Consider the following 137072-nt stretch of genomic DNA (forward strand, 5'->3'; position numbering starts at 1 on the left):
ATGCTCTTGTTCTAGCTCTGGCTCAAAAGGTTAAGAAAGAATGCTCTTGTTCTAGCTCTGGCTCACAAGGTCAATAAAGAATGCCCTTGTTCTAGCTCTGGCTCACAAGGTCAAGAAAGAATGCTCTTGTTCTAGCTCTGGCTCAAAAGGTTAAGAAAGAATGCTCTTGTTCTAGCTCTGGCTCAAAAGGTTAAGAAAGAATGCCCTTGTTCTAGCTCTGGCTCACAAGGTCAAGAAAGAATGCTCTTGTTCTAGCTCTGGCTCAAAAGGTTAAGAAAGAATGCCCTTGTTCTAGCTCTGGCTCAAAAGGTTAAGAAAGAATGCTCTTGTTCTAGCTCTGGCTCACAAGGTCAATAAAGAATGCCCTTGTTCTAGCTCTAGCCCACAAGGTCAAGAAAGAATGCTCTTGTTCTAGCTCTGGCTCAAAAGGTTAAGAAAGAATGCTCTTGTTCTAGCTCTGGCTCACAAGGTCAAGAAAGAATACTCTTGTTCTAGCTCTAGCCCACAAGGTCAAGAAAGAATACTCTTGTTCTAGCTCTGGCTCACAAGGTCAAGAAAGAATGCTCTTGTTCTAGCTCTGGCTCACAAGGTCAAGAAAGAATGCTCTTGTTCTAGCTCTGGCTCACAAGGTCAAGAAAGAATGCTCTTGTTCTAGCTCTGGCTCACAAGGTCAAGAAAGAATGCTCTTGTTCTAGCTCTGGCTCACAAGGTCAAGAAAGAATGCTCTTGTTCTAGCTCTGGCTCAAAAGGTTAAGAAAGAATGCCCTTGTTCTAGCTCTGGCTCACAAGGTCAATAAAGAATGCTCTTGTTCTAGCTCTGGCTCACAAGGTCAAGAAAGAATGCTCTTGTTCTAGCTCTGGCTCACAAGGTCAATAAAGAATGCTCTTGTTCTAGCTCTGGCCCACAAGGTCAATAAAGAATGCTCTTGTTCTAGCTCTGGCTCACAAGGTCAAGAAAGAATGCTCTTGTTCTAGCTCTGGCTCACAAGGTCAAGAACAATGCTCTTGTTCTAGCTCTGGCTCAAAAGGTCAAGAAAGAATGCTCTTGTTCTAGCTCTGGCTCACAAGGTCAAGAAACAATGCTCTTGTTCTAGCTCTGGCTCACAAGGTCAATAAAGAATGCTCTTGTTCTAGCTCTGGCCCACAAGGTCAATAAAGAATGCTCTTGTTCTAGCTCTGGCTCAAAAGATCAATAAAGAATGCCCTTGTTCTAGCTCTGGCTCAAAAGATCAATAAAGAATGCTCTTGTTCTAGCTCTGGCTCAAAAGATCAATAAAGAATGCCCTTGTTCTAGCTCTGGCTCACAAGGTCAATAAAGAATGCTCTTGTTCTAGCTCTGGCTCACAAGGTCAAGAAAGAATGCTCTTGTTCTAGCTCTGGCTCACAAGGTCAAGAAAGAATGCTCTTGTTCTAGCTCTGGCTCACAAGGTCAATAAAGAATGCTCTTGTTCTAGCTCTGGCTCACAAGGTCAATAAAGAATGCTCTTGTTCTAGCTCTGGCTCAAAAGGTTAAGAAAGAATGCCCTTGTTCTAGCTCTGGCTCACAAGGTCAAGAAAGAATGCTCTTGTTCTAGCTCTGGCTCAAAAGGTTAAGAAAGAATGCTCTTGTTCTAGCTCTGGCTCACAAGGTCAATAAAGAATGCCCTTGTTCTAGCTCTGGCTCACAAGGTTAAGAAAGAATGCTCTTGTTCTAGCTCTGGCTCAAAAGGTTAAGAAAGAATGCTCTTGTTCTAGCTCTGGCTCACAAGGTCAATAAAGAATGCCCTTGTTCTAGCTCTAGCCCACAAGGTCAAGAAAGAATGCTCTTGTTCTAGCTCTGGCTCAAAAGGTTAAGAAAGAATGCTCTTGTTCTAGCTCTGGCTCACAAGGTCAATAAAGAATGCCCTTGTTCTAGCTCTGGCTCAAAAGGTTAAGAAAGAATGCTCTTGTTCTAGCTCTGGCTCAAAAGGTTAAGAAAGAATGCTCTTGTTCTAGCTCTGGCTCACAAGGTCAATAAAGAATGCCCTTGTTCTAGCTCTGGCTCACAAGGTCAAGAAAGAATGCTCTTGTTCTAGCTCTGGCTCAAAAGGTTAAGAAAGAATGCTCTTGTTCTAGCTCTGGCTCAAAAGGTTAAGAAAGAATGCCCTTGTTCTAGCTCTGGCTCACAAGGTCAAGAAAGAATGCTCTTGTTCTAGCTCTGGCTCAAAAGGTTAAGAAAGAATGCCCTTGTTCTAGCTCTGGCTCAAAAGGTTAAGAAAGAATGCTCTTGTTCTAGCTCTGGCTCACAAGGTCAATAAAGAATGCCCTTGTTCTAGCTCTAGCCCACAAGGTCAAGAAAGAATGCTCTTGTTCTAGCTCTGGCTCAAAAGGTTAAGAAAGAATGCTCTTGTTCTAGCTCTGGCTCACAAGGTCAAGAAAGAATACTCTTGTTCTAGCTCTAGCCCACAAGGTCAAGAAAGAATACTCTTGTTCTAGCTCTGGCTCACAAGGTCAAGAAAGAATGCTCTTGTTCTAGCTCTGGCTCACAAGGTCAAGAAAGAATGCTCTTGTTCTAGCTCTAGCCCACAAGGTCATGAAACAATGCTCTTGTTCTAGCTCTAGCTCACAACGTCAAGAAAGAATGCTCTTGTTCTAGCTCTAGCCCACAAGGTCAAGAAAGAATACTCTTGTTCTAGCTCTGGCTCACAAGGTCAATAAAGAATGCCCTTGTTCTAGCTCTGGCTCACAAGGTCAAGAAAGAATACTCTTGTTCTAGCTCTGGCTCACAAGGTCAATAAAGAATGCCCTTGTTCTAGCTCTGGCTCACAAGGTCAAGAAAGAATACTCTTGATCTAGCTCTAGCCCACAAGGTCAAGAAAGAATACTCTTGTTCTAGCTCTGGCTCACAAGGTCAATAAAGAATGCCCTTGTTCTAGCTCTGGCTCACAAGGTCAAGAAAGAATACTCTTGTTCTAGCTCTAGCCCACAAGGTCAAGAAAGAATACTCTTGTTCTAGCTCTGGCTCACAAGGTCAATAAAGAATGCCCTTGTTCTAGCTCTGGCTCACAAGGTCAAGAAAGAATACTCTTGTTCTAGCTCTGGCTCACAAGGTCAAGAAAGAATGCTCTTGTTCTAGCTCTGGCTCAAAAGGTCAAGAAAGAATGCTCTTGTTCTAGCTCTGGCTCTTTGTTCGTTTAGTTTATATGCACCTTAAGAATAATTTACCAATCAAGCTTCAGTGTATCGACGAGTTGTAATCTCTCTAATAATAATTAATTATTGAGATCCAATTACGTGCGCGCTTAAGCTGCTAATTATATTCCTTGCCACTTCACTGTATTATACGATATTAATAAGCTACATTATTAATCATTTATATAATACACCCGCTCTTATCCTAATAAATATTAGAGGCATCCTCTCATTCCATTTGTTCTTTTCTTTCCCGCTTTCGAAAATAGGTAAGACAGATACTATAGTTATATATGTTTAACTGCTGTTAATGTATTACTTGTTGTATCACGTTAAGTTTTTTTGTTTTCAAATTTCATTTGTATAATTAAACACAGAAGTGATCACTTCAAGTTATCCTAAAAAAAATAATAAATTTTTTAAATCTGAAAGAGCGACATCTCCAGTCAATTTCCTAATATGCAAATATTGGGGTTGAGCAGTTTAAGTTAAGCCACAATCTGAGAGTGGACCAAGACATATCCAGATTTATGAACGTGGCGTCACTCGAACGATTGTCTCAGTGGAAGAGCGATCGCACGGAGCATCATTAATAAATTTTGTTTTCTAATTTAATTTGTGTACTGCAATATACTCCCGTCAACGAAAATAATGGCTACTGTTAAGCGGCTAATTGAAGAAAACCCGCGGATTACCTATGAGACAATTCGAGGACTATTCGGGATTGGTATGAGCCAAATTCAGAAAATTTTAACGAAGAATTGAAAGTTCGGAAACATTGTTATCGTTGGATACCCTCATGAACTGACAGCGGAGCAGAAGCCGGCTCGCGTGGAATGGTGCTCACAGATGCTAATGAAGTACGACAACGGACATTCTAATGCTGTTTATGACACTGTCACAGGAGACGAAACGTGAATTTTTAGTTTTGAACCCGAAAAAAACAGCAATCTTGTGAATGGGTGTTCGAAAATGAGAAGATGCCAACAAAAGTGAGGCAGGCGAGAAACTTTAGTAAAACAATGATCACATTTTTTTTCTCAGCTGACTCGAAACCTAGTGTTCCGTGCTAGCGCTCTTTCCATTAAGCCAACCGTTTGAGTAATGTGTTGTTGATAAATCTTGTATATATTGTTCAACTCTCAGTTTGTGGCTTCAAATTTAATTTGTGTAATTAATCCCAGAATCCGACTTAAACGACGAAATAAATGTTTGTAATGACCGGGATTCGAACCCGGGCCCTGTACCCCTTGCCAAATAGGCAGTGTCACTAACCACTGTGCTATATGGGTGTTAGCAAGAATTCAAATTATTATGTAACATAACTTCCCGTTACGATATTAGGAAAGTTTAAAATGCTCAAAGGGAACTTCTCAAGGGCTACAGCTAACTGCATTAAACCAGTTTATAAAGTTTAATCCTCTATTCCTGTGTATAATTACGTAGGTATTTGTAAATGTTATGTTACATTTTCAAATTAGGGCTCGGCAATGAAGAGCTCGGTTTATTTAACATTCTTTCAAGTTTCATTTTCATAATTTGTTGAAGCTAACTGATTCAAAAACATATTTTGTTTATTACTTGTCAAAAAATATAAATTATATTTGATATATTTGTGTCCAGCACAAATTGGTGACAGACACATACAGCAGACTATTTTGTAATACCTAAATAATATCTATATTCTATCTATCTATAATCTAAATATATATAATGAAAATGGTCTTTGTTTAAGGCTCTTTCACGCCTAAACCACTAATCATATCGAGATGAAACTACCACAATTCGATGCGAAATTTATCCTAGATAAAATTTATTTCCTTTTAAAATTCGGGCGAGGCGAAATTCCCAGCGAAGCGGGTGGGAACGGCTCGTCTTTACATATATATATATATTATTGTCCATCAGTAGAGGGCTCATTGAGAAGTCGCAGTCGTCTTCAAGCTAGCGCCCGCGATCGACTTAAAACAACATGGTGGATACCAACACGGTGACGCCCGATTTTAAATCCAAATTAATCTCTGAGAGCAGCGGTGGGATCGCCTTCGCAAACATTCGACTTGTTTTCTGGGACGTCTGCTACACGATACCAGGGATATTTGACGCCCGGAAACGCATTTACAACTATGCTGAAGTTGCGTGATTTTGAAGACGGGAAGGTTTTCACCTAAGGCCTTGAGCAGTATTCTCATGACACAGCGATGCTTATGTCGTGATGGACAGTGGACAGTGTCTGTGCAGTGGGAATGTGCGTTGGAGACGTATTATTTTCATGTGTAATGGATCCTGGATAACTGTGTGTCACTGGCTAGTGGTGCCACTAACGGGCACCTGCATTTTTAGCTTTACCAAGCGTTATGTGCAACAGTTACGAAAAAATGTGGTGCGTCGCCTTGAGCTGATATTTCCATGCACGGTTTTACTCACGTTTTATCGGTGTGGGTCTAGGCGACTAGTTTCGGACCATTCGGAGCTCTTTCATCAGAGTGAGTGTAGTGGGTTCGCGATAACGTCTCGTCTCATAATGCGGATTTGTGCTAGCTAACTACAATAAAGGAAGTTTGATCATTGATCATATGGTAAGGATAAGTTCGTGCTCAGATGGTAAGTTTGCCGTAGTTGACGGATGCTCTTCCAAGTGACGGAGGGTTCCCTAGAAATACGTAATTGATACTTTCATAGAATTCTAATGTTTAACAGCTGCTAAGGACTTAACTACGCGATCCGCTACCTAAGCGTTGCGAAGTTTCGTTTACATATTCGGTACACACAAGCACATTATCTCTGACCAAGGAACTTCTTTCACGGGTCAACAGTTCCAAGGTGTTTGTACGGAGTGGTCCATTGAATTCCATGAAATAGCTAGTGGAGCCTGTCGGGGTAACGGACCTGCCCGTCAGAACGGATAATGCCGGTTTTAACTTATAATCTGTTCTAGTTGAGGTTCAACTTGCCTTATATTTCAAAATGTCTAGAAGTACTGGTAAGAGACCGTTCCAGTTGCTAATTGGCTGTAATAGGAGTCCACCTAGATAAAACTCTTCGCGATAATCAGTATATCCAACATGAGCTTACAGTAATCCTACTGACTAGCAACTTCGTAAAGATTTGTATCTAAAATTATACGGCGCCTCTATCGTTCACCTGGAGAATTCATTTTGGTAGTACAATGTGAGTCATAACGTAAAAGACCTATCGAAATCTTATTGCAAGCAAATAATGTTCTGCAGCGGTTTCTATAGAAAATTGGTACCATGAGTGTAGTGTAGTAGTGGGTACGAGAAATACTGTTCAAAATAATATCGGGCAGAAGTTATTTAGCTTATATATTTAGGAATATGTTAACGGTGGGATCAAATGAAGACGAAAAGCGTGAGCAAGGAAGGTTCCAAGTTAGAACAAAACGGCTACTTTAGACGTGAAGGTCGTGAAGGTATTAATTAATACCAACATGACGACAAGAAAACTACACCTGTTAACGAGTTCACGCTAGCAAGTGTTTGTACCTAACAAGGTTAAATTTCACCTAAAACTATTCGATTCACGTTTACTTGTTATCGACTGCAGTAAGTGAATGCACGATTCGATTGCTAACTCATGGTAGAGCTAGAGGATTTAATTAATTTTAACACGAGGAACAAACATAAACTTGTTATGCCTACTACTCGGTTGGGTCGAGTTAGTAAGTCTTTTGTTGGGCGATGTATATGCTTCTACAATATGATCCCAGAAAATGTACAAAACAAATGTGTTACGAAATTTAAAAGAATTTTTAAAAAACGTTTGTGTGGGAAAGGTTATTATAGCATAAACGATTTTCTTAATGACACCACGGACTGGGATTAAAGCGAACACCCTCAGGCTCTTTAATTATAAATGTTTATTGTACGATATTACATTGTAATCCATATTTTATATAAAAAAAAGCCCGCTGAGTTTCTTGCGCCCATTCTTCTCAGGTCTGAGGCAGTCTCTTTTGAATGGGTGGTAGATTTTGACGTTCAATAAGTGATTATAAATCCTATTTTGAATAAAAATATTTGAATTTGAATTTGAATAGAAATGAGACGAGAAGCAAAACATAGGATGGACGAGCTAGTAAAAAGAGATAAAGTACGATACGATGCCGATAAGGCCTCAATTCATCCGTTGCGGTAGGCAACTTGGTTTTAGTGCAAAGTTATCCTCGCATCAATAATAAATATGGTTTTCTTAATTGATAATTTTGTAGCATTGGAGATTGAAAGCTTCTACGCTTTGTCATATTAGGATTGAAAGCTTCTACGCTTTGTCATATTAGGATTGAAAGCCTGTCACTTTGTCCAAGTTTACTTCGAAGAGCGCTACACCTATGGTGGGATTAGGATTGAAAGCCTGTCGCTTTGTCCAAGTTTACTTCGAAGAGCGCTACACCTATGGTGGGGTGAAGGATTGAAAGCCTGTCGCTTTGTCCAAGATTACTTCTAAGAGCGCTACACCTATGGTGGGATTAGGATTGAAAGCCTGTCGCTTTGTCCAAGTTTACTTTTAAGAGCGCAAACCTATGGTGGGGTGAAGGATTGAAAGCCTGTCGCTTTGTCCACGTTTACTTCTAAGAGCGCCACGCTTGTGGTGGCGTGGATTAGAATTTTTAGTATAATCCCGGAGATGGGTTATGCTGAAAGCTTTGACGCTTTGCTAGATTCCGTTAAACAGATGATGCTGAAAGCTTCTACGCTTTGTCATATTAAAGTGGATTGAAAGCCTTATCGCTTTGTCCTGATGTCCTGCTGAAAGCCATCACGCTTTGCAGTAAGGTTTGGCTCATCTGTGTTGTCCCAAGGTGGATGCTGAAAGCTGCAACGCTTTGCAGCGTGTTTTAAGTGTTGCCTCTGAGCAATGCTGAAAGTTCCAACGCTTTGCTATACGCCAGAACTATGACGTGCTGAAAGCTTTAACGCTTTGCTTTGTGGGAGATTGAAAGCTGTTTGTAAACGCTTTACTTGTGTGCTATGCGCTGTGGCGTCCAGGCTGGACTTGACGTCGATAAATCAACGCGAGAGCGCATTGGATTGCAGAATGGCCGTGTCGGAGAATTAGAATATAAAAGTAATATGGCCTGTATGATTATATTCTACTCTGTGTATTGGGCTGAACTGATGGCGAACGTCATCTTTCAAAGTGTGTTTGAAGTTGTCACTGCGTCGTCACTGTCAGTGACGTGATTGAAGTTAGTTGTTATTGTCCATCAGTAGAGCGCTCATTGAGAAGTCGCAGTCGTCGTCAAGCTAGCGCCCACCCCGGTTGTGCGCACTGATCGACTTAAAACAACATGGTGGATACCAACACGGTGACGCCCGATTTTAAATCCAAATTAATCTCCGTGATATATATATATAATGGTCATTGTTTGAGGCTCTTTCACGCCTAAACCACTGATCGTATCGACATGAAACTACCACCATTCGATTCGATATTTATCCAAGATGGTTTATGGCTACTTATTTTTTTATTATATTGGTAATAAGATGAATAAAATTTAATTTATTTCCTTTTAAAAATCATCCAGCGAAGCGGGCGGGAACGGCTAGTTCTAAATTAAGAAAACTTTTCTTAAGAATAACATTTATTTTATTATTTTATATTAAGGTACAATTACAGTAAAATAATTTACGATATAGGTATTTTAAATTAATTAAAATAAATCTCATAGTTTATGACAATTATTTACAACATAAAATTATACTGTAGCGATGTGTTTGATAAAAGCGATAAAAATCTAATTAATTTACGGTAATTTATTTACGGTGTGTGTTGCAGCTACTGTACTCAATAACTTTTGTTTTGTATTAGTTCACATTTACTTTTTTGACTTACACGTGTAAGGCATTGACTATTTGACGTTTGAGTATTTTTGTTGCATCACTTTACATAATGTAATTGAAATTAAATGTAAAATGATCAAAATCTAAATCTTGATTTAAAAGAGTGTCAATGACTTTCTTGCTACTTCTTCTCATTAGCTCAATCCTTTACGAAATAGCGGATTCAATAAGATTTTCTTTTGACATTCATAAGTGTCATTTCCATGACGTACATGAATAAAGTGATTTTGATTTGACTTGATTTAATATGTACCAGGACTTTGAATTTAGTTCATACCAAGCTAATTTACAAAGTTTAAAAAGACTTAGTTATAGTACTATACAGATTTCTATTCAAAATACTTTTAATATCATATTTTTATGAGTTTATGTGAAAAGTATAAATTTGTTGAACCTAACAAGGTGATATTAATGTAATTAAAATGTATCCAAAATTTTTTTTAAATAAGAAGTACCTTACTTAAAAGAAATTTTGTCAAAAGACCAGTGTAAATAAATGAAATATGTACATATCGTATACTTTTAATGAAACTTTTACAGAAATACCTTATGTAAATAAAAATTACGGGTTGCACTCCGGAAGAGCTGACAGAAGTGAAAATGTTTTTTGGCGCGTTAGACATTTTTGGTTTAGCTACTAGGGTTATTGGGTTATGAATTGCATCTTATTTATGTAGGTATGGTATTTTATTAATTATTAGAAACTTTAAAATACATTTAATGCTATTCTTTTATGAATCATCGTTAACAATTTCGACAACTCTTGTATCATTATCATTAAAATTATTACAATTTAAAATAGAAACTATAGGTTCATGGTAACTAAAATAGGAAATAAACAATTTTGATTCGAATAATATATAATAATTATATATATACATTTTATTTATCTAGATGCGTTCGCGGTCTGCTATATGTACAAGTATATTTACACACACTATAACTGCGTATCTCATCTAAAAATATGGGTACTGTGCTAAAAGAAGTTTCCACTTGAAAAATATAGTGTGTTGACTGTACGGCAGAAGTAAAACTATATTGGTAATAACCGCCATCATATATCTTATGATCTAGCAACTTTAGATTTCCACCAATATTGGTCTCTTCGGAATGCTGTAGTAGGCAATGCCAGATTAACATCAAGGACTGCCAAAGAAGAAGTCCCAAAAATGTTCTATAGCGACGATATCATATTTTCATTTAAAATTCAAACACTCTTTTTCCCCACATAATTACATTTATTTTATTTAAATGTTATTAATTATTTCTATCTTATTTATTTACAATAACAACATTTACAGTCACAGCTAATTTAGGTGCCTTTTGATTGTGCAATGTATTTGAAGTTATACATATATATTTAGATGATGTTTATTTACAATTGATTATTATGATATAATTAAAATGTAATCTTAGTAGCTAGAGATTCTTGTGACTCGTAGTACTCCCAATATGGTTTTTGGAACGCTAAATATTGTATTTATCTACACCCATGCTTTAAATCCTCTATTAAGAATTCTAAAACAGCTTATTGCCAACATTAAAACACCCAATGTCCTTATAACTATTACATCCTCCAAACGAGTGTTGTAATAAAATTTAGTACAACATTAACATTACAACACTCGTTTAGATGATGTAATGGTTACTAGAACTGGCTTTTTTAATGTTAGCAGTAAGCTAACTGTTTTAGAATCTTTTATAAAGGATTCATATTATGGGTGTAGATAAGGTTTTAAATGCAACTGTTGATAATTAGGTATTAAAGCACTCTTCGCCTCGTGTGATAAACCCATATTCGTTAACCCCTTATTACACAACAGTTTTATAAATAGCTATTACCGATAACATCGACGTAGATAGGCCGTGCAAGTCAAAAGTGCAATGGCGTAAAAACACCACGATCAATTTGGCGATAATGCTTTTCCGAGAAGTCAATTAAACCTATACTCCTGCACTGATGTGTCATGCGGGCACTTGTATCTACATCCATTCAGCCTGCCCTCCTTCCATCTGTCGCTAGTATCTGAGTTGTGGTTGCTGTTTCGTAACCTGGATTCCCGCGACCGCCTCTCGTGGCTAGACTTGACCCTCACCAGTTGCGTCCCCTCAGACTGATAGTTAACCATTGTCTCTCGGATGCTAGAAGTCTCTCTGTATCTACTCTTCTTGCGGCGAATTTTTCGGCAGCAAAGGGTTTCTTTGAAAGCAATTCGGTACCTGAAATTGCGTGGTGTATTTTATTTAGTTCTATGAGTCGAAAGCGAAGGAACGAACTGGGCGCTCAACTAATAATATATTATTTTGATCTTACAATATGTTCTAAGACAAATTTATAGGTAAATAATATTTTGAACATGTTGTATAGTTTCCGAAATATTAAGTTGTTTAGTAAGAGCTAGATTTAGAAGAGTGGCAATGAGTCTCTTGCTGCTTCTTCTCATTAAATCACAACCTTTTCCGAAGTGTAAATGTAAAAAGAAAACTTAAATATTACGCGCGGCTATAAAGCTATCATGTATGTATGCCAGCGGGAGGCTCCTTTGTACCAGACCCCGGCTAGATTATGGGTACCAAAACGGCGCCTATTTCTGCAGTGAAGCGTTAATGTGTAAGCATTCTTGACACGTGAGCGGCACTGCATTGTAATGGGCAGGAGGTATCAAATACCGTCAGCTGAACGTCCTGCTCGTCTCGTCCCACATTTTCAAAAAAAATGTTCCTGTAAAACAAAATATTATGCCTTTGGGAGCTTATGTTACTCTAAGATAGTTGCTTGGTATCAAGCATCTAAAATTAAACCTTATTGTGCCATAGATTATACTAGAGTGGTAGACGAACCTGCGACTCATAATATTGTACAGTATCGGGTTGACAGTGGCAGACACGTAGTAGAAGATACCGGCGGCGAGGAACAGGTACTCGTTGATGGTTTGGTAGTACTTGATACTGGCGCCGTAGATGTAGAACAGACGCTGGATGTGGAAGGGGGCCCAGCACACGAAGAATGCTATCACCACGGCCGCTGTGAACAAAATACTAAAGTTATTGATTGCACTGTGTGTCCGTGTTTGCATTAACATTCATTATTTATCTATATATATAAAAATGAAATGCTGTTCGTTAGTCTCGCTAAGACTCGAGAACGGCTTGATCGATTTGGCTAATTTTGGTCTCGAATTATTTGTGGAAGTCCAGAGAAGGTTTAAAAGGTGAATAGATAGGAAAATGCTGCTAAATTAAATAAAAACAACAAATTTGTTTTTCCTTTCATGTGTCCATACATAATTTCTATGAGAGAATTTATTGTCGCACGGTTAGTCAGTTCTGCTGTGAAACAATTTCATTACGACAGCAGGGTGCATATTTTACGAAGTAATTTTTGATTTTATGATATCTTATTGACAAATTCATATAAAAACATTATTTTATTTATTATATACAGAACAACGTCTGTCGGGTCAGCTAGTCTAATATATAATATTCTCATGTCGCGGTGTTTGTTACCAAACTCCTCCGAAACGGCTGATTTGTATGAAATTTTGTGCTTTCTCAGATCTACTCGATATGCAATCGGCTATGATAAGGGTGACCCACCCCTAAATATTTTTTTTCATTTTTTCGACAAAATTTTAGCTCCCATAACCACCATGGTAATTGTAATGGTACACAATATACTGACCGTCAAATTGATTTGGGAATAGATTTAGAATAATGTTGCGGCAAGTGCAACGTATCAGCATTATTGTGTAAAAACAATTCACCGTGCCTCGAAATCCCCGATGCGCTACATAATCGTGGCAGGTTCAAGAACATTCTAAATGCATTATTATACAGAACTTGAAGAGAGCTGTATTGTGTAAGAATATAATCAACCCATAGACTGCAGGTGTAAAAGGATGTACAGCTCTGAATAAGGAGAATTTAACATTTTTTGAGCAACATGCGAATCTGTGGGCTATCATGTTAGCTCATGTTAACAGACAACGCTCTTCTTTCCTCTCAATGTCTGCATTGTCTTTGAGGTCGGAGCTTACTATGTGTCCAAGATACTTGGAACTTTCTGCTCTTTGAAGTGTACATCCGTTTAAATTTATAATAATAATATAATAAAGGCATAAAAAGGCATTTATATTCTCAAAATTGATTCCTTTAGAATTCTTTTTGATGTCCGCTCTTATACTACTACCGCTTCGGAAACAAATGGCGCTCTGAGAGAGAAGAAGCGGCGCAAGAAACTCTCCCAGCATTCTTATTTTGCGCTCTTTTCAATAAAAATATACAATATTGTACAGTCATTTCTATCGCTATAAAATAATCACAATCTAGTACCAGGCTGTCCGATCATTTAGATATTCAGCATTAGAGTAATAGGATTTACGACAGAGCCATTTTTTATAAAACATTTAAATTTATTTATAGATAATGCCTGAACAGTGACTGGGACTTTATTATAGAAGTGTATACATTTACCCTTAAAGCTATTATGTATCTTATGAAGCCTACTAGAATTAGTTACAAGCAATCCCTTATTTCTTGTGTTATAATAATGAAAATCACTATTAAGAGCAAAAAGGTGACGATATTTGTGCACATATATTAAATTTTCATAAATGTACTGACAATGAACAGTCATAATTTTTATTTCTTTAAATTTTTCTTTGAGAGACTGTCTATAACCAAGCTGATATCTATATATCAGCACGAACAGCTCTCTTTTGCAGAGCAAACACTATATCAATGTCAGCAGCATGACCCCATAGTAATATAATAAAAATATTGACACACTTTTTACAAAAATTATCTTGTCCCAAGTTAAGCATATATAGCCTGTGTTATGGGTTACAAGACAACGATACATTTAATACAATATACTTACTTAAACATACATAAATTCATATAAACTTACATAAATACATTTAAACATCCATGACTCGGAAACAATTCTCTCTCTTCTCCATATTCATCATATAAATGCTTGCACCTACCGGGATTCGAACCCGGGACCTCTAGCTTAGTAGGTAGGATCGGTAACCACTCGGCTATACAGGTCGTCGTATTTATGGATGGTATTTTCTTATTTACTCCCTTAAATACCATGCTTCCACTTTTGTTGGTGTTATATTGAAAATAGTGATAATTTGCATACTTTTCACATATGCCAAGCAGCTTTGACAGTATCATCAGCACAGCTCATATTATTTAAGCACACATCACCAATATTTCAACCAGCAAGCGTGCTGCTACGCTCTTCTATAAGTGCGTTTATGTAAATGTTGAAAAGCCTCCTAATATTCCGTTTATGTGGAGCATGATTGCATATTCTGGGCCACAGGTGAAGCACTGGCTCTCCACCTCTTTCTATGTGGTATCCTCTTGACATCGGAATGTGGAGACAGGAGCCTTAGGCGGTAGGTTTGTAGGTTGGAGACTGACTAGATGATTAAATGGATACTTTTTATGATATTATATAGATATTCTAAAAATCTCAATAGCGAGATACCCTTCGTACAATACAAATCGTTGTATTGCAAATGTTCGAAATTCTACATAACCTTATCAATTAATCAATAATTCGATTTGGGATCCCAATATCAATATTATCATAAATTATTGAGCACAAGTACTGACATAAAGTGTTTGACTTGCTCTTGTTAAAACTCAAGCTTGTCAAGTGCTGTGTTAAATAATAACTTTTTCACAACCATTGTGTAACAAATGTGTCGTGATATATCGAGGAATACTCCCGGCCAAAATGATTTGATGGGACTTGATAATCCAAATAAAAATAGTCTTTATTATCTACTCTAAACGTTATTTAAATAATGTAAATAATTAATAGAACTTGATATCTTTGATGTTTGGGTGCAAATACGTTTAAGGCTAAATCTGCGACCAATTTTTTGGTTAATGAGCTTTTAACTTCATTATCATCATCATCAGCCGTAGGACGTCCACTGCTGGACAAAGGCCTCCCCTAAAGATTTCTACGACGATCGGTCCTGAGCTGCGCTGCCCTCATCCAACGTATTCCGGCGATCTTGACCAGATTGTCGGTCCATCTTGTGGGGGGCCTACCAACACTGTGTCTTCCAGTACGTGGTCGCCATTCGAGGACTTTACTGCCCCAACGGCAATCTGTCCGTCGAACTATGTGCCCTGCCCACTGCTACTTCAGTTTGGCAATCGTTTGCGCTATGTTGCTAGCTTTGGTTCCCCTACGGATCTCCTCATTTCTGATTCAATCTCGCCAGGAAAATCCGAGCATAGAAATAGCAATGTAGAGGACATTGCACTCTGAGCAACCATGAACTTTCTAATAAGGCCCATAGTTAGTGACCACGTCTGCGTTCCGTACGTCATCACTGGCAACACACACTGGTTGAAAACCTTCGTCTTCAGACACTGTGGTATTTGAGACGAAAAGATTTTAAAGAGCTTCTCGAACGCTTATAGCTTACTTGCGTAGTTTTACTTTAAAGAAGACTAAGCACCTCTCACAGTGAATCGTCTCTTACTCACCCAGCATCCGTATGATGTTCTTTCTGGACTGTGCTTGTCTCGCTTCGCCGTGAACGCTTCCATTCACCCCATTCAGAGTGGCGGCGCCGCCAGCCGTGTGCGAGTGACTGCACCTGAGGCAAGCTGTTATCTTGAAGTATCTATATTAGGTATATATCATATAAGGTATCAATCACTAAAACTAAGACCAGACGTGTTTGAGTCCCAAAATACTTGCAAAAGCAATGCATTTCCGAAAATTTTATTTCGCTGGTGCGAATAAATAACTTTTAAAATTTGCTGTAGGAACTTAAGTTTCTAAAAATAAATCAATCAAGCAAGTATATTTCAAGATTTTGTTGGTGAGATGTAAATAAAAATATCATGTTAGTGCACAATTAAAATCCTTTATAATAAAAAAATATATTTTTAATAAAAAATCTATGTTTGTTCCCTATGCGTTCCAATACCACAACCAAACCAATGATCATATTGTTATTAAACTTTTACAAGGTGTTTTGGTGACTTTCACATTACTATTTCAATTACAAGTACAATCTTCTATAACTGTAACTAATGGTACCTCACTATATTATAGTTTTGGATGCCTTTTCCCGCAATTATTTATCGTTACTGGTATATCTTTGCATACTTTAAGGAAGTACTTCGTTCTGACCAAGTTTTATTCCAACCCTACTTCTACTAATGCGTATAACACCTATAGTGCAGTACCGTCTTTTGTACAAGATGACAATCGAGCACTCGTACGGGTCCTGTTAGTATGTGATCACCGCAGCCGAAACCAGTGGGAGAGTCCTTTGCACCAGCAGGAGGCTCCCTTGCACAAAATGCCAGCTTGATCATGAGTTCCACAACGGCGCCTATTTCTGCCGTGAAGTAGTAATGTTACTGTGTTTCGGTCTGAAGGGCGCCTTAGCAAGTGAAATTACTGGGCAAATAGGACTTTATATCTTATGTCTCAAGGTGACGAACGCAGTTGCATTGCCGCTCAGAATTTTTGGGGTTTTCAATAATCTTGAGCAGCACTGCATTGATATGGCCTGCCCATATCAATTAACATCAGCTGAACGTCCTGCTCGTCTCGTCCCTTATTTTCACATTTTTTTTATTTTTGTAACTTTCTTGTAAAGCTGGCCGTTCACCGTAATGCATTAAATGGGTAGATGTAATTTTGGGTCTACATTCAAGGGTCTCAGCTTCATTTTCAATCCAGTTCCGATTTTTAATTGAAGAGCACTACAACAGGGAAAAGGAAAAAGTGTCACTACGCTTGTAACTCTTGTTGTTTTACCTTTTGTCGCTCAAAATAGCTCCAAAAAAGCTTTATAAGTGGTGGGAAAAGTGCAAACTGTATTTGCATCAGTCATGTTTTAGTAGGAGGAGTCTTATCAAGGAGTCACAAAGCTTCAAGTTACTTCACTCGTGGCCAGACTAGGTGTCCTAATAGTTTCGGTACTGGTTACATTACATATTAACAATTATTGTTTAGTTAGTACTTACATTAATAATTATTATTTCAGAGAAATTAAGATTGTACACATTTTTACCCAAATATTATCAACTTTTTGTGAAAGTTATCACATAGTTTAATATTGAGTTTCGCTGTGTTCCTCACTTCGCCTCAATAAAGTTAATCTCCATCGACACATGTCCCACTAATAACATGACGTCACCGTCCTCAGTGATGTGATCTGTTAAGCTGCATCCGGACCTTAATTTACGAATACGAAAGTGATATTGTTGAGTTGCTTAGTATTTTTTAAATAAGGAAAAATATTATCAATACCGACATTAAACAAGCGTAATATCTTTATATATATAATTCTTCTGTACGTATGTCGACGGTGAACTCCTCCTAAACGGCTGGACCGATTCAGCAATGCCCAAGCAAACCTTACCCTTAGAAAATTGAAGGTGACAGTTTGGAGGTCACTTCGTGGTATGATTCACTACACCTTCCTCAGATCCGTTCAAGCAATAACAGCAGAAATGTATTACACTGAACTTCTAACAATCGATCAACCGAATTTCACCATGATTGTTCCGCGTTAATGCAAGACCTCACGCAGCTCAACACACCATTTAAAACTCTAAAGGACCTACAACCAACTCACATCATCCGTATTCATCAGGCCAGGCCCCAATCAGCTACCACTTTTAACAAATTAAACCTTCTAAAGTGATAACCCTCACTTCTGGGACTTATTACACAAATTAAATTTAAAAACAAAATTAATGAACGATGCGGGTCTCGACCCCGTGACCTCTTGAGTTCAAAACCATTCCAATGAAGTAAAGGTCATAGATCTTGATATGTCTTTGTTCAACTCTCGGTTTGTCGCTTCATCTACAGCCATATGGTCAGACGGTTGGTTCAGTTGAAGAGCACTTGCATGGAACGAAAGGGGTCGCGTGTTCAAGTCCCGCATCGTTCATAAATTTTGTTTTTAATTTCTAAAATGTTTGTTTTTAGTTTGTTAAGTCCAAGTCCCTAGAGTTATACCCGAAAGGCATAAAAAGCCTTTCTGTGACGTCACAGAAATGTATAGACAACGATAGATACTTCGATTAAATATCATATTTCGACCTTACAAGATTATGAACTTAAGAATATGCATTACGTCATCATTTCGATAAAGATATTGTACATTTACTACAGAACTTCATAACGCCAAAGATATTCCAAGTAAATTAGAAATTGAGTCGAGTTACGAGCACAAAATATATCATAAAAGTGACAAAAATATATTATTCTTTCAATTTCCAAGCCCTCACATTTGTGCCGAGATTTTTGTGACTAGTCGGAAACGATCTGTTTTTAATGGCATATAAATCATCTAGAATGCCTTCCTTAAAATGTTTTCGCCTTTAACAGAAGTACAACATAGTATTCATGTCCCTTTTTATTATTTTATTAAATTATTATTATTTTATAACCTCGTTGCTGAAATTAATTGTGAAATAAAAGAGTAATTTTGAATATATAATATTATAAAGCTGCAGTGTTTGTTTGTTTGAACGCGCTAATCTGTGGTACTACTGGTCCGATTTGAATGATTCTTTCAGTGTTGGATAGTCCATTTATCGAGGAAGGCTATAGGCTATGTTTTTTTTTCAAAATTAGGGATCCGTAATAAAATTGCTCTTTTGTAACACAACGTGTAAAATCGAAAACCTATTTTTGCGTGCGCTGCAAAAACTATTGACAATAGAACAAAATGATGTACAGGCTATAATATAGGCAATATTTTATTACTTATAAAACTATCGCGTGAATTATACTTTATATGGCAAAACAACGTTTGCCGGGTCAGCTAGTTTTGAATATAAGGGGTATTTTTGGGATATACGGCTATACCTATAGAAAAGACAGAATTTATATTTAAAACAAGCACTCATTTTTTTTTTCTTCCAGTCAGTTGTTGTGATTACGTAAAAGAATAATTTTAAGGCTGGGGACCGAGCCAATGGCTTTAAGGAATCGAGCGGAGCTAAGTTACCTCTCTCGCACAAGATCTCCATAGTTTTAATTCAGAATTAGATGCGTTTTTAATTTATTACAAACATAATACAATTTTCTTTACAAAACTATGTTATATTTAACAGTATTGGTATACAATAAATAAATTTTCGTACAATTTTTATCTAGATTGAATGATTAGCATGGCTCCAACTGTAAAAGTTTGTTATTTGGGGTATTTGGGTGATGTTTTTTCGCACTGTCTATAAAAAATAAAAAGGTAAAGATTTTTTTTTATAAAAATACGGGACGAGACGAGCCGGACGTTCAGCTGATGTTTATTGATACGCCATGCCCATTACAATGCAGTGCCACTCAGAATTCTCGAAAACCCAAAAATTCTGAGCGACACAACAATTGCGCTCGACACCTTGAGACATAAGATGTTAAGTCTCATTTGCCCAGTAATTCACTAGCTACGGCGCTCTTCAGACCGAAACACAGTAATGTTTACACATTACTGTATCCTGTATAAAGGAGCCTCCCACTGGTAAAGAACTCCCGCATCTTTAAAATTTTTAATTCCAATTCGGCGACATACAGGTAGTTTACAATGGCGACGTTATATGAACAAGCGGGTAAAGCTACTTAACTGTAATCATAAAAAAATATTTCTAAAAATTCAAGTAAATAATAATTGTAATTTTGAAATTTTCAAACAAAGAAATTACACATTTAGAAAACAAAATTTGAATCACCCTTTAGTGGGCGCGATTCGCCTACGATTTCTGACGGCTACGGCGCGGCGTAGAAGTAAATGTTAGTGCCTACGCTACTCGTGGCTACTAGATTACTTACAGATGTTCCAAAAATATGTTATGGATTTTTTTTTAGGTGAATTATGTATTTTTTTTATGATTACGGTTATGTAGTTCTACCCCTGATCATTTTATGTCATTGTAGCGCCACAATGTATATTGTAACTATTTAGATATAATATTACGTCTCGAAACTAATATGTCTACATTTATTATTCATGAAAGAACTTTTTAGCATTCTATTGTTTTCAGTTTAGTACAACGCATGAAAAATATAAAAACTAAAACATTTTCATTTATAAATCATTGTAACTGCAGAATATTGTAATGCAGCAATTTCCTCGTTAGCATAAACTAAAACGAGGGTAATAAATACAAAAGCCTAGGATTTTTGGTAACATGGAAAATGTTTGATACAATATTTGGAAAGCAATAGAGTTTAAAGTGTAATATCTTTTGACTATACATGTGAAATATCATTAATAACTTCAATCCCTACTATAATATTATAAATGTGAAAGTAAGTTTGCTTATTACGATTTAAAGAATAAGCCACTGAACCGGTTTTGATAAAATTTATTATAGGCAAGAGCTTGGGAAAGGACAAGGCTACCTTTAATCGCGAATAAAAGGCTTGGCGGGGTTGAAATAGGGGGTGGAAGTTTGTATGAAAGTTCTTCATTATCGAAGATAACACCATGAAATTTGTATTAAGGCACTTGATAAAAATGAATAAATATTTATTCTAGCGTTTTTAAAATTTAGACCTGTGTGGGGATGAAAAAGGAGTATGAAAGTTATAGACCAACTATAGAGTTGGTAGCTTATAAAGTGTATTAACCACAGAAGTTTGTTGTGTATTATTTGCAAAGTGAGTATATTAAAAGGAAAAAAGGCCAAAGTAACTATAACACGCGCACGAGGTTGCGGGTAAAAGCTAGTATACTCATAAATCTGAAATAGATACGTACCCCATGACATACCTGATGCGCAAACCCATCCGAACGTAGAGACACAGGATGATGATGCCGGGTAGGATGAAAAACAGGAAGCTGCTCAACTCGCAGATGTGCCAAGAGGGTAGCTCCAGCATCGCACAGAACGCTGACTCCAAGGAGGCGTTGCCGGATTCTTTGAAAAAAAATGAGAATAAGGAAAAATTTTTGAAAACATATAACTACAACCAAGCATCAATACAAGTTTGGCCCAGCACCAATGTAAAAACTTAATCATAGAAGATTGGAGCTATTAATAAAACAATGACATACTTCAAACGATATCTAGCGAGTATTCTCGACGCCCTACATAGCCGAGTGGTTAGCGTACTAGCTAGCTAGCTACAGGTCCCTGGCTCGAATTCCGGTAGGAGCAAACATTTATATGATGAATATAGATGTTTTTATGTATGTTTAAGTAAGTATATTGTATTAAATGTATCGTTGTCTTGCAACCCATAGCACAGGCTATGCCTAATTTGGGACAAGACGTACGTGCAGAATACCGCTACATTTACATTTGTTTGCAACGTGATCACAAAGAGAAACCTGATCTTCTGGGCAATGTCTTTGCATTTAACTCAATTCTGAAAGACATTGGAAGTTCGGATCCGGCTAATATAGTCCTCTGTGAACGACTCGACCATTTAATATTGTGCAGAGATGTCGATTAATTATGCGACTTTGGAAATATTTCGAAAAGCTGTCTGACTTGATATTTGCCACCGTGTTTCAACTACGCACGACATGGCAAAAACTCACCCTCACTATGTGGATGAGAACTTCGATGAGAGTTATAACTCTCATTCCAACGTTACAAGATCTCCTCGTGTAGAAAGCGAAATGCGAAACTCATGTACAATTGATTTAGTGAAACTTATGGGCATAAGTACTAAGGGCAAAACATTTATAACGTTTTAAAAAGTTGATTTCGTCTTTCCATCTTCTAAACCGAGATTTTACTAAAACGTATGAATAGGCCATGACACTCGAGACTCACCTGGTGGATAGTCATGATAGTTGACAGTCGTGTAGTGGGCAAACGGCGATGCGGCTACCAAAGATACAGCCCATAGAGTCAACACGATACGCAGAGCCCGCCTCAGCCCTGCGACTGCGTATATGTGCAGCGGGTGACAGATGGCCAAGTACCGCTCCAGGGTGAAGGCCACGATCGTCAGCACGGACACATACGATGCCCTGCGATAAAAATATTATGATAAATATATTGTTATTATTGCCAAGTAATGTATCTTCAAGTTAACATTTTAATATCAGATGATTGAGTGGGTAAAACAGCGTATCTACCTTTTTTATGAGAGAGAGGGGAAAAACGGGTGTAAGGGCCACCCGACTTTAAGCGATCCCCGCCGCGAACATTCCCCTACAACACCAGAGTAATCGACGTTCCAGTGCTGCTTTTCGATGCAAACTTAATTCTGTACTACTTAAAAATTCGCAATAATTTTTTTACTTTCTATGCGACCGTATTAATCAAATAACATACACCAGATTCTGTAATGATTAAGAAGACCATGATGATAGTCGATGATTTTTTTCTTATTTAAGTATTAAATACAAGAACTTTATTATAACAATTGTAATTAAATTTTAATTAATCTATTTTTTGAGATAAATTCATTATATAGAATTAAGATACGACAATACGACGATACTAAGACATTCTATAAAAGTTGACAATGTTGAAAACATGATTCAATATGATTAGGAAACTTAAAAAAGGAAGGCGTCCCAATAGTGATCCTTGGGAAACGCCTGACTGAACTAGTATAGTACATAGCATTAAGATACGATGAAATTCATTAATTTAACTAAGACATTTTATAAAAGATGTCAATGTTGAAAACATGGTAGAATATGATTAGGGAACTTGAAAAAGAAGGCGCGCCAATACTGATCATTGGGAAACGCCTGACTGAACTAGTATGTTACATAGCATTAAGATACGATAAAATCCATTTTAACTAAGATATTCTATAACAGATGACAATTTTGAAAACATGATTCAATATGATAAAAACTTAAAATAAGGAGGCGTCCCAATAGTGATCCTTGGAAAACGCCTGACTGAACTAGTACATAGACACATTGCTGTTTTTTTAAGCCGCTAAGGATCAGTTCTTAATATCTTCTTCAGTTCTAATCTTCAGTCTGACCTTCTTTTAGACATTAGTGTCAATTATTTAAGGATGCGTTTATATATATATTATTATATAGAAGGACATCAACCAAGGCATCGTATTGTAAGCATTAAATATTTAAAGTTACTCAATCAAGGATTTCTATTTCACTTTCTACAGCCTTACAAAATATATTTTAAGAGTGAAGTCAATATAGAGACTTATCTATATTCACGGTATTCGTGACTTCATTATTTTGTACTCTAATAAAATAACCTTAATGCTTTTATTGAAAAGGAGGACAAACGAACGTACGGGTAACCAGATTTTAAGTGATCACCGCCACCTACATTCTCTTGCAACACCAGAGGAATCACAGGAGCGTGCGTTGCCGGCTTTTAAGTAAGGTGTACGCGCTTTTTTTGTAGGTACCTATGTCGTATCTTCCCGGAAACACCGCACAAGGAAGCTCATTCCACAGCTTTGTAGTACGTGGAAGAAAGCTCCTTGAAAACCGCACTGTGGAGGACCGCCACACAACCAGATGGTGGGGATGATATTCTAACTTGTGGCGTGTCGTGCGAAGGTAGAATACCGGCGGCAGGAATCAGAAGAAACAGCTCTTCGAAACTTAACTCTTCTATGTTTCTTGGACTGCATTGTGCTGAACACAATATTATTATATTTTGAACGGGGCAACATAATATTGCTTGTAGATAACATTATGGATGTATTTTATGGAAATGCGAACATATATGCTACAATAAGATCACGGTACTGAAGTAAGGATCACAATAAAAGAGGATTATTTTGAGAGTCCTTTACCGTCTTATCGTAATAAAATTCACATTATTTGCTTGGCAGCCTTGAACGCTCCTCAATTTAATTTCACTCCTCGTTTCATCTCTCGACTTGTAGGGCAACTTGGCTGGAAAGTTAAATGGAGATTTTTTAGAGAATATCCTTAAGGGTTTTTTTTTGTTTAAATATACCAGTCAGACTTTTAACTTTTAACCTCTTGTTTAATTTATTATTAAGAAGGATAATGTTCCAAATTATCTAATGGTCCTAAATGTTACTTTCACCATAAAAACCACTAACATCATAAAAAATCCTCATATGACAATGAACTTTAATTGGGCATTGTTTTTTTAAAAATCCTTAGATCATTTATAAGTCTAGACATAGTACAGAATATGACAGCTGTGAAATCGTCAAAAAAATTGAGATTAGAACTAACCTCTATTTTGAGAATTCACGCTACTAACACAAAGTGTCATACAAATTGCGAGTGTAAGACGTAGCTTGTCACGCACACTAAACTAATATTCCTGGCCTGTTCTATCTAGACGTTTAAATTATCTAAGAGTGTATCTAGCAAGCATAGATTTTTAGACCATGCTTGAAGATGATTTACAGTTACATTACCAGTGGGAGGCTCCTTTGCACAGGAAGCCGGCTAGATTAAGGTACCACAACGGCGCATATTTTTGCCGTGAAGCAGTTATGTGTAAACATTACTGTGTTTCGATCTGAAGGGCGCCGTAGCTATTGAAATTACTGGGCAAATGAGACTTAGCATCTTATGTCTTAAGGTGACGAGCGCAATTGCAGTGCCGCTCAGAATTTTTAGCTTTTTAATCGCTTGAGAGTATCAATTATCATCAGCTGAACGTCCTGCTCGTCTCGTCCCTTATTATCATAAAAAAAAGTTGATTGCCCTTTAAAAAGCATAAATACTGATAATTTGAGTCAATTAATAGTTACCAAGGAGCATGTAAGTTGTAACGACAGCTGACAGTTCAACGTTGCACGTGTAAAACTATGAGTAACAAAACTCCAAACTCAGCTTAATTCAATTAGCTCTGCTAGAACGGATCGCAGTTAGCAGCTTATTCCACACGAAATACTGCGCGACTTTACCACGTCTACAATTTATATTCTTACTTAACAGCATACACTGACAAATAAACAGATATACGCATGATTAAAAGGCCTTCCCAAACATATTCAGGAATTCTATTCAAATTCTATTCAAAACCGACTTCAAAAACTGAAAAGTATTAAATAACTTAAAGTTTAATTTAATACACCTTTACCTTTAATATTAATAAAATGCTTTTATTTATATGTGCTACCTATTGATAGGTTTCAAGTCGGTGCCAAGCCTATAAACTTATTATTATAAACAGCTGTAATTATTAAGGTTGTCTGGCCACGCGTGTCTGTCCGCTTGGGTTGTTTTTTTCGTTCTGTGACGAAGCTATCCCGCTCAAAGTCACGCGTGGCGAGTGTAGGTACTTACTATTAAATTTGGCTTGGCACTGACTTCAACGCTATCAAGATGTACATACAACATACAAATAATTGTATTTTATAAATATTAAAGTGTGTAGTAATGGTGTATTAAATCAAAATTTTTATTTATTTGATACTTTTCAGTTTATGAAGTCGGTTTTGTTAAACGTAGTTTTTTTTACTTTTTAGTGTCAGTTAATTATTATAATATATAATCAACCTGAATGAAAACTCTTAAAAAAGCCGTACACAAAAAACAATTATATCTTCGAGATTAACAAAAATGTTCATAAAATGAAAACTACTGGGCCAAACTATCTAAAATTTTTATAGGACTGGGTTACATAATAAAGTTTGTAAATAATTAATAATTATGGATATAAGTAATTCATACCTACACAAAAAATCAATCATTTGTGTTTAATGAACTGCTGATCTGACAAAACTTCACAAAACTTGTATAAACTTTATTTTATTACATTAGAATATTTTCCATTAAAAATTCCAACGAAATATTTTTTTTAATTTGGATAGTAATCTTATCAATTGGAGCTTATTATTATTATATGTATAACATTATAAAAATCAAAATAGAAAATAAATAAATAAATTGTAAATAGTAAACTATATTTATTACTCGTATATGACTTTAATTCACGCAATTTTGACTGAACTCTGTTTCTCGAGAGGTCGCGTCGAAGTTTCACAAAAGTATTTTCCTTTTGCATTGATTACAATATTACAATTTCAATTGAAAAGTTTGCCGAGTTTTCTCAAATCAATCGAACTTAGTTATATTAATGTGCCAATCAAAATATCGGGACGTAAGGAGATGAGTTGTATTAAAGTTAATTTACTTAAAGATTTTAATTATTACAATGTTCTATTATTGACACGCGTATTGTTTTGGGAATAATAAAGCCACATTACCAGTGGGAGGCTCCTATGCACAGGGTTACACAGATTATGGCGCCTATTTCTGCCGTGAAGCAGTAATGTATAAACATTACTGTGTTTCGGTCTGAAGGGCGCCGTAGCTAGTAAAATTACTGGGCAAATGCGACTTAATATCTTACGTCTCAAGGTGACGAGCATAATTGTAGCACCACTCAGAATTTTTAGGTTTTTCAAGAATCCTGAGTAAGCACTCCATTGTAATGGGCAGTGCGTACCATCAGCTGAATCCAGCTGTGTCCTGCTCGTCTCGGCCCTTATTTTCATTAAAAAAAACATAAGTTATGCGAATTCAACATAACGTTTTATGCATTTTATTTTATTCGGGGATTTACGCTTTTGGGGTATAAGTGACAATGTAATAAATAGTAGTAATGCTTTACCAATGTACAATAATACTCAAAATTTTATTCAACAGATATTTATTAGTATTGTAATAACCCGCAACCGTATACATTTTAATGTAAAAATGTTTTCTTCATATTTTTGCGACTTTAGATGTGATTTTCACATAATATTTCGGGGAGTAGGAACGCTTAGTTGATAATTGTAACGTGGTAACATACTACCATATACAATGATTTGCACAATTACAGATTTCGCTAAATCTTGTCCACTGATGTCTGACAAAGTAAAAAAAATATACAGACAATTGTCTCTCGATATATTTACTTTACATTTTGCCAATGCTTTTATATGCATAAACATTTTAACCATCTTTACGGGTTGAGACATGCAGGAAGTGTCAAGAAGCGAAGGAACCAGTAATACAATATGTCAACTAAGGAAGGATCCACTTAAGGCCGCACATTGTGCAGTTTTTTTTTAATGAAAATAAGGGACGAGACGAGCAAAACGTTCAACTGATGGTAATTTATACGCTCTGCCCATTGCAATGCAGTGCCGCTCAGGATTCTTGGAAAACCCCAAAAATTCTGAGCGGCTACTATTGCGCTCGTCACTTTGAGACATAAGATATTAAGTCTCATTTGCCCAGTAATTTCACTAGCTAAGGCACCCTTCTGACCGGAACAAAGAATTATTTTTCCGTTATTACAACACTGCTAAAAACACAACCTCTATGACACACAAGGAAGCACCACTCGAAAATATAATTAAAGCGTGTATATAAACATTATTCAATTTACTATACTCTCGAATTCTGTTCTGCCATAATAAATAAACAGTCAAACCGCTAAAGATTGTAATATTTATTGTAAAGTGCAAGTGGAGGTAGTTGTTGAAGTATCGTTAACAGCTCGGTCATCAAGCGGCACGATTTATAAAAGTTTCGTTTGAAGCGGGCCAAAAATATTTAACGGTTTTCATTTTGTTTGTTTAGATATTCCATCAATATAGGGCAGATCTATTTAATTCCTTGAGTACGCTGAGTTTTTGTTTGTTTTTCGATTTATAGCCAATATTCGGTGATTTGCTATTGTTATAACATAATAATATTACGCGAGACATCATATTTGAGATATCATTTGATCACTTGGCGTTGCGTAGAGACGTCGCTTCATTGTGTGTCTTCTACCGCATTTATCACGGGGAGTGTTCCGAAGAGCTGTTCAACCTGATTCCTGCCGCCGAATTTCACCTTCACACGACACGCCACAAGTTACGATATTATCTCCACCATCTGGATGTGTGGCGGTCCTCCACAGTGCGGTTTTCAAGGAGCTTTCTTCCTCGTACCACGAAGCTGTGGAATGAGCTTCCTTGTGCGGTGTTTCCGGGACGATACGACATGGGTACCTTCAAGAAAAGCGCGTACACCTTCCTTAAAGGCCGGCAACGCTCTTGTGATTCCTCTGGTGTTGCAGGAGAGTGTGGGCGGCGGTGATCACTTAACACCAGGTGACCCGTACGCTCGTTTGTCCTCCTATTCCATAAAAAAAAATATTATATAATTATAATAGTACGATATGATTAGGCAGACGTCCATTGCTGGACAAAAGCCTCCCCCAAAGATCACCATGACAATCGGTCCTGCGCTGCCATCATCCAACCTATTCCTTCAACCTTAACTTTGACCAGATCGTCGGTACATCTTAGGGATGGGCTACCAACACTACGTCTTTCTACTGAGGACTCCGCGCCGTGAAACAAGTGAAGCACCTTTATGCTAGTGTGTGTGCATTTACGGGGGATACCAGCTAACATAAATTATGTCCCGTTTACATTACTTTTAGCTCAAATTTTTTAATTTTACACAATTTCTCAATACACGGCAGCATTTTAAAATAATTTGTTGCGACGTAAACTGATTCATCACAGACGATAGTAGATGTCATAATGGCGGCTGATAGGCTTATATTAGTATAAGTGTGTGCGTGGGGCTGTGTATTTACACGTTAACTGGCTTGTTTTGATGCGTCACTGTTATGTTAAGTGACACGGAGTCCTTATTTTTTTACTCGTCCGTGCTAGCGGTAAGTCTTTTATTTTACTTAAAATGAAATTAGTTCGTAAATCTTTTTTACACGAGGAAAACATCTGGTTTGCTGTGATTGTTATGCGGTCACGGTGTTTATCTTAAAATTTACTATCCCGTCTGTTTAAGCTTACGAAAATCTTAAATTAGAATAGAATAGTATAAAAAGGTATTTTTAGCAAACCACCATCACACCATGAAAAATCAAAACAAAATTGATAGTAAGACCTTAATCATTGTAAATATCAAAGTAAACAGTAAGAGGAATCCTGAGCAAAGAGGATGTAAATACTACGTTTTAAGAGGCGGAACTGTCTAAGTAAAAATTGAAATTTAGTTTATTACGAAACGTGCAGTGATTTGAGATAAGTTTCAAATATTATTTACAATATTATGGCGACAAAGTATAATCCGGCTAAATTTGAAAGCGAACAGTTGCTTATAACGTAGTGGATTTAGGCTATGTCCGTTTTTAACAAGATTATAGCGAGTGTCAATCTATCAATGACTGCACGTTTCATACAAACCCTTTTTTCTTAAGGAGTTTCGCTAGCCTGATCTTGAGTAGTAGGCGCTGGGCGTGCCATCATTTTGTGATAGTATGTATTATCTATGACTCATTCTCAAAAAGAAGCGTACTGTGCCAAATGGCACAAATGCTACCTTAGTGTAATGGCGCCATTTTGGCACTGTTTTTCAGTCCCAACATTTAACTGTTGCGTTGGAATAGCAGCTAATAGCCACTTATTAATTTATACATAACATGTATATAAGGGAATATAATAGTTTGTAAATAATTTATTACAAATGGCAACATTATATACTTCGATGAATGAATAAAGCCTTTATTGCTGGCATACTAATAAGGTATATATAAATGATTATAATTATATTTCACCCAATATATACTATATCTTATGTAAATCATTGCTCGCTTTTCCGCCGAAATAGGCCTCCTCCAGATCATTCCACATTTTCCTGTCGTAAGTTGTTCTTCTCCATCAGCATGAACCGGACCAGCGGCCGGCTTTTTCTTGAGGGGTTCGCAGTAAATGTTGTTGCTTCTCGGAAAGGTGCTGCTGCCTATCCTCCGTTCTATTATGCCTTAGTCACCTCTTACGGCACCCACGGGAGGAGATGGGGTGATGCCATTCTGATGCGACACCACACGCTGGGCCACCACCCCCGGAATAGGTTGGATGAGGGCAGCGCAGGACCTATCGTCATAGCGATCTTTGGGGGGGGGTTTGATCCGACGGACGTTGTTCTGTACATAATAAATAGACTACTGTTTTTTTATGAATTTGTCAATAATATTTCAAAACATCAAGAATTATTTCGAAAGATATGCTCGCTGTTGTTATAATGAAATTGTTTCACAGCAGAACTGTCAACCCGTGTTTCAATAAATTCTTCATAGATATTGGAAAAACTAAGTCCACACAAAATAATATTGGTAAAAAATAATTCAAATCTAGAATTAATTATTAGCAAAAGTAATGAAAAAATGAAAAATCTTCTCATATTCCGTAGATATATAATTTTATTTTTGTTGTAAAAATATAAGCTTTGTATAAACCGTCAATAAATGGTTTCAACTAAGGGCTATTATTGCGATTTCTTGGGATAGCAACTTTAATTGATCACCGCCGCCCACATTATTTTGTAACACCAAGGAATAACAGGAGCGTTGCCGGCCTTTAATTCTTCACGCGTCCGACACGCACTTGACGTCTTTTTCAGAGTTATAAGTGTCAGCTCAGTGGAAGAGCGCTTGTACGGACGGAGTCGCAGGTTCGAGTCCCGCATAATTCATAAATTATGGTTACAAATTTAACTTGAAGTGAGGGGTATCACTTTGAAATATTAAACAAATTGTTAAGTTTATCAAAGCTTTGAGATAACACCCACACACGCCCGTAGCAATTATACATCATAAATACGTAATATTGACATAAGCGGTTATCACGCACTCAAAATGCCTACGCGACCACTCCTCGGTAATGTATTTTCCTGTTGCTTATCATTGTTTATCAGTTAACAGCTACAACGGTTTTACATCACGATTAAATACGGTGTGGTGGCCCAATAGTCATAATACAATCGTTGAATCACACCACGGAGCCCAGGTTCGATCTCGGCCACAACTTATTATAGTTATTTATGCAACTGTTGTGTAATAAGGGGTATTAAAACACGAATGTGAATGATATGATAATAACATGAGTGTTTTAATACCTATTTATCAACAGTTGCATACAAGACATTATCTACACCTATAATATGAATCCTCTATAAAAGATTCTGAAACAGTTAGCTTACTGCTAACATTAAAAAAGCCAGTCCTAATAACCATAACATCATCCAAAGAAGTGTTATTATGAAAACGGATGATATAATGTTGTACTGAATTTCTTTACAACACTCGTTTGGATGATGTAATTTTTGGATTTTATTTTCTATTGCTTTATTGTGGCACTTGCACGTTTCCCCCACTTATATAAAAAGAAATGCAATTAAATTAACTGTATAATACATATAATAAACTCGTTGAATTTCTGTTATTCTTCGCGCGTCTCATGCATTTCTTTTCGAACGGGAGCTTATTTCCACATGCCATAAGTGAAATCTTAGAGACGTTGTTAATAATCTATACATATAAATAAACTTGTGTGTCTGTTTGTAATATTGAAATAACCGTGTATTACTACATGTATATGAATATATACACTACCCACATCAAAATTTTTATTTTTACAATTTTTGTCTGTCTGTTTGTTCCGACTAATCTCTGAAATGGCTAGACCGATTTAGACGGGACTTTTATTGGCAGGTAGCTGATGTAATAAGGAGTAACATAGACCACGTTTATTTTGGAAAAAATCTTTTATTTTAGAAAAATATATAATGTTGTAATGTCCAAGAAACGGTCTAACTCTAAAAATAATTTATATGGCAAAACAACGTTTGCCGGGTCAGCTAGTTTAAAATAAAACCTCCCTTACTCAATTCAAGCCACCTTTACCCGAACGAGCAACATAGCCTAAAGTAGTTGTTACTTCAAAATCCCTATTTTGATTATAAATATTTGAATTTGAATTAATTAGAACTTATTGTGATAATTCAAACCCTTACACACAGCGAAGGGCTTTTGAGATGATACAACAAGCGAGGCTAATTTATTGGTTAACCTTCAGGCTTGTGTAGGCTGAACACGAACAAATTCACCCTATTAGCACGAATTTCTATAGAGGCCCTTAGAGCGCAGAAATGTTATATTTAATATTTACTTTTAAGGTAATGAGTACCTCATTTATAAATTGTCGAAGTCAGTTTGCTAAATTTTTATGTTACGAATATACGGGTGTCTTAGAGCACATTCGCACTATGTCCGATCAGAGTCCGATCCGTACCCGTGAAAGTAACAATAATAATAAGTTTTTTTTACTATAAACACAAATTTACATTATATTTGTAATTTAGCTTTGGTTAATTTTAGAAATATAAGTGTAAGATTAAATTAAAATATAATATAAACAATTTAATGGTTAACAAGAATCCCTGTATAAGAAGGCCAAAGATGCCCATTCTTGTCGGTCTTGTGCTATGGAGCACCAGTCTTTTCAGATCATCTTCCCAGCGGGCTAAGGCTTTTTCCCCTTCTCCTCTTGCCTGAAGGTCCTTTCCACTGGGAAACTCTTATGGTCCACCTTCTCCACGTCCAGGTCTCTCTCCGCTCTCAACGGTCTTCTCGAAGCCAACTCTGCTTTTGATGTATTTGCGGATGGATGGCAGATGATTTTAACAGAGTGCTTATGTTTTTGCGAGAGGAATGGATGAACGATATTTGGATATTTATTAATTGTTAGTTAATTACAGTAAACTTTGTATTAATTAACTATTATTTGTGTAATATGTTTAGCTTTTCATTTGTAAGTAATAACTTACTTTAATATTGTAATTGGTTTACGCCGTTTTATTAAAATATAAATAAATAAATTCTATCAGCCATTCTCGCTACATGTACAGCCCATGCCATTTCCGCTTTTGGGCGAAGGTCAAAGCGTTTGTAGCTTTGGTGATGCCTCTCTTTCGTTGTAATAGTACCCGTGAATGTACATGTCTAGAAATCTCGGACCGAATTCGGATATTGCTTACGCACTAGTCTGATCTCTGATCAAATTCCAAGCAATTCAGGGGTACTTTTAGGCGTACGACATTTTTCGCCGGAGTCACACCAGAGCATTCACACACACACAAAGTTGACCCAAGAAGTGGAACTATAGTTACTATAATATTTATTACCATTAGAGTCACATTTATAGCCATTTGAGAGTCTCAGGTCAATTTCGAAACGCCCAAACATGGGTAGGATTTATCGTATGGATTACCACAATCAGCAGCAGAACTATCCATTTATTGATTAGGTACTGTCACATTAGAAACACTTTTGGTATTTTTGCAGATTTTTACAGATTCCGGGACGTGTAACAATTACGGCGTACACAGCACTAATAATATAACATTAATTTATAATACAAAAACATGAGAACTTACATCTTATAGGACGATTAATTACGATTCATATTCTACTCTATAGTTTATAATTACTTGTAAAATTTCTTATTCACAATTTTTTGCTTGAAACAATTAAAGGAATCATTAACGACGTCCAGAATTGGATCTGTAAGAGAGTGTAACTAATGAGACACGTAATTAATATTGGCTAGAGATCGCCTATTGTTAGCATTGTAAGACGGCGATGCGGTAAACAGCCAATATTTACAAGCCAAAGGAAGATTGGACTTGGATTATGTTTAATGCAGTAACTAGAATATGTACTTGGAACTTCTCTACAAATATTTTCCAGTAATAAATTCCATGGTACATACCGTAAATAAGGATTAAGGAAGCATAGGCACGTAATTTTCACAATGTTTTTGTTCTACGAGAGGACTAAAATACATTTACGTATTTGGGCCGTCACGGGACCAAATATGACGAGTGTCCACGCAAGCGGACACCCCCTACCGACTAAAAACCTCCTCTATGCTATTAGCTCTGAAGGCTTTTACAGCGACATAGGACGTGGGCTGTGGAGGCCGCAAGACTACGTAACAACAGTCGCGGGGCGTCTCCTAAGGAGACTCGAACCTCGGACCGGCTGTGTGCTTGTGGGAAGGAGAGAGAATGAAAATGAAGATGAGATGATGAAAGATGAGATTATGAAAGATGAGAAAATGAGAGGTATTCCTCTCACTCGCCGGCGAGTGTGGTGATGTATTGTGTAATGTATGTAAGTGTGTATGTATGTTATTATGAATGTATGTATGTATGTTTGTATGTATGTAGGTAGTGTAAATGTTTGTGTTTCTGTCTGTTTGTGGAGTGTGTTTGTGATTTTGTAACTGGTGTGTGTCAGTCCGTCAGTCAGTCCGTGTGTGAGTGAGTGTGGTGAAATGATTACAGGACGAGGACTAACGTCTCGTCGGGTATCAAAAGAATGTGTGGTGTATCTAGGTTGTGGGCTGCTGGCCATCGTCAGAGTGACGAGTGCCAGTGGTTTGCGGCGGTTGACCGCGCCTACACCTGCGAATGCGGTGTCTGCGTGTCTATGTCGTTTGTTTGTGTGGGTGTCGCGTTCGCGATGATGTTGTCGTCATCAGGGTCTACCGTGACGTGACTGGGACGTCTTAGTGGATTAAGACTTTGGTGAAGCGGAGTGTACCCACATGCCTTCCTAATCAAGTGGTTGGGATGGTTAGGCGCCTTGTCAAAGAAGCGTCGCGAGATGTCTTTAAAGTGTTGAGCTATCGTTGGAAGCTCAAGGATCGCGGTGAAGGTCCACGTTTCGGCTGAACCACGGGGCTCCGGTTGCCGTGCGCCTGAATTTATTTTGAACTACTTGCAAACGGTGTAAGTAGCTCGGTCGGGCGTGCGCGAATACGACGCTTGCGTATATGCGACAGTATGGGCCGTACGATGGTTTTGTACATCGTCACTTTGTGTTTGAGCGGAAGTTTGCTTCGCCCACACACAAGTGGATAAAGGCGACTAAGGACAAATCGGGCTCTATTGCATACCGTATCGATATGTTTCTTGAAGTTCATATTGCGGTTGAACGTGACTCCTAAGTATTTGTAATCCTTAGGATTACAAATACTTAGGTATGGGTAATACGGTATGGGTGTTTCATACAATTTAAATATGTCGGTCGGTTGTTTTTTTAGCTCGAATGCTGTTCGCGTCACCAAAGAATACCGCTGCACTCTTGGTGGGGTTCACATTCAATCCGCCATTTTCTGAACCAGTTGCCTAGTTCATCGACGGTGACTTGAAGCACTTTGATGGTCTTGCTCAAGGTTGAGCGGTTGGAGCCAAAGTAGAGTGCCGTATCGTCAGCGTACCTACTGAGCGAGCTGGACACTCGGAAACTTGGGAATGTCACTCGTGAAGAGCGAGAATAGAGTGGGAGAGAGGACTGAGCCCTGTGGCACGCCAGACCTGATGGGTCGAGGTGAGGATAGGGTGCCCTCTACCCAATTTCGTAAGGAGCGATCAGTGAGATAGGCTCGTATGGTGCGCACAAGCCTGTCTGGCACTCACAGTTGATACAACTTGAATACTAAGCCGTTAATCGCCGAAAATCCTTAATAATTAGCTTCACCAATTACCAATTACTGTCATTGTCTTTGCCTTAGGGTATCTGTGCAAGATAAAAGGGGTGACATAAGCTAAGAATCTCATAAAACGTCACTGGATGGCTTAAATTTGTTGTAATTCTATACTATAATAAATTGGGTGCCATGTCGAGCAAGCGTATTCCAGATGACTTCGAACCAATGATTAGTACAAAAGAACAGTTTAGCTGACTTGAACCCTCTTGTGTTAAGTTTAAAAAAACCTAGCTTTTTGGGCAGCTATATAAGTTATTTTGTTTTCATGTGAGTTGATTGTAAGTTCGGAATCGATTAGGTACCAGACCATTGCCACGATCACTATTTCGGAGACTTTGTGTAGCTGACGAATATTTATTGGTAAGAAGTTAGGATTGAGTGTGTTTTCTTTTTTGCGTACTTTATATATTAACATTTCATAATTTTGAGTGTCATTCCAAGGTCCGTCAATGACAGACTGCAATAAATGTCCTTGTATGAGGATTGTATTGTATGGGTGTTTATTTTATAAGTCTTTATATCATCAGCAAATTACAGTTAGTTAGTTTTTAACTGTATCATAAACAAGCGGTAAAATCATCAATGAAAACAAAAAACAGTACAGGACCCAATATGAGAGCCTATGGTCGTTGGGTCAGTAGTGATATGGTGGTATTGATGGCGATTTAATAAAACTAATTCAATTCTAACACTATGACAGTTTAATATACTTTAACAATTCACACACACATTAAGTAGACTGATACACATGAAGTTAAACCATTACAATATAGAAAGAAGGAGAAAACACAGTAATTAGAGGTACAGATATTACGACACGACAGTTGCAAAGTAGGTAAATCTTATAGACAAGCGACACGGGCTTCGCGGCGAATGATCAAGACACGACTGCTGTACCGGCGCGGGCGCGGGTCGTTGAACGATATTCGTTCTGCGCAGGCGCAATATTCACCGGTTACAAGCGGTGGATTTCCACTGCACAATACTGAATATTTTATGTGGGATTATTGTTAATATTAATCTGTATGTTTGTGTATAAGTGTGTTTTAATTAATATAGTTAAGTGTGAATATTAATATTGTAGTTATTGTAGTGTAAGACAATATATATTATGGATAATAATAATTAGTAATAATAAATAGTAAATAGATAGTAATAACAGTTATGTGTTGTGTAAATGTATGTAGGTATAGTGTACGTAGGTATAGTGTACTGTATGTATCGGCCACAAGCCTTTCGGAACGCCGGATTGAACAATATTAATAAATATATTAATGTTAGGTTCTACCCATTTACTACTTCGAGCCTATTAAGTAGTAAGAAGGAAACCACTACCACGTGGAAACAATATTCCGAACAATTCTAACTTATGTAGCAACAAGTTGTGGTTAACCTTGTCAAAAGCGTTATTAAAATCAGTAAAGACTACTATTAATTTGTTTGCTATGACATACCTCTTCTAAAGCCACATAATTTCATGAGGTGTTTAATATGCTGTTAACATAATGTGTGTACAAAATATTTAAGCACTTTAGAGAGGACATGAGAGAATAATAAGCTTTTTCTTTACGAGAAAATATCAACAGATCAGTTCAATTATACCATATTCATTAAAATTCTTTATTTAAATTTGGTTGAAGTTGCTAAATTATATATTCTGAATAAATTTCCACTTGCGTTGCTTATTTATGGCGAGAATGTGCTAATTATAGACCGGTGTAAGGCGGCTGTAAACCACCACGTACTGTGTCGTCTCTTAAAAATACATGACTACACGAAATAAGGTCTTTGTAGACGAAAATTTTGTCTTTACAGTGACGAGAAGCTGGAATCGGTGTTAACTTTGCTGTAAATTGGCGCAGACGAGAGGTGAATCCGAAATATCCGTGCTGTTAAAAGAACCAGCCTGGAAAAATTCTCCAGGAAGGCGTAGTGGCTCACCATACACTAGTTCGGCAGAAGATGACTTAAGATCGTCTTTGAATGCACTCCTTATCCCAAGCAGGACTAAGGGTAATGTGTCTACCCAATTACAATCCGCGTGACACATTATAGCTGCTTTGAGTTGGCGGTGGAATCTTTCGACTAGCCCGTTACAGGCTGAGTGATACGCGGTTGTTCTGCGATGCTTGAATCCGATCATTTTTCCAAGATATTGGAAAAGTGACGATTCAAACTGTCGACCACGATCAGTGACAATATCAGTAGGACATCCAAACCTGGATATCCACGATATTAATGCCTTCCCAACCGTTTCAGCGGTAATATCCACCATAGGTGTTACTTCAGGCCAGCGAGTGAAACGATCCACCGCTGTTAGGCAGTACCGATACCCCTGTGAAATGGGCAGAGGGCCTATGATGTCGACATGCACAAAAGCAAATCGAGCGCGGGGAAGATCAAAATTGCCCAATGGAGAAGTAACGTGGCGATGCACCTTTGCCCGTTGACATGGCACACATTGACGAGACCATTCACGACAGTCTTTGCGTACTCCAGGCCAAACGAATCGCTCGGAAACAAGTTTAGCCGTTGCGATAGCGCCTGGATGGCTGAGACTATGAAGACTATCGAAAATTTGTCTCCGCAAGTCTTTTGTGACAAAGGGCCTAGGCGTTGTGGTGCTGATGTCACAATAAATCTCCATGTGAGAGTTTGGAAGCTCCAACTTTTTCAGACGAAGTGAAGAATCTTTCAAAAGTTGAGTCAATTCCACGTCTGACTCTTGCGATGAGGCCAAAACATTTAAATCTACTGGCATCTGTAGTTCTTCGACACGCGACAGTGGGTCAGCGACGACATTGTCTTTACCTGATATGTGTCTGATATCGGTCGTAAACTGTGAGATGTAGTCGAGGTGACGATATTGCCTTGGTGAGCAGTTAGCTTTCCTTTCATTGAAAGCGTAACTGAGCGGCTTATGGTCAGTAAACACTGTGAAATGCCTTGCCTCTAGCATATGACGAAAGTATTTAATGCTGTCATATATAGCTAATAGCTCCCGGTCATATGGCGAGTACTTTTGTTGAGAAGGACTCAGCTTTCTCGAAAAGAATGCGAGAGGTTCCCATATGTCATTTTTGTATTGTTGCAACACTGCACCCATCGCCTGGTCGGAAGCATCTGTTACTAGAGCAAGTTCCGCCTGACAGTCGGGGTGCGCTAGCAATGCTGCATTGGCCAGACTTTGCTTGCACTCATTGAAAGCTAATAGAGCTTCTCCTGTAATGTCGACAGAATGCGAATTTTTGACGTTGCCAGTAAGTAAAGCGTTTAAAGGGGCTTGTATGGCAGCTGACTTGGGTAAAAATCTTCTATAGAAGTTGAGCATCCCTAAAAATCGCCTGAGTTGTCTGACTGGCGCAGGTATGGGGAAGGCTATTATAGCCTGAACCTTAGAATCTATCGGCTTAATGCCAGATGCAGATATTCGATAACCTAAAAACGTTACCTCTGGTGCACCGAAGACGCATTTTGACGTGTTGACGAGGACGCCGTATTCCTTCATGCGGTTGAATAGCTGATGAAGGTGGGCTTCGTGCTCGGCTTTGCTCCTTGAAAAGACTAAGTAATCATCAAGGAAACAGTAGCAAAAGTCGAGGCCTCTCGTCATTTCATCAACAAACCTTTGGAAAGTTTGACCAGCATTCCTTAGACCAAAGGTCATAAAGGGAAATTCATACAAGCCAAAGGGAGTAGTGATCGCGGTTTTCGGTATATCCTCCTTAAAAACGGGAATCTGAGTATAGGCCTTCATTAAGTCAATTGTCGAGAAGACAGTACATCCAGAAATAGCGTGGGTGAAGTCATGGATGTGCTGAATAGGATAACGGTCAGTTATGGTCCGTGAATTAAGCATCCTATAATCACCACAAGGTCGCCAGCCGTTTACCTTCTTGGGTGCAAGGTGTAAGGGAGAAGACCAGGGACTATCAGAGGGACGCGCTGTACCATTGCTAAGCATGAGTTCAAACTCATGCTTGGCGATTTTAAGTTTATCCGGTGCCAGTCTGCGAGGGGTACATGAAATAGGAGGGCCGGGTGTGGTCCTAATGTGGTGTACCGTATTGTGCTTTGGAGACGCAGGCGTACCTGGGGGACGTGTGATTTCCGGATACTTACTCAAAATAGTGTGAAAGCGCGTGTCGCCTGTTGGAACTTTAACAGAAAACACATTATTATTAGCAATACAAGCATTTGCTGACAAGGTTGTAGTATTGTCTAGTAAGCGTTGATGTCGGCAATCTACTATTAAATTATAAAAACCAAGAAAATCAACGCCTATACAATAAATCTCCATGGAAAATTGCGCCGTAAGCCTAGATTTAAGTTGAGCTCAATAAAACCAAATGTATCTATAACAGACCCGTTGGCCGCGGTGAGCTCGAAGTTACTTTTGGCTCGACGTTCACGAAGCGCAGAGAGAGGGTAGACACAAAGATCACTGCCGGTGTCCACCAAAAACTGGACATTCATACTGCGGTCGGTGATGAAGAGGCGACCCTTATAAGATGGACAGTCGTTTGTCGCCAATACCGACTGCCGGCGGCGTTTCCCGCCTTGTTGTAGTCGCATGGTTTCAGGCACTTATGCGCCTGTGCTCCGAACTTGCTATGGTACCAGCACACAGGGAACTTGCGATAGCTGGATTCTGACCGGTTCCGGTGTCGCGATGATGAGCGGCGACGGTCACGTGGTCTCGAGCGGTCCATAGAATAGCAAGAAGTCTTAGTGTGCTCTTCCAGCTTAAGAGTCAGGTGCTGAACCATCTTCTTTAACTCCGCAATCTCATCTGACTGGTTCGATGTTACATGGTGACGTGAGCTCATGGATACGGTCTGCCAGGTCTGCCAGCTGCTCCAGAGATTGGGTTTGTTGTGACGCCAGTACTGTTTGGATATTGTGCGGGAGTCGGTTGGACCACATGGATTTGAGAAAGTCATCAGGTACAGAAGGGCCAGCCAAGTCTTGCAAATGTCGCAGAAATTGTGAAGGTTTTCTATCACCGAGCTCCTCGTGCGTCAACAATTGCTTAACCTTTTTCTCGTGCGAAGCGGATAAGCGCTTAATAAGCTCTGTCTTAATCTTGTCGTACTTATGTTAGGTGGAGGGTTAATAATTACATCCTTCACATGTTTTGCAAACTGCACGTCTAAATTATTTGTCACATTATAAATAATTTAGACGTGCAGTTTTCCGTCATCAGTAATAAAGTGGCTTAGAAACTGACCTTCTAGAAGTGCAAACCATAATTCCGGATCCTCGGGTGAAAACGGGGGAACTTTAATTTTTATAATCTGCATTCCTTTATTTTCACGCTCAGTGGAAACGCGCACTCGTCGAGTTCGTCGCGTTGTCACGTCGTCCTTACGCGAACCAACATCTGTTACAGATTCACTGCTATCACTCATAGTTGTACCTGGATTATCTGGTATACTTGTGTTCTTCAGGGGTCACCAGTTATGGTCGTTGGGTGGCTATCAGTAGTGATATGGTGGTATTGATGGCGATTTAATAAAACTAATTCAATTCTAACACTATGACAGTTTAATATACTTTAACAATTCACACACACATTAAGTAGACTGATACACATGAAGTTAAACCATTACAATATAGAAAGAAGGAGAAAACACAGTAATTAGAGGTACAGATATTACGACACGACAGTTGCAAAGTAGGTAAATCTTATAGACAAGCGACACGGGCTTCGCGGCGAATGATCAAGACACGACTGCTGTACCGGCGCGGGCGCGGGTCGTTGAACGATATTCGTTCTGCGCAGGCGCAATATTCACCGGTTACAAGCGGTGGATTTCCACTGCACAATACTGAATATTTTATGTGGGATTATTGTTAATATTAATCTGTATGTTTGTGTATAAGTGTGTTTTAATTAATATAGTTAAGTGTGAATATTAATATTGTAGTTATTGTAGTGTAAGACAATATATATTATGGATAATAATAATTAGTAATAATAAATAGTAAATAGATAGTAATAACAGTTATGTGTTGTGTAAATGTATGTAGGTATAGTGTACGTAGGTATAGTGTACTGTATGTATCGGCCACAAGCCTTTCGGAACGCCGGATTGAACAATATTAATAAATATATTAATGTTAGGTTCTACCCATTTACTACTTCGAGCCTATTAAGTAGTAAGAAGGAAACCACTACCACGTGGAAACAATATTCCGAACAATTCTAACTTATGTAGCAACAAGTTGTGGTTAACCTTGTCAAAAGCGTTATTAAAATCAGTAAAGACTACTATTAATTTGTTTGCTATGACATACCTCTTCTAAAGCCACATAATTTCATGAGGTGTTTAATATGCTGTTAACATAATGTGTGTACAAAATATTTAAGCACTTTAGAGAGGACATGAGAGAATAATAAGCTTTTTCTTTACGAGAAAATATCAACAGATCAGTTCAATTATACCATATTCATTAAAATTCTTTATTTAAATTTGGTTGAAGTTGCTAAATTATATATTCTGAATAAATTTCCACTTGCGTTGCTTATTTATGGCGAGAATGTGCTAATTATAGATTTTTTACTTTATTTGCTGATGTCCAAACAGAGCGCGGGATAATTCAAAGTCCCGTACCATGAGTTATATTTTCTTTTTAAATCATGCATACAATTTCATAATATGTTCTCTAAGAATATTATTTTTCTCTCGAATCGTCTACAAGTTGTAAATATTTCAAGCATATTTTTCCACTTGACTGATATTGAATATTTTGGTATGCGTCCTCCGCTCGTGTATGAAATGAGATTCAGTAAATACTACTCTGCAACTTAACATAAGTTATACAGTAAACAATTTTCTTATTTTTAAAGTGATATATCTCAGTTCTAGGATTAATCATCAACGTGCGGACGGTTGGCTTAGTTAGTTGAGCTTGCTCATGAATGAGCGCTATTTGTGGTTGCTAATGTTCCTGTCATCGAGAACCTTGCATCATGTTGTTTAATGGAAAATGTTTCAAGAGGTTCCTAACGAGATGCTGGACTAACATGGAGTGCGTAGTGCAAGATTGATGATCAATCATTGACACCCGTCTGGAAACAAAAGCATCGAAATTTAACGGCACGCATACTAACAAGTATGGTCAATCACTCACCAAAGTCGCTGGTAGTTTTGCTTCTGGTAATTCAACTACCCGCAACATAACTTTAAAATGGACAAAGATTCTAAGCAATTTGTTTTATAGCCAGGATTCCCTCAGTCTTCCTGGACTCCTTCTCCTAAGACATAATATTATTAGCTTATAAGTTTAGTAAAGTCTAATCCCCAACTTTACTAGGGGGAGGCTCGTTTGCACAGGATTCCAGCTAGATTATGGGTACCACAATGGCGCCTATTTCTGCTGTGAAGCACTACTGTGTTTCGGTCTGAAGGGCGCCGTAGCTAATGAAATGACACTTATGTATCAAGGTCACGAACGCAGTTGTAGTGCCGCTCAGAATTTTTGGGGTATTTCAAGAATCCTGAGCGGCACGGCATTGTAATGGGCAGGACGTATTAATTACCCTCATCTGAACGTCCTGCTCGTCTCGTCCCTTATTTTCATAAAAAAAATAGATACCGTAGATAGGGTTGTAGAAATAAGTTTTCTGTTATACTACATTTAAGGCGTAGACTGTTGATTACTTGTATAAGTAGATGAAAATGAAAAATGAAAAATGAAAAAATTAAAATGAAAAATATTTACAAACATAATAGTGGATGTGACCTTCTATTAAGTGAGAAACACCTGTGCCAGAAGGCCACGCTCTTCCATATCAATTAAAATTAACAGTACCAAAAACTAGATAGTTAACTCTTATGTAAATAATATATAATAGTAAATAAAGTAATTTGAAAAAATTTGTTTCTTTCAAATGATATCTCTCACTTCTGTGATTAATAAATAAATAAAATAAAATCATTTTACTGTCGGTCAGGGACCCACATAAAACATGTTTACATGATGTATGTTTATATGTATGTTTATGCGAATTTATGTATGTTTAAGTAAGTATATTGACAAAGTCAAAGTCAAAAAATCTTTATTCACTGTAAAACTTTATAAGTTATTTAGTGCAAGTCAGGATGTAGTACAAAAGTTACAATAGCATTCAAATGAGTATAACAATATTCATTAACAAAATTTAGAACATTAATTCCAACTATCTTCATCATTCAAATAATCTTTCAAATTATAATAGGCCTTAGATGTTAATTTATTTTTTACGATACTTTTAATTTTTTTAATAAGTAATATTTTAATATCATTTGGGAGTTTATTATAAAATATAACACAATCCACTTTAAAAGATTTAGCAATTTTACGGAGCCTAGTAGATGGAATTGCGAGTTTATGTTTGTTTCGAGTATTGACACTGTGTACATCACTATTCTTTTTAAATTGGCTAATATTTTTATGGGCGTATAGGGGGTTCTCGTATATGTACTGGCAGTGTACTGTTATAATATTTATTTCACTAAACTTTTCTCTCAATGAATCCCTTGAACGCATTTTATAGACTGCTCGAATTGCTCTTTTCTGCAGCACAAATATGTTGTCAATATCTGCAGCCCTACCTCACAATATAATTCCGTAAGACATGACACTATGAAAGTAGCTGAAATATACAAGTCTAGCCGTTTCAAAATCTGTCAGCTGCCTAATTGTATATTAAATATAGCATTGTCTTGTAACCCATAACACAGGCTAAATATGCTTAACTTGGGGCAAGATAATTTTTGTAAAAAGTGTGTCAATATTATTATATATATAACATAAAAAATTTAAAAGAAAAATTGAAGAAAATTTATTAATATAATATTAAGGTCCCTTAAAAAATGAATAGTCACTTTACGTTAGGGATATGGTGTATCCTTAGCCAGTGTTTCTAAAACACATTGTCAGACGATGCCTTAGCAACGACTCAAATCATCTTATAGAATTACAGACGGTTTCCCAGAAACCCGCTATTCTATTCCGTACAACGGCGTAGTAGTCCGTAGTTAATTAAACAAATTACATTTGTTACTAAAAGCTTTGGATAATGCGGGACTCAAATCTTGCCTCTCGGGTTCCGTGCGAGCGGTCTTACCAACTGAGCCAACCGTCCGAGTGACGGATCGAACAGAAAATCTTCGTATATCTTGTCCAACTCTCCGACACGCAGTAACTATCTACACATGGACATTTCTTCACATAACTGCCTCTCAAATCCGAATAAGAGTGCTGTATATTTAAAATATCATCAACCATTTACATAATATTAAACCTTTTTGGATTCAAAGTCAAAGTCAAAAATATTTTATTGACATAAAATCGAAAGATTGCTCGTCAAAGTCAATCACTAAAAATACAATTCCTATACATATTAATTACACAAAAATTTAAACATATAATATATAATAACACATATTGTAATCTTAAGAAATATGAAAGAAAAGAAAATATGAGGAAATAAGTTTTGTCTGTCTAAATAACAATTTATATGATAAAAGAACCTGTAACTATGTATTTCCTAGGATATTAAATACATTATCTGATGATCTAACAGATATATATCTGCAAAAGAAAATTTTTAAAGTTAAGCTAAAAAATTACTATCTAGAAGCTAATAACCAGGAGTACCTATGATGTATATTTTAATAAGGTTTTGCGAGTATGTCTTTATCATTACATATATTAAGATAATTTTGTTCATTGAATAATTAAAATAAAATACATATATTTAAAATAATGCAATCCAGTAAAAAAATACAAGGCTGAATGATAAAATCCATAAAAAAAAACAACTATAATACTATTCAATTCCATATTGTAATATCGTTTACGTAATCTTCAATACTGTAATAAGCTTTCGACATAAGTCTGCGTTTAATAAAAGATTTAAATTTATTTATTGATAATTCAGAAACACTTTTTGGTAATTTATTGTAAAATTTAATACCAATAAAATGCTAATACAACTTTAGGATTCCTACGATACTATCGGATATGGTTCAAGGGAATTTTGCGAACCAGCCATATTTTTTTCCAGCACATTTTGTCTCAAAAGGTGTTTGGTCTCCCAATATCATTACTACGCGGCCACATTATCTTTGGACCTTGCTGGAACGCGAAGCCCCCTCCCGTTCCCCTTACCCCCTCGCGCTCGACGTGTTGTGTCAGTACGGATTGCATATTCATCACCATAAGGTACATGTGATACTTTCGAGCTATCGCTGCTTTGTTTTTGAAGTTTTCATTTTGACGTTTTGAATTTTTTTTGTTAATAGTTCTGTAAATTTATTGAAATTTATTGAATTAGGCGTTACTGATAATGATTTAAGTTTTCTTTAGTGTTAATTCCGCCAATATTTGTTTTTAAAACAATTCGACACGTGTTTCGCCTCTACTTGTCTCGCCAAAATCTGGCACGAGACTCACGAGATTTTGGCGAGACAACACGTCCTGAGGATGCCTCGTGTAGAGGCGAAACACGTGTCGAATTGTTTTAAAAACAAATATTGGCAGAATTAACACTAAAGAAAACTTAAATAATTTGTATAATAGTTCTGTAGTTTCTATTGTTCGGTGTCGCTATTATTACTGCCAGAAAAATAAATACTTTTTTTACTTAAATCAGATTCATTCATGATTCGTCATCACTCATCACTATGATAATATTAATAATCAGCATCACAACAGAACAACTTTACATCAATCTATAATACAGAAAAACTTAAATCGTTGTTTATTTATTGAAAAAATTAAAATTAAATGATTTTTTTTTAAATGAATAATTTTTTATTTACGTAAACTTACAAAAATCATCTGTAAATAGGCATAAAATATTCACAAGTGCGCAAAAGCGTCAAAAAGTAAATTACTTAAGTAACCAGTGGGAGGCTCCTTTGCACAGGAAGCCGGCTAGATTATGGGTACCACAACGGCGCCTACTTCTTCCGTGAAGCAGTAATATGTAAGCATTACTGTGTTTCGGTCTGAAGGGCGCCGTAGCTAGTGAAATTACTGGGCAAATGAGGCTTCAACATCTTATGTCTCAAGGGCAATTGTAGTGCCGCTCAGAATTTTTGGGTTTTTTGAGAATCCTGAGCGGCACTGCATTGTAAGGGGCATGGCGTATCAATTACCATCAGCTGAACGTCCTGCTCGTCTCGTCCCTTATTATCATAAAAAAAAATACGTCAGTGGATGCTCCAGGGTCGCAGACACTCGCGAAATACATGGTACCGTACTCTAAACTTCTTTATCCTCAATATATTCCTTAATATTATAGTAACCTTTTCCCATTAAAACAGTTTTTATTAAAATAATATCTTAGTGATGCTTGTTTTGCACACCGGAACAAAGCGACAATGTGACGTCATCGACTTCAGGTCCAGATAATGTAATCGCGTTGGACATCAATATCAATTTATCAAGCCAAAACTTAGCCAAAAGATATCAGAAGTGTTGGCTGTCAACTGTCAAAGTTTAGTAATCAATTATGGACATAGACAACCTTCTATAACGCTGTGCTTATACTAGACTAATTTCACACATAAAATTATCTTATAGATGTCTTTATAGTTAAATATATCTTCATAGTCTTAGATTAGGGATTGGTCTCCACTGCGTTCCAACTAGATACCGCAGGCGTAGTCGCAGAGTGCGAACAATGTGTGACGTTGACGTGCCACATGTTCTGTTAAACATTGCTAATAATTGAAACTACAATGTCGGGTTGCGTCGTAAAACTTTGTAAAAATAATACTACAAAAAATAACAAAGACACTGGGAACACATATCATCAGTAAGTATTTTGTATTTTATTAATTTCAATGTAAAATAACACGAAGTCTATGTTACTATATTTGAAAGATGCCATTGAGTGTCAAGATGCCACGCACACAAGCATCTAATAGAGGGCGTAATAAAAAAGCTATTGTATCTAGTTGGAGCCCAGGGCAGACCAATCCTTAATCTAAGTTCATAATATTGATTTAATGCATAAATCATTATTTAACTATCATTAAATCCATATGTTATACCTTTCTTTATTTACAGTATGTGTGTATTGAAGCGTCTATGGAACTCAATAACTATTGTTGTTTTTTGTAGATATAGTTTACGTATGATATAGTAACATGATAGTTAAGACTTTCTTTTCATTACTTAGCAATGATTATTATTAAAATTATTTGAAGAGTTGAGCTGTTAATATGCATTGTAACGAACCCATGTCTTACCCATCTGAAGCAGTATTTAAAACATTGATACAAATACATCTAAGATTGTCCACACAAATAATATTATGTTATGTTCCTAATTTATTGAGTATATGTCCAAATAAAAAATGGTGCGGTTAGTTGAATATGCCAAATAACAAAGAGGATGTAAATACTACGTAAAAAGAGGCAGGACTGCCTTAGAAAAAAAAAGATTTTTAGTTTAGTATGAAACGTGCAGTGATTTGACATAAGTTTGAAATAGTAGTAATTACAGTATGGCGATTGGTGACCAAGTATAATCCGGCTAAGTTTGAAAGTGGACAGTTGCTTAAAACTTAGTGGATTTCGGCTATCTCCGTTTTTTACAAGATTATAGCCGTCATCTGTCAATCTATAAATGACTGCACATCCCATACAATCGCCTTTTTCTCAGAGAGTTTCGTTAGGCTGGTAAATAAGTTTTCACTACTAAATTCATAGCTTCCGACTTTGATATTAGTTTAAGTGAACGACTTATTTGAAGGACCGTTGTAACTAGTTATAACAATATCTGTTTTTGACATAAAGATACGTTCAATAATCTGGTAGAAGACCGTCGTACATTGTGAGGTATATACTAATAGATATTCAGCTGTGGGGCCTCTAATTAAACCGTCACTCACACACTCAACAAATAAAGCACCGCAATATTGGCTATATGTAACAAAAGCCTGCGGGAAGGAGATCGAATGTGTCGACCGTTAATATTGATAGCTTCTACAGGCTAATCTATTACATATATATATATATATATATATATACTACTAACTGACCCGGTGAACGTCATATCAGCTATGTCGTTGCTAACAGCTTTTACGTGGGTAACACTGAAAATGTTTAGAACTCACCAGTTAGAAACATTGCTAATGAAAACTTTTTTTGAATTTCAATTTAAGAACTCTTTGGTAACCTCATGTTACATTCGTAATTTTTTTTTTTGTGAATAATATAGTTCTTTTTTTTTAATACTGCATTGTTATACGCTTAATACACACTTTTTATCACGGTATAATTATTTTCCACGGAGTTACATTAAAACGCGTCTACTTATTGACCGAACGCTGCGCACTCTTAATGCCGTATCACAACGTGTCGATCTCTTCACATGTTCTCTGACTGAGTTCACAAAGGCGGCCTCTTGTATTATAGAAACTATCTAAATATTGACTTGTATTCTCATTTCTCATACTCGGAAAGCTATGTTGTTTTGATCTGATTATTCGGTGGAAAATACTGCCTCCCTTCATAAAGAGGGAAAAACTCATACAAATTACTACCCACCTAAGGGCTGGAATGATTTTTAAAAAGAGAACTGCTGTCAGGTGTGAAATTTTATGTAAAAAAAAATACTGCGGCCATGTGACTTTCTCAACAGCCAGTGTGAATTTAGCGCAAACTTCTTTAAGCGGAATAAGCCGCAACAATTACGCGGAGAGTTCCATATTTAGAATTTAAAAAGTCTACATAAATTGTCCTAATTTGACAATTAATTTTAAGTAGGTACTACTAATATTATATATTATCAATAAATAGTTTAGATAAACAACTAGTTTTATTTTACTCATATTCGAAATGAAAAGTAGAGTGTTTAACACGGGTAAAAGAATCAATTCCTACTCGGACTATAGCGGAATATGATTGGGAATTGATTCTTTCGACCCTCGGTTAACAATCTACTATTTCATCATATGTTTATTACAATTTACCTAGTTAGTTCTTTCGATTGACATTGACATTGTGTGACCAATGACGTATGTAAAGAACGTCATTGTGTGTGAGTAATATTTACTTATTATTTTATTATGGTGTGGCTAGACTTAAAAGCTATCAATAGGTAGCACACATAGAATTATAGCATTTTATTAATATTAAAGGTAAAGGTAAAGGTGTATTAAATTAAATTTTTAGTTATTTGATACTTTTCAGTTTTTGAATTTGGTTTTTTAAACGTAGTTTTTTTTATCTAAAAATGTTCAGTTTTACCTAGGTATTCGTTATAACTGGTTGCACTATGTACGTTCAAAATATTTAGTTTTTACTGAAACTTGTTTGAAAAATGATTAAAAAAAAAATCTAAAAATTCGAGTGTTTTATGAATAGAAATAATACATTCATTCAAACTATTTAATATGTTTTAGTAATAGAAAAATATATCTATTTAATTTAAAATTTGTTTGTGACTTTGTTGTTCGACTTAAAACCTATCAATAGGTATCACATTCCAATAATAGTATTTTAAAGTGAAACTTTTATTACATTGTCTCAAACTTTTTCGTCTGTGTGTTGCATGTCGCGTGACGGTCGGGCGGCGCCTATAGTTCGCAGCAGCTGACCGTGTATAGACTATTACTCATTTGTGCCAGTGCTCCACGCTATTTTGTTTTTGTCAGTGTTTAATGTAATCCTTTTAACGATGAAGCTGTAAATGCTAATTTAAAAGTGTGGCAACAACTTTCTTGCTACTTATTCTCACTAAAGCTTAGTAAAAAAAAAGTATAATATTTGGCATTAATATGTGTCATTTATATGACCCAAATGAATAGTGATATTGGTTTATTTTAGATGAGGTTTAATATATGCCTTTTGATTTGTATATATTTTGTTTCTTATGCCTAAAGCCTGTGTTTCTTCTGCACCTTCAGGCAATAAGGTGTCGAAAGAATAGTTGGTTTATCCTGGTGCTGATTTTGAAATCCAAATTCGACAAAAATTCTTTAATTTTTAATATAATATTAAATTAAATGCAGTTTTAAAACACTCTTATAAACTCATTTGCAAGAAAAACGGGCGGTTTTAAATTTTTCCGTCCATATAGAAAATACAATACCAATAGAGGTTTTAGTCATTTGAGAATATTACTGGCACATTTATGAAGTGTTGTGGTGTATAAAAAAAGTTTATTCCAAATTCAAATTTAAGACATAGTCTGACTTTAACATAAATTGCGTATCGTGGCGGGAATCGTTGATAGTAGACTAGAACGGGTCATACCATCATATTTTTTTTTTATTTATTTATTTACAAAGTTTACAAAAGAAAATACTTAAAGCTAGCATCAGAAAACCACACGGGTTTGTAATATATGCTAACAAAGAGTTAAATCTAGGTACATTAACTACAGAACATTAGTGCCAGTTAGATAAATTGTGTAAATATATTTATTTTAAGTGACTTAAAAAGTATGACTTCAGTTTTTTCTTAATATTACAAGGATTTATACAGTTCCGTACATCAGTGGGTAATTCATTAATTAGGCGAGGAACTAGGTAAGCATTCGTTCGTTCGCCATATCTATTGAGCGCGCTCGGAGCGCATAAACAGATATAAGAGCATAAGATTCAGCACTATGCCGTCACTTGTAAGCTATCCAACTGAGTGCTGGTGAAAATTCAAAAGTGCAGGTAGAGTGAGTACATTTTGGTCATATATTTTTATACGGCATTTTTACCGTAATTATTACCGTTTTTACGTAAAAATATGGTGTGCCACAAAGTCGGTATTTATTTTTTGATTTTCTGACAATTTCCAGGCTAAATTTGGTCATTTCATTCTGTACGGCATCAGTTTCATACTGTTTCAGTACAACTTCTAATCCATTATTCCTCAACGCCGTACAAAAATCATGCGACAAGGGGAAAAAATCTTACAGGTGTCAGGGGGGTGGCTTGAAAAGGTACAGGCTTGGGTTCCAAAACATTATCTAGCACTCAAAAACTCTTATATTGTCCTATATACATCACCTGGTGGTTCATATGACCCATCAATTTATAGACACGGGCCTGTAGTCTATAGTTTTTATTGAGTTCATGGACAAAATTTGATTATTTTGGACGATAACTCACACTCTCTCACTGTTCTGGCGATGTGAAAGCGTATATACAAGAGGTTTGTCGCTTTGATTGGCCAGCTCGAAGTCCCGACCTCAATTCCATTTGAGATGTTCTAAAACGAAATCGGTGCAGCCCGCTCCGCAAACGCCAGGGAGCTAAGGAATGTAATTCCTGCGCAGTGGGAGCGTATTCCACAAGAAACAATTAAGAATAGCATCGATAGCATTCCTGGACGAATACAAGCTGACAACAATCATTTTAGTAAAGAGCAATTTTGGCCACACTGCATATTAAACTTTTCCTTTTAATTCTTATTATTAAAAAACTTTGGCAAAGTATAATATCCTATATCTGAAATTATAATTACGTAATTTCGATTACAAGTTTGAACTTACCTAAAGAATTCCTTGATATAATATGATTGATTGGAATTATCAATAAAATTAAACCACATAACGTAGGTACGTTAAATTATCTAACGGCCGTTCCCAATATACTATCTACAAATAGAGATAAGTTACTACCTTCTACTATAAGTAATTAGCTGTTAATAATCTGAAGCTGTCCCAATATACCCGATAAGTCATTCTTATCGCCTTACTCGTATATTGGGACGCGTGAATTACAATTACCGTACAAACTTGTACCGCTGGTAAGCTATACGTCGTCCCATTGACAGACAGCGTGTACCGATAAGGTGAGTTACCTTAGATAAGTTTATTGGGACAGAAAAGTCAACGATAGATACGATTTTTATCTCAAGTAATTGATAGACTGAATATTGGGAACGGCCGTAAGATAATTTCAATAACAACATTTATCAAAGAATCGCTTACAAAAAATACATTGTACTTAAATGACATTGATTTATCATATAAGATTATATCTCCCGTGAGCTTTTAACACATTCTGTTTGTGGAATCAGTACATTAATGTTTGGAAGTCAATCTCGTTGAACAGTTTGTAAATGTATCGTGGATATTATCGTCTGACTGAAGTCCAAATACAGTAATATTGGCTGTAAAATTGTGGTTTACTGGTTTTAATGTTTCTCTCATTCATCACCAATCCATCACTAAGTAATATTAATATTCCATCTTCGTATTTGCCACAACTTGAGAGTTGAACAAAGCAAACAAGATTTTATAACGATACGTTACGCGAACGTTTGGCTCAGTTGGTTAGAGCACCGGCACGGAACGCCGGAGGTCGTGGGTTCGAGTCCCGCATCGTTCATAAAAAATTTTGTTTTTCAAATTTTATTTGTGTCTTAATATAGTATTATATAAATCTAGTGTCGTTATCTTTGTTTCCAGTGAACTCCTATTCTAATAAACGGATTTTAATGGTGATTACTCCATGGAGTGCAATTTAGTCCAACTTGAGAGGTAGGATAGTTTTTATTTCGTTTTGAGACCTTTAGATTTGAGAGATTTGTATGGACGTATTTTCAATGAGAGAATTTATTGACGCACGATTTGACAGTTCTATTGTGAAACAATTTCATTATAACAACAGTGAGTATATTTTACGAAATAATTCTTGTTATGTAATGTTATGAAATATTATTGACAAATTCATAAAAACAGCATTATTATTTTATGTACAGAACGTCTGTCGGGTCAGCTAGTATTTAATATAAGTATATTCCTACCACTACTCATACTATACAAAATAACGCATCTTGCCGTCGAATTATATGCAATCTTCACAGCGGGAATCGCACCTGTTGTTCGATTGGCAGTTTAGAATTCACTTAACGGACTCATAAAAAATGACACTTGACGGTGACAACGACTGCATTGCAACATTTAGTAGATCTAGTCAAATTTAGATAAATTATTAGTTAGTGTAGTTCAGATAGTGAATCAAAAAATCAAAAAATAACAAAATAACAACCGGCTTCAAAAATACTATTCCAAAGCAATAGATATAATATGCACTAAAAAGTATGAAAATAATTGCGTATTTTTAGATAATCTAATTAATTTATCTAATTGTAGTTACGATTATTGTTCAAATTCTCACCAAACTTCCGTAGAAGAATTATCGAAATCGTTTGGCGCGATATTGAGTATTATTCGTAAATTTGTCGCGTACATACTTATAGCAAATTAAAGAATTTTATGGTTTTCTCATTGTTGCCATTTTCCGATCTGGACCAAATTTCAATGGAACCACACGGGAAGAAACAGTTTTCAAATAAAAAAAAGTGTTATCAACATTGGTTCACGCAGTCCAAAGTTTTGAAGTAACAAACATAAAAAAATTATACCGACAAATTCATAACCTCCTACTTTTTTGAAGTCGGTTAATAAATATTTATCAAAATGTATTATCGTAATTCTTAGGGTTTCGTAGCTGAAGTGTGACCAAGAGGGACCCTACTCGTTAGACTCCGCCGAAAGTTTTCCAGTCAGCCTTTCTGTAGACGCGATACAGTCTCTTACCACAACAGATTTAATATATTATAATTTTTGCCACGACGATGCTTATGGCCGACATGCTTACTATGAAAGTTAATAAAAACTACATCAAGATGTAAAAGTTTAAAAAAGTAAAGTCTGGCTCGTCGCGTTTACCTAGTTCATTATAAAAGCTATCAAAATACTCACGAGATCAAAATCTGACATGAGAACAAGAAAATACAATTTGTGCTGCAGCGAGCAATTCTCGGATGAAAATGCTATCAGATCATTTATTTGATATTGGGTTTATTTACAATAGAATAATGAATGAATGAATAGTAGATAAAATACATTACTATTATTATTATTACATTATTATTCCATCTGGATGTGTGGCGGTCCTCCACAGTGCGGTTTTTCAAGAAGCTTTCTCCCTCGTACTACAAAGCTGTGGAATGAGCTTCCTTGTGCGGTGTTTCCGGGACGATACGACATGGGTACTTTCAAAAAAAGCGCGTACACCTTCCTTAAAGGCCGGCAACGCTCTTGTGATTCCTCTGGTGTTGCAAGAGAATGTGGGCGGCGGTGATCACTTAACACCAGGTGACCCGTACGCTCGTTTGTCCTCCTATTCCATAAAAAAAAATTAAACGAATGGTTCTGGTTACGGACGATTAAAATAACATGAAAATGCGCTCATTGCTCCACTTCTTATTTTAGTGATGTTTCTAATTCTATCGGGTCTGTAACCAAGCAGAGTTATCAAATGTTAGTAAGCTTATTATAATTCAGAGTTGTGATGAAATATTATCTCGACTTAATGTCTTACTTGTGTGGTTGTATGGTCTCTGGTCGTAGGGTGAAATGTAATATTTTATTTATTTTTAATTGTTACAGTTTTAAAGGTATCAAAACATTTGTGTATCAAGTGTATCAAGATACCACTCTTGAATCTTGAGAAGGTAGTGAAGCTTTTTAACAATACAATGCCAAAAACGGTCCTTCCAGCAAGACTCGGCGTCGGGTCATAAAGCTCGGTCTACGCAATATTGGTTGGAAACGATCGTTTCGGACTTCTTCAGAGCTGAAGACTGGCTGTCGTCTAGTCTCGATCTGAATCCGCTGATTTATGATTTATGGTCAGTTTTCGAGATAATAATTTGGAGTCCCGAAACAATCCGTACGATGGGCAGTGAAGAATTTCCCCATGGAAAGAATGCGTGCTTCTATTGATAACTGGCCTCAAAGTTTTAAGGACTGTATTGCAACCAATGGAGACCACTTCGAATAAGCTTTTTATATTTTAAATTATTTTGTATTTATGTACTAAACTAACACACTGTAAAAGTAATACATGTTATTTGCAATACAATTTTTTTGATATATTACGATACAAAAACTACTTACGCCTCCGAGATGAGCGCGCGCAGCTTGCAGAAAACTACTCCCAAACTGAAGGGGTACTGGTGCCAGTACACGGACAGATCGTACGGCAGCCCTACACACAAAACAAATGAACATCTCAATATGGCAATTTAAATTCAAATATTTTTATTCAAAATAGGATGTGACATCACTTATTGAAAGTCAAAAAGTACCACTCATTCCAAAACGGATGCCTCCGACCTAAGAAGAATAGGCGCAACAAACTCAGCGGGCTTTTTTTTCATAAAAAAAGTATGTTTACAAAGTAATATTGTACAATTAAACTTATTATTTAATAGCCTGAGGGCTCCATTCCCAATCTGTGGTATCATTAAGAAAGTAATTTTTGTTATAGAAACTGTTAGCACACAAATGTTTTTTAACAATGCTTGAGATTAACGTAATACTTTTGTATTGAATATTTTATGAGATCTTGTTGTAAAAGCATATACACCCCACAAAAACTTACTAACTCGACTTAGCCGAGTAGTAGGCATTATAAGTTTATGTCTGTTCCTGGTCTTAACAATATGGTTCTTGGAAACTTAATTTTTAAATTCACCAACGATTTTCTGTTTCTTTTATACGATTTTAATACCAATCTTTAATTAATGATCCATCACCCCAACTATTTGTTGCCCGTTTGCCCTCACATATTATATCTATATATATAAAAATTAATTGCTGTTCGTTAGTCTCGCTAAAACTCGAGAACGGCTGGACCGATTTGGCTAATTTTGGTCTTGAATTATTTGTGGAAGTCCAGGGAAGGTCCAGTGAATAAATAGGAAAATGCTGCTAAATTAAATAAAAACAACAAATTTGTTTTTCCTTTGATGTGTCTATACATAATTACTATGAGAGAATTTATTGACGCACGGTTTGACAGTTCTGCTGTGAAACAATTTCATTACGACAGCAGGGTGCATATTTTACGAAGTATTTTTTGATGTTATGATATATTATTGACCAATTCATAAAAAACATTATTTTTTTTATTATATACAGAACAACGTCTGTCGGGTCAGCTAGTTATTACATAAAAACCTCATTGCCTAGTGGCTTACCTAAATAGCTGTAAGCTGAGTGTCCCAGGTTCGAATAGAATAATTCAATATATCGTTGTCTGACCTATCCATACTACACAGTAAATGCTATGACTACTTATGAGCTAGATATAATTTGTATGAAAATGTGTGATAAATAAATTAAAGAAGATTGAGAGATTTAATAATTTAAAACGAAATTTTTGTTTATATTACTTGTTATACCAGCCCTTTTTATCTAATTTAGAGAACCAATAAAAAGAGTTTGTTTGTTTGTTTGAACGCGCTAATCTCTCATTCCGATTGGAATGATTCTTTCAGTGTTGGGTAGTCCATTTATCGAGGAAGGCTATGTTTTTTTTTCAAAATTAGGGATCCGTAATAAAATTGCTATTTTGTAACACAAGGTGTAAAATCGAAAACCTATTTTTGCGTGCGCTGCAAAAACTATTGACAATAGAACAAAATGATGTACAGGATATAATATAGGCAATATTTTATTACTTATAAAACTATCGCGTGAATTATACTTTATATGGCAAAACAACGTTTGCCGGGTCAGCTATTAAATAATATGTTGTGAAAAAAGGTTTTTCGCATTATATACAAAAACTACATTTTTTTTAAATTGTTCCTTTTCAATATTCAAGTATGTACAATTTTGTTCAACGACTTTTAACTATCTTGTATGTGGTGATATTTTCCCGTTGTTGTAGAAATTTTGTAAAGTTTTTAACGACATCACAAAAAGCTAGATTAACTTATTTAATTCCAAATCCCCCACCCGCTCATTGCATGATTTATTGGAATATATAATTAATATCATTGACTGAATTATTTTTATTGCGAATATATAGGTATTTATAAGTCATAAAAAATATGTTCCGGATAAGTAATCACCAACATATCACACAACTACGATGGTGACAAATCGATGAAAATGTAAATCTTGATATAAAAGAGTGGCAATGAGTTTCTTGCTACTTCTTCTCATCAACCGTTCACGAAGTAGCGATAGATTCAATAAGAAAAATATTTTTTGGCATTCATAATTACTATCATTTCCGTGACCTACATGATAAAGTGATTTTGATTTGATTTGATTTGAAAGTCTAAATCGATACACGCTGCATGTTATGGTAAAAGTATTATTCCGATTGGTTCAGTAGTTTTTAGTATAACCGGAGGGAAATACGGGCTCTCGATTTAATAGTATTGATTCGATTAATTATCTCAATTTTATACATACTGTATATGCGAAATGAATTTTTCCTTCACCTGTTCCTAAGAAACCATTAGAATATATGCGAAAATGAACAAACCAACAACCGACTTCAAAAACACTATTTCAAAACAATAGATATTATATGCACTAAAAGTATATAAATAATTGCGTATTTTTATACAATCTAATTAATGAATCTTATTCAAGTTACGATTATTGTCATTTTTGAAGTAGCTACTAACAATTTGGCTTAATATGTGTAGATATACAAAAATTTTCAATGCAGCAATGAACGTAAGCACATCGCAATTTGATTACAGACAGTAAGAAATTCTGCCACAGATCGCACCCTTACTGTAAGTCGTTAAGGAGTTCCATCGATCATCATATTCGACTACGACAATTACTTGGCCATAACTATGTTATGGTAGATGACTTAAATATCCGGATACCATAAGAAAGATTTGGCCGAGTATCGTTAATTTGCTCCTAAGAATTGAAGATTTCCGATACTTTGTCATGGATTCCGTAATCAGAACCTAACAACTCTCACCAAACTATCTTTGAAGTATATCCTTTCCAATAAAAAAAGAATCACCGAAATCGGTTGGTACCATATTGAGATATTCGTAAATTTATCATCCACTTTGCTATACGTATGGATAGCAAATTTAAGACTTTTATGGTTTTCTCATGGATGCCACTGTCAGATCTGGACCAAATAACAATGGGACCACGCGGGAAGCACTAGCTTTCAAATAAAAAAAGAATTATCAATATCGGTTCACACAGTCGAAAGTTTTGAGGTAACAAACATAATAAAAAACATACCGACGAATTGAGAACCTCCTCCTTTTTTGAAGTCAGTTACAAAAGAATTATCAAAATCGATTTACCCAGTCGAAAGTTTTGAGGTAATCAACATAAAAAACATACCGACGAATTGAGAACCTCCTCCTTTTTTGAAGTCAGTTACAAAAGAATTATCAAAATCGATTTACCCAGTCGAAAGTTTTCAAGTAACGAACATAAAAAACATACCGACGAATTGAGAACCTCCTCCTTTTTTGAAGTCAGTTACAAAAGAATTATCAAAATCGATTTACCCAGTCGAAAGTTTTGAGGTAATCAACATAAAAAACATACAGACGAATTGAGAACCTCCTCCTTTTTTGAAGTCAGTTACAAAAGAATCATCAAAATCGATTTACCCAGTCGAAAGTTTTGAGGTAATCAACATAAAAAAAATACAGACGAATTGAGAACCTCCTCCTTTTTTGAAGTCAGTTACAAAAGAATTATCAAAATCGATTTACCCAGTCGAAAGTTTTGAAGTAACGAACATAAAAAAAATACCGACGAATTGAGAACCTCCTCCTTTTTTGAATTCTTACCGACTTCAAAATAGGATAATAATTAGTAATAGTGTCGACAAAGCCATAGATAATACACAAATATAACTTAGAGATAGATGAGCCACTCGCGTCCAATATCGCTATTATTTTGCTGATAAAGCTACAATTTATTTCATCAGTTCCAACAAGTGCGGACACATCGAGGAAAAATAAAGTTGACAGGTGTCCCAAAGCTGTTGAAGTTATTAATTTATTTTCTTCGTAACTCATAGTCAGAATGTCAATTTCTGATTTACAGAATCATTTTCCTTAGAAAACCTGAAGTTCCATTTATTTTTTACAGTAAAAGTGCTATTTACAACCTCCTTCAAAAAAGGAGGAGTTTGTCAGCTGAGTGTTTTCATATAGAGAATTGACCAAATGAAGCCTAATAGAAATAGTATCCATACCTTGTTTAATGTTTTAAAATCTTCACCTTCATAGCTAAATTGTTATTCCTATAATACAGATAGTCAATAAAATCTTAGATAAAACAGAATGTTTTGTCCCCTTTCTAATATTATTTACGTAATATGGATATCATTAACTAGAATTCACGTCACGTCACTTTGGTCACGTCTCTAGAAATGAGAACTCGATGGAGGGACTATTAGTTCAGGGCCAGGTGGAAGGCAAGAGAGCACGCGGTCGATCGCCAACCCGCTGGATAGACGCCATCACAAAGGCTACTGAGTCCACCATAGTCCAGTGTACTCGCAACGCCTCTAACCGTCAAAAATGGAAGCACATCGCCAGGAGATCTACCCTCAGAAAGGATATTGACCCACCGAGCACCCCACCATGTACCTCGTCAGCGCAATCACGACTACTCTGACAAGAGTGTCCGACTAAGAAGAAGAACTTTAATTCAAATTAAATGAAACTGGCTGATTTGATTATGACTGCATGGTCAAGATCTTCGTGGTTGTCTATTGTTGTGGGCGTTGATCACGACAGCAAGTAAAACACATTCTTAAAAGACTGTATCATTATTAGAAACAAAAGTTACAGTCTTAATGGTAAGCATACTTCACAAAGCCTTATGAATACGTTATCAGAACGTGGTGTTCCCGATATGAGCGTGCGACACAACCGTCTCGCTTGATAGTTCTTCTCCGACTGCCTGCTCGGCACTCGTCTTGCGCCCGCTCTCACCCGCAATCACACCGCACTTAAGCTAAGACAAATACCGAATCATCTTGGTACTCTCTTTTTGTTTCTACATTCTTGACTACGACATATATGTATATAGTAGTTTTTTTTTATTATTAGGCTGATAATATTTTTGTGAATAAAAGTTTCACTTGAAGTGTGGTTTCATAAACAATTACTTTTTTATTATTTATACACATTTGTTGACACAGTTGTGTGTGTGGTGTCGCACCAGAATAGCACCACCCCATCTCCTCCCGTGGGTATCGTAAGATTCGACTAAGGGATACAATCAACCGAGGATGGGCACCATCTACTGCGATCGCCAACCCGCTTGCCAAGCGTGGCGATTATGCCAAAAACCCCCTATGAAAACATGACAGACACAATAAGGCCCAGGCCCCCAGTCCCCGGCGGCCCCGCTCGTGGTGGCCACGGTAGCAGCCACATAAATTACGGGGCAGGGGGTGCTAAGAATCAGCAATACAGGTGACGACCTGTATAGCCGAGTGGGTAGCGATCCTACCTACTAAGCTAGAGGTTTCCGGGTTCGAATCCCGGTAGGTGCAAGCATTTTATATGATGAATATGGATGTTTATATGTAATTATGTATGTTTAAGTAAGTATATTGTATTAAATATATCGTTATCTTACAACCAATGACGTTCTATTCATACGTCATTGCCTGCAACCCATAACACAGGCTATATGCCTAATTTGGGGCAAGATAATTGTGTAAAAAGTGTGCCAATATTATCATTATTACAAGACGTATTATCAGGTGTTTTCTGTCCCATAAAAAAAGGTATCTCTGTGAAAAAACAAATTGGTTCTGGTATAAATATAAATATAATATAATATCTGCTAAATAAGAGTGCTGTCGGGAACAATATGATTAAAGGCATGGCTCGAAAGGTCGAGATGTCGAGTGAACGAGTGATGGATAATGTAGGAGAAAACCTAAAGATAGATCACAAAAGTAATCTATTGCATGAGAATAACGTGTGGAACATGCTTCATTCAAACTTTAATGGAAAGATTGATGAAACTTGAAAAAGCAGAATAAATACGATAAACATATTATCCACTTTTGATTTTTAATAATTCTATTTTATTTTTGTTAGATATCAAAATAGTGTCGGTTTTAAGTTATAATATAGGGGCCGTTTAAAAGATTTGAGCGAAGGCTTACTTTAGAAGTAAAAAGTAAAATTTAATTATTTCGTAAAATTAACATAGTTTAGCTGATTTTATTCTCATTTCAAATTCAAATATTTTCTTCTTTCTCAACGGGTTAAGGAACACAATAGCGCTGTCAAAAATAATGATCTTAAAAAATCCGCAATAGCCGAACACTTGCTTAAAGCCAACGTATCAAGCCAAGGTACCAACCACTGGATTTCTGCTGAACGCCAATACATCCCACGGCTTGTTAGAGAAGCTATCGAAATTAAGAAGCATCCTAACAATTTTAATAGGGACGATGGTTTTAGATTAGCGCAAACATGGAACCCCGTGGTCTCTCTCTGCAGTACAAATGCAACAAAAAGACCCGAAAGTATGGACGTCTTTTTTTATTTTTTTATTTTATGGAATAGGAGGACAAACGAGCGTACGGGTCACCTGGTGTTAAGTGATCACCGCCGCCCACACTCTCCTGCAACACCAGAGGAATCACAAGAGCGTTGCCGGCCTTTAAGGGAGGTGTACGCGCTTTTCTTGAAGGTACCCATGTCGTATCGTCCCGGAAACACCGCACACGGAAGCTCATTCCACAGCTTCGTGGTACGAGGAAGAAAGCTCCTTGAAAACCGCACTGTGGAGGACCGCCACACATCCAGATGGTGGGGATGAAATCCTAACTTGTGGCGTGTCGTGCGAAGGTGGAATTCGGCGGCAGGAATCAGGTTGAACAGCTCTTCGGAACACTCCCCGTGATAGATGCGGTAGAAAACACACAATGAAGCGACGTCTCTACGCAACGCCAAATGATCCAGCCGTTCACAGAGTACTGGGTTCCCGACAATTCGAGCTGCTCTGCGTTGCACGCGGTCAAATGGATCGAGCTGATACTGGGGTGCGCCAGACCAGAGATGACAGCAATACTCCATGTGAGGCCGGACCTGCGCTTTGTAGAGCGCTAGAATGTGGGCCGGCTTGAAGTATTGCCGTGCTCTATTTATGACGCCCAGTTTCTTTGAAGCCAGTTTGGCTTTGCCCTCCAGATGGCCACGGAATTGGCAATTGCTCGAGATTTCGAGACCCAGTATTCCGATACTAGGCGAGGCTTTAAGGGAAGTGTTCTCGAAGAGCGGTGATACGGCAAATGGGGTTTTTTTAGTGGTAAACGCGCAAACTTGAGTCTTCTGGGGGTAAAATTGGACAAGGTTCAACTTACCCCATTCCGCGACCTTCACGAGAGAGGACTCGATAGAAGACACAAGTTTCTCCCGGCACTGGTCGACGTTTTCCCGAGAGAGACCTGCATGGCCCGTGTATACGGCATCACCAGTGCTGTCGTCTGCATAGCAATGCATGTTGGCGGTGTCCAACATATCATTGATATGCAGAAGAAACAGCGTGGGAGATAGCACACAGCCTTGGGGCACTCCAGCGTTCACGGGCTTGGGATTCGAGCAATAACCGTCGATAACGACCTGTATGCTGCGCCCAGTGAGGAAGCTGGAGGTCCACTTGCATAAGCTCTCGGGAAGCCCAAATGATGGAAGTTTTGCGAGGAGCGCCTTGTGCCATACACGATCAAAGGCCTTCGCTATATCCAGACCAACTGCCAGGCCTTCCCCCTTGCTTTCAATAGCCGCCGCCCATCTATGTGTTAGGTATACCAGAAGATCGCCAGTCGACCGACCATTGCGAAAGCCGTACTGCCGGTCGTTGATCAACTGGTGACCCTCAAGGTATACCAAGAGCTGGCGGTTAATTATGCTCTCCATGATTTTGGAGAGTAGGGAGGTAATCGCAATAGGCCTATAGTTTGCCGGATCCGAACTGTCTCCTTTTTTTGGGATCGGATGGACAAGGGCTGACTTCCATGAATCAGGGACTACGCCTTTTGAATAAGAGTGCCGGAATAAACGCGTTAGCACCGGCGTCAACTCAGGGGCACACGTTCTAAGCACGATTGGAGAAATGCCATCCGGCCCGCTCGACTTCTTGACGTCCAACGAAAACAGAGCTCGCCTAACAGTTTTCTGTCGGAACTGTACTTCAGGCATGGAGCTCTGACACCGCGGGATGGTCGGCGGTGTTTTTCCGTTGTCGTCAAGAGTCGAGTTAGAGGCAAAAAGAGTGCACAGGAGATCGGCTTTCTCTTTTGCCGTATGGGCCAGGGTGTCATTCCTCATGTGCAACGGCGGCATGGACGGCTGGTTGAAGTTACCAAGAGCAGCTTTTGACAACGACCAGAACTTGCGTGTTCCGGTCGGGTAACTGGAAAGCTGCTCGCCAATTTTGACGACGTGCTTCGATTTCGCACGGGCGATTTGCCGCTTAAAAAATCTGGAGGCACGGTTATATTTCCTCTTCAGAACTTTGCAGTTCGGATCCTTTGAGCCCAGCGCCGCAACCCAAGTTCGATACGCCTGTTTTTTGCAGTCAGATGCTGCTTTAACTGACGCATCGAACCAGGGCTGTGATCTGCCACCGACCGGTACTACAGAGCTTGGTATAAAAATATCCATGCCCTGCAGTATCACATCGGCTACTGCAACGGCGCAGGCACTAGGATCATCCGAAGGGAAACAAACCCTGCCCCAAGGGTAGGATGCAAAAAAGGAACGCATCCTATCCCAATCTGCTGACTTGTAGTGCCAAACGCGGCGGGTCGCTGGTGGTCTGCGACGTTGGCGTCGGATAGGCACTACACTCCTGACCAGGCAATGGTCGGACGTTCCGAGAGGGGCGTCGACAGAGACCTGGTAACCATCGGGATGTGTAGTCAGCAGAAGATCTAATAAGGACGGCATGTGGCTATCCACATCCGGGAGCCACGTCGGCGACTCAACCAATTGGGACAGACCATACGCCAATGCAAAGTTATGCACAGATCGCCCTGCGTAGTCTGTGGTACGTGATCCAAGCCATTCGGCACTGTGCCCGTTGAAATCACCCAAGACTACGATTTCAGCGGAGGGGATCTGAGCAAGCACGTCATCAAATGCCGCTTGAACGCAGCCCATGAGGTGATCCGATTCTGCGTTACCACTATGGGACCTGTAGACACACGCATAGATGCGGATGCGGTCCTCTACATCTACGCGGAGCCAGAGAGTAGACAGGCCCCTACCCTCAAAATTGCCGAGACGGCGACAGCAGATATCCTCCCTAACGTACACACATACCCCGGCATGAGGCATGAAATTATGCTCAATTTTGTACCCGGGGTACGTTAAATACGACGTATCGCTAGGGCGAGATATCTGCGTCTCCGTAAGGAAACACAAGGCCGGCTGCGACGTCTCAAGGTGGTGGTGGACGGCGTTTAAGTTGGAGTGAATTCCCCGGATGTTACAAAAGTCCACATTAAGCGTGGAGCGGGGTGCCGTGGTGTTGCTGCCCTGTTTGTCCTGTGACATATACGGTACTGTGCCCTCCCCAGAATACGAAGGGCAGCCCGAGCGCGAATGCTCGGGGAGGGATTCTCTGGCTCTACAAGAGCCGGTACCCTCCTGGGGTAATTTCTCTTTAAATACCGCTCTCATATTTTGTTGGGGGGGGGGGGGGAACGGCCTCCGGTCCTCGACACTAACCTATGCGAGACATAGCGGCACTAGGCCGCTACTTCACGCCGGTATTCTGTGCGATGTAGTATACGATGTGTAGTACTAGTGTGGTAAGTAACCCGGACGAGTCTGGCCCGATTGTGCTGACGTCATGAGACAGCAGCGTGACTCTCCCACTTTCAAAAAGCCCGTAGTCGCCTCTTACGACACCCTTGGACCTGGGACTACCCTATTCTTTTTACGCCCCGGGGCAGCACAGGGCAGGACGTCGTCAGGAGTGTGTGTTGTGAATTAGGGAATCATAGACCAAAATGAATTAGGCGCCACGTGGACAGATTGATGTACTATTAGTGTCAAGTGTCAATGTGTCAAGAGTTTCTCGCCGCCTCCGCTGTTCCGCCGCGACCACATTCATTCATCAAATTAATAAAATATATATCGTGAGTACCCGTCATAATAATTACAATGTCAAATGTCACTAACATCCGTTTTAAATTTGTTACACGCGTTTACATTTAAAAAAAAAAGTATTTTATTTAAACCTATTTATAAATTAACACAAAAAATGCTCGGAAAAAATACTAAAGGTTAAAAATCACTTATTTATGTGAGAATCTATTTACTGGGTGAGATATTGCCCAAATCTACAGAGCGCGGGTAGGGGTTAACCAATGTGTACATTTGAGGATGAGATATAATGACAAGATGAAAAGTAACCAAGAAAAAAATGGTTCATGCGAGTGGATGAAATCGAAGTAATATTTTTAGGATAATTTATGTATCCACTGACAGTAAGCAATATATAAGTGGGTGTTATTGAGTTCAAGGAAGTTTTGAGAGAAGCACGTTGTGCCATACACGGTCGAATGTTTTCGGCAACTGATGTCTTTTTTCCTTGCTTTCGATAGCCGCCGCCCATCTATCTAGGTATGTTAGGAATGGACTGACCGTGGCGAAAGCCGAAACGTTGATCGACTGGTGACCCTGTAGGTATACCAAGAGTTGGAGGTTAATGATGCCTCCCATGATTTTGAAGAGCTGGGTGGCAATAGCGATAGGCCTGTCGTAAGCCGCAAACTGTCTCTTTTTTTGGATCGAATGAACGTGGTCTGTCTTCCATAAGTCCGGGACCTACGCCTTTTAGAATAAAGAGTTAGGTTTTTTATTATTAGCTATTTATGTAGCTACCTTAGTCAAAGATTTTAGCTAGGCAATTAACGTCTGAAAATCATAACGCTATTCATTCGCATTGATAACATTCATTTTCATAATTTTTTTTACCCGAAATAGCCACGCTATCTATATACAGAATGATTTATAAAAAATATGGAGAATAGATGTCCGTAATCTTTGTCTATCCCACTTGAAGACAGGCATGTATGAATATATGTATGCATATATTTCAGTCATATAGACCATATGTACAAAGAAAACATTCGCTCAGATCCAAATTTATGAAAGATGTATATTATATTATGTTCTGACGAAAAGTACATTCAGTAATAGAAAATTTATATTTCATAAAGTAAAAAGGTTTAGCGTCACATATTTAGATCAAATAATAGCTAAATCCACACCATTGAGATCAGCAACGTTTTACATTATGTTCAATAAGAAGTAAAGAGTTATGACGTCATAAAGAAGTTTATGGTGTTTTAATAATTTACGATCTCATTCCGTCGAGCGTGAGTAAACCGAGGCAGGATTAGTAAAACAAGGCCTATCCCTCGGTAGTATCACGTCATCACGCAGATGAGATAAAGATTTAAAATTATTACAAATACTTATATTCTTATTTATAGTATCCCATCATAGACCGTAAACTGCTATTTTAATTATTAGTCTTTGTTAGTTTTTTGCAAAGAGGATCTAAATACTATGTAAAATAGGCAGGACTGCCCAAGGGTATGTTCCGATATGCACTGCGAGCACTACACAGTGCTATCACTGTCGAAAAATTCGTTTTGTTATGGACTGCCAGTATACTGCCGCAGTACCCTAGGGAAATAAATGACGTCATAAATCGCCGCCATATTCTACTGTAAAGCACTGGCGTTTTCGAGGTAAGGTACTCGCTGTACTTTGATCACGTGATCAGTCAAAACCACTCGAGTGCCTAACTTTTACGCCTAATATTTTTAGTTTGACAGTACTCCTACAACAGTTATTCTTTAATGAACTAGAAAACTTTAATACAATAATTTGTATGCTGCGTCAAAAAATGCGGCTGACAGTATACGGGATTGCGTTCCGTTTTAAATAGTTACCAGTATAACTGGCTATAAGGGAACAGCTTCACAGTATACTAAATTGACGTCCCACTGTGCAGTGGTCGCAGTGCATATCGGAACATACCCTAAGTAAAAATCGAAATTTAGTTTAGTGTGAAACGTGCAGTCATTTGACATAAGTTTGAAATAGTAATTACAATATGGGAACGAAGCATAATCCGGCTAAGTTTGAAAGCGAACGGTTGCTTAAAACGTAGTAGATTTCGGTTATCTCCATTTTTACAAGACTATAGCCGTCATCTGTCCATCTATCGAGCACTGCATGTTTCATAAAATCGAGTGAATACCTTTTTTCTAATTTTATTCTTACGATATAGTTTAATGAAGCTACGTCATTAAATGTTTTTTATTGATTAAATTTTTGAAGTGAAAATTTCTTTAGCATCGTTGTGATTTGAAAGTTAATGAAACGAAAAAACGAGAGAGTAAAAAGGGACAGACACATAAATTCATAAGATTTAACGTGGGAGAAAATGAGATAGCAAGCAGTACTGGGCGATAAAAGGCATAAAAGGCATTTATTTTCTCAAAATTGATTCCTTTAGAACTCTTTTTGATGTCATTTCTTATACTACTAGATACTACTACCACTTCGGAAACAAATGGCGCTCTGAGAGAGAAGAAGCGGCGCAAGAAACTTTTTTTTGCGTTCTTTTCAATAAAAATATACAATATTGTACAGTCATTTCTATCGCTATAAAATAATCACAATCTAGTCCCAGGCTGTCCGATCATTTAGATATTCAGCAGTGGAGTACTAGGATTTACGACAGAGCCATTTTTTTTATAAACATTTAAATTTATTTATAGATAATACCTGAACAGTGGCTGGGACTTTATTGTAGAAGTGTATACATTTACCCTTAAAGCTATTATGTATCTTATGAAGCCTACTAGAATTAGTTACAAGCAATCCCTTATTTCTAGTGTTATAATAATGAAAATCACTATTAAGAGCAAAAAGGTGACGATTTTTGTGAACATATATTAAATTTTCATAAATGTACTGACAATGAACAGTCATAATATTTATTTCTTTAAATTTTTCTTTGAGAGACTGTCTATAACCAAGCTGATATATAGCACGAACAGCTCTCTTTTGCAGTGCAAACACTATATCAATGTCAGCAGCATGACCCCATAGTAATATACCGTACGTCATGATGCTGTGAAAATAACTAAAGTACACTAATCTAGCGGTCGCAACATTCGTGTACTCTCTAATCTTTCTAACTGCATATGCTATAACTGCATATGATAATAATTGGAGAAAAGATCTTATGTATGACGCAAGTATATCTTAATATATTCTGAAACCAGGAGAACATAAATATGGTAGCGGTGATAGTAATGTCTTTCATACCGGTTGAAATCATGTGTCATCCTACCAACCAGTTAGAGGTTCATGCACAGTTCAGGTTTCACTTCTGACATGTGTACATTATACGCACGCAATTTTCTATTGACAAAATCAAGCAGAAAATATAGTGATAGAAGAAAATCTTATTAAATTTAGCGTTTGTAAGTAATCAACGTAGCGTGCAAAAACATCAGCGAAAAAAATCTCTTTAGAAGAAAATCCTTGAAACGTTTTGCTATTTTCACATGAATTACGATCTTTAAAGGCGTGGGTAACGCTTACAAAATTAGAGAGTTGAAATATATATTCGTTGGATTTGCATTATCATTGAACGCAGATTTGTACAGTTTTTCATTTTACTGATATAATCAACTGAATCACATTTTAATTTAAATGACATTTTGACATTTAAAAATTTGTAATTTTAATTTCATTATTACATTTATTGACTAGTTATAGATTATATTCATAGAATAATAACGTTCAAAACGATAGTTTCATTCATAGTTCCTGTCAATATAGAAGTAACAATATAATTAATGTGTGCGTGAGCGTCACGTTATTCGCCAACACGCACACAGACAGCCAAAAAATGTTGCTAGTGAATAGACATTTCGCTAAATCAGTAAATTATGACTAATAGTAGATTATATCAAAGCAAATTAAAATAAGTTTATTCATGGAATTGAATATGGATAGTTTATCCATATTGTTACCCGAGATTCTCGAGGATGCAGAGAACGAATTTAGGATCATATTTGAAATCCAAGATAGCCGATGATTTTGGGGCGATAGCCCTGATCATTATCATCATCACCAGAAAGACGTCCACTGCTGGACCTTTGCCTCCCCCAAAGATTTCCACGACGATCGATCCTGCGCTGCCCTCATCCAACGTATTCCGGCTATTCTATATGGTAATGAACACGTACACGAAACACTAGAAAACGTCAGTATATTGATATGTTCATCTACACTGAAATATTAATACGTTGAACGCTGCGTGAAAAATCGAGTATTTCCATAACGGCCATGGGACTCACCGGTGAGCCTTCTGTTACTGAACCATTCAAGCCATGGGGGTCACCCGTGAGCCATATGTGAGGTTCGTCGAAATATATACCCACAAGCCACAAGACACATTGCAGCAATCAAATAAAACGCACATGGAAGAGAGCCGCGCGGCCCTGCAGCCCAACCGGACGGCGTGGCTTGCAAATCCAATAAAAGTTTGTGTGTTTTTTCAAAGTATCAATTTTTTATTCCTAACTAGCTGACCCGACAGACGTTGTACTGTATATAATAAATAAAATAATGTTTTAATATGAATTTGTAAATAATATATCATAACATCAAAAATTACTTCGTAAAATATGCACCCTGCTGTCGTAATGAAATTGTTTCACAGCAGAACTGTGAAACCGTGCGTCAATAAATTCTCTCATAGATATTATGTATGGACACATCAAAGGAAAAACAAATTTGTTGTTTTTATTTAATTTAGCAGCATTTTTCCTATTTATTCAAATTAATATCCTTTTAAACCTTCTTTGGACTTCCACAGATAATTCAAGACCAAAATTAGCCAAATCGGTCGAGCCGTTCTCGAGTTTAAGCGAGACTAACGAACAGCAATTCATTTTTATATATATAAAAGATAAAAGATAATTCCAGTAGAAAATATTATTTTGCTTATATTTTGTTAGTAAAATAAAAATTATAATGAAATATTTATTATAATACTGGGACATAATAGTTTCTTTATCAGCAAGTATATATTTTTTAATTTTATATCATATATGACACCTTATGGTAATTATGACAATTTTACTATGGCACATGTTTCTAGTATCACATTAATTAATCACCAATAAAATTCAAATTAAAAGAAAATTATACTTAAATAATAAAATGCCTGGTTGCGTAGTAAAACTTTGTAAAAATAATACTACAAGAAATAAAAAAGACACTGGGATCACATATAATCAGTAAGTATTTTGTATTTTATTAATTTCAATGTAAAATAACACGAATAAGATGTCATTGAGTGTCAAGATTCCACGCGCACATACATATTCTAATAGTTGCAGTAATTAAAAAGCTGTAGTTCGTAGGTAGGGTGGTATCTAGTTCTAGCGCGGCGGAGACCTATCCTTAATATAAGACCATCAATAACAAAAGTTTGTAAATAGATAATGTCAGTATCAGCCGTAGCTAATCAAATCACCTTTCAATGACACGTCTCTTACAACGAGAAAGTATTTCATTCAAACGTCGCAACGTTTCCAACTCATTTCATTCGTTCAATAGCTCGAAATGAGGCGCTCTTTTGTGAACACAATTTGGCTGAGTTATGTTGAGTGATTTCTACGAGTTTTCATATAAAAAAAACCCTTTGATTTACGCTCGAGAAAACATTAATCGTTTTATGTTCAAGTTAATATAAGAAGAAAGAAAGAATTAGGTACAATAACTCTGCTACATAAAAGTGTATTGACTTCGCTTCAATTGCCCTTCAAGGCTTTCAAATTTTTTTTTTTTTCATGTCTGAATGTTTCTAATTAATTACTACTACTACTATTGGATAGTTACTATAACGGGATATACATTCGATATTTACTCGTCATTTGTGTTGCATTTTGCCATAAAAAAATATATAATAATATTTTTTAATGAAAATAAGGGACAAGACGAGCAGGACGTTCAGCTGATGGTAATTGATACTCCCTGCCCATTACAATGCAGTGCCGCTCACGGCTCAGGATTCTTGTAAAAGCCCAAAATTTCTGTATGGCACTACAACTGCGCTTATCACCTTAAGACATAAGATGTTAAGTCTCATTTGCCTAGTAATTTCACTAGCTACGGCGCCCTTTAGAGCGAAACACAGTAATGCTTACACATTACTGCTTCAAGGCGCCATTGTGGTACCCATAATCTAGCCGGCATCCTGTGCAAAGGAGCCTCCCACTACTAGCTTTTAGCCGCGACTTCGTCCCAGTGAAATAGTTACTTAGGGCAGTATTTTTTATTTTTTAATATACTCGCTTTGCAAATAATACACATAGAAACTGCTGTGGTTAATACATTTTTATAAGCTACCAACTATAGAACTTTCATCCCCCTTTTTCATCTCCACAGGGGTTTTAATTTTAAGAACGCTAGAACAAATATTTGTTTACTTCGTATCAAGTGCTTAAATACAGTTTCATGCTGTTATCTTCGATAGTGACGACAAACAATCATACAAACTTCCATCCCTATTTCAGCCCCGCCAAGCCTTTTATTGGCGATAAAGCCTATGTCGTTTCGCAAGCTCTTGTCTATCTCTGTACTAAATTTCATCAAAGTCGTTTCAGTGGTTTAGGCGTGTAAGCCTAACAAACAAACAAACTTACATTCACATTTATAATATTATTTGAAACTTCTATCACTAGACAAAATGTATAATACCATGAATTCCATACAGCTCAAGAAGTACTTAAATCTATTAAAATCTAAAAACAGATAAGGTCCATTTAGAACGTGTATACTCAATATAATATAGATTATATTAAAGGTTATGTTTAAGGCTTTAAATATGTAACTTATCTTGAATACTGTAAATTATCATTGGGTTTATGAGGTCAGATTATCAGAAGGTAGTTTGAGAACCTTTAGATTTAAGCAAACGACTTATTTACTAATTAGTTTTATGATCTATTTCTGCATATAAACATACTAGCTGGCTCAATAGTCAGTTGTGGGCATAGTATCTACATATCTACAGTATTTGTATCTACATATTGGTGTGATGGGCTTGTGTCGCACGCACGACTTGACGAGGCGAGAGGACACTGATTCCAAAATGACAATAATCGTAACTAGAATTAGATTTTTTAATACGATTGTATAAAAATACGCAATTATTTTTATACTTTAAAGTGCATATTATATCTATTGTTTTGGAATAGTGATTTTGAAGTCGGTTGTTTTTGTGTTAAAATTATCTTTATAATGATCGTAAGACAACATGTTTATATCAAACCAAGCCGTATCTTCAATTAATTAAATGATCAATTATTATTATAATTAAATTATTATTATTAAAAAAAAATATAAAAATTTCCCGCATCACTTTGACGTCTGGCATTCTACAACCGCGCGTTTTGCAAGAAATTTCATGCCTCGCACAACCACTTTGTGGTATCAATTAACTGCTGCTGTTTCCCCGAACAGACGAACAGATACGACTTAGGGACCTTCAAGAATAAAGCATACTCCCACCTTAAAAGTTGTGTGTTGTGGATGTCCATGGGTGGTTGCCTCGCCCCTCCCCATCCCGTGAGCCCTTGTCCCCCATATAAAAAATAAAACCAAAACCCTCTTTGGTTCATTTAGCTCAAAATTAATAAACAAAATTTACAAAGTAGCAGCGGTGTGTTTAGAAACAGTAAACTGATAAACAATTTTTTTGGTAATTTTAATAGAGAAATTCGTACCTTTTTTTATTTTCTTATGTTGAACTCAAGGGCAGCTTCCCTCTCCTACAAGTATATGGTAAGGTATGTCATATTTCGCCGGAAAAACCTGAGCCTAAGAGCCTAATGAGGGATTCAAAGGCACAAGAAACAAAATACTTCTCTCTCGTGTGACATAAACGAAAAAATACACTTTGTAAGAATAATGTTTCATAAAATTTATCATTATTTTATACTTTTACTTTAGTTATTCTAAATAATTTAAATTATAACTTAAAAAAATAAATATACCTACACCAATTACCATAAAATATGTAGACCGTTTAACAATATAACCCACCCAGCTGTAATGATATCTTTACAAAATATCCGAAAATTTCGTAACAATTGCATTTAGAAATTTGATGCCAATCGACATGTAGTTTCCTCCAAACAAGTCGACATTGACCTAGCGAAACTCTAAGAAAAAAGTGATTCACTCGATTGTATGAAACGTGCAGTAATTGATAGATTGACAGATGACGGCTATAATAATGTAAGAAACGGAGATAGTCGATACACACTACGTTTTAAGCAACTGTTCAATTTCAAACTTAGCCGGATTATACTCGGACTAATCGCCATACTGTAATTACTAATATTTCAAACGTATGTCAAATCACTCCACGTTTCATACTAAACTAAGGGTATGTTCCGATATGCACTGCGACCACTGTACAGTGTGACGTCAATTTAGTATACTATGAAGCCGTTCCTTTATAGCCAGTTATACTGGTTACTATTTAAAACGGAACGCAATCCCGTATACTGTCTATTATATTGTAGTTCATTAAAAAGGCTGTTGTTGGAGTACTGTCAAATTAAAAATATAAGGCGTAAACGTTAGGCACTCGAGTGGTTTTGAATGATCACTCACAGTAGAATATGGCGGCGATTTTTGACGTTATATATTTCCCTAGGGTACTGCGGCAGTATACTGGCATTCCATAACGGAACGAATTTTTCTACACTGATAGCGCTGTGCAGTGCTCGCAGTACATATCGGAACATACCCTAAATTTCATTTAGTTTTTACATAGGCAGTCCCGCCACTTATTAGGTAGTACTTACATCCTCTTTGGTGACGAAGGTCATTGAAGTGTATTAAGTAGCATGGAAAGCCAAAAATGACGAAAACGAAGAATATTTTCTTACTCAGTGAAAAGAAGTCGTTAAATAAAAAAAATGTTGTGCATACTACTGCTTTTGTTAAAAATGTTTATGTGATTAAGGTTACCATAACTTAAACGACTTTTGATATCACATATATGGGAATGGAATGACCGCCCTCAGGGTATTAAGTTGATAAATATTATTGTAATGAGCTTATATTTAAAAAAGCCTGCTGAGTTTTTTTTCAGGTATGCGGTATACATTTTCATATAGTAATTCATTTTAAATATTGAAATATGAATTTACTTTTCCTATCCGCTATGCACAAAATCTCACTTCATAAATAATTTACAAACACCTTTTCGTCTTCGTAATTATTGATAACAATTTTCCATTTATAGAACAATTTTCCAACGAAATACAAGGGTTTTAACTTCACTAATTATCGCAATCTGTTTCAAACGCTTTAAGCTCTAGAGATCTCTTGAAACTTCTCTTTCATACGGAAAGAAGCTCTTAAATCATTTTTATAATCAACGAGACCTAAACTAAAAATTTATGAACGATACGGGACTCGAACCCGCGACCTCTCGCTTTCCGTGTGGTTGTGGTAGGTTATTGCTACACGTTAAACTGAAAGAGTTGAACAAAGCATACAAGATTTATCAACGAGACGTCACTCGAACGGTTGGCTCAGTTGGATGAGCGCTCGCACGAAACGCGTGAGGCCGCATCGTTCATAAACTTTGTTTTCAAATTTTATTTTTGTAATTAATCCGAGAAATGAGGGTTAAACATTACCAGAAATGAGGGGTTACATTAAAAACATAACAAAATTTCTTATTTAGCAGGCTTCGTCAGGCTCGCTAGTATAGCATTGCTTGTGGCGAGGTCAAGGAAGGAGTCGCTTTCTTCTTTACGATATAGATTATGTATCATATTTGTAAACGGACACTGCTTGTGGTGCCTGGCTGTTCCTAATATCGAAAACTTGAACCATGTTCACAGAGCACTGGGTCCCAGACAATTCGAGCTGATCTGCGTTGCACGCTGTCAAATGGATCGAGCTGATACTGAGGTGTGCCAGACCACAGATGACAGCAATACTCCATATGTGGCCGGACCTGCGCATTGTAGAGCGCTAGAATTTTTTGTAAAAACTCCATGGCGTATTTTACATCAAGTTAACCCTCGATTGTGTTTCTTGTAAAGTTATACGTTTTCACAATAATAATTACAATACCCATATTATATGTTTCCATGACGATACGACATGGGCACCATCAAAAAAGCGCGTACACTTTCCCAAAAGACCAGCAACACTCCTGTGATCCCTTTGACGGCGGTGATCACTTAACTTCATGTGATTCGTTTCGTTATATGCTCCTCTTCAATAGAAAAAGTAATACTTAAGTCTACGCATGTAATAACTTGAATTAGATACGTTTTATAATATCGCACATCAATATGAACCCCGGAGCGCCGACGATGAGAATGGCATATCGTTACGTGTTAGATCAATTACACGAACTCATTCGTCGCCTCAATATCGTCAGACAATAATCATACCTTGTCTGAATCATATATTATCATACTATCTTCTTCCCGCGACTTCAACCGCGTTATATTCGTATCATGCTCCTTCAGCTCTTTCTCTCCTTCCCACAAGGTCCGAGGTTCGAGTTTCCTTAGGAGACGCCCCGCGACTGTAGTTGTGTAGTCTTTGCGGCCTCCACGGCCCACGTTCTATGTCGCTGTATTTTTCTGCATTTTTCACATTTTTGTGCCGTTTGGTGTCGAGACACTTGGCCCGTGGGGTGGAGATTGTAAAAAGTACTATCTTCGCGTCTCATTAAGGCTAATGGAGCGCTGGCATCTATTTCGGTCAACAGTTCAGCCTAGCTATCCAGCGCGGAAATGCTGCCAGTATTCTTGGTACGCTTCCACGTAATGATGTCTTAGTTACCTCATCATAATTAATATAATGTGTTTAATTACTCTGTAGGGATAATTTCAAATCCGGCATCGTTCTTAGTGTTTGTCATCGAATTTGTTATAATATACTTAATAGGGTCAAGAACCTTGGTTCTATTCCACATTTTATAGTGAAACTATGTATTCTGAAGAAACACGTTCCTATAATTCATCATTCATGTTAGAAATTACAATGAATCTGAAATCCATATCTATTCTAAATTCAATTAATTGTTTCCTCCGTATAATTAAAAGGTTTTAATAGGGGACAATGATTTTTTCAACCAGAAATAAAATATTAGCTTCTAGAACGAAATAAAATAAAACTTTTAATATGTTTGTTTAACGAAACAAAACAAATAAACTGCGCGTTCTGTGTGTGTCTTGGCAATCTGTATCTGGCTCTGTTTACGTGAGTAAATCAGATCAATTAACGATAAACAGCCTCGAATGTAAATTCCACGAACTTGAAGATATATGTTTGTTTCTAGGTATGAATATAAATCTACAAATACTTCATATAGATTGTCATTCTTGGAATAATTTTTCGTTTAACTTTTCAGTTATATTTTTATGTTAAAGTCCATGGACTTAAACATGTCATTATAACTGAATTTTAATAATAAATTATAGTAAACTTCGACACCTATTCACGACTTTGACAGAATCAAATGAAAAATACGAACAATAAGAAATTTTCCTGCAGTGAAATGGCGCCTATATTTTTAGGTAAACATCTAGAAATACACCGGTGAAAAATACATTAAATTAAGACAAAGTAAAACTTAGAAAAATGTTGTTTTGAGTTTTGACCTCTGTTGCTCTGACACAGATCCGTATTAGTTTAAGTATATACAAAAATACAAATATCGGGCCTGTTTCAATTTTAGTTAAATTATCTGCAGATTTATCGTTTTAAAGGGTTTTAATTACAGGCGACAGATTCTGTCGACTTTGTCAAAAGTATTCGAGTCTTCGTCGTTCTAGATAATATTATTGATATGATATTAAGATTGTGAATATTTTTTTATTGAAGTTATACTTCTTATGGCGCGATGGAGAAAAATGATGAAAGTGAATTTTTACTATGCGCGCGCACATCGACACCTGAATTCTACATCGTGAAGTTAGTTCTAGGTGGCATGAAAATCGATAACTATGTTGTATGTTAGGTTACTGTGTGGGTTGCCTTCCTGTAAATTGTGTGACACACTGAACCTGCAGTATATAAAAAAACAGTTGCAAACATTGTATTGCTCTCTTTATAAAAAAGATTTGCAAGTTAATCTGCACTTTTACTAATTTCGGCACGTCAGCGGTAAGACATACACTTTATTTTATTGCAAGCCTCCTACTTTGTTTGGGCATCGTTATCACGAGAATTGTGTGTATTTTGGTGAGTATTTACACAATTTGATTGCGAATAACAAAATTTAGTTCAAGCATTACTATATCAGTTAAAATTAAATGCTTTTTTTCCCACCTCGATGAAAAGCTCACTTTTAGTTCACTTACTTCCCTGGTACGAGGGAGAAACGTGGCCGATCCTCTCCGGGCAAGACGACTTTTGTCCCTCGTACCAGGGACTAACAGGAGCGCACCACGAGAGAAAAGTGTCACAATTCCACGGGTGAGAATGACCTAATTTTCTCTCTAGGTGCGTAAATTCACTTTCAATATGGATTTATATTTATACTAGCTTTTACCCGTGACTTCGTCCGCGTTGAATAGTTACTTTGGGAACTTTGATTTATTTTTTAGGATACTTTTAAAAGAATACACATACAAACTGCTCTTTCCGCTGCTGGCAGTGCTTTAATATGGTACAGTGCATATCCCCAGCCACGGTGGATAGTATCTTTAATAGTATTCATATCCTATTTCACCTCCTCCTTTCATCCCCCTATTATACCCATGTAGGTCAAAGTTTCAAAAATGCTCGAACAAATGTTTATAAATTATTTCTTATCGGTCCGGTGGTTTAGCCGTGAAAGCGTACCTAACAAACAAACTTACATTCACATTTATAATATTATTAGCTAACCCAGCAAACGTTGTATTGCCGATATTAAAATCGCGATACAAAAGTAACTGTTGATCGTAGATGGGTGAAAATTTAAAGTTGTATGTATTTTTTAATACTGACTCATAATCAAACAAATTAAAAAAAAAGAATTCGTGTGGACCAACTTAACATTTAGGGGGATGAAAAATAGATGCTGTCCGATTCTCAGACCTACCCAATATGCACTCAAAATTTCATGAGAATTGGTCAAGCCGTGAATTTTATATATTAGATATTAGGGATATACTAAAAATATTCTCACTTTAGGAACTCAATCTCAAGTATTTATAAGTTTATTTCAACACTGGAAATAGATCACCGCGCGGCACTACCGCTAAATACAGTGCCATAAAAAATATTTTCTTAAGTAACAAACATTACTTAAATAAAGTATAATAAATTTTGGTATCATCCAGACACTAGAAAAAATAATTCCCAGTTGGAAACAAATCTGTTTTATTCATTTTCAATTGAAGCTTTAATTTTTGGAACATTTATATAATACCTAATCTTAAATAAAAACCAGTGGGAGGCTCCTTTGCACAGGATGCCGGCTAGATTATGGGTACTACAACGGCGCCTATTTCTACCGTGAAGCAGTAATGTGTAAACATTATTGTGTTTGGGTTTGAAGGGCGCCGTAGCTTGTGAAATTACTGGTCAAATGAGACTTAACATCTTAAGTCTCAAGGTGACGAGCGCATTAGCAGTGCCACTGAGAATTTTTGGGTTTTTCAATAATCCTGAGTACTGCATTGTAATAGGCAGAGTTGATGGTAATTGTACCATCAACCCAACTTCCAGCTAGACTCGTCCCTTATTTTCATAAAAAAAATACTCAAAAAATGCAAACGATTGTAAAAGAGGTATTTTATTAAATTGAGAAACCTTAGTGATACATCTACATATGTAATATATGCATGTATATATAGTATTGGTAGTGAAGCGTCATGAATAATGGATGAGACTGCGTCGATCCCCAGGGACCTTGAAGCATAAATTGTTGTAAATTTTATGGAAAACTTTCGCAACTTTCCACTTGTTTGAAAATTTTCACAATCACTTTAATTTGAAGCCAACAGTAAATAGTCCAGTAGAAATCTAATAATGAAATATTTTATGATCAATATGCTACGTATATTATTTCTCCCACGGAGATTTCATTCGTTCGTGTTGATCATTCAGTAATTTTTTGCCGTTTATTTGTCAAACAAGAACAGCCTTCGTTATCACTACGTATAAAGTACAAAGTCCTCTACCGCGTCTGACTGTCTGTTCGCAATAAACTCACAAACTACAGAAACTATTTTCATGTTGTTTCACCGATGGATGGCGTAGTTATCGAGTAAGAGTTCATTAATAATTTGATAAGTTTTTATATATATGAACTGTATTTGTTGGAGGTGTCGGAAAAGATAAGCCATTTGAGGGCTTTCAGCGAAAACGCTGTCTAAACCCTTTGAGATATTACAAGATAATGTATCGTGGAATTATGTATCTTATATATGTCTACAGAAAAGTCCGCGATGGAATGTCTATCTATTAACACGTTCCCAGCGTCACTGATTTATCTGTACTTTCCATTACTGCGTTACGGGACGTTTGAAACCTCGTTCTGAACCAGAGGTTGTAGCGGCACGAGGCTTAGTAAGCCCCACCCACAGGAGACAAAAATCCTTTTTTTGGCGCCAAATAAGGCGAATTGTACGGTTTTTGTCGCGATTATTATTATCAATGAGTTGATTAACCTAAATCTGCCGCCGCCTGTGGGCAGATTATTTAGCTTGGATTCTATAGATTAAATAAAATGTGGTCTTATGTACCCCATACCGCACTGGAAAGGGCAGTTTTTCATATTGTTTAGTGATGGGAAAAAAATATCGATTTAATTTAATTATACTTTTGGATGCTTTTTATTAAAACAGTTCATAATCCCTGACTATACATACATACAATATATTACTATTATATTATTATATTGTATTTATACACCATATTTTATATATACATAGCTGGAATTTATTTTCCTACATAATTATATCACTTAAACTGAGTATAATTTGTAAATATTGATTGGAGACTTGCCAGTTTTTCAAATATCGGTAATTTTGAATTAGATTTAACACCCAACTCGTCTTCATCATCAATAATATTATTAATTAAATTTCTTTGGCAACGTTTCGACATCTTATTATATCGTCGCGGGCGCAGTTTTGCACAACACTAACCGCTTGAAGCTAGCGTAGGGTGCGGTACGAGGTATGCGGGAGGTGTTCGCAACCCCGTAACGCACTGTATTAAACTTTCATTTATTCAGTGCGGTACGAGGCCTAAAAAATCCGGTATTAAGGTAGGTATACCCAAACACTCAGCATCAATAGCACATCTCAGATATATAGTTATCTCTTTTCTAGACTATACCACACAGAAGTTACGCCTCTCGCACGTCAGAGAAATTTAAGTTTTTCCTTACCGCTGTAAAGACGAGACACTAACGAGGTGTTTCAAGCCTCGTTTCGCACTCATCGTGTTAAGGGTAACATACTATATCCATATTAATTTTTTTTTTGAAGTTTATTGGAGTTTACTCCTTAAGAATCGATCTTCGTATAACGCGCCCGGTATGAGAAAATATGAAGAGTAAAACCTACTCATCAATTGGGATAGTAACGTTTTTGTTGCGCATCATTTCTCGCGCACTTTTCAGTTGGCGTGCTCGGTCCCTATATTAGTTGTATTGCAGTGATACGGATAGCAAACATCATTTTTCTTTTCATAAAGTTAAGTGAAAATTCTATAAATCATGGAAGAAGGTGGATTAAATAATAGTGCCGAAAAATCTGATAAGCACGTTATAAGTAAGTTACAATTCCTACATTAATATGATATGTATTGTATATATAAACATGTGTGCTTTGTATTTATTAAATATTGAATTATCATCAGGTAAGCACATAATTACATGTTTAATTTAATATGGAGAGTATACATAGCGCATTTCACGCCAAATAGACAATTTTTAACCTAACCTATTCTTTTATATTTTTTATATCTATATTTTTTTATGTATGTATGTTTTTTTGTATATCTGTTTGTAACCGAATCCATTGGACTTGATTTTGTTTAGTACCTGTTCATAGACAATCGTTCTTGAGGAGTAAACTCCAGTCGTGCGTCGGAGCTGACACACACACACTTTTTTCTATTGACAGAACAGCGTCTATCGGGCTAGCTAGTCCCATATAAAATGAACTATTTGACAGTAAATATTTCGTCAAAAACATCCCAGCCCCTTCTGACTTTTACCAGATCAAACAAGCAGATAGATATACATAATTTTCTAAAATGTTTCTTTTACTAAAACAACAATAATAGAACGTAAGCACTCTTTTTTTCTTCCTCACCCACGTCAGCTTTTTGAAGCTTTCCTTTACAAAGAATTCTAAAAAGATCAATTTTGAGAAAATAATGCCTTGTTATGCCTTTTAAAGTACCATCTAACACAGTGGTTCTTAACGTTATAGTCATGTGATTTGACTAAATTCTTGTCTGGCCATGGACCACCAAGTTGGTTTATTATTTTGTTGTTAAAATAAAGTGTTTACCTAAATGTAAATAAATGGAGGGTTCTTCTAATTAATCTACAAATAAAATACACATTAATTATTTAAAACTCTCACTATTTTTAATTTTCTTTAAAATCACATTAGAATCTGTAGTTGCATTGCAAATACAGATTCTAATGAGATTTTTTTGATTGCATCATCATCATCAGCCGGAAGACGTCCACTGCTGGACAAAGACCTCTCCCAAAAATCTCCACGACGATCGGTCCAGCAGTGTCATCATACAACATATTCCGGCGATCCTGACCAAATCGTCGGTCCATCTTGTGGGTGCTACCAACACTGCGTCTTCCGGTACGTGGTCGCCATTCAAGCACTATTTTGCCCACTGATATTTTACTTTTGATTGCATACTCTTTACTAACTTCTGAATCCTGGGTTTAGTGCTATTCAAAGCCAAATACATATCAGCAGTAGTATGCACTATCCATCCATTTTTTTTAAATAAAACAAAAATCAAATAAATACATTGTCAACATTGCTTAAAGTCGGTCAATCACATTGTAATGCAAAATATGGACTTCTTGTTAACATATCAATTACTTGTTCTTCAATATTCGTTGACATTTTTGAATATTTCACTGTATCGTTTGAAAGTGGCATTTCGCCTATTTTCTTTTGAGCTTCCTGACCTAAAAGCTCTTCTGCAACTTTGAATATACAAGGCTTTATTGGAGACTCCCCGTTCGTGTGTGCTTTTTTCGATTTGGAAATCAACTTCAAACGATGCAGGTAATATTTTTTCAGATTTTGCATTACTTGTGCCTCTCGTTCCAAGTTTCATTTTTTTAGAAGAATTTTTATTTGATGGCTTCTTTCAAATGCTTACAATACTTTGGATGGATGGATTTAAGAACAATCGTATATAATACGCTTGTCTAGTTTCCCCGTTTAATTCTATTGATGTAAATCCCAGTTTAATATAATCAACATCATATTTTCTTTTCGGTGGAATTTTTTTGAAAATAAAATTATAATAGTGAGAGAGAGATAGTTAGATTTAGGAATACCCTTTCGGATTGATAGCGGGATACTGCGTTCTAAAATCTTCCTTCCTTCCTTAAAGGCCGGCAACGCTCCTGTGATTCCTCTGGTGTTGCAAGAGATTGTGGGCGACGGTGATCACTTAAGAACAGGTGACCTGTACGCTCGTTTGTTCTTCCATAAACAAAAAAAAAAGTAATGGTGGAGTTATCTATAAATATTTTTAAATGTTTTATTAAAAAATGGCTTTGTCGTTAACTACAAACGTACTACTCCACAGTTGAATACCTAAGTGATCCGACAGTCTGGGACTAGATTATGATTATTTTATAGCAATAGCAATGACAGTACAATATTGTATATTTATTAAAAAGAGCGCAAAAAAATGCTGGGAGAGTTTCTAGCGCCGCTTCTTCTCTTTCAGAGCGCCATTTGTTTCCGAAGCGGCATTAGTATCTTGCATATTAGAAATGACATCAATAGGAATTCTAAGGGAATCAATTTTGAGAAAATAAATGCCTTTTATGCTTTTTTATGCCACATTAAATTTGAGGACCTAGTTAAATAATCGAAATTGATTCAGAAATATTGAATTAAGACGACTTCTAACAAAGATATAAAATACACGGTTAGATAACGGGTAAAAGGATTTTTTTTCCAAAATTCAAAGAAAAATTTAGTTTATCGATCATTCACGGAATATGTATCTTTAAACTGTCCTGTGGTATCATTAATATATATAAAATATATAAAAATGAATTGTTATTCGTTAGTCTCGCTAAAACTTGAGAACAGCTGGACCGATTTGGCTAATTTTGGTCTTGAATTATTTGTGGAGGTCCAGAGAAGGTTTAAAAGGTAAATAAATATGAAAATGCTCGGAACAAAATAAAAACAACAATTTTGTTTTTCCTTTGATGTGTCCCCGTTCGTTCAGAAATCAAATTAAAATAATAGTTTAAAATGAATAATTTATTAGAATTTTTATATTTTTCTAACTTTTTCAGGAGGTAAAAAATAAACTTAATTTTAGGAAACTATAGTAGGTAGATTAAATACAGTTGTTAACTATCTCTTAGATTATGTTTATGTAGATTGATATATCCAGGGGTGGGACAGACGCCTTATAGTGACATTTTCTGAAGACTGCAGTGCCATCTGTTAGTTGGCCCGAAAATGAAAGCTTTGTCAGCTGTCACTCGCTTTGAAACCTTTCAAATTTTCTTTAGTTGTGTCACTGCCCACTGGTCATAAAATGGCGGCTACTTCTAGAGTTAGCGTATGAATGTAGCTCTCGTGTTCCATTTTGCATATTTACACTACTAAATCTATCCTTTATGTTCTATGTTATGGCAAAATTAAATAACTAACTCTACGCGCAATTTCAACATGGTAAAAAATTGCAATACCTACATTTAAAAGTAGAGTTAGTTATTTAAGTGCGTCACAACATTAAAAATGAATTATATAATTTCGAGCTTATGAATAGTTATTTTCGGGGCCAATCTCCAGATGGCGCTAGTTTTCAAATAGACAGCAAATAATGCGTAGAGACTGCTCTCAGAGATGGCTCTCTTTTCCCTATATTATTATACTCTTTGGATATGTCTTAAGTTTTGTCACAAATAAAATTTCTGAACGCAAACAATATTATTTGACATACATACAAAAGTTTAGGTCTTTTATTTATCGATTGAGGCAGTACGAAGTCTGCCGGGTCAGCTAGTGTCATATACTTTTGTAAGTAACCTAACCCACCCAACGGTAACATAAAAACAAAATAAGTTGAAAACATGTTTTTATTAAATTTCTTAACCTTAATACATCAATGTCACGCCCGCGTATAGTTCTAATGTTTTCTTTTAGCCGTCATCTATTCATACCAGAATATAAAAGACTTTAAAAACATTAACATTACCTGCATAATATATTTCTTTCTCCACTATTTACCTCAACTTCTGTAGATGAAATATTTTTCAGCATAAACTAATACTCATATTTAATATATGATTGAGAATTTTTTCGCTATATTCACATTAAAAAAATATTATAGTTCAAAATAGGATTTGACATCACTTATTGAAAGTCAAAAACTTCCACCCATTCCAAAAAGTATAGTATGCCTCATTCCAGAGAAGAACGGGCGCAACAAACTCAGTGTGCTTTTTTTACTGGTTGCAAAGTAATATCGTAAAATTAAACCTATTATTTAATAGCCTGAGGGCCTACCTATTTAAATGAGTAAAAGACTTCTAATTAAAATGGTTAAAATATTTTCATAGTATAGTCTTAAATCTTCAATATGTAGGTATTTTACAACGTTTTGTAGACTGCCATTAATAATTATGTACATTTGATAAAAAGTAAAAAGTATTCTATTTTTTTTATGGAAAAGGAGGACAAACGAGCGTACGGGTCACCTGGTGTTAAGTGAACACCGCCGCCCACATTCTTTTGCAACACCAGAGGAATCACAGGATCGGTGCCGGCGTCTAAGGAAGGTGTACGTGCTTTTTTTGAAAGTACCCATATCGTATCGTCCCGGAAACACGGCACAGGGAAGTTTATTCCACTGCTTTGTAGTATATGGAAGAAAGCTCATTGAAAACCACACTGTGGAAGACCGCCACACATTCAGATGGTGGGGATGGCTAACTTGTGGCGTGTGGTGGAAAAAATAAATTTTCGCGTTGATGACTTTAGTTAAAAAAGCAGGGTTGGCTTCGAGAAGAGCGTTGAGAGCAGAGAGAGACCTCGGTATAGGTGAGTTGGTGCGAGCCACAGTACGATGTGTCGGACTTGAGAACAATCTATGCTTGCGCCTCGAACAGTAATTGTCCGGTACAAAGATTCTACATAGCTCAACATGCAAACTCGGCGCATCTATATCACCTCTGAGAACTCTGCACATAACTGTGAGCTGCTGTCGTTTTCGCCTAACCTCGAGGGAGTTGTAGCCTAATGTACCCAGAAGAAATTTTGTGGGATACATATATAGATAGGGGTATCCATGCGTACGTTTGTAAAGGTACCTAAGAAAAGCTTTTTGCACCTTTTCGAGAAGGAGTACATAAGTACTTTCATGCGGATTCCACACACACATAGCTGTTTCTAGCTTGCTGCGCACTAAAGCACCGAATAAAAGCTTTATGACTGGTTCAGATGTGAAATCCCCAGAATTCCTCAAAACAAAGCCTAAAATTCTATAGAATTCCTTGGCCAGAGTGGTAATATGATCATGGAAGGTTAACTTTCGATCGAATGTGACACCCAGGTCTTTGATAGTTTCTGGTCGAGATATCGAATCACCACCAATTTTATAATCAAACTCTATTGGGCACCACTTTCGACCGAAAGTCATGGCAAAGCATTTGGACGTATTAAATGCCATACGGTTCCTCAAGCTCCACTGGAACACAGCTTGCACATCATTTTGGAGTGCCATGCAATCTGAGTCAGATTTGATTTCTTTGAAGAGTTTCAGGTCATCAGCATACAGGAGACACCGAGAATTATCAAGCACATCTGGAAGATCATTTATCATTAAAAGAAACAGAAGAGGCCCCAGTATCGATCCCTGACTAACCCCAGATCGCGTGTGGTAATGATTGGATTCGAACAGACCAAGCCGGACATATTGTTGACGGTCACGCAAGTAGTCTGCGATAAGTCGGAGAAGTCTCGGTGCAAAGCCAATAGCGCTAAGTTTTTGTAACAATATGTCATTATTGACCCTGTCAAATGCTTTCTGGAAGTCAAAGTAGAGCACGTCAACCTGAGAACCACGATCCAGTTTTTCCGAGATAAAATCAACTAGTGACAACAAGTTAGTGTCTACAGATCTTTTCGGTCTAAAACCATGCTGCTCGCCACAAATGTATTTGTCCACTTGCGCGTATATGTAGTTGTGAATAATGCTTTCAAATACCTTTGCGGGCGAAGACAACACTGCAATAGGACGGTACTCTTCAACTTTCGATTTATCAGAGCTTTTTGGTACTGGGGTAACTCTCGACAACTTCCATTGGGACGGATATTCTCCCGATTCCAGGGCAAGATTGAAAATATGACAAAGAGGCATTCAAAAGTTCTTTTTTGCCAGCTTTAGAACTGCAGGAGGAATACAATCCGGTCCTACGGAACTGCTCTGCTTCAACTTGTTGATTCCACCTATGACATCATCAGGTGTAATATGAAAGATGTTTACATAATTGCTGTCATACGTTCTATCGAAGCCATAAGCTTCATCTGTGTCGAGTACAGGTACATCTGGCAAAAATGTGCTTGAAAAAAAGTTGGCGAAAGCATCTGCAGCAGCAACACCTGAAAAAGTTTGCCCCTCAAAAGTCACGCTAGGTTCAAATCCACCTTTGGTGCGAAGGCTTGAAACGTTGGCTTTGATGTTAACTTCAATATACTTAATATAGTCGCAATAGGATGACTCTATTCGGGTTTTAAGATCTGCTCGAAGTTCTGACAATCTTCTGTATATTTCTGGTGAGTTAGAACATTTCCATAATCTATGCAACTTCATCTTACACTTGATATCTCGGATAATATCACTCGTAAACCAAACGGGGTAACGTTTACTATGGCATTCTTTACGTCGTTTCCTAGGCATGCACTGGTCAAAGATATTATAAACGGATTTATAAAAATTTTCAGTTGCATCTCTCACAGTATGTGCCTCCAGAACTGTACGCCAAGAATTTGCCTCGATTATGCAGAAAAAAGCTCATAATCGCATCGACTAAAATTCCAGTCCCTGCAAGGATTTATATTAGATGGCTCAAGATAATCTGAACGGCGACATGTATCAAGCCTGACTTCAATCTCTAATGGTGGATTATACGCGTCGGGCAGAACTATACCTTCAGCAGTTATAACACGCACCCCTCCACACACATCGCTCTCTCGAACCAGAATTACATCAAGCATACCTCCAAACATATTTTTGATAATGTTGTTCTCAGACAGATTACAATATGATAAAAAATAACAATAATAATTATTAATATTTATGGATGCACTATTTAAATTGAGATCACCTAATATTAGAACTGGTGCTTTTAACACAGTAATTGTGTGCTCCACCTTACAAAACCACTCCATATAATCACAGTCTCTAGCACTAGGTTTAATGTATACAACACAAACGTAGAACCGATGACCATGCCGGGAAAAGGATGCCCAGAGATCCTCACCATTGTTTGTCTCCAGTTCATGGCATCTGCTCAATATGACAGGGGAACGGGCAGCAAGCGCCACACCACCACATGGCGTGTCTCTATCTCTGCGTAGAATACTCCAATTTGCACATTCAAGCTCAGAAGTCTCCACAGAGCCATCAAGAAATGTTTCCGTAGCGGCTACAATATCACAATCATTCATTGCTAAATTATTCCGCCACATACGCAATTTCGTTTTCAGACCGCGGACGTTCTGATAGAAGATTTTAACGGTTTTATGACGACTACGCTGAACGAAAGGGCTGTTTCTTGCCTCTAGTAACAGGAACCTTGGTAGCGTAATAGATTGTTGCCTTCCGGTGGGTAACCCAAGCCTTAATTCTGGCGTTTATGGGCCAGGCTTCAGCTGAAAAACATACCTCATAAGCTGCCACAGGTATACCAATCTTGTAGGACTTATAATCTCCTCTTGGGTTCAATTCCTGTACTGTACAAGTACCGGTGGGGCAAAGCTGACGAAGATACTCTCTTACTGTACTGCTGGTTGCGATACTTTTGCATTAGCCTTATTGGTCGATGGACAATGAGAAGGTTTTGGTGGCAGATGCTGAACTTTGCTGCAAGCTTTACCATGATAAGATTCGCGACGTTTCCTGTTCTATATAATACCGAATAGACAAACAAAGTGTGCGAGAGAGACGTACATCTCTAACGGAGATACAGCAAGGTAGAAAAGATAAGCGAATCATTTATTTATGGCAAAATGGGTACGAAATGAGCAGGACGTTCATATGATGGTAATCGATACACCCTGTCCATTACAATGCATAATGCTACCTAAAAATTCTGAGCGACACTACAACTGCGCTCGTCACCAGTTTTACCAGTGGGAGGCTGCCTCTTCCATAATCTAACCACAGGAAGTCGGTAAGATTATGGGTATCACAACGGCGCCTATTTCTGCCGTGAAGCAGTCATGTGTTAACATTACTGTGTTTCGGTCTGAAGATGCCGTAGCTAGTGAAATAACTGGGCAAATGAGACTTAACATCTTATGTCTCAAGGTGACGAGTGCAATTGTAGTGCCGCTCAGAATTATTGGGTTTTTCAAGAATCCTGGTGTGATAAGATGTTAAGTCTCATTTGCCCAGTAATTTCACTAGCTACGGCGCCCTTCAGACCGAAACACAGTAATTCTTACACATTACTGCTTCAAGGCAGAAATAGGCGCCGTTGTGGTACCCATAATATAGCCCGCATCCTGCACAAAGGCGCCTCCCACTGGTAAAATCTATAGAATCTATATCATTTGTTTCCGAAGCGGTAGTAGTATCAAGTATATTAGAAATGACATCAAAAAAAATCTAAAGGAATCGATTTTGAGAAAATAAATATTATGCCTTTTAATGTCTTTTATAGTTACTGTGAACAATTTTGGTGTAGACAAGTCGTAGAAATATAAGCAACACTTGGCACACGTCTCTTCATATTTCGCAAATTAGAATTGGTCACGCACACAGGCATTATCAGGTCATGTCGTCTTTACGATAGTAAATTCTTCGACTATGGGTTATAAAAATAAAACAGGACACATTATGTAACTTTGGCAGCTATAAATTTAACTTAGATATTCAGAGTATCCAGTAAGCCAATTATAAAGGTTGCTAACAAGGCTGTGTTTGTTCTTTTTACTGCGAGCGACAGATCTGTAATCTGACATCTTGTTAGGGCGTTGATTGTCGTTATTCTTTAGAACATAACACATTACACATTTTTCATGAAGAGAGAATCTTAGCAATTTTAAGGTGCTTTTATAATCCTTAGATCATATAATGGTCTAGAATTTAGATAGTCTATGACAGCTGTGAAAACGTCGAAAAAAAATTGAGTTTGATGATACGTCACTCGAACGGCTGTCTCAGTTGGAAAGAGCGCTCGCTCGGAATGCGACAGGTCGCGGGTTCGAGTCCCGCATCGTTCTTTAAATTTTGTTTTCAGTTTAATTTTTGTAAAAAAAATTGAGTTTAGAACTAACCTCTATTTTAAGCAGTGCACGAACACTAACACAAAGTGTCATACAAATCACGAGTGTAAGACGTTGCTTGTCACTCACACTAAAATAATATTTAACAAAAGTAAATAAACTATTAATTTAGGAATACATCGGTATTATAAGTTGATAGTTATTACAATTATTAGTAGTGATGGTAGCTATACCTTTACCAGAAAGCCACCACCAGTATAGCTGGTTTTTATAGATTTTTCCGGATTAAAGATATATCTTTAATATAATTTTCTTTAATATAATTAAATAAATTATAAAAATCTTTAATAATTTATTTAATACCATGATAATAAAACAGACTTAGGCGGGAAATCGGGAAATAAAGCTCATCCCACCCAAGGACCCATCGCTTAAAAATTTGCCTAATAGTAAAGGGTTCATTGTCCTAACCAAAACGGTCGAGAAAGAATAAAAAGATAATATGACGCTGAAGATAAGATCATGCTAAAGATAAGATCGTGCGAATTTTGTTTTTTTTTATGGAATTGGAGGACAAACGAGCGTACGGGTCACCTGGTGTTAAGTGATCACCGCCGCCCACATTCTCTTGCAACACCAGAGGAATCACAAGAGCGTTGGAAGGAAGTAATAGTCTTAAATTTCAATATGTAGGTATTTTACAACGTTTTGTAGACTGCCATTAATAATTATGTACATTTGATAAATAGTAAATAGTATTATATATTATTATATATATTATTATATTATATATATTATATATTATATATATTATTATATTATATTATTATTATTATTATTATTATTATTATTATTATTATTATTATTATTATTATTATTATTATTATTATTATTATTATTATTATTATATATATTATATTCTATTTTTTTTATGGAAAAGGAGGACAAACGAGCGTACGGGTCACCTGGTGTTAAGTGACCACCGCCGCCCACATTCTTTTGCAACACCAGAGGAATCACAGGATCGCTGCCGGCCTCTAAGGAAGGTGGACGCGCTTTTTTTGAAGGTACCCATGTCGTATCGTCCCGGAAACACCGCACAAGGAAGCTCATTCCACAGCTTCGTAGTACGAGGAAGAAAGCTCCTTGAAAACCGCACTGTGGAGGACCTCCATACATCCAGATGGTGGGGATGATATCCTAACTTGTGGCGTGTCGTGCGAAGGTGGAATTTAGTTTAGAAGTTTATTTGCCATTTCGATTGAACAATTTTCAGTGCTTTTTTATTATACACATAAATTATATCTAAATATATATAAATCCAGTGTACTAATTCTTGTATCCAGTGAACTCCTAAACTAATGAACGGATTTTAAAGGGGATTTGTTTATATTGACCCTTAATGCTGAGTGTTTATACTATTTTTGATCTATACTATTTGTTAAAATTTTAATTTTTTCCATACGCCAAAAATGTATAACTTCTAACGCGTGTACATAAGTACGCACACTGTTGTTTTAGTAATTTTTTTTAGTTATTATTCAATTGGTTTTAAAACTCAATCTCTAAAAAAAAGCGTGTAAAATGTGTGCCCGCTAGACAAGCAAGTTTATGACTAAGTCATCACGTAAAGTGATCTGTGGTTATTATTTACCTCCATTATATTTTAAAACCGAATTATTAATTGATTTTGATTGTGATTGATATTAAGTAAAAAGATATCTAATAAATAAACAATATTATGAAACTTTCAATTTTTTTTTCTCGAATAGCGGTCTATATTAGGATGATAATTTTAAATTGTTGATAGAATAGTTAATAGAACTGTCTGTGATACGATTTGCTTATAATAATCGATTTATTAAAAAATATTCTTTATTTTATGATTATTATACAATTTTATTTATGCTTAAAATCCTAGTATATAAAATACTGCTATCTCCACCTTCAACTTGATGCATGGACTTCGGAATCAAGATAACTTTACTATGTACTTGGTCCGTTTATGATATGTCTGTGTCAAATTTTATTGTTCTACTTTTGAGACAACGTGAGATAGCTGTGCCACAATCTGCAGGAACATAATATCATGTGATAGGTTTATGATCTCCTTTCATGCTATCGTTTGGTCTCGGGTAAGCTATAGCCCTTATATACATTTAGAATATTGTTGTAATTCACATTATTTTTTGGCTGTACAAAAATAACATTTTATGAGGTGACCCGAAACAGGAATAAAAATAAATGTGGGACGAAAACTCGGGGCGAAACAGGAACAAATCAAATTTTTATTAAATTTATTTATGTACGTTAATAACCTAGCCGTAACTATCCTGAAAAGAATAAAATAAAATAAAATGAAAAAATACTTTTTAACTGCTTTTTAAATGAGTTTTGAAACTTATTTAGCTTTTGTGACTTTAATTATTTTTTTCAAATTATTATTCTATTGAAGTGTAAACTTTCTAAGGCACTTTGGGCACCATTGGGATAAGGAAAATGAAATAAAACTGCGTGGCTGTCACGACACAGATTAAGTATATTATAATATATGACATAGAGCTGATAACACAAACTGTTTTTCGTATGAAATTTTGCTGATGACCATGACTTTGTGCTTAATTAAATGCATAAAAATCATTTATTTCAATTATTTTATTTAAGAAACGGTGCTAGAAACACTCCCAGCATTCTTTTTTGTTCTCTGTTGAATAAAATATTCAATTATTATTTATTAGGTTTATTTACAATCACTTACAATAATACACACAAATATTAAAAGTAGAACTAAAAAATAGGAACTAAATGTAGTGATTACTTACAAGTAAACACAGCATGCACAGAAATAATTAATTTTAGGTATTAGTTACGAATAGATTATAGTATAAGTTACGAATTAAACATTTTTTTTATATGAGTTATACACAGTTACATCAATTTTCAATATTACAAATGTTATTGTTAATAAATAATCATAATCTAGTCCCAGGCTATCAGCTCACTTGAATTATCAGCTGTGGAGTAGTAGGATTTACGACAGACCCATTTTTTAACAAACATATAAATTTATTTATAGATAATGTCTGAACAGTGGCTGGGACTTTATTATAAAAGTGTATACATTTAGCCTTAAAGTTGTATTTTAATGTGAAGCCTACTAGAATTAGTTTTAAGCAACCCCTTATTTCTAGTGTTATAAAAATGAAAATCACTATTTAGAGCAAAAAGGTGACGATTTTTGTGAACGTATATTAAACTTTCATAAATGTGCTGACAATGAACAGTCATAATATTTATTTATGTAATTATTTTCTTTGAATTACTGTCTATAACCAACTTCGATTATTTTATAACAATACAGACAGTACAATATTGTATGTATTATTAAGAAGAGCGCAAAAAAGAATGCTAGGAGGTGCTCAGAGCGCCATTTGTTTCCGTAGCGGTGGTAGTGTTAGGAATGTCATTAAAAAGAATTCTAAAGGAATAAATTTTGAGAAAATAAATGCCTTTTATTTATTTACTATATCTACTTTCATTTTAATTACATTTATTCACTCGTCAAACGTTACGTTTATAGGCGAGATGAGCTATTCAATTTTATACATAACCAACCTACTAATTAAAATTATAGTATATGTAAAATGAGAATAACTACTTAAGGTGAAACTCATCTAAGAAATAAAATTAATAAAATTAGAGATTCCACCTTCGCACGACACCCCACAAGTTAGGATATCATCCCCACCATCTGGATGTGTGGCGGTCCTCCACAGTGCGGTTTTCAAGGAGCTTTTTTCCACGTACTACAAAGCTGTGGAATGAGCTTCCTTGTGCGGTGTTTCCGGGACGATACGACATGGGTACCTTCAAAAAAAGCGCGTACACCTTCCCTTCCTTAACGGCCGGCAACGCTCTTGTGATTACTCTGGTGTTGCAAGAGAATGTGGGCGGCGGTGATCACTTAACACCATTAACGCTCGTTTGTCCTACTATTCCATAAAAAAAATAGAGAAGGAGCAGAGAATCAACTTACCAAACAGCAGCAAAAGTAGATCACTGAGCGCCAAACTGAACAAGTAATAGTTGGTATCGGTGTGCATCGCGGGGTGGCGTACTATCACCACACACACCACCACGTTCCCGATCACTCCCGTCAGGAATATCAGCAACAGGAACACCGATATCGGCACGATCCGGTACAGCGGCAGTCGACGCGGCCCCATCAGAAACCAGAGCATCTCATCTTCGCTGCAGTCGAAGACACTCAAGTTTGTGCATCGTACGTACAGCTCCTCCAACGTCTCATTCACTCTCAACAACTCTTCGATCTCCATGATTGTAACACTCAAGTGTACACTGTTTCATTTATACACTCTTCTTGTTAATGCCTTTAATACACTGTTTCATTTTTACATTTCACTCGATAATGTTTTTAATACTCTGTTCCATTTATACACTTCACTCGTTAAAGTCGACATAATATTATAAGACATTCTATTAAAATGTTTCAAGAACAATTATTGTTAGAGTAATTGGAAGAAAACTTGAAATATAAAATGGGCCTAATTTAACACAAGAAAAAACTTGTGAAAGTTATACAACATTAAAACAAAATTTAATGATGATGCAATAAGAGAAAGATAGTTAAATTAAATATATTTACTGACCGACTTCAAAAAAGGAGGAGGTTCTCAATTCATCGGTATTTTTATATGTTTGTTACCTCAGAATTTTCGACTGGGACTGGGTGAACCGATTTTGATCATTCTTTTTTTTTATTTAAAAGCTGGTGCTTTCTGTGTGGAGTCGGTGTCAGCCACGGTAGTTTGTCACTATATACTGGTGAGTATATTATATATATACATTGGTGAGATGTGCTTCAGCCGCACGCGCGACGTGAGGAGGTGACAGCTGGGCCGCGGCGGGAAGAAACCGATTCCAAAAATAACAATAATCGTAACTAGAATTAGATTAATTAATAAGATTATCTAAGAATATGCTTTTATTTTTTACTTTTTAGTGCATATTATATTATCTATTGTTTTGGAATAGTGTTTTTGAAGTCGGTTGCTTTTTGTTATTTTTTATAAAATGTATTCATGCAATAAATTAATCGGAGAATGGTTACGATTGGAAATGATTTTTTTTTAAGGAGTATCACCAAATCAATTCTTGTCCAACTGAAGATCACCTAGTATTAAGCTTTGTTCTATGGAAGATGAGGACATATTGTGAGGATGGCTTGTGATCCCCGCGGCTAATACTCTCGTAACATCAGAGGATGGCCTCATAAAGTGTCGAATAAACATACATATGAATTCAAATACCGAAAATATTAGCCGGAAGAAATTTAAACTGAAGGCACCATGGTGAGAGTCAACGGTGCTATCAATAATGTTATTCTAGATAACCAGCTACGACCCCCGTCCATAACCAACATACTGGTGCGACCAAACAGAGACTATAATAGGGCTCAGTATTTCGAATGCCCTAGCGAGCAGGCGGTTCGCGGTTTGAAGTTCGCCTGTGAGGTACATTTTCGGCCTCCAAGCGGCTAAGCCGCTTCGCTATAAAAGCCTTTAGAGCTATTAGCACAAAGGTGGTATTTAGTCGATAGGGGATTTTTACACCCGAGCCCGATATACGAGCCACGTTTCGGGGTCTTCAATACGTAAATGTATTTTCCTCTTCTCCAAAAAAAAATGCCCTGCGATAAGCAGAAGGCGGAGTGATGCGGAAGCAGCTTGTTGATATATCAATTAAGTACACGAAGAGATATGTCCCTTTTGAGAATTTAAATAATATATTTATATTATTTAAAAAAATAATACTGCTAATGATGTTCTCGTAGGTACATAGTATTGATTTTCATATTAATTTCAGCACATATTATATGAAACAGCAAAGTACACATAAAAAGCCAATAATATAAAATAATATTAATCTTTAACGCTGTCGAATTGAATTCATATCTCTTTGAGTACATAAAATATCGCTTGTGAACCTGTGTCCCCGACTGCAAGTACAAACATAAGATCTTAATATAGGAATGAAATTGGGCGCACTTAATAACTTTTGTGATTATTTTCACAGGACAAAGCTTTGTTGTCTCCAAGCTCACAGCGAAAAAGTTTATTATAATTTTATACAATCAACGTCAGCTATCATGACTGTGCAGTTTTCTATTTTCAAGCCGTTGTTATTATTTTTAAGATTAAGAGACAATGAAGTTTTGTAATTTAGTTTAAGGCTGAAGGAGATGATGAGACTTGTGGAAGCTCTTTTAAAAAAAGGAAACTCGCGATGCAGCCAATTATTGGCTAACGTTACCAGGCCTTTGGCCCGGTTTCAACCAAAGCGGAGGGGAGAGGAGACGAGATGAGATTAGCCGCGAAGCAGTCACGTTATTTCCACCAAAGCGGAGAGGAGATGTGAGCTGTGAGAGGTCGAAATAAGTCAACTGATATCTACAAAAGGAAGTTAAAAATACGAAAGGAACGCCTTTTGCATTCAAGATAAGTCAATCGAAGAAATGACGCTTTCGGGTGTCGAGACGCGAAGAAAAGGGCGCGCGACCGGCCGCCCGGCTACAGACATCTCTCATCTCCGCTCTGCCGCGCTGCTTGCTCGCTCGCGGCACAAAATCAAAGAAAAATGAGACATCTCATCTCCTCTTGCTTGCTCCATTTCCACCGAAGCTAAGCGGAGACGAGCTGTGGAAATAACGAAATCTGATTGGTTATTAAAACACATCTCCTCTCCTCTCCGCTTTGGTGGAAACCGGGCCCTAAACAGGCTAAGCTGCTCTTAGGCGGCTACTATCGGAGACGGGCAAAGCTTTGCTTAAACCTAACCAGGAGTCAGCTACGAACCCTCACAGGCTTTCTCTTTGGGCTCTGCAAAGTCAAAGGTTACTTGGCAAAAATAGGCCTCTGTGAATCCGCTCTATATACATTTTGCCAAGGAGCCTACGAGGATCCTAAAAACAAATTCAAATTCAAATATTTTTATTCAAAATATGATGTGACATCACTTATTGAAAGTCAAAAACTACCACCCATTCCAAAACGAATAGAATAGCCCCAGACCTGAGTAGAATGGGCGCAACAAACTCAGCGGGCTTTTTTTTTCATTGAAAAAATATGTTTACAAAGTAATTTTGTACAATTAAACTAATTATTTAATAGCCTGAGGGCGGTCGCTCCATTCCCAATCTGGGGTATCATTGAGAAAGTATGTGATAGTAACCTTACCAAACAAACGTTTTTTTAACAATTATTTTGAATAACGTTATACTTTTGTTGTGAACATTTTCTGGGATCTTGTTGTAAAAGCATATCGCCCCAAAAAGACTTACTAACTCGACTTAGCCGAGTAGTAGGCATTATAAGTTTATGTCTGTTCCTGGTGGCATCCTTCTGGAATGTGAGCAGCAGACGCAATGAGGGCAGGTTTTTTTTATTATTTGTTATAAACAAACAGTTCCTTCTTAAATTAATGCAAAGTCCTGTAAAACTTTTTACACAGTTTATCTACAGGATGGAGCGAGTCTCATACAACAAATCCTAAAACAAATTTTACAAAATATGTTACTGCAGCAATAGATAATAGTCCTCGGAAAAACTATTAAGTAGATATGGTATCCTTTTCTTTAAAGTTCTATCACCAAAGCAATTACTCCTAGGTACTCCAAGTTTGCCTGATGTCATCGAACGGGTTATTTAAGGTAATCATGGTTATTTAAGGCTAATAGATATTTGTGCTTTTTACTTACTGGGAGTGATATTTTCAACAACTTTGAGTACCTTAAAATTACCTTTACATTTAACTTTTGTTGTTTTGTTCATAAGTAATTTTAAAAACTTTATTTGCAATGCTTCGAGTTTATCAGTATACGTTTTAAATGTAAGACCATTACTATCAAGAGTGTAGCTCATAACTGAATCTACTAATGAAAGATAGGTTGGCTCAAGACCCTCAATATCCAGGCAGAGGACCTACCCCATCTGTGTCCACTGAGGATACTGCGTATCTTAAAGGTCATAGGCCTGGAGGATGTGATTTAGAAACAAATGGAACACCGAATATGCAAGGGAATAATTCTCTCAACGTTGCTCAACTACCTCATCACAATGAGCATAGTCATCGCTAGAGCGTGCGTCCAAATACACGTAGGGCGCACAATAGATCTACAGATTTAAGTGCTTATTTCCCCAACATTAATAATAATAAAAGTAACTGGAAACATTTTACTGGATTTAAAACGAGTGGCAATAAGATTCTTGCTACTTCTTCTCATTGAAGCCCAAACTTTTCCGAAGTTGTAAATAGAATGCATATTATATAATGTACATAAAAATATTTAGAACGGGCCAATGCCAATTGCCAATGAAAACTTTTTTTGAATTTCAATTTTAGAACTCTTTGGTAACATATATTGCATTCATTTGTTTTTGTGAATTGGCGGCAAAACTTAAACTTTTGTTACACGTGAAAATGAACCTAACGCGAGAAAATTTTCGGTCAATGATTTATTATGACTTTCGTTGTGGGCTTAGGTAGGTACTCAACAACAAGGCTATGTTAGCTTCATGAAGAAATGCTCGCAGCGAGCATTTCTTTATGAAGCCCCATCTCGTGCCACTATTTACAATTGGTTAAACGAGTTTAAGGGTGGACGAGCAATCTTAATGATGATCCGCGTGAGGGACGTCCTTTAACAGCAACTACTGAAGATAACATCAGTGCTGTGCCACGCATGATAGAGGAAGATAAAAGAGTGACCTATCAGCAGATACGGGCAAGCCTAGGCATTGGTATGAGTCAAGTTCAAAAAATATTACATGAACATTTAGGCGCCAGGAAGCTTTGTACTAGATGGATTCCCCATACTTTAACCGACGACCAGAAACACCATGGACTGGTGCCGCCAAATGTTAGATAAGTTCAACGGCGGTGACTCAAATGCTGTATTTGACATCGTCACAGGTGATGAAAGCTGAATATATTGCTACGAACCCGAAACCAAAAAACAATGATCTCAGTGGGTGTTTAATGATTGTTATTGAATAATATGTTAACCTTATTGTCTCATTCAAATTATGTGACATATAATGCTAATTTATTATGTAGTAACATACACATAATTGATATTAATAATATAATTAATCATAAATGTAAAATATTGACATTTGATAGGTTACACCTATCTAATTTTTATAAAAGACAGATAGCTGAATCGCTATCTTTTTATTTATTTTATAACTCAGCCAATTATTTGGCAACCCGGTCCAAATCTATTGAGCAGGTTAGTAAATCGATTAGCACTGCTTCTATTGAGCAGTGTAATAGCTTGTTGGACTCTGCTCCTATTGAGCAAAGTAATTATTTGATAAACACTGCTTCTATTGAGCAGTCTTATAGTTTAGTTTCTGGTTTGGAATATGTTCCAAATTATTTAAATTAGTCAATAAGACAATAGGGGACTCCTCTAGCAATATAAATACACAATGTACAAGTAATAATAAACATAATAATTGTAAAGTTATAAACCTGATGCACCAAAATATGCAAGGATTGTTAGGTAAAGAACTGGAACTGGAGGTCGCTTTACGAGCCCTGAAGATGCGGTGAAAGCGTACACGAAAACGCATTTTTATTATTTTGAATTCAAACTATTCTTTTAATTTTATAAAGAGCAGTACTGGTAGCAGTAATTCAATCTTATATAATTTCCATTTTAAGAACATTATATTCTAGAGAAACTAATTATTGATAGAAGAGACCCCTAAGGCAGAATGGGCCCACCGCTTTTCTCAGAGGTTCCATCGAATATGACCCCCAATCACCCTTTACTGGTTTGCTTAAATATTTTCTATTGAAAACCACATTTCATTTAAATATAAGTGGAAATAAAGGCCAGCCTTAACCTAATAAACATTTTATAAGTAATTCACACACAAATATTTGTTTATTTAAAATGTTGAATGAAAGAACCGTTCATATAAATTGGAGAGTGAAGGTTGTACTACAATATGAGCCTTGTGTTTAAAACATTTCGTCACGTATATATAGCGAGGGTTATTAAAAGGCTTAAGTACATATTAAATCAAATCAAATCAAAATCAATTTATTCACGTAGCTCACGGAAATGAAACTTATGAATGTCAAAAAAAAAATATAAAAAAAATTTTTCTTATTGAATCTACCGTAACTTCGTAAAGGGTTGAGCTAATGAGAAGAAGTAGCAAGAAACTCATTGCCACTCTTTTATATATATAAGTACATCGATTTACAAATCATTTCAAATTACAATATAATATGTAAAATGTAAAATGATGCAACAGACACACTCAAACGTGAAATAGTCAATGTCTTACACGAGTAAAGTAAAAGTCAAAAAAGTAAATGTAAAAATGTATTAAAACTGATACACAAAATAACTATTTCACTAGATAATCAAGAGAAATGTTACCAGTGGGAGGCTCCTCTGTAAAGGATGCCGGCTAGATTATGGGTACTACAACGGCGCATATTTCTGCCGTGAAGCAGTAAAGTGTAAGCATTACTGTGCTTCAGTCCGAAGGGCGCCGTAGCTAGTAAAATTACTGGGCAAATGATATTGACATCTTATGTCTCAAGGTGACGAGCGCAGATGTAGTGCCCCTCAAATTTTTTGGGTATTTCAAGAATCCTGAGCGGCACTGCATTGTTTTAGGCAGGGCGTATCAATTACCATCAGCTGAACGTCCTGCTCTTGGCCCTTATTTTCATAACAAAAAAGACCTAAAAAATTTGCCAAGTATTTTACTAGCTACGGCGCCCTTCAGACCTAAACACAATTACTGCTTTACGGCAGAAAAAGTTGCCGTTGTGGTAACCAATAATCTAGCCGGCATCCTGTGCAAATGAGCCTCTCACACGTTATGGTAAAACTGGTGTAATATATAGTTTTTGATTTATGACAAGAGAATAATAAAAAACTTGTTCCCTTTTCTATATGTACAGGTACTTAAGTACCTAATAATATGTACGGAACCGCCGGGAGGCGAGTCCGACTCATTCTTGTCAACATTTGTTAACATAACCTACTACTAAAATTGACAATGCCTGGCTGTATTCCCACGCGAAAAAATTATCTTACCATTGTTGAAAATAACGTTAATAAATATCCAATATTTCTTAAACATGTGCTATTATTCGTTTTAGATTTCTGCACTTCTTCTCAATACAAATTTTAACTAGTTGTAATATGCCAAATCTTAATTTTCTGCGCGCTTACAGTTTCTTACCATTTTAACAACAATACGTTAATATTTTCTTACTAATGTGACGCTTTCAAATATCTGCAATATACCAGCATACTTTCTCTAATGTGGAATTTTCTTCAAATTCTGATACATTTTTACTATTGAATTAAATATTTTTGTATTTGGTTGTGTAATTAATAAAGATAAATATATTATTAATAAGGATAAAGATAAATAATAAAGCCTTAAAAGAAACAAGAAAAACGATACCTTTCGTTACCGAAACATTTTGAAATATTTTGATAAAAGTTAGATAGACTTATTGTTATAATTAGATTTAAGGCAAAATAGCTAACCTAGTATATATTTTTTTAATAACGGTTATATCTATATGAGGTACATAACATATATATATACATAACATTGTGTTCAGATCATACATTGTTGGGTAGGGCCGAAGATATTGACAGCATATTTGTCCTGCAGAAAAGGGCAATTCGAACAGACTATAAAATGTGTTGAAGGGATTCAATGAGAGAAAAGTTTAGTGAAATTAATGTTATGACAGTACACTGCCAGTACATATACGAGAACCTCCTGTACGCTCATAAACATATTAGTCATTTTAAAATTAATAGTGATGTACTGAATACTCAAAACAAACATAAACTCGCAATTCCATCTACTAGGCTCCGTAAAATTGCTAAATCTCTTAAAGTGGACTGTAATATATTTTATAATAAACTCCGAAACGATATTAAAATATAACCAATAAAAAAAATTATAATGTATCGTAAAAATAAATTAACGTCTAAGGCCTATTATAATGTGAAAGATTATTTGAATGATAAAGATAGTTGGGATTAATGTTTCTAAATTTATTATTAATGAATATTATTATACTCATTTGAATGCTATTGTAACTTATGTATTTCATCCTGACTTGCACTAAATAACTTATAAAGTTTTACAGTGAATAAAGATATTTCCGAATTTGATCACTTTTAAAAAGAGTCGGTTTCTTTTGCAAAGTTTTTTAACTGTTAAAATTGATTTTTGTGCTTAAAAATTTGTGAATTAATATAATGTTATTTATTACGTTTGAGTCTATTACAAAATAATTACTTCAACTCGCGGAAACCGAAAGAGTTTCGCAGCGGCTCTCCGAACCGGCACACGAATAGAGCACGCGGCGACAAAAACATTACTGAATACTGACAAGCTATGGAAGCTGTGTGTTGCACTATCGCACACTTCTCACCCCACGAGCCTCACCAAATTAGCTTTGCCCAAATGACGCCTGGTCCGGTTTAGATCTGAAGTAAGCTACTAATGGGGTAATATGTTGAAAAGGCATTTATTTTCTCAAAATTGATTCCTTTAGAATTCATTTTATTGTCATTTTTAATACTACTATCGCTTCGGAAACAAATGGCACTCTGAGACAGAAGTTGCGGCGTAAGAACTTCACCCAGGATTCTTTTTTTGCGCTCTTTTTAATATAATATACAATTATGTATTGTTATTGCTATAAAATTATCATAATCTTGTCCCAGGTTGTACGATCGCTTAGATATTTAGCTGTGGAGTAGAAGGATCTACGACAGAGCTATTTTTATTAAAATATTTAAATTTACTTATAGATAATGCCTCCACAGTGGCTGGGACTTTATTATAAAAGTAAATACATTTACCCTTAAAGCTATTATGTATCTTATTATGGGAAGGGAAAACATGAATTGCATTTTATTTATAAATTATTTACCAAATATCTTATGACTAAGGCAAGAAATATTTACGGGAAAAGTTTTACTTAACGAGCAAGTTTTACTTAAGTTAAGCATAACTCATAAAGCCTATAACAGTATTTTAACTGTAGTGCCATCATCACAAAACGAACTAATCTGTAGCGTAATGCGATAAAACGTTGCAGAATGACTGCCTGTTGTCTCACTTAATTAATTTAATTGATTCATTAGAAAAAACTTTTATATCTTATTTAAAACTAAGTGAGAGGCGTGGTCGCTAACCAAGGGGCGTATGAGAAAGCTCATGGTCGCTCAGAGGGCAATGGAGAGGGCTATGCTCGGAGTTTTCCTGCGAGATGGAATCAGAAATGAGGACATCCGTAGGAGAACCAAAGTTACCGACATAGTCCACACGATTACGAAACTAAAGTGGCAAGGGGAGGGCACATAGTTCGACGGACAGATGGCCGTTGGGTATAACTATAGACGCAGTGTTGGTAGGCCCCCCACAAGATGGACCCACGATCTGGTCAAGATCGCCGGAATACGTTTGATGAGTGCAGCGCAGGACCGATCGTCTTGCAAATCTTTGGGGGAGGCCTTTGTCCAGCAGTTGTCGTCTTCCGGCTGATGATGTTGAGAGGCGGGAGAATGTACAAAGAAAATTTATTGAGGTAGGCGTTACTTTGCGGAAATCCATAATTATATAAATGATTTGAGTTTTCTTTAGTGTTAATTCCGCCAATATTTGTCTTTAAACATTTCGACACGTGTTTCACGAGAGCCTCGTGCGAGATTTTTTTTTGGCGAGACAACACGTCCTGAGGATGCCTCGTGTAGAGACGAAACACGAATTGTTTAAAGACAAATATTGGCGGAATTATCACTAAAGAAAACTCAAATCATTTATATAATATGCAAAGAACTATCTTCTCCTCTCAATAAGGATACTGAAAACCCAAGCGATGGCAGCTATTTCGTTCCACGGATCAGCCTAGCTATCCAACGCGGAAATGCTGCCAGTATTCTTGGTACGCTTTCCCGTAATGATAGTTTTAGTTAATTGTAAGTAAAGTTATAAGATTTGTTTTAGGTAATACATTTATTTATTTTTCTTTAACAAAGTGATTTAATAATAAACATATATTAAATTTGAAAACAAAATTTATGAACGATGCGAGACAATAACCCGTGACGTCTCGCGTTTCGTGCGAGCACTTGAGAGTTCATAAATTTTGTTTTCAAATTTAATTCGTGTAATTAATCCCAGGAGAAAACATATTTGGTGAGCACCTATTTTTGTATATTGTAATAAATAAAATATATTAAAATACTTTTATTAAGTACTGATGTCATGTCGGTGAGTGTTTACTCTTTTTTCTGGTGATTTAACAAAAACTGTTTAATTTTTAATTTAATACTTTGTTTCTTGCATTGCAGGCTCCAACTGTAAAAATTAGGGGCATTGGTATATTGGTGATTTTTTTTTTCGCACTGTCAATAAAAAATAGAAATGTAATGAAAAAAAGAATTTGCTTTTCATATTCTGTAGATCTGTAATTATTTTCAGTAGAAATATAAGTTTTATATAAACCGTACAATTTCAATTATGCGTTTTTTAAACGACTTCAAAAAAGGAGGAGGTTCTCAATTCGTCAGTATGTTTTTTTATGTTTGTTACCTTTACTTTGGACTTGGAGAACCGATTTTGATAATTATTTTTTTATTTGAAAGCTGGTGCTTCCCGTGTGGTCCAGATCTGACAATGGCAACCATGAGAAAACCATAAAAGTCTTTAATTTGCTATAAGTATGTGCTCGACAAATTTACGAAGGACTCCAATATGGCGCAAATCGATTTCGATAATTCTTTTTTTATTAGAAAAGATTTACTTCAAACGAAGTTGTTGAGAGTTTGGTTAGGTTCTGATTTTGGGATCCATGACAAAGTAACGGAACTCTTTAATTCTTAGGAGCAAATTAACGATACTAGGCCAAATCTTTCTTATGCTATCCGGATATTTGGATCACCAACCGTAACGTCGTTAAGTTAAAGTAATTGTCGTAGTCAAATATGATGATCGATGGAACTCCTTAACGACTTTAAGTAAGGGTGCGATCTGTGGCAGAATTTCTAACTGTCTGTAATAAAATTGCAATGCGCTCACGTTCAATGCTGCATTGCATACTTTAGTAGATCTACACATATTTAGACAAATTAGTAGTTAATGTAGTTCAGATTCACGAAAATACTAAAATCAAAAAGAAATTTTAACAACAAAATTACCGACTTCAAAAAAACTATTCCAAAACAATAGATATAATATGCACTAAAAAGTATGAAAATGATTGCGTATTATTATACAATCTTATTAATTAATCTAATTCTAGTAACGATTATTGCTATTTTTGGAGTTGGTGTCAGCCAAGATAGGTTTGTAACTACATACATAGTTATAACTGAGATGTGCTTGAGTCGCACGCGCGACGTGAGGAGGCGAGAGGCGAGAGCGGGGCTGCGGCGGGAGGACATCGATGCCAAAAATAACAATAATCGTAACAAGAATTAGATTGTATAAAAATAAGCAATTATTTTTATACTTTTTTGTGCATATTATATCTATTGTTTTGGAATCGTGTTTTTGAAGTCGGTTGTTTTTGAAGTGAAAAAGTTCTTTAGAATCGTTGTGATTCAAACCGAATGCAACGGAAAAAACGACAGGTAAGAGACACAAATACAAAAATGTGTAGGATGAAGCCGGCAAAGAATGAGACAGAAATATGCATACTATTTTATTTTTTATGTATGACGCGAGTAGGTATACCTTAATATATTCTGTCATACGCACGACTTATAACTGCATAGACACCAGGAGAATATAAATATGGTAGTAATGTCTTTCATAGCGGTTGAAATCATGTGTCACCCTAGCAAAATGTACCAGGACTTCATATGCAGTTTAGAGGTTCATGCACAATGCAGGTTTCACTTCTGACATGTGTACTTTGTACCTACACACGCAATTTATTTTGTTAAATTTTTTTTTATGGCGATCTCTTCGAATAGCAGCCTTAAAAAAACACATCATATTAAAATGTCTCTCAACAAGATCAAAGCTTACATAAACGAAAGCTCACTGAGAGATCCTAATACAATGTAAAGGATTATTAAAATGAAAACACAGCTTGGATGTGAATCGCTCTAAAAGCTTTCGAGGTTCTATTACATTATATTAATAAGTATATTAAATTACTACGAAACGATCTAAGTAAAATAATAAGCTATTAACATAAGAAGATTATGGTTACATTTCTGCCGTGAAGCAGTAATGTGTAAATATTACTGTGTATCGGTCCGAGGGGTACGTAGCTAGTGAAATTACTGGGCAAATGAGACTTAACATTCTCATCTCAAGGTGACGAGCGCTATTGTAGTGCCGCTCAGAATTTTTGGGTTTTTTAAGAATCCTGAGCGGCACTGCATTGTAATGGGCAGGGCGTATCAATTACCATCAGCTCAACGTCCTCCTTATCCCTTATGTTCATAAAAAAAAAGTATTTTTATTGCTTGACTTTCTGTAGCGGGTTTCGTTGTGGCTCGCTTAAATGTAATTACTTGCTAGTCACGACGTCAAGGGTCAAGTCATTGCCTTACCTGAGATATGTGCGAGAATAGCGATGACTAGTCCTGAAGGAGGGTTGATTGTGTTGACTGGTCGATCATGTCATCGGGTTCTCTACTTTCGCTATAAGACTACCCTTATCTATATAAAAATAAATCATTCATTTCGACCAAATTGGATCATCATTTGTTAGTTAAATACAAACTTAACGCAATGTCAGTAAATTTATCCTATAACAGAGTTACATTTTTTTTTTAATTTAAAAGACCGCTGACAGGCCCGATGTGGCAACACATGCACCATACAACAACCGCACAGGTGCTGACAATCAAATCTGCCAACAAAAGCTTTAAGGAGCACGTAGGCTGAACTGGACTGAACCCTGTGCACCAAGAATGTACACCGTTTTTGCTTCGTTGTATAGAAACATCTAATCTATATGCGCGTGGCAAACATACCTGATGCACTGCACGATCGAGGCAGACCCGTCAGCATCCTGAATGTTTTGTTGTATTCTGCCACCTGTGGTTAATTACGATATCCTGATATCGTGATTAACCACGTCAAATGCTTTGGAAAGGTCGAAAAAGCAGGCATACATAGGCGTTTTTCTCGCCGAATAGAACTCGACAGTTTGCTGTAAACATAAAATGGCTGACTCAGTTGACATATCAGATCTGAAGCCAAACTGATTATTATTTATAATATTATATTTTTTATAAATAACTAGCTGTTTTCCGCGACTTTGTCCGTATTTACCAGTGTAACCATATAAGTTGGAGTTTCAATGCTGGCTCATATATATACAAAATTTCATATCAATTCGACTTATGTTTGAAAAGAATGGTTAAAAATCACTGCCACCTATCCAACACTAATGTAAACAACTGTGTTTGTTGGAATGGTCATATCACCCTTTATATGGTTATAGGTGAATCATCAACTGTAAAGTAGATCCTGTAGATGAAGCTACAACCTGAGAACTGATCAAACTATACAAGATTTTATGACAATAGGTCACTCGAACGGTTGGCTCAGTTAGAAAGAGCGCTCGCACGGAACACGCGAGGTCGCGGGTTCGAGTCCCGCATCCGTTCATAAGATTTTGTTTTCAGTTTTATTTGTGTAATTATTTCTAGACTTTTGTTCAAATAACACCGCGTATGTGAATAGAATGTGTCGCCCATGAAATAGCTAAATTAGACATAGATGATTCGAGACTTTCGTTATTTTTTAGAAAACAAGTGAAATAATTAAGTAGATTAGGAATTTTGTAGTTGATTTGATTTTTAAATCTTATTCAAGCTGTGCGACCCTATAGGATTGCAATAAGATTTAAATGTAATCTGTTTGGATTGCCTAATTAAATAAATCAAATCAAAATAAAATAAAATGACACAGACACACACTAACTGTCTTATACATAATGACTTAGCGGATTTAAAACATCGCTAATATACGCTTGTTAAAAAATGGTATTCATAATCGCATATTAGAGCTAAAACGCTCATTATCTCTTCGATAAAGCTGACGTGACTTATAGTAGCTCCTCCCTTCTATAAACCTTTTTTAAGCACTCGAACGCAAAAAAGCATGGCCGACATCGATCAGCTGTTCGATAATGTGATAAATAGCTTCCCGCTGAAAGTTGTTGGATATCCGTCATAGATTGACAACCGACAGACTTCAAAATTTAGATTTTTGAAGTTTGAAATTATTTTGACAAGTGACAAACCATTGACATTGAAAAGACGTCTGTTTCCATTGACAGTTCTTCATTAAATTAGTTAAAATCATGTTTTTCTGTACGAAATGGCAACATTGCGTACTATAGAGACGTGTTAGTTATGGGAGATTTATCTAACAAATATTAATAAGGAATTTTATCGAACGTTCGATAGGCTTAAAACACGTTTTAGCTAATAAAGCTTTATACCTTCGAAAAGCGTTTTATTATGAATAAGGCGGTTAGTCTTTAAATCATAATAAATAGATGTAAGACATATAGTACCTGTCTTTATTAATTTATAGTTTCTTAAGTAGATGCAACATCTACTGTGCTCAGAGCTCTTTGGAGATGTCCTATGATTCAATTAAGCTTGAAAGTTGGAGGCCTCCACGACCCACTCTATTTCGCTGTAAAAGCTTTTCATCCATCACCGTATAGGAGATTTTTAGGCGGTAATGAATTACGATCTGAATCCGACATATTGGCCTTACCCTAACATCATAAATACGTAAATGTATTTTCCAAAAAAAACTTTACTTGCTCAAGTAAGTCGAATCGTTTAAGTATTTGTGAAGTTTCTGAGATTATGCTGAAGTTGTAAATGATTATTTAAAAGGTTCTCTTTGAGGCTCTACATTTTCGAAATGGTCATAAATGGTACATTTTTTCTTTAGCTTTGACATTCATAATATGACCTTAATAAATAAATAATATTTTATATTTATTTATTTATTAGGTTTATTTACAATCACTTACAATAATACACAAAAAAATAAAAAAATGAACTAAAAACTAGGCACTAAATGTAGTGAATACTTACAAAAAAACACAACATGCACAGAAATAATAATTTTTTAAGTATCATACAGAATAAATTAAAAAGTATTTACTTACAGTTTTTTTAAGCTTATAAATGAGTAGGTTACATAATTATACAAAGTTACATTAATTTACCAATTATAACATTATTAAAGATTACCAATGTTGGTGCATATGATATGATTCCATACATTCTGTATTCATGGATGTTTTCTGAAATGAATGTGAATTAATTATCTATTCATTGATGACAAAGTAATTTATATTGTGTCTCCTAAATGAAGTACAGATATGCCATCATTAAAATTATCATTGAATAGTTTCATAAACAGAGTTCAAACACAAATTAATTACCGACAATTAACGAGAGAGGTAATGAATACGTCATACTCAATGAATTATAATAATTAAAATTTCTCATATCTCAGCTCATCCTACGCTCCGAGTATTTGATTAAAAGGAAGGCCGGCTTGCTTTATTAAATTTAAATAACAAAATTTATGAAGTGAAATGACATCTGGTTATTTATCATAAATAAATTAATACAACAGCCCTACTAATATTATAAATGTGAATGTAAGTTTGTTTGTTATGCTTTCACGCCTAAATCAATGAACCGATTTGATGAAATTTAGTACAGAGATAGACAAGAGCTCAGGAAAGGACATATGCTACCTATTATCGCGATTAAAAAGCTTGGCTGGGTTGAAATAGGGGGTGGAAGTTTGTATGTAAGTTTGTTATTATCGAAGATAACACCATGAAAATTTGTATTAAGGTATTTGATAAGAAATAAATAAATATTAGTGCTAGCGTTTTTAAAATTAAGACCTATGTGGGGATGAAATAAAGGGATGAAAGTTCTATAGATGGTAGCTAATAAAAATGTAGTAACCCCAGCAGTTTGTTGTGTATTATTTACAAAGTGAGTAAGTATATTAAATGTACGCGCACAAAGTCGCGGTTAAAAGCTAGTAATCATATATTTTCAGAGTGCGCACTTGTCTAATAACATACTATGTTTTAACTACGAAAAATAATGCCTGTAAATTACTGAACTTTAACTGTTTGTTTGTTTGTTAATTAATGTTTAACAACTAAGCTAAGCATCTGACTGATATTATACCTAAGTTACATTTTATCTCGAAATATGAAAGAGTTATTGATGTGAAATTACTATTGGCGACCTTAGGCAGATCGTTTTGACGTTAAGCCAACGGGGTGGTCTACGGATCAACGCCATCTATTCAAAGTTTGGTATACCAATACCAATCAGTCAAATTGCAAAAAAAGAAGTGCCTGACCCTAATTAAATGTTAAGGCGGGAAAAAATATACATAACCTTGCCATAAACATTGTTACAAGAAAATTATCTCTTTTTGTATTGCTTAAACCAATTAGTGCTGTAGTGTTTTTTTTATATAAGAGGGGGCCAGACAGCCAAAAAGCGTTAATACAACGCTTAAAACCTTCAAGCCCGCTTGGTTTTAGGCGTTAAAGAGTTTAAATCATTGAACCATGAACTTTCTCCACGATAAATTTCCCTTGAGCAAACTTATGAATATTTTTAGGACTGTTTATAATACCATGGCCTTAGTGCATTCCATACTCTGTATAAACTAGCCTTAAGATAATCCAGCAGATTAATATCAGGATTAGATTAAAGCCAGTCTTCAGCTCTGATGAAATTATAAAACTTTGTTTCCAACCTTCCAACTTGCGTGGATCATGCATTGTTTTCCGGTACTGAGTCTTGCTGAAACAAACATTGTTAGTTATAGAATTTGGTGTTGTTAAAGGTTTGGTACATAACATGTGATAATGAAGTATGTACCTACATCACATTTGGATTCATCATTTGAAACCGAAATATATACCCTACAAGGAGTAATCGTTAAGTATGACAAGGCGGTGATATCGTAACTATTACAGATATAAAAAAAACACTAAACTGAAATCGAAAGTTACCTAATATGACATCAATAATTTTTTTGGAGTTTACTCCTTAAGAATCGATTTTCATATAAGGCGCCCGGTATGAGAAAAATATGGATACTAAAATCTGTTCATCAAAATGTCATAGTACCGTTTTTGGTGCGCATCATTTCTCGCGCACCTTTCACTTTATTGTATTTTTAAGCTTTATTATATTATTGAAATTGTTTTATTATTACACTTTCATAAAGTTAAGTGAAAATTCTATAAATTATGGAAGAAAGTGGTGTAAATACTAGGTGCCGTAAAATCTGATAAGCAAGTGGGTACTAAGTATGTTACAATTCATACATTAATATGACATGTATTGTATATATAAACATGTGTGCTTTGTATTTTTTTAATATTAAATTATCAATATAGTTGATACAAATTTATATGAGCTATGTACATAATTAAATGTTTAATTTAATATGGAGAGTATGTATAGCGCATTTCAAATAGACAATTTATAACCTAACATATTATTTAATTTTTTTAATATCTATATTTTTTTAAATTAATACGCTTTTATTAGCTTCTGCTGTATGTATGTTTGTAACCGACTCCATTGGACTTGATTTTGTTTAGTACTTGTCCAAAGACAATCGTTCTTGAGCAGTAAACTCCAGTCGTGCGTCGGAGCTGACACACACACTTTTTATTTTTAAATAAAACGAAAATTATCCATAATTGTGATAAAGCACTCTCATACATTTAGTATGAGATGAGTAGAAAGATTTTAGTTACCTTATTTTAAAAGGTTTATTTAGTTTAATACTGATATTTAAGGAAACTGTTTATTAACCTAACAAAGTAATAAAACTAAATTTTAATTGAATAATATTTATTTCTTTGTAAGTATAAAATTTTGTATTCAATGCAGATGTTCGAAGTGATGGCCTTGTTGAACTACCACTAAATATTTCAAAGTCAAAGTTTTTATTTGTATTAACATTTTAGATTGATGCTACATAAATATTATTAAGTACATGTTTGCCACATTTATGACGTGCAAATTTTATAAAATACATTTCTAAATCATTAGTTACAATAATATAAATTTAACAAAAGATTAGTAGCAGTATTATATAGCATATAGTTAAGTTTTTAGTTGGAAGTATTCGTCTAATGTCTCTCTTATTATTATTATAAATGTATGGGAGTGTTTAATATTTGATACTTCGTGTTTTATTTTTAAAAAGTTATTGAAGTCATTTTACTGATTAGGTAACGTTCTTTCGATATTAGTTTAAAGTTTTTTGATATCTGTAATAGTAACGAAATAATTGCCTGTATATGTTAACATTGTCTGGATTTAGAAATATATTTACTAATGGGAGGCTCCTTTGCACAGGATGCCGGCTAGATTATGGGTACCACAACGGCGCGTGCCTATCTCTGCCGTAAAGCATTACCCCCTATTCATAATGGTCCGCTAACTTTAAACAGCCACTTAGGAGTGTTTTTCTCATTCTGACTTAGGTCAATAGAAGACAGAGTGAGAATTAGCAATGCATTAAGTTAGCAGACTATTATGAATAAGGGGGTTAATGTGTAAGCATTATTGTGTTTCGGTCAGAAGGGCGCCGTAGCTATTGAAATTACTAATTAAGGTGACGAGCGCAATTGTAGTGCCGCTCAGAATTTTTGGGTTTTTTAAGAATCCTGAGCGGTACTACATTGTTATGGGCAGGGCAATTACCATTGGCTGAACGTCCTGCTCGTCTCGTCTCTTACGACAGTAATAATCATAAAAAAAATGTAACTTATGACGTGTCAAAATAATTATTCCATGAGGAATATATGTTAAATTTGCATTATGTTTTGTTAAGTTCGATATATAGCAACAAGTACACTGTTTTATAAACAATATGTTATGTTTTTAAAGTGATAACCCTCACTTTTAGGATTAATACACAAATTAAATTTGAAAAACAAAATTTTATGAACGATGCGGTACTCGAACCCACGACCTCCGGCGTTCCGTGCTGGTGCTCTAACCACTTTTCAAATTTTATTTGTGTATTAATCCTAGAAGTGAGGGTTATCACTTTAAAAACATAACATATTGTTTAGATTTACAAGAGCGATATCTCAAGTCAATTTCCTAATATGCAAATATTGGGGTTGAGCAGGTTATCAACTGTAAAGTAGATCCTGTAGCCACAACCTAAGAGTTGAACAAAGCAAACAGAATTTTATAACGAGGCGGTACTCGAACGGTTAGCTCAGTTGGTTAAAGCACCGGCACGGAACGCCGGAGATCGTGGGTTCGAGTCCCGCATCGTTCATAAAATTTTATTTGTGCACACTGTTTTCTTCAATCAATCATTCATTCCGATCACCCGACGGCGTGATCACCTGACATATAAATTAGGAGCAGAAGCCCCATGCCGTAATAATTCCTTTTGACCTCTGAAAAACATGGGAAAACACATGCGCGGTAATAATTAGTATTTACAAACTTGTGACTATCATATATCAATACACACACAAGTATAACTAAATTGTAACGATTCAAGTGAAGTGAGCAGCGGGTATCTGGGAGGTGGCGCTAGTGTAGCAGTGTGAAGTGAGTAGAGGAGGGGTGAGGAGAGGTGGGGGGTGGTGAAGGGTATATTGTGAGTGTGGGTATAGTGTGAGTGACCACAAGTGGTAAGAGCTCACAGAACACTAGCGTACACACACACACGCACACAGAGTTCTAGCTAGATAATGTTAAAACAATATATTGTAAATTGGTTTAGTTGTAAGTATTAAATATTGGCGAGAACTGGCCTCCTATTTCCTCTCCCTCCTTTCCTTTTCAGAAATGCGATACAAAAAAAAGATGTTTATCGTAGACGTGTCATTTAGTGGTATGAAAAATAGATGTTGGCCAATTCTCAGACCTACCGGAATGCACACAAAAATCCATACAAATCGGTTTAGCCATTTCGGAGGAGTTTGGTAACAAACACCGGGACACGAGAATTTTATATATAAGACGAGAATTATATATATTACATAATTGTAAAATCTGTAATATAGTGATTTGTGATAAAATGCTGTTTTTATTTTCCCTGACTGCTTTATAAAATTTTTGCTTTTCAGGCACTGAAAAGATCAAATAATGAGTTCTATATAAAGTGATTCGTCATGGAACGCCTGTTATTAATTCAATTAAAATACTTGATTAATACTTGCTTTGATGTGAAACTTTACATCACATCAAAGTTATTAATATATTTATTGTATTAATTCGTTTTTACTTAACGTAATACCGTAATTTTAATTTTCATGATCAAGGCATAAAAGGCATTTATTTTCTCAAAATTGATTCGTTTAGAATTCTTTTTGATGTGACTTCTAATACTACCGCCGCTTCGGAAACAAATTTCGCTCTGGGAGAGAAGAAGCGAGAATCTCCCAGCATTCAATTTTGCGCTCTTTTTAATAAAAGATACAATATAGTACTGTCAATGTCTAATATATAAAATTCTCATGTCGCGGTGTTTGTAATTAAACTCCTTCGAAACGGCTTGACCGATTCTCATGAAATTTTGAGTGCATATTGGGTAGGTCTGAGAATCGGACATCTATTTTTCATCCCCCTAAATGTTAAGGGTGGTCCACGCCAAATTTTTTTTTAATTTTTTTGACATTTTTTTTTTAAATTTGTTTGATTATGAGTCAGCATTAAAAAATACATACAACTTCAAATTTTCACCCATCTACGATCAACAGTTACTTTTGTATCGCGATTTTAATAACGGCAATACAACGTTTGCTGGGTCAGCTAGTTATTGCTATAAAATAATCCTAATTTAGTCCGATCACTTAGATATTTACTATTTAAATTTAGAACTATTTTTTAAAGAAGAATTTAGACTAGAAATGTCCCGCAGTTTCACTAGCGTAGATAAGTCTACTAAGTCGGACTATAGATTTATTTTGTTAACACAAAAGTTTTATTTCACTTCTTTATTATTTTATTATTGCATTATTTCCTTTAGATCGAAATTTTTAAATTCGTTATATTTTTTGAATGGAATATCCGATTCTAATAATTTAAAAAGTATTTTAAAGGTATTAAAACGTCTTTAACAAAATATCATTTTTATTTGATTATTGGCAGCACTTTTTTTTTCAATTTTTAAAATGTAAAAAAGTATACAAATTATTTAAGTTTTCTTGAGTGTTAACTCCGCCAATATTTGTTCTTGAAACAATTCGACATGTGTTTCGCCTCTATACGAGGCATCCTCAGGACGTGTTGTTTCGCCAAAATCTGGCACGAGACGAGATTGTTTTAAGAACAAATTTTGGCGGAATTAACACTAAAGAAAACTTAGCTCATTTGTATAATTATGGATTTCCGCAAAGTAACGCCCAAATTCATATTTCTTTTTTTTGTAAAAAAAAGTAGATATATTGGCATAACTACAGTAGTTGTACATAATTTATGGAAGAGCGGACTTTTTTGTAGATATTGATGCGTTCTATAATATTGTTGAACTTATTATTATTCTAACATCAATAGTTTCCGCAGCACGAGATGACAGATTTTTGATGACAATTTTTTTCACACCTTGTCTTATATTATTACATTTTTATTAGGGATCCCACTTTTTTTTTTTAATTTAATATAGCCTATGCCACACAGTGAAGATGCAGGTTGGATACGACACCCATATTGTTGAAATCATAATTCTGCGCGGCGGCCATCTTGGATTTCATAAATGATCACAAAGGTTGGAAGGCAAGCAAATGGTGAACGAATTTTTGAAATCAGTCTAGTAGGTAGTTTTTGTGTGAAATCATTACAAAAATACATACAAAAAACAAATGTTTCCTCTTTACTCGTATAAGTAATATTAGTTTAGATAATGCCTCAACAGTAGCTGGGACTTTATTCTAAAATTGTATACATTTACCTTTAAAGCTATAGAATTAGTTACAAGCAATCCCTTTTTTCTAGGGATAATAATGAAAATAAACAATATGTTATGTTTTTAAAGTGATAAGCCTCACTTCTAGGATTAATACACAAATAAAATTTGAAAAACAAAATTTTATGAACGGTGCGGGAACGATGAAGCCACAACCTGAGAGTTGAACAAAGCAAACAGAATTTTATAACGAAGCGGTACTCGAACGGTTAGCTCAGATGGTTAGAGCACCGGCACGGAACGCCGGAAGTCGTGGGTTCGAATCCCGCATCGTTCATAAAAATTTGTTTTTCTAATTTTACTTGTGTATAATTAAAATAAACAATAATAATGAAAATGATCAAGAAGAAGCACTGACATACATTATTGTGGACATTATTTTTTTTAATCTCATCAGTATTACTAGTCTATACGTAACTAATTTTATAACAGCTTTACTTTTAATAGCATATTCTAAATTATGCGTAGGTATGTATTGTGGTATATATCAACGCTTTATAAATCGATCGTCCTTAGGCCTTAAGGGTTGGTCTCCGCTGCGCTCCAACGAGATACCGCACTACCTAATAACAATAGCTTTTTTATTACGGCAACATTTAGATGCGTGTGTGCGTGGCATCTTGGCACTCAATTGCATCTTTAAAATTTTGTAAAAATCTCTTCGTGTTATTTTACATTCAAATTAATTAAATACAAATATTTACGGATCATATGTGATTTCTCTATAATATATAATAAGTGTCTTTTTTATTTCTTGTAGTATTCTTTTTACAAAGTTTTATTACGCAACCCGGCATTTTAGTTTTAATTATTAGAAAATTTTAACAGAACATGTGGCACGTCAACGTCGCACATTGTATGAGACTGGCTCGAGTCCGCCCCAAATGGGCGTAGTATTAGTTGCCGCACTTTGCGACTACGCCTGCGGTATCTAGTTGGAGCGCAGCGGAGACTAATCCTTGATCTAAGGTTATAATTTATTACTTATACGTGTACTAAACGCGGAGGTTCTTCTCTCATTAGTATACTTTTGTAAAAATATTTATATTATATACAATACATATTATATTTTATCACTACATATTATAAAATAAGTCCTCCGCCGCGTTTGTCTGTTCGCGATAAACTAAAAAACGACTGCACTGATTTTCATATTGTTCTCCCAATTGACCAGATAGCGTAGTTCTCGAGAAAGGCTTAAGTATATTTTTTGTTAATTTTTATACATTTCTCTATACATTTACGATATTTGTTGGATGTGTTGGAAAAAAATAAGCCGTCTGGGAGCTTTCAACGAAAATGCTGTTTAAATCCTTTTAGATATAACAAAATAACTTATTTTTATAGATTTAATTGTGTATTTTATATAAATCTATATAAAAGTCCAGGAATAGTCTTTCTCCTATGGATAGCATACTATATCCATGTTAATATTTTAAGCAATTGGTAATTATAAAGCGGTATTTTTTATACAAATACGATATTAATCTTCACCATTTTATTGAAACACTTTTTTGTTTCATTTTTAACTATTTACTTTGATTACATATTTCTGATGACTTTAGACTACATTATTCTCGAATACTTACATAATTTTTATTCTATTAACAGAACTGCATCTGTCGGGTCAGCTAGTATTTATATAATATACAATATATATATATATATTATAATGCCCAGTTTACACTGACCTTTACTATATACCACTGGACTGGCGGCTGTCAAAGTGCTTTTGGGCCTGGTTGATATTCGCCATATTGGCGCTGTTGGCCATGTAGCGAGAGTCTGTGGTACTAAAACTAGTAATGACAACCTCCGCAAACATCGACAGATGGTGGGAAACTATTTATAAAAAAAATGTGTACTTTATTATGTTGATCTTGAAGTATAAATAACACGACAAACGAATGAAATTAATTCAAAATGCAAAAATACTTCAGAGTATTGTACGTTCCTTCGCAGCCATTTGTATTATACGTCAAAATTAGTTCTCTGGATGCTCGCTAGTGGCGCTTCAAATAGGCACTAAAAATATGCTGTCAAACATAAGGAACAGCCTGTCCAGTGGTACTTATATAGGTCAGTGCTAGCTTGTCAATTCCACAGGACAATGAGCGCTTTTCCATCACATCAAGAAGTAAAGGACCCACTCTCAATGATCCACCGTTACGAGTATTATGAGATTGATGATTGTACTCTGTCAATACACGGTAAGTAATATTAGTTATTTATACGACTGTTGTGTAATAAGGTGTATTAAAACACGAATGTGGGTTATAGTAGGTATCACATGAGTGTTGATAATTAGGTATGAGTTTATAATACCTAATTATCAACAGTGGCATACAAGACTTTATCTACACCCATAATATGAATCCTCTATAAAATATTCTAAAGCAGTTAACTTAATGCTAACATTAAAAGAGCCAGCCCTAGTAATCATAGTATCATCCAAAGGATTGTTATTATGAAATTCAGTACAACATTTGTACTGAATATCATGACAACACTCGTTTGGATGATGTAATGGTTATTAGTACCTTGGGTATTTTAATGTTGGCAACAAGCTAACTGTTTTAGAATCTTTAAAAGAAGATTCAAAGCATGGGTGTACAACAAATATTTAAAATTACTCATATCACATTTATCCTACCAATACCAAACCGTAAAAATAACTTTTAAAAACTGCGTTTGACGCCATTCCTAAGCCGTGAAATGCTATCACAGAAATTTAGTTCTCTTTATTATCCCACTGCATTTAAATATCACATGAATATTTACTACAGATTGGCGCAAAAATGAGAAAACCCAATAAATATTCATGTAGGAATGATAGGTTCGAAATTCAAACGAGATTCTTGTTTGTTTTTAATTGTAACAGTATTTATGGCTAGGCATACCACTGCCTATTCTTCAACTCCGAATACGATCTGATATGGATATTCTAATTAATTGTTTAGTTTTATGACAATAAGGGACGATACGAGCAGGACGTTTACAGCTGATGGTAATCGATACGTCCTGCCCATTACATACAGTGCCGCTCCAGATTCTTGAAAAACCCAAAAATTCTGAGTGGCACTACAATTGCGCTCGTGATTTTAAGACATAAGATGTTAAGTCTCATTTTCCCAGTAATTTTACTAGCTACGCCACCTTTCAGACCGAAACACAATAATGCTAACACATTACTGCTTCGCGGCAGAAATAAGCGCCGTTGTGGTACCCATAATATAGCCGGCATCCGGTGCAAAGGAGCATCCCACTGGTGAGGAATTTTTAGGTGAAATACATATTTCTTTTTTTCTTTGCCTACCACGTAATGGTTACGTATGTGTCAACTTTACTACCGTTGCTTATTCCAATTCCAACATCTTCTCCAGCCATAACAGTAAGACGTAGCTCGTCATCTATGCTATCTTGTCTTGACCTGCTGAACAGCATTCTAATGACAAGCCCTATAATTTATTTACGCAGCACACTTTCTGCCGATTAATAAAATGCTTCATCATCACACGACGCTTGGTGACTACAGGAATTTTGAAGATAAATGAACAGTACAGGTATTGCAGTGCTCGCACACAGACGTCGCCAGTGTGTAAACTGCTAGCGATCGTGCTCGAGAATTATCGTGCGTATGCTTCGCTGTAAGCCCGAAAATCCCGCGGATCCCGCATTACGCAGGACTTGAAAATGGCGCAGGATGTCGTAATACCGAGATACCGCAATACCAAAATTGGAAGCCCTAAATTAGGGGTCACGGGAGCGTTGCTGGCCTCATTAAGTGACGCGATTCTTTAAGGAATATCGGACAAGAAAGCTCATTCCATAGCTTGGTTGGACATTGCTTTGTACCTTGCTACCTTTTGTATTTGTTGAAAGCGATTACTAACTATGACAGTAATCACGACCATCTTTACACAAACAATGAATACAAGATCTAATGGTCGATGCATGTAAAAGTTTCAACTTCAACTTCGAACATGATTCAAATATTAAATGCAGTCATTGTAAAGTAATCTATTTATTTTATAGAATGACCGTAGAGTTTCTTGTAATATGTTCTTCCGAGCTCTACTTTTTCTGAACATAATATGGTAGATTTAGAAATTTAAATTAAAAATTTATAAAGAGAATCGCTTACTTTAAGCCTATTTGAATAAAGCTTATGTTACTTTGCGCCACCGACGATTTTTTAAGAGAAAATGGTTTAGAATCATTGTGATTTGAAACTTGATGAAACGAAAAGCGAGGCGATAAAGACACAAACAGGTGGATTACACGTTCTCGGTTTCTAAAAATGATTTAAAGTAACAGCAAAAAGAGACACACATAAATTCATAAGATTTAACGTGGGAGAAAATGAGATAGGTAGATTATACTGTGTTTTAGTACCAGGCGATCATCGTTGAAGAAGAGATTGGCTTATGTTTAGTGCGAGTATACCTTAATATATTTTGATGTCATGCGCACGATTTATTTCTAGATATACACCAGGAGAGTATGAAAATTGTAGTGGTGATTGTAATGTCTTTCATAGCGGTTGAAATCATGTGTCATCCTACCAACATATACCAGGACTTCATATGCAGCTTAGAGGTTTCATGCAAATTTCGCATCGGATACAGCGGTTCCATTGGTGGAGTTATTGACGCCAAATTTTATTTAAAAATGTGCAGCAGTCACACTGTATCATCAACAAGATCAAAAACAGTAATTGACGCAGTATTCCAAAGATATATGGACCATATTACGACCAAAGTAAAATTCAAAAAAATTCAAAATTGAGTCTGAATAAAATGTAAAATAATTATCAAAATTTGTATCACTATGATCATTACTATCCTCTTCCCGAAATTCTCTCATTATCTTGAAGCCAAAAGTTTTGAAGGTTTCACTTCTACCACCTGTGAATTTCACACATGTGTTTTTTTTTTCTTTATGATTACTGTAACAACTACTATGCTAACCAAACATCCAATATGGTATTGTTACCTCATTAATTCACCGCTGACAGTAAACCGCACAATAAAACTGGATTGGCGACTCGGCGATCAGTAGCCGCTGTGAACGCATCAGTGCATGCGGTGTATTCCACATCTACATACACCAATAAAAGCGGCTTTATCGAGCGCCGCATCACTATAAACACGGCTTAGTCGAAAACAAGCTCTAGAGGGCTTTTCGCGCTGTTTATAACCTAGGTTCTAAAGATTCATTGAGAGCAAAATTAAAAGAAATTAACATCTTGACTGTTGCTTCTCAATATATTCTTGATAATGTTATGTATGTACACAAGTGAATTTGCTAGAAACAGCCGTAACCATAATGTTAACACCAGGAACAGACATAAACTTCTAATGCCTACTACTCGGCTAAGTACAACAAGATCCCAGAAAATGTTCAAAACAAATGTATTACGATATTCAAAATAATTGTTAGGAAACGTTTGTGTGATAAAGGTTACTATAACATAAATGACTTTCTTAATGATACCACTAGATAAAAAAAGAAGCCCGTTTTAGTTTGTTGCGCCCGTTCTTCTCAGGTCTGAGGCATACTTTTTGGAATAGTTGATAGTTTTTAACTTCAAAATGTAATATCACATGCTATTTTGAATAAAAATTTTTGAATTTGAATAAGTTCGGAGTTTATTGCGTACATCATTCATGACATGTTTAATTAGCATGCAAATGTTTACAATTATCTCGATATTTAGTGCATAATGGTGTAACTCCTTTAGATCTTTGAAAATTAATGAAATGAAAAATTAAACACAATATTTGGTTTAACACATTTATTGTTACATAAAGGAATTTCCACTTAAATGGAACTTACAGGCTATTTTATAAAAAGTGGGTTACAAAATTGCATCTTGAAGCGTACGGTAAATATATAGTAATTAAAATAGATTAAGTAGGTAGTATATCAACAACATATAGTTATGAATCCTTGCCTCGGGAATTGTTCCCAAAAATGGCAACTTATGTCTAAAATTTGTCCGCTGACTTCATTTAATCGTAGTATATATTATAAAAAAATATTTGTAATAGAATTAGAGCAAAAAGAAAAAATTCATAAATAAATAGTAGTGCAGTATATATATATATATTTTTTTATGGAATAGGAGTACAAACGAGCGTACGGGTCACCTGTTGTTAAGTGATCACCGCCGGCCACAATCTCTCGCGACACCAGAGCAATCACAGGAGCGTTGCCGGCCTTTAAGGAAGGTGTACGCGTTTTTTTAAAGGTACCCATGTCGTATCGTCCCGGAAACACCGCACAAGGAAGTTCATTCCACAGCTTTGTAGTACGTGGAAGAAAGCTCCTTGAAAACCGCGCTGTGGAGGACCGCCACACATCCAGATGGTGGGGATGATATCCTAAGATATTTTTAAGGAAGATACCGATTACCTGATAGTTTATAAATACGAAAAATGGCGGAACAGCAGATGTGTCCTGTGAACTATAGGAGTTGCGCTTCATCTTTATCAGTCATAATCAGCAGACATTATTTTTGTACATTAGCAGATTCATTACTAAGGTATCTGATGTATTTGTTAAGTTGATCACTTGGTTCCTGTAAGAAATTTTTAAAGAGTTCAAATATGTGTATGGGTATGTTTTAAGGTAACTCTATTATTTTAGTAATAATTATTAAGTATTTATATAAAATTATATTTATATTGTATTTACCAAAGTCACTGACATAGCCCAAATTATTGCGAAACTGAAGTGGCAGTGGGCAGGGCACATAGCTCGACGGACAGATGGCCGTTGGGGCAGTAAGGTCCTCGAATAGCTAGTTTACTTTTCTAAATGGCCAGCAACACTCCTGTGATTCGTCTGGTGTTGCAGGAGATGATTATTTAACATAATATGGTGAGCCGTCAAATGTAATTTGGATAAAGTGTATGTAATGTACGCGGTAAACTATCTTTTCAATTTTCACTTAAGATTACATTAGAGTAAGAGCCCTTTCACACTATGCCCGATCAGTGTCCGATCCGTACCCGTGAAAATACAGGTCTAGAAATCTCGGACCGAATTCGAAACGCACTAGTCCGATTTCTGAATCAATTCCAACCATTTATTAATGGCAGGGTACTTTGCACAGGAAGCCGGCTAGATTATGGGTACCACAAACAACAAACAGTAATGTTTAAACATTACTGTGTGTAATTACTGGGCAAATGAGACTTATTAACATCTTATATCTTAAGGTTTCGAGCGGAATTGTATTGCCGCTCAGAATTTATGAGTTTTTCAATAATCCTCTGGCACTGCATTGTAATAGGTGGGGCGCATCAATTACCATCAGCTGAACGTGCTGCTCGTCTCGTCCTTTATTTTTATAAAATTAGCAATTCAGGGGCTACTTTTTGGTATACGGCATTTTACGCGAATCCACAGCAGAGCATTCACGTCGTTGATCGTGAATCCTTTCAATCGGCGTCAACTTCTGGCAATGCTATTGTACGTACGAAGATGCAGAAGAAGTAAAGAATTCTGGGTGTAAAAGGGTTTTGGTGGAGCGACGCTTAAGAGGAGCGTTTTACAATCACCACGCACGTCTGAATGCGAGTGTCCACTTTCGATTTTATTTTACATCACATAAAAGATAATATTTTGCGACAAGACTTAAAATTTAGACAATGTATACTGCCAGAAAAAATACTTGCAGTCACTTAAAGGTAAGTAAAACTCAGTTCTTGGTCAGACATTATTTATTACTATTTACTTATAAGTACTTATAAAGGTAGATCAACACTACACAGCCCTGTAATTCGGATTCGGATTAGACGCAGCGCGCGAGCGTTCATACAAATATAGAGCTATATTGAAACTGAGGCGAATAACGCGCGGGACGCGGGATGGAAGTCACTCGCGCCGATTGTGTCAGCTAACTGGTATGCACGTGTTCAAATTGACGCGAGTAGTCGCTCAAGTTGAAGCGAAACAAGAGCGGGACGCCCGGCGGGATAATAGTCTCACAATGCATGATGTTTCTCCACTGAAGAACCAAAAATGACACGCGCGAAATCACGTCAGTTTGAGAGGCTAAGCAAGTGAGCGAATTGCTCTTATTTGCGTTATTCGCCTCAGTTTGAACAGAGCTTAATACTATGGATACTTCGGTCTGTCAATAACCTTCTCCGGAATGGGGATTAATCTAGTGATCTAGTGCGTAAACTACCATACAAAAAGTTTTACGACTACTTCGGACCGTGTTTTCACGGATACGGATCGGACTCTGATCGGACGTAGTGCGAAACCGCCCTAACTGCTCACGTCATTAGGCACTCGTGGGATTTTTAGACATTTCATACGTTCGACCACATATTGATGTCGATTTTAACTAGAACACGCGAAATCTCGCAGAGTCACAAATCAATGTCAAAACCCGTAATAATTACGCAACCGCTACATCAAATTTCAAATGCAAATTGCTTTATCGTTTTTTTATTTATTAATTAACAGATTCTGTATGACCTTCCAATGAGACTTTTTATAAGAAACTTAGATAACTTTTTTATTCACTTTTTTATTATGTTGATATAGAATAAGCCTTACTTAAGTTTTTTAATGTATGTTAGTTTTACTTAGATTAGGCATATTATAGTAATTTTTAAGATAAGTTTTTTCATATTATTTGTTATTATATTTTGTAAATGTTCACGTGTATTTGTAGTGTTTGTTCCAAATAAAGATATACTTACTTACTTACAATAATACTGGACAATTTTAAAAGTTACAAGAAGGTATAATATACGTAATTAACCTGAACATTGTAAGTAAGTAACCAGCCTTGCGAAATTTTAAGAAAAAAGTGATTCACTCGATTGTATAAAACGTGCAGTCATTGATAGATGGCTGATATAATCTTGTAAAACGCGGAGATAGCCGAAATCCACTACGTTTTAAGCAACTATTCGCTTTCAAACTTAGCCAGATTACACTTGGATGCCAATCGCCATACTGTACTGTAAACTCATGACAAATCACTGCACGTTTTATACTAAACTAAATTTAAATTTTAGCTTTGGCAGTCCCGCCCCTTATAATGTAGTATTTACATCCTCTTTGTAAGTAATAAGTTAGCAACTGTAAAGCTTTGCACCCGTATTTAAGTCAATAGTTTACCATCAAAATATTTGAGATATAAAATAGTACTTGTACCATGCATATATTAAAGCTATTAAACTTGGCTTCCATTTTTTATATAGGTCCTACTTTAGGAATGATAATATTATCTCTCATAATTATATATACTAATATTATAAAGAGGAAAGATTTGATTGTTTGTATTGGATAGGCTCCGCAACTACTGAACCGATTTGAATAATTCTTTCACTGTTGGGAAGCTACATTATCCCCGGTTGATATAGGGTACATTACATTTTCAAAAAAATTTGGGATCCCTACTAAAAGTCCAATAATGTATCCCAAGATGTAAAAATATGTAAGCGAACGACATCACGGGTTATCAGCTAGTATTTATATAAAACTAACTTCAATACTCCTACGTTTGTCCTCCTACTATGTTAATTAAATTAGAAAGTCTACACAGACAGACTTACCTACTAAAAATATTATATATATGTCTAATATGCATTATAATAATATAATAATAAATAATACAAGATGGTTATAATCTTCTTAACTACAGCAATTTTCAGTAAAGAGTTGTTACTCTTGGAAAATTTGTTCCAACAACTCTATCTGTTGGACTTAGATAATTTATACGTCTAGATAGAGTCTAAACTCCACATTTTGGTTTTCAAGGATCTTTCTTCCACGTACTACAAAGCTGTGGAATGAGCTTCCTTGTGCGGTGTTTCCGGGATGATACAACATGGGTCCGTCAAAAAAAGAGCGTACATCTTCCTTAAAGTGTTGCAAGAGAATATGGGCAGAGGTGATCATTTAACACCAAGTGACCCGTACGCTCGTTTGTCCTCCTTTTCCATAAAAAAAGGGACGAACTTTAGTTTCCCCTGACCAAAGAATTAAAATGGAATTGTTTTTGATAAAAATAACAATAATATTATTTATTAGGTATTCAACTTATTTATACACGTAAGAGACAGTCAATCGAGCGCCTTTTTGAAGGTATCCATATCGTATCGTCCTGAAATATATCCAAATTCAAATATTTATATTTAAAATAGAATGTGATATCACTTATTGAAAGTAAAAAATACCCATTTCAATAAGAATGCCTCAGACCTGAGAAGAACGGGCGCAACAAACTCAGCGGACTTTTTTTCATAAAAAAATATAGTTACAAAAGAATATCGTACCTGTAAACCTATTATTTAATAGCCTGATGGCGGTCGATCCATTCCCACTTCGCCGTAGGCACCATTAAGAAAGTCATTTATGTTATAGTAACCTTTACCACACAGAATGTTTTTAACAATTATTTTGAATATCGTAATACTTCTGTTTTTAATATTTTCTGGGATCCTGTTGTAAAAACATAAACATCGCCCTACAAAGCCTTACTAACTCGACTTAGCCGAGTAGTAGGCATTATAAGTTTATGTTCCTGGTGTTAACATTATGATTATGACAATTTCTAGCAAATTGACTTATGTGCCTATGCATTATAAATTATCAAACATATTATCACTTTCCCTGATAAACTTAGTAGAATTATCGCCAGTTCCACAATTAACTATTCGTCATACGCAGCTTAAATTGAAAAATCAATTCTTGCCAATCCTCAAGCTGTCAGAAGCAGCGATATGAGGTCTCAATACAAAAACTCCAATTAAAAGTTCAAAAATCATTTAAATTTTCCTCGTGTATTTCAACTCTAATCGAGATGTCCAATTTTGCGTTTAGTTAGACATTGCTTTTAAAGTTCCAGTAGAATAAAGTTCTGTATACGACCTAAAGACAACTCTAAATGCAACATTATAGAATTGAGATTGAAACAACGCCACCGCTCCATGTGAAAGAAACATTAGTTTGAGTCAGAAATGTGTCTAAGTTATCATTTTTTACTTTTACAGTATGTCTCTACTAAACAAATATTTGTTTTTATTTCAAATTACTTATATATGACTTAATAATTAATAACACTATTTATACAGGTGGCCAAGAAGTTGACGTCCAAAGCTAAAATTTGAAAGCCTTTTTTCACCTTATCGTGGTTTAGAACTTTTTTCTAATTTTTTGAACACTTTTAGTTAATTTTAATGTTGATAATTATTAACTACAGTTGCAATAACCACATAAAAAACTATGAATAGTTTAGAGAATGCGGAACTAGTTTATAATTGAGTCGTAAGTTCAAGATAACTGCTCCAGCTAAATTCATGAAAATGTTCAAGGTATCAAAAATAAATAATATTGGGAGCCTATGGCTTCTAACTATTTTTAAAACTTCCCAGAATATTGGCCAATAAAATGAGCCAAATTCAAATTTTACGTCAACTTCTCGGCCACCTAGTATAAGAAATTATAAAATAAAACTTAAATAATCTAATAAAATTAATTAATTACAAATATTAAAAATCATTAAGAACGCTGTCGGCAGGTTATCATTATTTATGTTAATACAAAAAAGTTAAACATGTGTTGAACACACAAATAAAATTTGAAAACAAAATTTATGAACGATGTGGGACTCGAATCCGAGACGTCTTGCGTTCCGTGCAAGCGCTCTAGAAGTGACGGTTATCACTTTAAAAAAATATCAAACTATGAAAATAACTAAAGTAAACTAGGAGTGCCATGTCTGCATCATGTTATTGTTTTATTGTTTTAACCACGTATGCTGCAGGTACCTACTGAGTCTTTTTTTTATGAAAATAAGAGACGAGACGAGCAGGACGTATAGCTGATGGTAATGGATACGCCCTGCCCATGACAATGCAGTGCCGTCAGGATTCTTGAAAAACCCCAAAAATTCTGAGTGGCAATACAACTACGCTCGTCACCTTGAGACATAAGATGTTAGGTCTCATTTGCCCAGTAATTTCACTACCTACGGCGCCCTTCAGACCGAACATAGTAATGCTAACACATTACTGCTTCACGGCAGAAATAGGCACCGTTGTGGTACCCATAGTCTAGCCGGCATCCCGTGCAAAGGAGCCTTCCACTGGTATATAGCTGGTATATCCGTTAGCCAATCCTTTAATCCCGATTATTGTAATTTGTAATCAAGAGACATTAAGAATATTTTCTAAATTTTAGCTTTCCTCCTCGCAATAAGCTTTATATTATAAAACTTATGGCTTTACAAATAAAATTGGCATAAAGTTATACCTGACAATAAACCAAGAATTTACAAAATATTTATATGACGACCCATGTAGCCGAATAGTTAGTGACCCTGAATACTAAGCTAGAGGTCCCGGGTACGAATCCCGGCAGGTGCAATCATTTATATGATGAATATGGATGTTTGTTTCCGAGTCATGGATGTTTATATGTATTTATGTATGTTTAAGTATTGTATTAAATATCCTAGTTTGGGGCAATATAATTTGTGTTAAAGTAGGTTAATATTATTTACTAGCTGACTCAGCAAACGTTGTTTCGTTTTAATAAATTTATTTTTAGTGTTCGACGGTTTTTTCTCCGACGTATTTTACAAATACCTTTAATTAAATTCATTTTATACCCAAAAAATTTAAATTATTTTGTATTTTTTGGGGGCATATATACTCACAAATGTTTGGCTTTCTATTGGTAACAGAATTTTCAAAATCGGTTCAGTAGATCTAGAGATAAAGGCCGGCAATGCTCTTGTGATTCCTCTGATGTTGCAAGAGAATGTGGGTGGTGATCACTTACAGGTCACCAGTTGGCCCGTACGCTTTTAGTCCTCCTTTTCCATAAAAAAATCCCTCTAGAAAATTGTGAGAATTATTTAAAATTAAAGAGAGTAAAATCTTTTTTCGTAAATTTTTCAATGACTTTATATTATTCTGCTATTCGGGACGGAAGCAAATCTAACAAATTAAAAATCATGAAAATCAGTCCAGCCGTTCTCCAGGTATAAGTGTTCGAACAACTATAGTTTGTAAGGATAGATAGGTACGGATGTATGTATATGATGCAAAAGTTATAGGTAGGTACTGCTATATCGTCCTAAATTATGTTAAACGATGTATTTCAGTCAGCATAAACATGTAGATTTTGCGTATATAACGCGGTAATGTAAAAGCTGTTTACACAAACTATGCGATATTAATCCTTCTCATTTTGTAAAAACATATTATAAAATCGTTCAGAAATACGTTTTTGTTTCATTATTAACTTTGAATACATATTTCCCATGGCTTTAGACTACATCAATCCAAAATACTGTGTCGGATCAGCTAGTGTAGTATAAAAAGTGCTAAATTATCTATCTACAGACACCCAGCTCGGTATTGAATGAACACTTTAATAAGCCTAATAACACAGTGTGTTAAAGATATAGTAATAAGCTCATAGAGTGTTTAAAGCTGGATTAATTAACTGCAGCTTAACTAGCCGCAGAAAGCGGAAATGAGTTAAGACTTAAGGTCTCTGCCCACTACACCGTATCATACAATGATCGTTCTAGGAGCGTATAAGGCAGGAAAAGTAACGCGATACGCTCTACTATGCCCACTGAACGGATTGGCACGCGACGTCGTTTGTCGGTGATGGAACGGTGTAGTGGGAACAGTGTCGTACTTTCCAATACAATTAATATTTATTTGCCTGATACGCTTACCTTTACGGCCTACGCTGATCATTGTACTGCTGTATTCGGAGCCAATAGAAATGCAAATCGGAAACAACAGATACGGGCTTGGCAGACACTTGATTACTGTGACGAGATACCGGCGTTAATATCATAACAATGCCAGTCAAAACATCGAAGCAAGTTTCGGATATGGATTTGAGATGAGATAAGATGAGAGTAAATGTTGAACTCGATGTTTTAGTAGTCTTCCTATAGTTAGTTTCGATTGCATTTATTTGTTAGGAAATCTGAATGACTACTATAAGGCTAGGCTCCCATAATTAGAGATTTTACAACTAAATGAAATATCCTAGTAAAGAGAAATTTAAATATATATATTTTCAATCTTTTATTTTTTATGAAAATAACAGACGAGACGAGCAGGACGTTCAGCTGATAGTAATTGATACGCCCTGCCCATTACAATGCAGTGCCGCTAAATCTAAGTAAATAATTCAAATGTTGATATTTTCAGACAATCAAAGTACTATAATATATTAAAAAACAAAATTTTAATCACACTAGTAGTTGGGAACAACCACGCCTAGATTCTAGGGAAATTATAGGAGGAAATTAACGTCAACGATTTTACGAGAACTGCACTGCTTGTATCAGTGCCTACGCTAGCGACCGGATACTAGATTACTGACAGGTTGTTTCGAAATGATATTATGGAAAATTGATTGATTTATAACTTGTAAATATTGTAAAAATAATTTACTTAGTGATATATATTTATTATTAAATTGTGCGGTGTTATAATATTTTCATTGGTTGTATCTTAGATCATTCATACGTCTAGATAGATTTTATTCAAATTCAAATTCAAATATTGTTATTCAAAATAGGATGTGATATCACTTATTGAAAGTCAAAAAACTACCACCCATTCCAAAATGAATGCTTCAGACCTGAGAAGAATGGGCGCAACAAACTCAGCGGGCTTTTTCTTTCCATCGAATAAATATGTTTACAAAGTAATATTGTACAATTAAACTTATTATTTAATAGCCTGAGGGCGGTCGCTCCATTCCCAATCTGTGGTATCATTAAGAAAGTAATTTATGTTATAGTAACCTTTACCACACAAACGTTTTTTAACAATTCTTTTGAATAAAAGACTATGACATCTTTTTAGTTTTAATATGAATCTCATAAGGGGGCGGTATATATGTCTCAGAATACAGAACAAACTCTGTATTCTGTGGCGGGCATATAAAAAGCTACTTCTTTAGAAGGTGTAAGTAGGGTAAGTTAAGTGAAAGGAGTAAATAATATTCGTAGCCTCTGTACTATTCCTTTTTATTCTGTACCGCAACAGCAAACTTGATTTTGCCTCTGCCGAATCTCTCTTGAATTAATTTTGAGGCATATAATTTAGAAAAAAGGCATAGAGGAGGGTACGGGCACCATGTCAGGTGATCAGATCAGAGTAAAGGTAATAACATAATTGACTTTCTTAATGATACCACAGATTGGGAACGGAGTGACCGCCCTCAGGCTTTTAAATAATAAGTTTAATTGTACAATATTACTTTTTAAACATATTTTATCGATGAAAAAAAAAGCCCGCTCAGTTTGTTGCGCCCGTGCTTCTCAGGTCTGAGGCATTCATTTTGGAATGAGTGGTAGTTTTTGACTTTCAATAAGTGATGTCACATCCTATTTTGAATAAAAATATTCGAATTTGAATTTGATCGCCGCCGCACATATTATGTACCCGTAATATTATAATGTCACTAAAACCAGGCCGTTAAATTGTAACCCCCTTATTCATAATAGTCTGCTAACTTAGAGCATTGCTAATTCTCACTCTGTCTTCTTCTATTGACCTAAGTCAGAATGAGAAAAATCACTACTTAGCAGCTGTTTAAAGTTAGCGGACCATTATGAAAAAGGGGTTAAGAAATGGAGTCAATTGACAATCTACCGTTAAATTATACAATCACGGCTTTGGCAATATACCTAGGACATATGTACCAGGACATACGAGGGGCGGTCAAAAAGTTCGCGGAATGGCGGGGTTGGCGGGGGTGAGGTCGCTCCTCCAGGTAGCCGCTACTTGAGTAACTCATAATTACTATATATGCCAATTTCTAGCCTAATTGGGTCATTAGCTTTCGAGTTACAAACGAGTGAACAAGTAAATCGGGAACAAACTAGCCTAGAAAATTGAACATCGCGCCGTCGTAAAGTTCCTCACCAAACAAGGAAAAACGCCTCAAACTATTTTGCAAGAGATGTTAGCTGTTTACGGAGACTCTGCTCCTGGTAAAACCATGATTTACAAATGGCACGGCCTTTTCAAGCAAGGAAGGGAGTCAATTGAAGATGATCCTCGACCTGGACGGCCCATTGAGGCCACTACGCCGGAAATCATTGAAAAAGTTGAAAAACTTGTATTGGAAGACGGAAGGTTGAAGAAGAAACAACTTGCAGCATCAGTTGGAGTATCAGAAACCACAATTTTAAATATTCTTCATCAACATCTTGGCATGAGTAAAGTGTGTTCAAGGTGGGTCCCGAGAATGCTCACGCCGCTGCAAAAACGTGAGCGCGTCAACTGTTCCCGCGAGTATTTGGACCGCTGTGGAGAAGTTAGGGAAGAAATTATGGCCCGAATTGTAACCGGTGATGAAACTTGGGTTCACCACTATGAGCCTGAGTCAAAGCAGGAGTCGATGCAGTGGCACAAAAAAGGCACACCACCCCCAAAAAAATTTAGAGACGATGATGAAGTCAAGTCGGCGATTTCGGCGTATTTTGACGCCCAAGACAAAACCTATTTTTTCGACGGTATTAATAAGTTATATGCCAGATCCCAAAAATGTATTCGTGTTAAGGGGGAATATATTGAAAAGGAAAAATAACATAATGTATCATTTCATCTTTTTTCCCAGTCATTCCGCGAACTTTTTGACCTCCCCTCGTATATACCAACTGTGACAAAAGGAAGGCTTCGAGTAGATCGTTAGTTCCAAACGAACAATTCCAATTTTTTAACAAAGCGAGACAGTCTGGCGTTTATTTATTGTGTGTATCAGTGGTTAGTTTGAAATAAATTGAATAACTATACAATCTGATTTTATTTTAATACTCTTGATTTTATTAAAATATTATTATCTAAGATATAAAATTCTCATGTCGCAGTGTTTGTAGTTAAACTCCTTCGAAACAGCTTGAGCGATTCTCATGAAATTTTGAGTGCATATTGGATAGGTCTGAGAATCGGACAACATCTATTTTTCATCCCCCTAAATGTTAAGGGTGGTCCACTACAATTTTTTTTTTTTTTTTTTAAATTTGTTTGATTATGAGTCAGCATTAAAAAATACATACAATTTCAAATTTTCACCCATCTACGATCAACAGTTACTTTTGTATGTTGGATGTTTTCGTAGGTTACGTTTAAAATCCTGTGGACTATTAGAAAATATATCTAAGTTTTCTATTTATCTCATTGTATTACCTAAGCAGTCGTGGTAGTGGTGAAAACGACCCTATATTTGTTCTATAGCGTGGTATATCAAAAATACATGATTTTTTATTATGATGATGATGGTTTACTAGGCATATTATGAGGGATGTATAATTTCACAGTTTCTAATAATTTTGGACAATAAATAATACCGTTTATTAATTTATACAAGAAATCTAAACCAAAATTATTTCGTCGGTTATAGAGAACGAGAGATTCAATTTAAAAAATCTACTTCTTATGGCCAAAACACATGGTTGGATTTGGTACGCCGACTATCGGTCGGTCCGGTGGGAGTGGATGCACGCCTCGCAACAATCGGTCTGCCGTTGTTCTTGGTACGGTCCGGTCGGTAATTATGATAATTTTGTGCGATGAACAATGCGACATACCATCGAATATGGTCCGGTACTGGAGGTCTACTCGCAAAATCGACAACGATATATTCGGAACGATACGATAATACCCCGAACATATTGCACCTACCCTACTAACAAATGTTCAAATTCCTTATCGTTTATCGTTACCATAGACTAATATTTTCAGTTTTTTACGATGTTAGTGTGAATGAAATATGTTCAAATCTAAACATTATCTGTGCTATGTCGACGTTAAGTGTCAAAAGTCAAAACAATAAACATAGTTTAGGCGCTAAGGACCATGCCAGACTCTGCACCACCAATTTGGGATCATTTACACATAATATAAATGTTAAAAAAATATGTAATGAATATAATATAACCATTTAAAATTGAATAAATAATACAAAACTTGTGGATAATAAAATGTAAAAGAAAATGAACTCAACCCTTCTCGTCGACTTCCAATTTCTCAGGCGGCCATTTGCATTATTTCTACGCATAAACGATCAACAAAATGACTTAAATGACTTAGTAGTAAAAAATCCTGTTGAATAGTAAATCACATATAATTATTTCAATAATATTTATTAAGCATGTATATTGTATGGCAAATATATCTATGCAACTTGAAACTATAATAGCATTGACAGCCTAGAAGGTGTCATTGAGATTATCGTAAAAGTGACGTTTGATTATTTGTGAAATTCGAATATTCGCCTCTGACATTTTCAACTAAGAGTAGGGTTAGGACTGATAATATCGAATACCTAATGTTTCATTCGTTCAATCATCGTTTCGACATTGATTACGATGTAACTAAGAGTAGGATTCGACACGACTAATGCCACGATTTAGCGAATATCGATTTTAGCAGTTGGCTCCCTGAACCGCGTCCGATGGTTCGGCTGTACCAAATCCGATCATGTGTTTATAGCTTTACAAAAACATACAATATTTATATTTCTTTGTCATAGCAAAACTAAGATGTTATTTGATCTCAATAAGTATATTTATAGAATATATATTAAAAATTATTTAGCTTCGCACTTGACCACTTTTTTTAGTACTAACATATTATTTTAAAACTAAATTCTAATTAAATCTATTCCACAGAACGATGAAAATATTAACAGCATCATGTGTTCAACTCATTGAACAGTAAGAACTTTATTATTATAAATGATTACTAATTATTATGTAATGTAAAGTATAAATAGGATAAATACACAGACTTATATTAATTATAATACTTAAAAATATTTTATTTGAACGAAATAGTTATATTTAAATGTTCAAATAAATAGATGTCAACGAACCAACTTTAAACATAGGCCACTCGTGTAAATATTTTGTATAAGTAAGCAACCTTTTCAATTAACACTGTTGCACACCGACAGCACACTATTACAATAATATTTGTTTAAGTGATGAACCAACGTGTAAATAAATGAATTGGAATCAAGAACTGAGTCCAGTATCACTCCCCCTTCCAAGAAAAACAAGAAGTACCTAGCATCCGCTAGAAGAGCTAGTGCAACTGGAAGCCACGAGAAGTCCCTAGCACCCGCTACAAAATATCTTGCTGTTTTGACGAACGTATTAGCTTAAATTAAAAGTTGTGACTAACCCCCTTATTCATAATAGTCTGCTAACTTAAATCATCGCTAATTCTCACTCTGTCTTCTTCTATAGACCTAAGTCAGAATGAGAAAAACACTCCTTAGCGGCTGTTTTAAGTTAGCGGACCATTATGAATAAGGGGGATAGTATTTAGGTGTGAAATGTGATTTTCTTATCATAATTTTTATTATAAGACGCTTTGTGACACCCTTTCACTGCACAGAAAGTCATTTTTCAATTAAATTTCGCGCACTGATTGTCCTGGAAGTTGGCAGAATGCGGGAAACGTATGTGGTCATAAACGACCACATTGAAACTGCTTCATTTCGCTTGGGCCTACTCACGTTCTAAGCGTTATTATTCTAAGTATTACAGCAGACTGCAATAGATTATGACATCAAAATGTCTATAGGCGGTTGCCTTATCACTTACGTACACGTGCTCATTTGCCACTTCCTAAAAAAGTTTTTAGTCGGGTATATATTATGTCGGATTCGAATCCCGGTAGGTGCAAGCGTTTAGCTAAGTTGGGGCAAGATAATCTGTGTAATAAGTGTGTAAATATTATTATTATATATCTGAGAACGAGATATAATTATGGGCCCTGCCTAAATACTAAGATGTATTTTACTCTTCTCGAAAAAACAACTTGCTCATTTGTCCAATTATAAAAAAAAAGTTCTACACTTTTTTTCTGGACACTGATCGAAAATTCGTAAGACAGTTCTGAAATTATGGATGTAAGTTGATTTTTCTGAGAGATAAACTTTGTAATGTAATATAATAATTGTAATAGTTCTGAAGTATTAAACTTTTTATGTAATATAAATTGTCATTTTTGTGTACGATAGTGCAATAAATGAATAATATTGTATTGAACCACATCAATGCTATTCTTTTATGCTGATAAATAAAGGAATTCTTGCGAAATTATTCCCAAACCATTCCAAAATTAAAATTGCATAACGTTAATCAATGACGTATGTATAGAACGTCATTGACGTTAATGTTCAAGTTTTACTTCTGCTGGCACTACCGGAGTGCACCAGTTTTTTTTTTTTAATTAAGTATGTAAGAATCCAGTCAGTCAATAGTTATTGTAAGAGACAAGGTTAGGTTCATGCCAGCATATAGGTAATATAGGTACAACAAATACAGCGTTCACATTGAGTTGGCGGCACAAAGTTGTCGTTAATTATAAGTTTGACTACGATGTGTTCCTTGTAATAATTAGCGTGCGGTGCAAAATTAGAAGTTATAATTAAATCACCATTCTCACTACAGCCATTGTTGACGAATCTAAAGTTTAATATAATTATGTCACCAAACTAAGTAGGTATTAATTTGGTGAACTAAAGCTGGGTTGAATCATATTAGCTGTTTTAGTTATGGTTTAAGTCAAATTTAACGTTAAGGCGCGGACTGACTAGGATTGTAAACGCTACAATCAATGCTTATATATTTGTGTTGATCATGTGGCTAAGCTGCAAATGGGCATTTATTTTACTGTTTTTTTTTTGTTTATTTAAAATTTACACACTAAATTGAAAAATTGTTCGGTTTAAGTTTAAGAAAAGTACTAATTCTATTGAATTCTTTAAAAAAAGAATGTTGTTATAGATAAAATTTCGGAGATTTTTGACTCCAAAGTTTATTTTTGGGAAGCAACTTCCAAATTTTTTATTGGATATTTCAAATTACATATAAATATTCTAATCGGTTCAAAATTTTCCTTAAGTCCTTCTTTGTGCACTGTATTTTTCCGTCGGAATATTTTCAATGCGATATGTTGTAATCGACTCTCTAAGAAACCAATTTTTTGGATATTGAAGTATGACCGCGCATAGTTTCGTCTTAGAAGTAAATATAGCAAACTCTGTTTTGATAATTTTTAAACCAT

At 35.9% G+C, this 137072-nt stretch overlaps 1 protein-coding gene across 4 annotated transcripts; it reads right to left on the reverse strand.

The window, feature by feature from the left end:
• Positions 1–8737: 8737 nt before the first annotated feature.
• LOC126978135 (neuropeptides capa receptor-like) lies at positions 8738–102351 on the reverse strand. Of its 4 annotated transcripts, none has more exons than XM_050826877.1 (8): positions 102274–102351; positions 93933–94393; positions 55234–55324; positions 21810–22009; positions 20786–20945; positions 15537–15649; positions 11856–12039; positions 8738–11234 (listed from the first exon to the last, which is right to left on the reverse strand). In XM_050826877.1, exons 2-8 carry the CDS (start codon positions 94231–94233, stop codon positions 10949–10951), a joined length of 1335 nt encoding a protein of 444 aa, XP_050682834.1. In that variant the 5' UTR covers positions 94234–94393; positions 102274–102351; the 3' UTR covers positions 8738–10948. The 4 variants fall into 4 exon arrangements, with proteins under 4 accessions (XP_050682834.1, XP_050682835.1, XP_050682836.1 ...); XM_050826878.1 differs by having other exon boundaries at positions 102248–102344; XM_050826879.1 differs by having other exon boundaries at positions 20798–20945; positions 102052–102338.
• Between the last annotated feature and the right edge of the window lie 34721 nt (positions 102352–137072).

The sequence above is a fragment of the Leptidea sinapis genome, chromosome 47 (genome assembly GCF_905404315.1).
Source record: "Leptidea sinapis chromosome 47, ilLepSina1.1, whole genome shotgun sequence".
NCBI lineage: Eukaryota > Metazoa > Arthropoda > Insecta > Lepidoptera > Pieridae > Leptidea > Leptidea sinapis.

Bases quoted from the DNA above. Each gene is read 5' to 3' on its own strand.
- LOC126978135 (XM_050826877.1), bottom strand. From the start codon at position 94,233: ATGGAGATCGAAGAGTTGTTGAGAGTGAATGAGACGTTGGAGGAGCTG. The intron at 55,325-93,932 runs GTAAGTTGATTC...TTTTGTGTGTAG, and splicing joins TCTACTTTTGCTGCTGTTTG to GGCTGCCGTACGATCTGTCC. The intron at 20,946-21,809 runs GTGAGTCTCGAG...TTTTTTTCAAAG, and splicing joins CTATCATGACTATCCACCAG to AATCCGGCAACGCCTCCTTG.